The 144,179-nt window shown below is 41.2% G+C and overlaps 1 protein-coding gene across 1 annotated transcript; it reads left to right on the plus strand.

Moving 5' to 3' along the window:
- Positions 1 to 107,808: 107,808 nt before the first annotated feature.
- Positions 107,809 to 110,874, plus strand: LOC148023128 (calcium-transporting ATPase 12, plasma membrane-type-like). The gene has a single exon (XM_087695320.1). The coding sequence runs from the start codon at positions 107,809 to 107,811 to the stop codon at positions 110,872 to 110,874; it is 3,066 nt and encodes a 1,021-aa protein (XP_087551446.1).
- Positions 110,875 to 144,179: the final 33,305 nt, after the last annotated feature.

A 144,179-nucleotide genomic window follows, 5' to 3' on the forward strand; every position in this document is an offset into this window, starting at 1 on the left:
ACTTGGCCCAAGTCATAGTTGAAAGTCAATGGCATGTTAAATGTGTCAGAGGTGCTTGTTATCACTTTAGGGATCAATGTCAATTGTGAAAGGTGTCAAAGCTCACCAAAGCATGCATCAGCATGATAGTTATCATGTAGTATCATTGAGGGAGATAGGTTACGAATGAAGACTACTAGTTGCATTGATGAAGCACGTAGGTCTCAATCTCAACAATCACTCAATGTGAGGATGATAAAGCAATCACTCGTCCCATGTACTCACATCACTTGAAGAGAGATTATAGGAACCCATATCTCACATTGACAAGAGGAAGGATGAAGAGGGAGTAGGCTAGTGTGAATAATTATAGTACATCAATGTATCCCACTGTGTCTATGGCATAGGTATGGAACGTAAGGCGAGGGAGCTTTGTAGTGCAGTGTGCAGAAATAGAGTGACATATTCTATTATGGTCACAAAGTCATATCTTCTGTGTGTAGAGGGAAATGAGAATGTGCTTGATCTCCAGTTATCGTAATGTTCCTCAAACCTCACCTCTCTACTGGTGCAAACAAAATCTCTATCACACTCTATCCCTCCATTATCTCATGCTATGTTGATAGATACAAGACGACAGCCCAATTCTTGACATCTATTAATATAATCCTCATTATCACTTGTGTAAAGTTTATATTCCTCCTCATTATCACTTGTGTAAAGTTTATATTCCTTGTGTGCAGTTGATGGTGCAACAGTGCATCCCACCCTATGTTGGCATACAGTGGGACAAGGGAGGCCAAGGAGCCTTATAGTGCCATACATAGAATACAATTGTACTGAGAGGCCCAACCTATACATGCAATACTCCATTCACACAACTCACCTCTCATTTGAATTGAAGGAAAAGGATTGGTCAATCACTTCACCCTCTGTCTCATGCTCTATTGATGAATACAGAGGGTAGCCCCATACTTACATCCCCATCTTGTTAGAATGAAAGCTCACATCACTCTCAATGGTTGTGGATGAAGAGCAGCTTTGACTTGTTGATGATGTCAAATAGTACCTGCTAAAGAAGAGGCATATCCAGGGAGATAGCCGATCGATTAGGAACTTGGATTGGAAGAAGATCTTTTGTCTCCTGGAGGAGTCAGATGTTCTCTCTTTGGAGTCATAAGGACACAGTGCAACAAGGGAGATGGATTTGGAATTGTACCATAGAAGGATCATCCAGAAGGTGTAATATATCTAGGCAAGGTATTGCCATCTTTTTCATAGTTAGCTTCCCTACCTAGGATATTTTCCATCTTGTCTTGAAGCAAGGCATATTATGATAGGAAATTTTTTCATTTTCTTCCATAATAGTTTATTATGTTTTCATTTTTCATTTTTTCTTTTTTTATTTTTGTCCCTACTCTTGAGGGTGTTTCCACCTTCTCTCAAAGAGTACATTGGAATGGTAAGGGCAAAAGTCATTTTCTTCCATAACTTATATTTTTTATTTTTTTATTTTCTTTTATTTTGGTTTTGTTTAAAAGGATGGAATATCAATATTCAAAACCATCCATGCCACATCTATTGGATTGGAAGGAAAGGAAATATAATAGGATGGGAGTTGGAATACAAGGGATAGAAGAAATCATCCACTTTATCAACAAAATCCAAATGATGATGGCTATTAAAAAGCAACATGATAAGAATTAAAGAGCAACACCAAAGGGGATAGAAGCGATTTGTTATGATTGTTAAGAGCCCTTGGGAGGGAAATACTTATTTAGACAATAGCCATTGATTAGAAAGGGATCATTAGAGGCATCTACATATTCTATGCTTATATCTACACAGAGTTGTTAGGGTTGACTGCAAGTAGCTTGTAGGGGCCCATCCAACGTTATTGGAGCTTTCTACGAAACTTGCCAAAGTACAAATCATAGGCAAGGATAAGATCACCTACCTTGAATTCCTTATGCTTGATGAATTTGTCATGGTAAATTTTGCGTTAAACCTACATGGTTTCCATGCACTGTAAGGTCATCCTTTAAGTCTCATTAAGACATTCTAAATGTAGGAGATGACGTTGCAAGGACTTGACATCTCTTAATTGCTTTGTGATGGCCATTAGTAAAGAGGACAATTCAAATCAACAAGAAAAATGGCTCCTATGTTATAGACCGACTAAAAGGGTGTCTATCCTATTGTAGCCTTATGTGAGTTTCTATATGCCTAGAGGACCTTTGTAAGTCAATCATACCAATCATGACAATGCATGGCAATTGTTCTTGTTAGGATCAAACAAATGATACAATCGGTGACTTTGACTTGGCCATTGGATTTGGGATAGTAGGGTGTGGACTTGCAATAGCAAATCTTATAGATCTTTGTCATCACTTTCATAATCTTGTTTAGAAAGTGAGTGTCTTGATCACTTACTAGCTCCAAGAAATTGTCAAAGTAGGTGAGAATATTCTCATATAGGAACAGAGCCATGTTGTTGCCATCATCTTGCTTGAGAGCTTTGCCTTCATACCACTTCGTCACATAGTCTATACATACAAGTATATATTTGTTTTTCTTCCTTCTGGTTGGAGGGTCGATTGGCCCCAGAAATTTGATGCCCCATTTCTCAAGTGGCTTCAAAGAAAGGATTGGATGTAGGGGCATTGCATTGGATTTCGTAGGCTTCCCCATTCACTGACATGCATTACAATGCTTATAGTAATCATAAGAATCTTTGTGCAGGGTTGGCTACTAGTAACCTATGAGTAGAGTTTTCATGGCTGTGGCTTCTCCCGCAAAGTGTCCACCACATGGCTCATCATGGCATGCCTTCAATATGATTCCAATCTCATCTCTTGCTATACATCTTTGCAGTACTTTATCTTTGGCTTTCTTGCACAAAGCACCACCTAGCAAGGTGTAGGGGGCTGATTCCAATTGAAGCTTCTTCTTTTCTTGTCTAGAGATACTAGGAGGATACTGTTGTGTGGCTAAGAGGTTGGTAATATCTACATACCATGGAGTCACAATTTCTATGTCAAGGGCATAAGTGACGATGAAGAAGAGGAGTTCTTGAAGGCTAATGCCAACTTGTAATCCTGGTGTCTCATTGATGTTCTTCAAATTAGTGAACAATATGTGCAACCCCAAAGTCTACAATCTAAAGCCTTGGAAGAGCAGAAAGAGGACAACAGTCCACCAGACAGTTCTTGAACTTAGAGTGCAAATTGTAGAGAAGGTAACACCAATATCAATCAAATTGTTGATGTTGATATTAGTGAAATCTTGAATCAAGAGTGTGAGTTTGAAGTGTAGATGCACAAAATAACAAGAGTAAAAGAAAAGTTGGACACAGTTTATCTAGGTCTAAACCGGTCAAGATCAGTGCTAAATTGCGGCTACCCTTTCGATAGTAACTCATCAATTTGCTAATCAAATTCAAGGATATGTTCACATGGGAATATTCGAATATGAAAGGGCTCGATCCTTGTTTCTATCACCACTGGATTCCTTTGAAACTGAATGCTATTCGAGTCCAAATGTAACGCTGTAGAATGAACCCTCACATGGCTAAGCAGGTCAAAGAGGAGTTGGATAGACTACTAACAGTAGGTTTCATCACTTCCATAGATTGAGTAGATTAGATATCCCTAATTTTCATTGTTCTAAGGATAAATAAGAAGCTCCGAATATGTGTGGATCACCAGAACCTTAATGCAGCCACAATCTCAAATCCTTTTCCTATCCCTTACCTAGATACCATACTAGATGAAGTAGTTAGCCATGAGATGTACTCCTCTTTTTATGGTTTTAGCTAATACAATCGAGTGCATCTTGCTTCAAAAGACAAGCTAAAATTGCTTTCATCATTGCATGGGGAGTATATGTATGCACATTTATGTGGGCCGGTCTCAAGAATTCTTCAATCTCCTTTTGGATTTCATAAGGATCTTCTAGGATAATTTCAATGTATTTAGAAAGGCCACTCTTCACCTAATGCACCTTCCGATTTTCCTCACTAGATTCCGAGAGGTAATTTTAGGTTTAAATCCACTCAAGTGTGTATTTGTAGTTCAAGGTGGTATTTTGCTAGGCCACATCATTTCGCAAAATGACATCATTGTTGATCCCACCAAAGTGGCAACAATTATGCAAGCTTTACTACCAAATTTTCCATTCATGTTGCTATAATTTTTAAGCCAAATTCAATGACATGGCTACCACTAGTGTCTTTTGGGCACATCTGGCTATTTCACTCAATAAATTGGCACATGTGGCCAAATCAACATATCAATGGAATGAAGAAGCCGACTTGGCATTTCGATGCCTCCAGCTTTCTCTCAAAATCTCCTATTGTAATTCTGCCAAATTGGGTGAATATCTTCCATATATTCGTAGACGCAATTATCATTGCTATTGGGAGTGTGCTTATGCAGTAGGATACTAATGGTTGGTTCAAACCTATGTTTTATGCCAATAAAAAATTATCTAATGATGAGAAAAATTATTTAGTAATTGAAAGAGAGTGTCTTAGCATAATCTACTTTGTCAAGAAGTTTTTGCATTATTTGCTAGGGTATACCTTTGTTTTTCATGTGGAATATTCTACGCTGATTTACCTGGTCAAGCAGCAAAATATCACTAAGTGACTTACTCGATGGATTCAAATGCTCCAAGAATTTGAATACACAATCATCCATCATTCCAAAAGAATTGTGGATTACCTATCCCACCTTGACTTCGAAGAACCCCCAACTAGTATAGAGGATGACTTCTCGGACGCCTAGTTCTTTGCCACAGAAGTGAATGCGACTTGAAGACACCTAACCCTCCATGATTGTGATATGAAGAAATGATGATTTTCCTGGAAACCAAGTTACCTCCACCTCATCTCAAGAAGGACCAATAGAAACAATTGACTTTTTGGAGCCGGTGTTTTGAAATTTTCATGGGAGAGTTGTACTATCGCATGCTCTCTAGAGTGTTGCAAAGAGTGGCCCTTCCTATGGAGTAGTCTATGAACTTAGTGGAAATTATTGAGAAATGACAAATGATGTATGCTCAAGGAAGAAATGTCCTGATTCCCATATGCATAGTGAGGAGAGTGGAACAACCCAACTACTATAAAGCATTGTACTTGACTATCACTTTCATATGGAATGAATACAATATCATGATGCTTTGTACTTTCAGTTAGTGTCTTTGTCATTGTCAATCCATTACACAAGATTGTCTTTATGAGTCCAAGCTTCCATCTTGGAACCTAATTCACTTGTGTAACAGTTGGTCTCTCTTTGTCTATGTCAACATGAGTCTTGTCTTCATCTTCCATCCTCCATAGCTCTTGCCATGCTCTAGATCCACACTTTTCACATGGTAACAGAGCCTAATGGGGCATGGCACTACTCCTCCACCAGCTTTGTTTCACTCTCATCTAGCTCAGCTTGAGCTCAGTAGTCTTGAACCCCATCTCCTACCCCTTCTTCTCACTGCCCTACTTGGCAGCCATAGCCACCCTACACCTACCCTGCTTAAAGCTCTTAGATCTCTTCAACCAGACAAGATCTTGACAAGATTCCATTTGGAGATCTCCACTCTTACTCCTAGAGCTCCTCTCTGTCACCTCAGAGCTCAACATTAGGTCATCTAGAGCTCAGCATTATTAACTTTTGTTCTATGTGTCCTCCATAGCCAAACATGACATGCAGCCATTTGAGCTTCTAGATCTCATAGTAGAGGCCATATCTCATTACGATTTCTTCTGAGGAGTTGTTTAACAACTAGGGGTGCAACTTTGTACTACTTTACAGATCAACATTGACCACTCTATGCACTAGCATTGAAAAACTTTATGATCACTGTAATTTCTGTGCCTGTCTGAATTTGTACAGCTTGATCTTTGCATGGGTGCTACATTTCCTTCTATAATCCAAGAGCATGAAGACACAAAGAAAGAAGATGACTTCAAGGACGGAGAAGAGGACATGACAGAAGATGAAAACAACAAAAAGCGGCACATGTCGGAGGATGTGCAGGTTAGGAGGGGGTGAATATCATAAGATTCTTAGCCCATGGTTTAAACATAAAAAACCTATACATATATTACTTAGTCACTTGTAATTTAGACAAACTATAAGAAACTTGCCTAGTGCAATAAAACATTAAGCCTAAATCCACTAGCATATGGCATGGTGAAGCAAAGATGGGGGCTCTCTGCCTTAAAATACAATAAATTTATCATGGGTCCTTGACAGGATGAATAAAAGTGGACACTTACTTTTAACTCTCTTTGCAACACTTACATGAAATTGCTACAAGTTTTGTAAGTCATGGAACATTTAACAAGATAAAACATGGACATGAGCAGTTGATTTGGTAGGATCCCTTGGATTGCATTTTCCAGAAGCCAATGATGTGGTTGTACACTTATGATCTTCAAAGTTTTTAAGTATATTCACAAGCCAAGTCACAAGGGAGACGAAGTTACCTGGGTTAACCAAGCATAAGACATTGTATATGACTTGTAGCATTGCCTATGTGACTGAAATAGTCAAGAGAGAGATCAAAGGAGCAACTGAACTGCATCGCATTTTGCGGGCAGAACTCAAGGATGAACAGGCACCATGGATGGAGAAGGGGAAGAGGTGTCCAAAGCTTCCACATAAAGGGGTTGATCAAGCCATGCAACCACAGCTAGTTGCAGTCCACTTGACATGTAAGTGCTACTCCTATGCTTTGACGAAAATGAAAGGCCACTCTTGGCTGAGTTAACAGGGTAGAACTGTGTATTTAAAGGGAAGCAGCCCATACATAAAAAAGAGCTCGATTATGAGTCTTGAGAAAGGTCTAGGCTTGACCTATGTATGCTAAATTGGATCTCCCATATCAAGAGAGACATTAAAACCACTCTCTTTTTTAAAGCACTTTTGGAACCCATCTATTACTTGCCACTTAAAATCGACTCAGCTGCCTTTGTTGCCTTCGAGGGATTCAATTTTCCCTTGAAATTTGGATTTTTGGGAAAATTTTGAGCACTTTCCTGGGTCAAAAATCCACCGCTCAAAACTATTGTAGGAGGGTTTTGATGTAGAAGTAGTAGCTGTAGCATTGACAGGAAGAGAAATATCAATAGGTGACAATTTTGAAGCTTTTTTACTTACATGGTGGTGGTGATGATGAGCATTCATTTGTGCGCTAAGTACAGAGGTAGGAGAAGATTGAGATCTATGTGGATTGATAGGGACAAAATCCTCTTCAATCACGCTATCTCCATCCTCATCGGATGAGGTGAGGGTATATGCTTCATTTCTTTGAAAGAAATCTTGATCATGGTAATACCTTGCTGGAAGCTCAGTTGGGGGACATGTGGTGGATGCTCTATACTTGCACCCATGAATCTGGAGTCTAGTCTTCCTTCTTCATGTCGGGTGAACTCATCTTTATGCTTGTTTTCTGGATCAACACAAAGTGGCATTTGATTTAGAACCTTGTTTTCTTCTCTTTGGTGTTGGATATGACCAAGATCATGTTCATCAATCTCATCAAAAGAGACTTGGTAGTCTTTCTCTAACCAATCCGGGAACATGAATTCTAAATATTTAGCTAGTTTTGTAGCTGTTTTGCATTTCTTGTAGTAGATTATCATCATTGTCTTCATCTGAAAGTTTAATATCTTCAAAACAGTAGAAGTCCATATGTGGAGTGATAGGAATCCTTGAAATGTGTGAAGATCCTGAAGTTCCCTCTCCTGTAGGTATGATTTCATTTTCTTTGCCTTTAGATGAAGAAGAAATTTGATGCATATTTAATGTACCTGATGAAGGGGAAGAGAAATGGGAAGTCCATCCCTTCTATTGTCTCTTGTTTGAAAAACTCTCGGGTAAGTTACTCATGAATATATGTATGCATCATGTGGGTTCAAAATAAGGTATTTTTAAAGTACATTTTTATACATTTTTTAACATACAGAAGGGTGTAATATAAAGGGGTTATTTATAGATTGAATAGAAAAGTGTTATTTTTTATTTAGGAAAATTTCATAGATAAGGATATTTTTAAATAGGCCTTGAACGCACGTGATGTAGAGGATATACATATAGTAACTTCCCCGAGGAAAAACTTGACCAGTTTGTGACAGTGTTTGATGTAGGCACAAGTGAATTAGTTGCATTAGAAGAAAATATTGGGGCCGATCTTGTTGCTATAGATGTTTGTAGTTGTTGGCATAATATAAGTAGTTGATCAACTACTTGCTATAATGAATCCATATTTTCTATTAATTTTGTCGAGGCAAGATGTGTCCAATTCACAGGGTTAGCACAATGGAGGGTGGAAACACAATGGACAAGAGCACAACACAGAATGAAATGTAGAATGAAGCCAAGATAGTGCTGAATACTAGATGCAAGATAAGTGAGAAGACTTAAGAAAGCTTCAGAGAAGATCAAAACTTGGAGATAACTTGATCTCTAAGTGTATTTGCTATTCCTTGCATTTGTTGTTGAAGAATGATACAAAGAGAGTATTTATAGGCTTGATATGAGGTTACAAGGCTTCTGCATAAAGAGATAAGAGAGAATCTCAGAAGCGGGCTGATGTGAGAAATTGGATGCATTTTGGCAGGATATCAAAAGATATCATACAATCAATATCATGAATATTGTACAAAGCTTTATCTTTTGCTTTTGAGGTGTCAAGGTGGTTATTGGGATAAAAGGTCTGCAATAGTGTTTTGGATGCTGGGTATGTGTTTGAAAGTGACCATCTTAAAAGTATTTTATTCTCAATTTCATTGGGAGCTTTTATTGTCAAGTATCCCAGGACATGCTTTAAATCTGTACGGATTGTGAATGGAACAAATTCTATGAAGAATCTAAAGGCTTTGATAGCTTTGATCATAGCCAATATCTCCCACTGATAGGAATGATAGTTTTGTTGTGTGCTGGAGAATATACCCGAAGCATATCTACAGGGGTGTAATGTTGAAGATTCTTCTTCGCATAAGCATGCGCCCCACCCTGAGTTGGAGGCATCTGTATACAAAATTAGTGGGAGTCCAGTTGGCAGCCGTAAAGGGGGAAGATGCTTAATTATATTTTTTATATTTTGTATTACCAAAGTATGGATAGAGTGCCAATGGAAATTATCTTTTCGGAGTAAAGGATAGAGGTCCTTTGAATAATTGGCAATATTTGGTGTGGAGAAATTTGGCAATATTTGGTGTGGAGAAATTGATTCAGTTTAAGCAACCTAAAAATTGTTGAAGTTGCTTAACAGAAGCCAAAGTATCTGGCATGTCCAGGATTTTTAGAAGAACATGGTCTTGCAATTTGACTATTCCTTGACTAATTTCCATTCCCAAGAATTCCAAATTTGTTTGAAACATAATGGACTTCGTTGTGGTTGGAGACAAAACCATTCTTGCATCTTCAATAGCCTTTGCAAACTGGGTGAGATGATCCAAATGATCCTGAACTATTTCTGAGAACACAAGTATATCATCAATATAAGTTAAGGAAAAAGGAAACTTGCCAAAGATGGAATCTGTCCATTCCTAAAACTTAGTGGGAGCTATTTTTATCCCAAAAGAGAGGACAATCCACTAATAGTGTCCTTGTGGCACACAGAAGGCTGTTTTGTAATGGTCTTCGACTTTAATGGGGAGTTTCCAAAAACCATACTTCAAATCAAATTTACTAAAAATATTTGCCTTCTTCAATCTTTTCAACATCAAATCCTTGAGAGGGATTGGATGACCATGTCTAATGAGATACTTGTTTAATGGTTTATAATTAATAACTATTCTCTTTTTACCTCTCTTTTGCTCTGAGTGCTTGTTGACATACAATGCCTGACAAGTCCATGGAGATTTTGTTGGCCCAATTAGTCATTTCTCTAGAAGAGTCTGTATCTCTTCTTTGCACAGTTCCAAATCTTCATCTTTCATTCCTGAATGCACTGCTTTGGTTGGGATTGCATCAGGTTGAATGGGGAGAGAAATAGCATACATGTCTCTTTTTTCTCTGTATACTAGGGGATCATCATGCATGAATGTCTTTAGGTGAGTGTAATTTTTTTGTTATTGGATAGCTCCACTATGATTGGAGTAGTAGCCTTGATACAACTCTTGGGGAAGAGTTCGAATGGAGCAATGGTCAAATTGGATCATCCCGTATCCAGTAAAGCATCAACATAGAGTGAGAATTGGGGCATGTTTTTTAGTTGCACACAAACCATTGGTATAGGTCCACCTGCATTGAGAGCATTAATTTCTTGTACTTGTGCTAGAGCTGACCTTATATGGTTTATTGGAGTGGTTGGAATATTTGAGGTGGAAGAATTTTACTCTTGAAGAATAGCAGTAGTGCCTTGGGCTAAATCCTTTTGGTTAGTCAAGAATCTTCTATATACTTTACATGCTCAATTTTTCCTACTATTCTGCCTTGAGATTGCCTCAAAATGTCGAGTGGAATTGAGGCATGCACATTGGCTGCCCACTTAGCCCAAGGCAAGCATGCAAAATCATATAGACCAATCTTCTCCAACCATGCTTTATTGGCAGTATGCTCAACATCAAGCACCAATGTCGAATCAACAAATGGTGTTTGCACACAGCACTAGGGATGTTTACCTGAGGTGGGACTCTCAGTGCTGCATTAATGCAATGCTGCTACTTGGATTGCTCCTCTTTAGTCAGGTCAAAATTCTCATCATTATCATCATCTACTCTAGCACGCTTCTGCATAGATAGCCGTCGGGCTGAGTTGCGGCGTGTATGAGTCATGGTGTGGACAACCGGCCTATTAACAGAACACCATGGTGGAAAAGAAGAAGAAGAAACAAATGAAGCAGTTGTTTTCTCCATTTGAACCCACAAGTAGAAGTCTTCTTTGTGTTGAGGACTTTTTTTGCCACTTGTCCCATCACCATGAGAAACACAAAACCACTCCTTGTCATCACTACTTGTCACTGATAAGTTTTTATATCAAGAATATAAAATTAAATTAATATCAGAGTAATAAGGTTGCACAATACTTTTCATCTTAAACCCATTAACTACAGGCTTCAACAACTTCCCATGTAAATCCTTTAATAAAAATGTTCCTTGACCAAGATCCTTGAAGATTACAAATGGGCTTGCATATTGAAGCTTTAATTTACCGGGAAAATTTTCAAGTCAAGAATTATAAACAACAACCCAATCTCCTTCCTAATTTTTAAAATTTTTAATATGCCTATTTACCCAAGCCTGACTCCGTTGTTGTGTAACTCCTAAAATGTAAGCAACTACCACCATGTCCTCCTCTAACTTCAAGAGTTGTTCCAATCTATGCTGCACTGACTTCTCACAATCTAACTTATGTGTAACAGAAACTCTCAAGCTTGGTACCACAAGTTCCATAGGCACCACAACCTCTAATCCATACATCAGTTTGGAGGGTGTAAACCATGTTGTAACCTTATATGCCGTCCTAAAAGGCCACAATGCTGAATCAAGTTTAGCATCCCAATCTTCCCTATTATCCTCAACAATCTTCTTTAAAATCCAAAGTAAAATCTTATTAGAGCTCTCTGCTTGTCCATTAGCCTGAGGATGATTTGGGGTAGACTTCTTATGTAAAATCATATGCCTGACAGTTAGCTCCTAAATAACCTGATCTAAGAAATGCTTAACCATATCACTAATTAACTCAATAGGACATCCAAATCAAGTCATAATGTTAGAAATATAAGAACTTGGCATGACTAGCTGCTTTATTATTCTTCAATGCTTGAGCCTCTACCCATTTGGTACAATAATCCGTACAAGCCAATATATATATGTTAGCTATCCTTTTAGCTATTGGTTTGATTGGCCCAAAAAAATCAATCCCCCACTTTTGAAATGGCTCAAGTGGAAGCACCGGATGATCCTGCATATCTTGTCCCTATTAAGAGGTTGATCTTCTTTCAAGCATTGCAAACACTCCTTATCATACTAATGTGCAGCTTTCAACATAGTAGGCCACCACAAACTTGTCTACAGTATTTTCCTACCTATAATCTCGCAAAAAAATGACCACTTGACAATCTGGAATAAGCTTCATGAAGAACTATTGGTTGCTTATATTCAGGAAGACACCTTCTCAAGACATTATCTGCTCCGCTTCTATACAAAGTATTCATAATAATCTAAAATGATCTGCTCTTCAATGCCAACTTCCGTCTTTGGTCTGTTGTAAGGTGTGTTGGCATAATCCCTTCCTTCAAGAAATGCAACAACGGATCATAATATGAATTAAGATCAAGAACCTAAACTTCAAAGAGTTCAGCATCAGGATCTGAAACTCCTACTTCAACCTCATCATTCTCCCATCGACTTAAATACTCAGCCCACTGCATGTTCTTTACTAGGATTGTGAATAACCTTGAATCAAACTCTTACAACAACAACATCCATCTAGCCAACCTACATGTAAACTGAGGTTTGTTAATTATAAACAAAAGTGCCTAATGATCCACATTAAAAATTACTTGATTACCTAACAAATAATGCATAAATTTATGCACAAGAAAACCATCCCAAGTGCTTGTCTTTCTGTGATTGAATAATTCTTTTTCGCAGTACTCAATCTCCTGCTTGCATAATAGATTGGTATTTACAATCCAAGTACCTTATCCTGCATAAGTATAGCTCCCACAACTAGGTCTGGTGCGCAGATCGGATGCAGATAGCTCACGTGGTGAATCCCGGAAGGTCCCCAAGAACAAAGTACTCTACTTTTTAGCACAAAAACCCATGTAAAAGCAAGCACGACATGAGACAAGAGACAAATTGGGTTCAATCTCCCCCATGCCTTGTGTGAGCGCTTCACAAAGCATGTATTTAATGTATATTTCCAATCTTCATGCTCAATAATAGCCCAATTACAAAAATATGATAAGCTTTTAGCTTTTGAGTTTGCTTTCTACCAAAAATAGGAAAATAAAGCTAATGGACGGTGCCCATAAAGTCTGGCACGCCCAATCTCAATGTCCAAATAAAAATAACATATCCAGGCGCATAAGCGCATACAAAATAATAATAAATAATCGATGTCTCTATAGACATAACAAAATATAGGCGTGGCGCCTATCAAAATATAGTCCAAAGGTCGAAAACCCGCTAGACTCCAATGCTTTCCTCCGCCACTGCTGCTATCTCTACACATCAACTGAAGCATTCACAATCGTTAGTAAAATAACACAATTAAACCGACAAAAGTGAATTCCTAGCAGTCTTCAGCTACATAAATAAATCAACTGGTTAGAAATAAATCCTAACCTTAATTTATTACAAGTGCGCACTCTAAACTCATAAACGTTTATTAATTTAATATGCATTTTGCGGAATCACCCGCTATGGAATCACCCATGTACACACTAAATTAATGAAATGCCCGAAAAGGACAGGCGTCCCCATCAACTTCTCGCACAAAGAATCCTCTTTGCGTATGAGCCCCGGTCATCTAAGTTTACGGAATCCACCGTAAAACCTCACGGAATCCACCGTGGAATATGCCTCCTGGCATCATACCCCCGGGGTGGGATAGCAATTGACCTCAATTGCTATTAGCTCAATGTGGAGCTAACAGAGTGGGGAAAGCATTTAAGTCTCTAGCGTGCATCCATTGTGCTTCCTCTACAGGATGGTTCTTAAATTTCACTAGATATCTAGAATACCTTCGGCCAGTTCTAGTGGTCATGTAGTCAGTGTCTATAATGGCTTCTGGTTCAAGTATTTCAGTCTCTTCTTCTAGTAAAGGTGGGTTTTCATAGACAGGGTGGATAGGTAATTGGCCTTTAAATGGTCTCAATAAACTAATATGAAATGTATTATGAATTTTCCAATGAGATGGCAATTTTAACTTGAATGCATTGTCATTAATCTTATGAATGATTCTAAATGGTTCGTAGAATCTAGGAGCTAATTTGACAACTGGATGTCTATCTACACTTTGCAGTCTACACTTTTCTATTCTAAGCCAAACATAATCATCAACTTTGAAATTCATAGCTTGTCTTTTCTTGTTGGCTTGTTTGGTATATGATTGTTGGGCTTTAGCAATCATATCCTTGACCTCATCAAAAATAGTGTTATGCATGACAGCAATATCATCGGCACTTTGTATTCTATTAGACAAAGATGCAACAGGTGTAGATAATCTATATCCATAAATAACTTCAAAAGATGCTTTCTTTGTAGATGTGTGCGGTGTATTGTTATATGCAAACTGTAATAAATGTAAATGAGTATCCCATGTCTGAGGTTTAGAGATAGTGTATGCACGTAAAAGATCTAGAATGGTGCTATTTGTGGCTTCTGTTTGTCCATTTGTTTCTGGATGAAATGCAGATGAGAAATCAATCTTTGTGCCTAGATTTGCAAACAGTGTAATCCAAAAATTATTACAAAATCTAGAATCTCTATCTGAAATAATCACTTTCGGCAATCCATGGTTAGTAAAAACAGTTTTCAAAAATAACTGTGCTGCTTGTGATGCTGTTAAAGTTTCCTTACATGCAATGAAATATCCTTGCTTACTAAATCTATCTACAATTGTCCAAATCATGTCATGGTTAGATTTAGTATTTGGTAAGCCAGTAATGAAATCCATAGATATATGTTCCCAAGGTTTAGATGGAATAGATAAAGGCATTAATAGTCCATACTGTTTACCATGATGTCTCTTTATTCTTTGACAAATTAAACATTCAGAAACAAAATTAGATACATCTGCATCCATATGCAGCCAATAAAAATCTTCAGTTAACATGCGTAATGTAGAAATGATACCTCTATGACCTTGATATGGGGGACAATGAATTTCATTCAAAACAAAAGATCGGAATGGAATAGTAACACACAGTCTCTTTTCAAAGAACATGAATCCATCATTATATGACAATGAATCAACAGGAATGAAATTATTTTGAACTAATTTTTGTCAATCAGAATGAAAAGTAATATCCTGGTGATATGTGTCTTTCATAGCAATCAAAGAATCAAAAGATATGATAGATATATTATGAATTGCAGGTCTTCTACTCAATGCATCAGCAACTACATTTTCTTTTCCAGGTTGGTATTGAATGATAGGATGAAAACTTTGAATGAATGAAGCCCATTTGATATGACGGTCAGAAATTTGGGGTTGGCTAAGTAGATGTCTAATGCTTTGCTGGTCGGTCTTTATCATAAATTCTGAACCCATTAAATAATGCTTCCATTGTTTTAATGCTTGTACAACTGCTAAGAGTTCCTTGTCATAAGTGGAATATTTAAGCTCAGAAGGTTTCAACTTAGAACTAGAATATGCTATTGGATGGTTGTCTTGCATTAGCACGGCTCCTATTCCTGATCCGCTAGCATCGGTCACAACTAAAAAGAATGGTCTGTTAAAGTCAGGCAATTGTAGAACAGGGGCATTGGTTAATGCACGTTTGAGTAAGTCAAAGGATTTCTGCTGATTTTCAGTCCATTGATAAACAATGCCTTTCTTAAGAAGTTTGGTCAATGGTAAAGCAAGTAATGAGAAATTACGTACAAACTTCCTATAGAAACTAGCAAGTCCAAGGAATGAGCGTAATTCATGTACATTTTTAGGAACAGGCCAATGCAATATTGCATCAATTTTCTTAGGATCAACTTTTATTCCTTCTTTTGATACAATATGACCTAGATATTCTATTTCTGTCTTAAAGAATTCACTCTTGTCAGGATTTGCAAACAATTGATTTTCTTTCAGTAATTGAAAAACTAATGATAAATGCTCATAATGCTCTTTTTCACTTTGACTGAACACTAAAATATCATCAAAGAAAACAATGACACAATATTGATATTTTAGAAAAATACGGTTCATCATTCTACTGAAAGTGGCAGGTGCATTAGTTAATCCAAATGGCATGACTAAGAATTTGTAATGGCCAAACTGTGTCCTGAATGCAGTCTTAAATATGTCGGATCTATCAAGCCTCACCTGATGATATCCAGACTTAAGGTCAATTTTACTAAATATAGAAGATCCTTGCAGTTTGTCCATAAGGTCATCAACTCTAGGTATAGGATACCTATTCTTTACAGTGATCTTGTTTAATGCTCGGTAGTCAATACACATCCGATAAGTATTATTCTTTTTCTTGACTAAGAGCACAGGTGCACCGAATGGAGAACTGCTAGGTCGAATTAAGCCTCTATTTAGTAATTCTTCTACTTGACTCTGGATTTCTTTTTGCTCTATTTGATTGTGTCTATATGGGGCTTTGCAAGGTGGTTGTGTGCCAGGTATTAGATCAATCTTATGGTCTTCTGGACGTGATGGAGGTAAACCTGGTGGTAGGTCTTCTGCAAAACAGTCCTTAAAATATGCGAGAAATTCCTTATGCTTAGGGTGCATATGATTTTCCTTTGCGTGCAATTCATTCACCCAAATGAGATATGATTTAGTGTTCTTGCGTAGTGCACGTTTTGCTTGAGTATGCGAAAGCAGTGGAAAAATATGAGATGCATGCATACCAAACAATGTAATAGATTTTCCTTGAAAATTTATATTCATTGTGTGTGTGGAATAATCTATATTGGGATTATGTTGGTGTCTCCATGGCATTCCTAGAATAATGTCGCTAGACTGTAATGGGACAACTAAGAAATTTCTTCTTTCAATATATGGACCAATTTGAATTTCTAAATCTTGAACTTCTTGTGTGCCATTGTACCTAGTGCCTAAAAATGCAGCTTTTATGCGATAGTGTGTAGGTACAGTATGCAGTTTCAATTCCTTTACCAATTTTGCTGAAATAAAGTCATGGGTACTACCGTCATCATGCAATATAGTTCTTTCTTTACCATGCACCATACATTTCATAGTCAACAATGAATGTGAAGTAGGTATACCTGGTAAAGTGTCGGAAGTAGTAGTAGGATCATCTTCTTCTTCAGTGAAATCCGGCATATCCTCATGCTCGTCTTCGTCCATAGCTCCAAGGTAGTTGATATGTGCTGATGGTTTCTTTGAATGACAATTTGCTGCGAGATGCCCTGGCTGGTGACACTTGTAGCATACGATGGGCTTGGCTTTGGTCACATTATTTGCAATGGCTAGGAGTCTGGGTATATTTGGATTTGCTTGTGGAATAGGTTTAGAATTTGAATTGACAGTGGATGGTAATGCAGGTGGTTTAGGCCAATTCTTGCGGAAAGATGGTGATAATAAACGACCTGGATTAAACCTTCTGAAATTGGAATTGAATTGTTTAGATCCATAATTACCGTTTGCTTGGAATGGCTGTGGTCGTCGATCTCTTCCGCGTAACTTATCTTCAGTGTCGTGAGCTAAAGAGATGGCGTCTTCAAGGGTAGCAGGCTTGAACATATTCACCTCAGCGTAGTAATGTCCAAGAAGTCCAGACATATACTTCCGCTTATGTGTCGTCTTTGGTACGTCTTCAAGCATGCGTAGCTGTAGAAGTGCATTCCAAAAACACTCTGTATACTGTGGAATAGGCTCACGATCGCGCTGTTGAAGTAAATCCCATTGCTTGATAGCCTTCTCATGAAATTGCGGTGGAAGGAAATTTTGCATGAACTTCTTCTTGAAATCTTCCCCATGCCTTGTGTGAGCGCTTCACAAAGCATGTATTTAATGTATATTTCCAATCTTCATGCTCAATAATAGCCCAATTACAAAAATATGATAAGCTTTTAGCTTTTGAGTTTGCTTTCTACCAAAAATAGGAAAATAAAGCTAATGGACGGTGCCCATAAAGTCTGGCACGCCCAATCTCAATGTCCAAATAAAAATAACATATCCAGGCGCATAAGCGCATACAAAATAATAATAAATAATCGATGTCTCTATAGACATAACAAAATATAGGCGTGGCGCCTATCAAAATATAGTCCAAAGGTCGAAAACCCGCTAGACTCCAATGCTTTCCTCCGCCACTACTGCTATCTCTACACATCAACTGAAGCATTCACAATCGTTAGTAAAATAACACAATTAAACCGACAAAAGTGAATACCTAGCAGTCTTCAGCTACATAAATAAATCAACTGGTTAGAAATAAATCCTAACCTTAATTTATTACGAGTGCGTACTCTAAACTCATAAACATTTATTAATTTAATATGCATTTTGCGGAATCACCCGCTATGGAATCACCCATGTACACACTAAATTAATGAAACGCCCGAAAAGGACAGGCGTCCCCATCAACTTCTCGCACAAAGAATCCTCTTTGCGTATGAGCCCCGGTCATCTAAGTTTACGGAATCCACCGTAAAACCTCACGGAATCCACCGTGGAATATGCCTCCTGGCATCAAGGTCAGAAGCATCTACAAAGACATGGAAAGGTAAATCCCATGCTGGAGGTTGCAGTATTGGAGCTACAACTAACATCTTCTTGAGAATGTTGAAGGCTCTCCCTTGATCTTCCCTCCAAATAAACTGCATCTCTTTCTTGGTTAAAGTTGTAAGAGGAGAACAAATATGTGACAAGTACCTTAAATACCTACTATGCCACTTCACTTGCCCCACAAACCTCATAACTTCTTGCACATCAGTTGGAGCCTTAGCTTTCTAAACAACTACAATCTTTCTTGGATCCATGCTCATGCCTTCTTCAGACAAGATGTGGCCTAAAAGCATGCCCCTTTTTGCTTCAAACACTGACTTGAAAGGTTCAAGGACATGCCGAATCTTTTACATCTCTCAAAACATAGCCTGAGATGTTTTAAATGCTCTCTCATGCTACCAAAAACATAGAAATCATCAATAAATACCCTCATAAAAGTTGTTAGATATGGCTCAAATGTCTTATGAGCAACTGCCTAAAATTCAGGAGGTCCATTCTTCAGTCCAAAGTTCATGACTATGCTAACATATGCTCCTTGCTCAGTAATAAAGGTTGTCTTATCCATATCTTTTGGATGCATCCTAATTTGATTGTATCTTGAAAACCCATCCAAAAAATTGTACATTTCGTGTGGCCTGCCACATCATCAAGGAGAGAGTCAGTAAAAGGAATTAGGAAGGGATCAATAATGGTAGTTGCATTTAATTTCTTGTAATCCACAAGCTCTGATCTTCCCATTCTTCTTGAGCACCACTATAGGGGATCACCAAGTAACTTCATTAACCAATTTGATGAACCCAACCCTCAAAAGCTTGTCAATTTCTTCTTTGACATGTTTGGCATAGTTAGGGTTCATTCTATACCTTTTCTGAACGATTGGCTTGGCATATTTCTTTAAATTTATCATGTGCTGACATACAACTAGGTCAAATCCTTTCATATCCATATAATCCCATAGCAAAGATGTCCTGAAACTCTTTGCGCAACTTAATAAGATCTTGCTTAAAGTTTTCTTCCAGAAAAATATTGACCTTGATGGATTTGGCCTCCCCTTCCATATTCAAATTAACCTCCTGAACCTCATCTTCAAGTACCCTTGTAGATCTTCTCATTGTGTGCTCATATCTCAGCTCAGGGCCTGAATAATGGCTTTTTGTCCTTCTGCATCCAATACGTCAAAATTTTCCACACCAGTTTGCTAATTTTCAAGTGTTTCTTGCTAAGCAACTTCAAGATGACAAATTCTGTGGTGTTGAACCATTTTATATTCTCATTCCCTGACTTGTCATGAAATTCAAGTTGCTCCTTTCCTGACCTTCAGGAAAGCTTTTAGGAATCTATCTTGACTAGCTTTGGACTGCAGTTTGAATAGCTTGGTGTCCCAGAACTTCATTTCCTGCACTCATAGGATGATCTTGGTACTCCTCAATAATACTGTCAACATCTATTTCAAAGACTGGAAGCACAGAAGGATTTGCCTAAAGAAATAATTGCTCCTCATCATCTTCCATTTCATCTGCAAGGTTAATAGTTTGAGCTACTACATGTCTACAACCACTCTAATTTGTTGATTCCCAAGGATACCCAAGGGCTATAACATCCTCTGATCTGCTATCCTCACCTGAAATGGGGCTGGTAGTAGCTCAATCCTACTTGATTGCCAAATATGTGTGTTCAGAAAGTATATTAACTCATGAATCCCCATCCAAGCAGGACATCATTATGCTTTCTTCTTGCATACTCAACTTAAATGGTAGGCACTTGATAATACACAACTTGTTGGTTTGGTATAACTACCTAACACTTAGGAACTACTTGATTTTGAAGTGCTATATATCCAAGAACTTCATGTTATTTTTTCTTGATCTTCAAGAGCAATTTTTCGTTAAATCCTGGTGTTAAATCCCAAATCTTCTCCAAGGTTAACCACAGAGCGCACTTTGCTAGAGCTTGGAATAGCTCTTTTGAAACTCCTTACTGTAACTTTCCACAAATTGCACCAAGGAACTGGTCTTGTTGCTTAGAGAACCGATCCTACTGTTCAGGAACATCTTCCTGTAGTTCAGGCTTTTGAATACCTGAATCCCCTACATCATCAATTTGATCAAATTCTAGTTTTTTTAGCAAGTTTTTGCAATTTCCTAACTTGCTTTGTTGCCTTTTTCCTTGTCTTCTCTTGTTCATGCCAATCAAGCTTCAGACGTGGTTGACTTCTGGTAATAGCTAATACCGTAGGTTTGTCCAAACAATCATCAACTTTAATACAATTAGAACAATCACATTCAACATGCATACTTACAGTATTCAAATTACCTAACACCTCCTCATTGTTTTCTTGAAACTCTTCTTGCTGAATTTGTTCCTAACCAGTAGTACCTGTACCACCAGGAAATTTCCTTTGATCATCTTGGTGAGGTAATTCTATAAGGATTGTTGCAACTGGGGTAGGTGGATGCTGTGGATGAGGTGCTCCTACAAGTCTTCCGTCATTGCGGGTCCTTGTTATGGGCATTCCTCTCTCAGTCCTATGCCGCCTTACCCAAAGTTCACAGTTTGGTCCAACAAAGTATCCTTGACCTCCACAATAATGGCATGCTCCCATTTGGGCAGTTTGTTATTGTGGACAAACATTTCCCCAAGGTTATCTTGCATGCATTCTTCTAGGTCCCCTAAAAGGCCTCTGAGGCATTGTGTTAGTAATAACCTAACTGACTGCAACTAGTTGAACAGATCTTGGTCTAGGCTACATCACCGGTATTTGCTATGCCATCCTAACATTAGGATTGTACCAACAAGTCCCAATTTCATGGCCATTTTTTTGGCATATCTCACAGTACTTTTCTTTCCTCTTGGCATCAGAAAGACCTAAATCCGTCAACTTTTGTTTAATATTCTTTTCCAATTTGCTATCCTATACCCTCATGTTTGACTTATCTTTTGATTTATTCTTCTTAGATTTGTCTGAAACTGATTTTTTTTCTTCCTTCTATGCTTCCCTCTACTAGACTCATCATCCGAATTAGTGGAATCATCCTTTGAGTTTGAACTATAATCACTATCCTGATCGTAAGTATCACTTTCTGAATCAAAATCCGCATCTGTGTCAGAATCTGACCCTGAAGAATCATCGTCCTTATGACTCCTTGATTGTGAAGTACCCAACCTTCTCACAACCCTCATAGTAGCCTTGATCATAGTATTCAATGTACCATTTGGACCGAACTCCACATTAGCAATGGGATTCATGATCTTATCCCTCAAGCCCTTAATAAAATAAGTTATTTGCATCTTCATTGATGGTGCATTAGTAGCATTCAACCTATTTAGTAGGTTCCTGAACTTCTGGGCATAATCTTCAACTAGCATATTCTTTTGCTTTATATTCTTGATCTTTCTCAATATATCTCCAAGGGTTTTATCCTTCCGAAACCTACCCAAAAATGCAATTTTTAAGTCATCATATGTATTAAATGCTATCATGCCATAGCTAGAAAACTAATCCATTGCTTTTCCCTGTAGAGTGGCTACAAATGGCTGCAACTTAACCTGATCTCCATACATTTGATTAAATCCATTAGCTATCCATCTAGTTTCAAACTAAGCAACATGACTGTCAGGATCCTCCTTCTTCCTACCTGAAAATTTAGATGCTCGCACTTTTGGATTAACTAACTAATTCAGGTTCATGATATTTTACTTTTTTATCTTCCTCTGAGGTGGTAAAGGATTAAATGTCAAAGATTTTCTAGCTAGAATCCTTACACTATGCAAAAGGAATGTTCTCCCTAACACTATGTGTTGCAATCTTTCAAATGCTTGATTAGATGGAGTATCTTGATAGTTAGAGGATAATACACTTTCATCATCATCTGACAAAGTAGGTGTATTTGAAGGAGTTGGAGGGGATCATGTAGAAGTGGCAGGAGAGTGACATGTTGTTGAAGTACCAGCAGAGGTATGCACTCCAAGAGGTTACTACCCTGCATCAGTAAGCTACTATTTATCTAGCCTGCCTTATCCCTCTACTCGACTCTTATCATCCAAACCTGGGGCTCACTATTCCTACCTTGCCAAGACTTCTCTGAATTCTTGAGATCTGCTCTTGGTAAGGATAGGATTGGAGAGATAAGGGTAGTTATCTGACATAAATGCTACAAATAAAAAGTACTTGATACGCCCTCACTACTATCAACACTCCTCCATCCTAATCTTGCCACTTGATCTTACGAGAGTTGGTTCCAACCCTGATGCCTAAATCAGGAGAATTATTTCCATGAAACTGGCAAGATCCCCAAAGTGTTCTAGTCATCCAGAACCATAAGAGAAAACACAAGAACATATAGATTTGTTGAAACACTAGAATTCATAATCAACAACTTAATAATCAGCGAAATAAAACATGACAAAAAGTAGCAAAAGCATGGCAGTGTCATCCTGCATTTTCAATTTCATTCATTTGATATCAAAAGATACAACTGCTCGAATTCAAGACAAATGCATGTATTTCAGGTAAACATATCATATGACATATAAGGTCGTTTTTACATAGGATGATCACACATAGCTATATGCACACAAAGACTACGGTATGAAATAGCATTAAATATATTATGGAGTTCAAGCCTAACACACAATTATTTTTTTCATAGGTTTATGGTATGTATTTTACTTACATATACTATAAAAGAATACACCAACACCATTAGAGTCAGATATATAGCACGCACCATAGCCACAATCTTGGTCTTGATATATCCAATACATAATACCTCATGAGTCCCACGTCGATGCTCCTAAATGATGCAATGTTTTGGGATATAGATCAATGATTTGATGCTAATATCAAATAAACATGATTAGTGTACTTGGGATTGAATGATACAATTAGCTCAAAAAATGGGATCATGGTATAGACTATGAAAGAGGAGTCCATGTTAAGATGTTGATTCCATCACAAATGATAACCAATCAAGAAACAAAAAGGGGTTTTTCATGATTAGGTTACACTATAATTTCTAGTAACGAGGAACCTTTTTTTCAAGAATCCTCCATCAATGGTAGGCAAATCACTACAAGGGACTGGGGCAATAGCGACGCCGATTAGCGACGGCGTTTATCGGCGTCGCTATTGGCGTCGCTATATGCGTCGCTATACGCGTCGCTATTTGCGTCGCTATTTGCGACGCAAATAGCGACGCAAATAGCGACGCAAATAGCGACGCATATAGCGACGCATATAGCGACGCAAATAGCGACGCATATAGCGACGCATATAGCGACGCCGCAGGAAAAAAAAAGCGCGGCCGAAACCAGAGCGCCGTTTTCATTTTGTTTTCTTCGCCTTTTGAGAGCGAGAGCGAGGGAGAGAGCCAAGGCTTTGTGAAAGAAGAGGAGGAAGAGACTTGTTGCCGCCGCCGCCGCCACCGCCACCGTCGTTGTTCGCGAAGGAGAGGAGGAGCCCTCGTTGCAAAGAGAAGCCGCCCACGCTCGCCATATCTCATTGGTGAGTCTCCCTCTCTCTTTCTTTTACTTGTTGAAGGTTTAAATCGTTCTCTTTTGTTTATTTAGGAGAGGAAAAGAAAGAGAAGGAGAGGGAGAGGGAGAGAGAGGGAGAGAAAGAGAGGGAGAGGGAGAGAAAGAGAGTGAGAGTGCATTCTCTCTCTCTCTCTCTCCCTTTTGCTTGTTTAATGTTTAAATTACTTTCTTCTTTGCTTGTTTAGGAGAGGAAACGAGAGAGTAAGAGAGAAAGAGAGGGAGAGGGAGAGGGAAAGGGAAAGAAAGAGAAAGAGAAATAGAGGGAGAGGGAGAGGGAGGGGGAGGAAATAGGAGAGGGAGAGAAAGAAAAAGAGAGGGAGAAGGAGGGAGAGTGCATTCTCTCTCTCCCTCCCTCTCCCTTTTGCTTGTTTAATGTTTGAATCACTTTATTTTTTTCTTGTTTAGGAGAGGAAATGAGAGAGAAAGAGAGTGAGAGGGATAGGAAGGGGAAGGAAATGAGAGAGGGATAGAAAGAGAAAGAGAGGGAGAGTGCATTGTATCTCTCCCTCTCCCTTTTGCTTGGAGGATGTTTAAATCACTTTATTTTTTGCTTGTTTAGGAAATGAGAGAGAAAGAGAGATAGAGAGGGAGAGGGAGAAAAAGAGAGGGAGAGGGAGAGGGAGAGGGAGGGGGAGGGGAAGGAAATGAGAGAGGGAGAGAAAGAGGGAGGGGGAGGGAGAGGGAGCGAGGGAGCGAGGGAGAGGGAGAGGGAGAAAGAGGGAGAAAGAGGGAGGGAGAGGGAGAGGGAGGAGGAGGGAGGAAATGAGAGAGGGAGAGAAAGAGAACGAGAGGGTGAGGGAGAGGGTGAGAGAAAGAGAGGGAGAGGGTGAGGGAGAGGGAGAGGGAGAGGGAAGGGAATGAAATTTAAGATAATATACGTATCGATAATGGTATGCAATGTGCTTTGCATACGGCCACGTACTTCATCAAAATTAACCCAAAATTATTGTTATAGAAGTGGAGATCCCTTAAATTGAGTATAGGATAATTTCTCTCAGGTCTTATGACTATGAGTAGAATTGATTGAAATAAATTTTATTACTATAGTTGTAAAATTTCATAGATGGCGCGCATTAATTTTAAAATGGATTACTTATACTCAAAGCCGAGATATAACAAAAAATTATCTACCGGGACAAACAAATCGTTGAGCATGATACAAGGCCGAGATATAACATCGGAAAATCTCTCGACTACTATATACAATGCAAGGTTTATGGTCAACTTGCAAGTTGACGTACATCTCCAAAAAGCTATCCATTTAAGCCTCGTTTGCTGTAATGTAGATAAGATGGCAAACGAAGAAGGTCCTATTGTTCAAGACCGCGAGTCGTATCTTAATCAGCGTGTCCCATGTCCTTGCTCTCAATGCAAGTTGGCAATTAGACGAAAACGTCGATTGTCTATAGAACACGTACGACGATTTGGCGAGTTTCAACCTGAGATTATTGATCAGGCGATTGCAGATTTTCAGCAAACGGTATTTTCAAGTTAGCATTTTTCATGCATTGTACTCTCAAGCTAATTGAAAACCATACACAATAAGATTGGGTCTTGTTGGCAAATTTTGTGTCCAGGGGGGTGATGTCTCGACCCAAGGGGGAGAGCACCCTTTGCGGCCAATTAGAAGAGTTCGTGGACGTGAGATGGATGGATGGCAGGAGCCAATAGACCACTCGCAAGGCCCATCTATATCGTCAATGCCAGAGGAGACAGACAACCTTCCCGACTTGCCTACAATCTTGGAGCCTGAGATGGAGGCAATGATCGATGCATTGATTCCCATGGATGTTGAGACATCTGACCCGCTTAGAGAGGAAGCATCCATACCATTATATGATGGGTGCCGAGTATCTCGGTTGAAGACATTGCTTGCACTCTTAAGTGTGCAAGCGAAATACGGTTGGAGCGATACGAGTGTGACTGAGTTATTCAGGTACCTTGCATACAGACTTCATTGTTTTTTTTTTAAACAGTATTATTGTAAATATGGATGGATTTTTCAAGGTGTTTTATGATGTTTTCAGGTTATTGAAATATCATATATTGCCACCTGCAAACACCATGCCTGAGTCTCGTGATGATGCACGACATGTTTTACGGAAGCTTGGCATGGACTACAATAACATCCATGCATGTATCAACGACTGCATATTGTTTCGAGATGAATACGAGACTATGGAGACATGTCCAAAGTGTGGTGCTCACAGGTATCGACAGGACTTGTAAGGGCAGACCATCCCTCAAAAAGTCCTCAGACACTTTCCGCTCATCCCCCGCATAAACCACATGTTTCGCACGTCTGCCATGGCAAGCTTGACAACGTGGCATGTGCAGAATAGGTCTACGGATGGAGTGCAACGAATATCAGCAGATTCGCGCGCATGGAGCCACATTGACTCTACCTTCCCAGGCTTTGCGCGAGAGCCAAGGAATCTTCGGCTCGGTCTCGCCATGGATGGTGTGAACCCATTCGGTCTGCGCTCGACTTCTTACAGTGTGTGGCCTATAGTGCTTGTCAACTACAACATTCCTCCATGGCTTTCTACGAAGAAAGGACATCTCATCCTTAGCTTGCTCGTCCCGGGCCGCTACAAAGTAAAAAATATGGACGTGTATCTTCGTCCATTAGTCGATGAGCTTAAGATTTTGTGGGAGGAGGGGGTCACGGTGCAAGATATGAGCAGGCGCGATGGTCGGCGGTCAGCCAACATTCGAGCCATTCTCATGTGGACGATGCATGACTTTCCGGGATTGGGAGAGTGCTCAGGTGAGCAGACATTTGTTCACGCCGGTAATATCTATATTTTATTTCATTCAATCAAGTATTCACTAGGTCGTGGATCGCCTTGCAGGTCTCGTTACCTCAGGTTATCATGCATGTCCATTGTGTGGGCCACAGTTAGACGCCCGAAGGTCACGAACCATGAAGAAGATGGTATATCAAGGACACGCCACTTTCTTGCCGGAGGATCATGAACTCAGGGAAGGTTTTCTTGGACGACCTCCAGCACGTATGAACGCTGCAAGCTGGTACGAGCTGAAAATGGTAAACCCGGAATCACATCCAAATGGAATGCGACGGTTCTCAGTTTTCTACGAGTTGCCATATTGGACCCACTTACAGGTCAACCACTTGTTGGATCCCATGCATATTTTCAAAAATGTGGGCAGCTTGCTATGGGACCACATCACAGGAAAGAGAGACACTATAGGGTCACGAATGGATTTAAAGGAGGTAGGTAAGATGGAGGCGCTTTGGCCGCAGTCGAGTGCTGAAGGGGGAGTGCAGCTTCCTCGCGCTCCCTGGGTTTTGTCTACCAAAGAAGAGCGCATTGTGAAGCAAGTAATCAAGTCTATCCGCACTCCGACGGGTATGATGCGTTCTCTCAGGTCCGCATTTTCTAAAGATGACCAAATGTCTGGGCTAAAATCCCATGATTGGCATAAGATATGTCAGGTTTGTGAACAGAATGGATTTTAATAAGCGTGGACATTTTGAAATTTGAAAAGTGACCATTATTCTTAATGCTTTCTCATTTGTGGCAGTTTGTCCTACCGATCGCGATCGCGGGATGCCTAACTCCAGAAATTCGTGGGGCCATTTACAAGCTGTCGACTTTGGTGCAATGGATCTCACAGAAAGAGATTAAGACGTCCTCTATTGAATCCGCAAGGCGGGGAGCAGTTGAGACGGTCTGTCTCTTTGAGAAATACCTGCCCACTAGCATGCTCACGATACAAGTTCACCTTCTTGTGCATCTTGTGGACGAAGTGGAGATTGCCGGACCTGTCCATACGCGATGGATGTTCTTCCTGGAGCGCTTCATGAAAACCCTGAAAGGCTTTGTGCGACAACGAGCTCGTCCGGAAGGTAGCATGGCGGAGGGTTGGTTGGTGTCAGAGGCATTAGTGCATATCTCACAATGGCTACCAACGGTGGAACCAGACAATGAAATGCTATGGACGCTCAAGGACGATGACAGGCTGACTGGAGATGTGGTGGTTGGAAATGGGGTAGAAAAAAGAATGGATGCCTCAATGGAAGAGAAAGTGAATCGCTTTTGTATGTTGCACCATGCCTCCATGGAGACGTGGCTCGCCAAGTACCAGATTGCAAGGCAAGATCGAGAGGAAGCGTGAGCTGAATTCCGACGCAGTACGCGTCACCGACCGATTCGATATCCCGAAGGCATGGAGGAGATGCCGCGGTTTATGTCAACACGATGGTTGCATGGAGCCTTGATCGCAGCATCCAGCGAAGGGGCAGAGGTCTCAATGGAGGAGTGGGAGTTCTCGAGGGGATGTAGTCCAAAGGTAATGAGGGGTTTAGAATGTGTCGTATCTGAATTTGTTTGCTACATCTAATTTGAGTGTTTCAATGTGCAGTACAAAATATATAGTGCAGCGTGGTCGCGCGGACGGCATTTTCGGGTGGAGCGTATTGACAAAATGCGCTCCACAATGGACTGTGGTGTCATGGCAAGGTTTGAGCAAGAGAGCCGGCGACGAGCAACGGATCCGAACACGGTTGTGGATGAGATGGAGTATTTTGGGAATTTGCAAAGTATTATTACGGTGGATTACCGTAGCTTCTCCATGATAATATTCGATGTGCAGTGGTTCAAAGTGGTACTTGGAGGAGCTGGCGCAACGGTTCGACGAGGTCCATCTGGATTTCTCGAAATAGATTCCGAAAAAAAATGGATGGATTTGCGCGACACCTTTGTGTTGCCGGCACATTGTGAACAGGTAATCTTCTAGTCATTTGCTTGCTAATTGTAATACGACATGCTTTATGTCACAATGGTTTGAAGACGGTTTGTAAGTGTTTGTGAACAGGTAATCTTCTATCCAAATCCCCGACAACCTCGATGGTGGTATGTTATACCTTCAACTCCTAGAGGTGCGAGAGTATACGATCAAAGCGATGTTCCAGGCATAGATGAAGAATATATGCAAATAGAGGGATCGAAATTACAAGGGGTGGAGGCCACCGCAAGCTTGGAGCCCGCATCGGCTAACAATGATGGAAATACAGAAGTCGTAGAATTTTTTGAGAACGAGGCAGACTCGTTCTTTTGTGGTGACATGTCTATCGACCTTCCAGTGTATGCAGAGTTATGTCAGGAGATTAACATGGGACCATAGAATACTTCATTCTTGGAGAATTGTATTACTCAATTCGTTGTTTAGATCTTCCATAAAGGTAGATAAGATATGCATTTTAAGATGGATTTTTCAAAAATGATTTATATTAATGCGCTTTGTATAGTTTCAATTGATTATTCTAACATTATTTTTTATCTCTGCAGGTATCTTTATTTTCAGGATGAGTCGAGGGATGAGCGATGAGGAGTTTCAGGAGATGATGGCACGTATGTCTCCAGATCAGCTCGCGAGATTTAGAGAGATAGCAGATCAGGAGCTGTCTCGTTCTTCGTCAGGGCACTCTGCTAGATCAGCTTCAGTGCGATCAGATGCTTCAGCTTCGAGCAGACGATCTCGACGCTCGCGACTTGGGCCAGAGGGAGGGACTGCGACTGCAGGAGGATCAGGGGGGTGCTGCTGTGGAGACACGGACGCGGTGTCTCCGTCTCGTCGTTCAGCTAGAGCTCGGTCACCTCCAGGATTTGTCACACCTGTGGGGACGTCCACTCCAGTTACTCCGGCTTTTGCGCAGCCGTCGGCAGATGTCACGCCTTTTGGTGGCACTCCTTTTGGGGGCACCCCCTCTGGTGGCACTCCTTTTGGTGGCACCCCCTCTGGTGGCACCCCTTTCAGTGGCACTCCGGGAGAGGGTACCCCCGTCGGTACACCGGATGTTCAGGGGTCTCCTGGATATGCCCAGGAGCGTGGACGGAGATGGGAGAGGGCCCATACGAGGCACACTCCTAGGGATTATGGATACCTAGTGGATGGCAGGTCAGGAGCTATCATCATGAATGATGAGGGGAGGAGGGTGATAGCTCGCATGAGGGAGTTGTGCCAACAAGTTTTTCGGCACAACGTCCTGGATCATTGGAGGAACATACCGGAGGGGAGCAAGGAGTACATAGTAGCATCCTTGCATGAGGAGTTCCCGGTGCCAGCCGCAGTGGATAGATTCTCTACGGGCTGGATGATGGATTGCATGCGTGCATACATGTCACATAGACGATCCGACGCACGCAAGGCAATCAAGAGTGGGGCTCCAAAGCCCGAGTGGTTAGATGCAGAGGACTGGCGCCGACTGAGGGAGGAGGCTACAAATTCGCCAGGACGTTGGAGTCAGCAGCGGGAGGCGGCGAGGGTACGAATCGAGGCCGGATCGGTACATCATCTTGGGAGTGGCGGCCACAGGACATATTTGGAGGACTTTGTAAGTTTCTCTTTTGTTTTGCTTATTTGTTTTTTTGAGATATTATTTGTACTGACAATCATATTTCTAACAGTTAGCATTTTGTTTTCTTTGCAGCACTCCATTACAAATCGTGATCCGCAAGGCCTTGAGACTCAATATGCAGAGAGGCACGGTCTCAGATCATTGATCGACCGATTGTACAGACGCGGCGGCCCAGTAAGTCTCTCATCTTTCATGTCCGTAGTTACCATGAGATATTTGAATGCATTATTGTATGGTGGATTGATATGTTGTTTCTTTTTCTGCAGAATCCGTTTGATGCTCCTTTGCAGAGGGACGAGCTTTCGGGGGACGACGATTTGTAGCTCGCCCTCGGATCCTTAGCGCTCACATACCTTTAGTTTTTAGTCGCCCGATCTATGTAGACATTTTCTATGTATTAGTGATATTGTTTTATGATTGTACCAATCGCATTTTATGCGATATCATGTATTTATTTCATCTATCAGTTTTATGATTTCAGTATAGATTCTTTTTGTTTGCAAACGCTTTGTATGCAGCAGTGCAGAAACTATTTTGTATGGCTCTCATACAGCACACAGTGCTATATGTGGCAGGGCAGCTTGCTGCCCTGCCACAAAATTTTTTTTCCTCTGTTACCGTCGCTATTTGCGTCGCAAATTTACTGCAGGCGTCGCTATTGTCGTCGCTATCAGCGTCGCAAATTCTCTGCAACCGTCGCTATATGCGTCGCTATTTGCGTCGCTATATGCGTCGCATTTGCGACGCATATAGCGACGCAAATAGCGACGCATATAGCGACGCAAATTTGCGACGCATATAGAGACGCAAATAGCAACGCATATAGCGACGCAAATACCGACGATACCATGGCGTCGTCAATAACGACGCTTTTTCCGACGACGGGGGCAAATTTTGTTGTTTGTATTTTCGTCGCTTTAAACGTCGCTATAAGGTCTATATCTTGTAGTGAATGTGTATACAAAAAGGGGTTTTCCAGGATTAGGTTACATTATAACTTCTAACAACGGGGAACATTTTTTTCAAGAATCCTCCAAAGTACTACATCAATGGTAGGCAAATGTGTATATTGTATCTTCATTTAGAAAAACTAAATGTTGTAGCAAGACACATCAAGACATACAGGTAGCAAGAAATTGCATTGCTACCTAGGTAGAAATATTATAATGATTTAATAGAATTTTAGGATGTAGGGTACAGTTAATGAGGGAGGTTTTTATAGAGAGAAAAGAGGGAGAAAGAGAGATTAAGAGGAAGAGATGGAGGGGGAGGAGGTGTAAACACCACTGCTTTACACATGCCTTGATGAATCGCAATTGCATGGGTACTATTGTGGAGCACTAATATATACACTCGTGTGTGTGTGTGTGTGTGTGTGTGTGTGTGTGTGCGTGTGTGTGCACATATATCCTTTGGATGGACCATGTGCTTTTGAGCTAACTACCCACATATATCCTTTGGGTGGACCATGTGTTTCTAAACTAACTACCCTGGCGGCCCACCAACCTTTTCCATACTATGAGCAGTACTTTAAGTTGTGAAATCAGAGGTCCACAGACAACAATGCTTTAGCTCTAGCACGGCCATGATGACCCCCATGAAATGATGCTTCAACTCTAGGGATGAGGAACCCCCATGAGATGGTGCTTCAACTCTAAGAAGCTAGTGTTTAGCTACTTACCTCCCCCCTATGCCCCCCCCTCTCTCTCTCCCCATATCTATCCATCCTCAATGTTGGTCAGACCTCCTCCTTAACCATTCAACCTCCATTATTGGTTCATAGGCAAAAGAAGGCAGGATATGCACAATACTATAGTTCTAGATTGCACGTGAAAGATCCAACAATGATTTATGAACCAAGGGTGAAAGGGTGAAGACAAAAATTGGCACACAATCAAGGACATCAACAGAGTTGTGTGCATCCAAGACAACCATTCCTCTCTCTCAAGCAAAAATTATTATGTAGTATACTGGCTGCTCATGGATTATTGGCATTTTATACAACTTATATTTGGGTTTATTGATGACATCTCCTCCTCCACATTGTTTATGCATTGGAAAATACTAGATATTGGACTCTTATTTACTTAATCTCCATTGGAGATATGCATGTTGCAATATTTTTCCTTGTTGAGATGCACAGAATGAGCTCTAGATTGAGGTATCAAAAGAAAAGGGAGAAATCCATTTAGGAGATTCTTACAAGCTTTTGTGACTTCAATTATGAAATACAACATTGGGGTGCTCTTGGACTCTGGTATATTATTTTGTAGTAACTTAGGCAAGTTAGTTTAGGCAAAGTATTTTAGATATTAAGCTTGTGGCTTTTAGGCGATGCCATAGCTGAAGAGGCCACAACTACTAGGAATGATGTGGAAAAGGTAAGGGATGTCTACACTGCTAGATTTCTATTGTGAGTAATCACATGTAACAATAACTCTACTGCTGCAATGGCAAATGTAGATTGATTGAGCTACAGAGTAATGCAACTACATAAGAAGATTATGATGTTGTTGTGCGAGATTAAGCTATAGAGTACCATTGGGCTAGCACAACCCTCCATATTCAATAGTTGCAATATACTATTAGTATCGGATAGATCTCTTCCAAGTCCCAATTATACAGCATTGATGTTCTTTTGGTAGACTGCATCATCCTACACACTTCTACAACAATGAGGGCCAAGAAACACAGTGGAGCCAATGTAACTTCTATAAATGTTCTTCTTTCCTTTTTGTGCACATATGGGGGAATGGAAGTTGTACTCATGAGAATGTCATTGGAATAAGATTGATCACATCTGCACTTGAAGAGGAAGGTTACAAAGAAAATCGAAGACTTGACAAGTAAGCATGAAGTGTCGATGTAGCTAAGGTCACTCTCAAAGTATGGGGCATCATTTCGTAGGTCAAATTCAATTGGAGTTCACGTTGAAGAGATTTGTGACCTTTGATATTTCAGGCACTAGAAGGTGGAATAAGAAATATTGGAGTTTTCAATCCTACACAAATTTGGACAAAAGCTTACTCCTATCCTTTCTCTAGGAAAACTCTTTTATTTTCATTATCTAACAAAAGAAAAATGTTGCTAATAGATCATTCTAGATTACTATTATTATTTAATTTTCTCATTCCAATACAGTTGTATTTCTTTCATTCCCAATGGAATCAAACAACTCTCAGTAAAATGCACATTGCTCATGGAGAGAGAAACAAATTGTGCGTGTGTATGTGTTATGAATAATTTTTGCCATCTAGAATTGTTTCCTCGATATGGATGGCATATTGAAAACTACTCTCTAACAACCAATAGGGTGTGATATAGTAGAAATATAGAAGTAGGGTGCATATTACGATGCCCATATTGTGTTAGCAATGGCCTATATGTGTGTTTTTCATACCCATCATCATAGTGTAAGAACAAAATGGACTATGATTCATGTGGATTCTATGAATAGCTGCCATACTTTGATGTTGCTTCTGTTTAGCTATAAGATGGTATAGAACATAGTGCTTCTATGTAGCTATAAGTTGGTCCTTCTTGGAAATCTCCTATTGTAAAGTGCTACTATGAAGTAACGTGTTTAATATCACATAAGTTTAGAATGTATGTTAAGTGCATACCATGGAGTTTTGTTAGAGAGGACAGAAAGCGAGGAGGAGGATGAGGATGAGGAGAAGGAAGAAGAAGAAGAGAGAATAAAGTTATGTGTGTGTCTACAAGGGAGCAAACCTATGTTGCTCATGCTATTCTAATGAGGTAATGAAATTATTTCTTAAGATAAATTCTCAAAGCTCAAGTACAAAGTAAATGCTAGCCAATTCATCATGTAATGGTAAGAGTTCATAGCATGTAGATTTAATATTCGGGAGTCAAGTTATAAATGTACAAGAGACTAAATGATACTTTGATCTTTTGTATATAAAAGGGTGGTGTGTTGTTTACATATTGCAAGAAGTAAGTTCAATGTTTGATATATACTTAGGAGAGAAAGCATTTAGAGAGAGAAAGATATATACATACACACACAAAGAGAGAGAAGAGGGGTTAGATACCATTGCTTTACAATCACCTTAATGACCCACGTTGTAGCACGGCATTTGTGTAGGGCGTTCGTGAAAGTCGCTTGTCACGGGGACACTTTAAGATGGGAGAACTCAATGTAAAATAATTATCCAAAAGAATTTTAGATTCAAGACGAATGAGAAAATAAATTCTTAATTAAAGATATAGTCAAGATATAGGTTTAAATGACTCTCGGATATGTTCAAAAAAAAATCTCGGGGAAGACAAGGTCGAAATCAAACTGAGAGAGAAGAAAAGAAGGAGGAATGTCAGATTTTGAGGAAAGATTTTCGAGGAAGCGAGGAGCACCAAGCTGAAACTCAAGCCACTCTCGTAGAATTTGACGATGAGAACTTTGAAGAGGGCAAGGAGCTGATAGCTCGACTCATAAGCCACTCCATGGAACTTGATGACAATCTTCAAAAGTAGGCGAGAAGCTAAAAGCTCAACTCAAGCCAACTTCATAAGTGACTCCATGACGAAAACTTCAATGTAGGCAAGGGGTCTTAAAGCTCAACCTCAAAAGCCTCTCATACATGGTCTTCATGGAGAGATCAAGAAGGGTGAGTGCGAAACTCCTCATACACTTCCTCTTTTATAGATTTTCCTTCCACACATTGAGGGATTTTTTTTCTCTGGTTTGTTTAAAGCTAGCTTTAAAAGCTTGAAGTGTTTAAAAAAAACGATAGGCTTAATAACTTGAAGCTTTTAAGCTTTTTAAAGCTTTGATAGTATTCCTTTTCGCCACCTTTGCGTCTCGATGATGATAGATCACTTCAGATTGTTCACAGAGACATCGAGATTAGCGCTCCTCTATTCCTACTAATATTTCAGACCTGATTGTGCCAACTTTTGTCATCAACGCCGTCATCCTCCTGTTCTGAACGCATCCAATCCAATTGATTCTTTGTCTCACAGTCCTCGAATAGGAGCATCCCTCCTCCATCATTTAGATTTAGACTCGATAATTTGTGCTTCATGATGTGCTCGGTCTTCTCGTACTTTTTGACAGGTTTTCCATCACCAAGACCAAGACAGAAGTTCATCACACGGAAAAACATAGCAAGCTGATGCTGCATATGCTGCCTCTTGGGAGCAACTATAGATTGAGCTGCTGCACACATTGAGGATATAAGAAGACCCTCGACAGTGAAGGGAGTGAAAACCCTCTCCAACAGCAGGTTAGAGTGAGCCTAAAAGGCAATGGCTCAGAAATTCAACCACTCCATTCCATCATAACCAGGATGAAAGTCATTTTGGAAAACTTTGCCAGTGTTTTAAGCAAATAAGATCTTATTTGGAGATCTGTCACCAATTTGAAGCATGTATGACATGAAACTTAAAAGTGCTAACTGCACTGCAAATTGCTTCTTGAATGTCCATGGATGATTACGGCTGGGAAGGGTTTTATACATGTACTGTGAGAATACATTCTCAGTCACATAATTCACTGTGATTTCATTGTATGTGTTAAGTCATAGATCCACAATAACCTCGCTTGAAAGTTGTCTAGTAAGGGTTGTATTCAAACGATCTTTGAAGTATGCTATGGGAAGTTCTCCTTCCCGACCATATCGAGCACATTTAATCCCATACACTTCTCCAAATATGTTGTACATGAGGTCATCCTCAACCAGACGCACTTGTGGCCAGACAGGGATAATGATTGGGGTATGAAATGCTAAATGGCGGCGTCTTGGCTCCTTGTTTTTGTTAAAGAGCTAATTCAAAAACCGAAATAATTGCACCATTCTTTCATCACATCGGGCACTAGGTGTAAGTGATGTTTGCACTAAGAAATGGCAATGTGAGCCATCGCTCCTAATCATTGTCCTAGCCGCCGATGAGGGCTTCCATGGTGGCGTACTCTGGGAACATTCGCACCAATTCTGTCAAGCTTTACTGTGTGATCAGGTCCCACTTCCTGATTGTTGAAGTACTGCCCTAGAACTTCAATATCCAGGACATGAAATTCTTGGAGTTGTATACTCTCCTCCTCTAGCTTGAGCATAGCAGGCACACAAAGCACCTCCCAAATCTCGAAGACAACTCTATCAATCTTCATGTTTATCACTCAAATTCAACCCCCTTACATCACATCAATAAAACAATCTCATCTTTGGTGGTGAATGCCTTTTCTTCAATATTGATGACACGTCCATGGAAACAACTATCCTTAACATTTTAATGTATAAGGTATCCAATCCTTGAATAAGCTCCTCCATAGATTGTACAAGTTTTGTGCATTTATCTTTGCTTGTGACTTCTTCTACATTGAACATCAAACATACTTCAAAGGGTGTTGCAACCATTTCAGCTTTCCAAAACAATGCTTAATAAAATAATGAAAATGGCATCATAACAACTCCATTAGACTCGTATATTTTCCTCAAATGTTTTATTTAGCCAAATCCACCTTGCATAAACTCTATGGAAGCAATGATTCATGGCGAAATTCATCACTCCATAAGATGCATTCTCCCCATGTAGTATCTCCCACAAAATCATAAAAACAGAAAGACGCATACACAATAAAAAATAAATTCCTAATGATGCTGACTAATGTTTTCAAATTCTTTGCGAAAAACTTCGGCCTCAGGTTTGCAGTGGTGGATACGCAACATCACGACATCCGCCCCTCCAAACTTGCACATCCTCTGGATGGGTCACAACTACCCATCCTCATCACTGCCAAGCTCAACAGTCAATGCGATCCCCTCATCTTCTACAAAATCATCTCCAATTTCTACATCGCCATCAACATCATCTCCTAGCTCAAGTCTATCATAAATCTCATCATCCAACTCTTCAACTACATAGGTTGTATCATCTCTTCTCTTGAATAATTTGATTCTCTTTCGTGCAATCCAAATCCACAAGGCCATACCATCAAGCTCTAGGAAGCAATACGTAGCATTGCCATGGACATGCTGCACCAAATAAGGCCCAAACCATTGTCTTGAAACCTTGTAGATAGCACTATACTGGTTGTCTAGACTACTATCATAGCCCAACACCCAATCTCCCTCCTCAATCTCTCTAGGTCTCAATCTGCGCCTGTTATCAAATCGGTCTTTGCTTCGAAATCTGGCCTCTTTGAGCTTCTGTATAGCTCTCTCAATATCTTCAGATCTCCTCTCCAATTGACGAATACGAAGAGACAAAATATCCTATCTAGTCATCTCTTCTTGCTGCCATGGTAAAGCACTCCAAGTTTGCAAGTCTCTGTAGGCATGCCTGGCTTCTACCCATACATCAACTCGGCTAGCATATATCTTCTAGCCACACTGTGAGTAGTGCGATCAGCCCATAAGGCGTAAGGCAACAACCTAGGCCACTCTCTGACTTGTCCACTGCATGCTTTAGCCAAGGCTTTCACAATCGGTGGATGACCTCTTTCACTCTTTCCGTTGCCTTCTAGATTATATGTCGAAGTCAAAGCAAGTTTAATGCCAAGGTGAGAGAAAAACTCTCTAGCCTCATTAGCATCCAACTCACCTCTATCTGCAGTAATTTTCCCAATGCATCCATACACCTACAAATAACATCCTCCAACAGAAACTTACAAACCACTGAAGTAGACTTCGTCCTCAATGCTCTTCCTTCCACTTGATGTGTGAGATCTTCTTGTGCCAAAACAATGCAACACATTTTCCATAATCCAATAGACATAGTAATTAAATCAAGAACCTGCTTGTAGTGAATACATAGCGGGTAAGTAGGATGAAGCTCATCTCTATGCCTCATTGAAGTAAATAATTGACAATGAGTGCATGTCTCAACAAACTGTGAGATATCTCTATACATGCCTCTCCACCGGTAGCGCTCTTTAATCTTCTCATAGGTTGCCCAAATAGCTCTATGTCAGCCCAAATAATTTTATGAAACTCTTTTATGATTTGCACCTATGAAGCTCTGTCACATACAACTCTCAATGGCTACCCTCCTTGCTTTCGTGGATGCTTCCAAAGTAGTCCACTTTCTAAGAAGAAACCATAATCTTTTCTCCTGATCTTCTTGAAGTCTGCATCAGTCCATCCATCTTGTCTAGACATGGTACTCAAATAATGACCAATCTATAAATACTCTCCTGTACACAAAGACTCATCAAAGCTTTCCAAAGCAAATATATGACAAATATGATCAGTATACATGGTTGAAAGACCAGTCCCATCATCAACATCATCAATGCAAGAAAAATCCATGTCACCATACCTCACTCGTGAAAGCATATAAGCTACTGGGCTGTCTTTACCTGCTATGTGTATTAACTCAGGATTCATGGATTTTATGTACCCAATCCACCTAAGCATGGCAATATCTAGAGTAGAACAACTCGTGATCATACCTAGAAGAGGCAAACAATCAGTCTCGACCACCACAACAGCACCAATGAAGTACTCTTTATCATTCTTGAGAGCTATGACAACTCCCAAGAGCTCCCGCTTAATCTATGGATACCTGTGTTGCCGCTAGTTTAGGACTTTCATCCCAAACCAAATAGCATATCTATTCCCATCTGCATCGTCTTGGCCAATAGCCCATCCAATGCCAATAGGACTAGTATCAACAGTAAGAACAGTAGGTCTCTCATACTCATAATCTACTTTTTGAAGAGTCAGAGCAGCTCTCAACAATCTCTTCAGCTTTTGCATAGATTTAATATGTCTCATCTCCCACGAAAAACGCTGCCCTTTCCTCAAGAGCTGGTAGAGATCATCTGTAATATGATTAAAATGAGGAATCCAAATAAGATAAAACACATAAGCTTCAAGGAACCTACAAACCTCTGAAGTAGAAGAGCAAGATCAACCTTCTCAGGGGAAGGATTCCTGCCATAATAACCACACATATGTCCAACAATCAAAACCTCTCTCTAGCACCAAAAATAGACTTCAACCCTGACAAGGTCAAATTCACTTCCTCTAGCCTACAAAGAATCCTCTCAACATCTTTGATATGCATGGCCACAAAGAACCTGCATCCATGATTATCTAAAGTCTCATCCTTCTCTTTCTCCAAACAACCTTTAATAGGAAAATCATCAATGAAAGGCATGGTAAGCTCTGGAATAAAATCCCGTAAGACTTTGTTCATCCCATTCATCATATGAGCAACCGAATTAGTAGCTCCTTGTGGAAGCGTACACTTTCAGACAAGGCCTAAAGATGTCTTCATTGTAGTCAAATCTCTACTCTCAAGGGCAAGCTAGAACTGGTCATAACCGGAATAAAGATCACTAAGTGAATAGAAAGAACGTCTAGAAAAAACCTCTACAAACTCATCCACAATATGTCCTGCACCAACATTCCATATAGTGACCTTGTTCACTAGTTGTAAGTCCTATATGAATATAAGTGTCCCATTCTTTTTAGGAATTGTGAACCATCTATTAGAATATGAAGCTGAAGATGGTTTTAGAATTCCCATTGTGATTCCTTTTTGCTAAAATATTTCAGCAAAGAACTCTTTTTGCTGAGAATTTTCAGCACCCAAATTTTCTTGAACCATGAAATCAAGAATTTTGCAATACATTGCCAGAGAATGGACCTATAAGACATATGAAAACTCTTGATTGTCAATTTTCAGCAATATTGAAAGTTTCTCTATAGTATCTGAGCATGACAAGCCATCATAGAGACCATCTACCATATCTTCTTCCTGTAAAACACCTACAAGTTTCAATTCTTTCTCTTTTCTCTTCACATACTGCCTGGCAGTTCTAGGTATATCTGAAATATGCTGAAAACACAAAGTATTTTCAATAAGATACACCATAAACACATGAGGAAAAATTGCGGCTGCTAGGAGGCGAGAGTTTTCCCTCTCTCATACCACCATCGTCTCACAAGACAGTGGTACCTAACAAAAATACGGCTCTCCTATTGGAAGAGGGGAATCCCTCAAGGAATCCTTATTCTATTTATGATTGACACAAACGGTCATGAACTAGACAGTCCTCTTTCCATCCTTACTTCGGATTCGTGCATAGACCCATTATCCAGAACCTTGGTCTCCATCCGAGACTCAGCAATAAATGGCTACCCTAAAATAATAGGATATGAACAAGAATTTTTCACAAAGAAATGATAAGAATTATCCACATCTCCAATAGAAATCTTCAAGTTCATGCAAGCAGCATACAAATCTCGTACAGTGTTGTTAGCCACACACATGCGCCAACCATGATCCACATCAACTGGCCATCTACCAGTATCATATAATCCACACACTATGACATTAATCTCGGAGCCATGATCCAAAAGAGCAACAAAAGGGGTCTCTGTCTCACCAAGCTTGACTACAGTCTCTGTAGTTGCATGAGCCCAGTGACTACGAGAAAAATGGCTACGAGGCACCAATTTAGGCACATCATCACTCGGGCCACATATTGTACGGGCTGAAGTAAAGGCTGAAGAGTCTTCTTGGACTACGTACATAAAGCTCCATTTGTAGACTCCTCAATAATCTCCTCATCAGAATCAATCTCCTCAATCTGCAACCCATAGATAATAGCCTCAACAACTGATAAAGCCTCACGATGGATTATATGATGTGTTGGCTCTTCAATAACTTGTTGTTTCTTTTAATGATATCGATGATAACATCATGAAATTTTCTTTTGGCAATTCCAAAGACTTCTCCAAGAGTGAATTCAATTTTGCAATTAAGAATTCAATCCTCAAGTACCTTAATTTTCAAGTTTGTAGTAGTCTCAATGTCAGAAAGTAGCTTGACCAGGTTGCTTTTTTGGCTTCAGATCCTTTGTCTTTGAGGCTTTCTGATCTTCCTCTACTTTTGGCTTCTGAACATTAGCCATACTTTGCTCCGGTCCTAAAGAAGAAGGTTGAGAAACTGGATCATTCCTCCTAGTCACCATGTTTGAACCTTCAAGTAGATCATTATCTCTTTTCCCCTTCTCCTCAACAAGTGCTTCAAATCGTTGAGATTTTGCCATATAAGCATAGATGGAAAAGACATCAACTTGATCATTCCATCCAATCCCTTTTCTGATCGCATCTCCTATGGCTAAAATTTCGGATGATGAAGCTTTTCCCTTCTTCTCTGCGTGCAACGCATAGGATCGTAAATGCGATTTTTCCTTCGGCAACTCCTCCAACTGAAGGCCATAGGCAGCAACTTCTCTTGCCACCTCTCGCATCATATAAGAAGAGCACAAAAGAGACTCCTCCAACAATTTCTTCATACAACCCTTACCAAAATTTGGTGTAATCTGCTGCTCTGTATCCCCAAAACATATCATCTTGTCCTTCCAGGCTACTAACTTCAGCTCTTTCGCCTCTTCAAAATCTTGACAGTCCTGCTCATGATCTAGATTATCTCACCATATGCAAAGGCAAACACTATCATTCTTGGAAGAATTTGTAAGAGTAGAAGAAGTTGGGGCTAAAATTGAATTAGCTAGACTAAGTGGCTGCTACTCCATTTCGATCATCTTAATTTGTAAGTGGCTAAAATTGAAGCTAGACTAAGTGGTTGCTACTCCATTTTGATCATCTTAATTTGTAGGTCTTTTAAGTTCTTTGAAATTTCCTCCACCATATCTTCGACACTCAATTTTGCAGATGCTCTAACAACTGCAGCAAGAATAGGCATAGGCATAGACACAGAATGAGAAATAGGAGAAGTAGTGGATGGTGCAACATGAGAAGTAGGAAAGGTTGTGGTAGGAGAAGACATCGCTGATGGTGATTGCATTCCATTCTGCAAATGAGCCTTCCATCTCTGCCTCTTTGTAAGTGTAGAAACCGCATTGACAACATCTTGCCAATCTGTCTTCAACCCCATAGGTTGCCTATGGTCTTCAAGAAGCTCTCCCAACTCATCCTAAAGTGTAGGGTCAGCCACTTGCAAGAATAACTCCACTTTCTCTGAGTTTAGAGCTCTTTGCTCTAATGCATCCAACTGGTTATATCGCTCTTCAAACTCCCGCAACAACTCAAGAGGAACAAGACCTTTGTTGGGCTCATAGACCCACTCTCTGAATGTCTTCCATGTAGCAATACCATAATCCTCCAGAAAATATTCATCTTTGAGTGCTTTCTTGAAAAAATTCTAGTTAGTCTTGCACAAAAAAAATTGTCGCTCTAATTTGCAAAGCAAGAGTGACAAGCCTTAAGAAGTAATTGCTCCAATTGGTTGGAACTCTGAAGAAGCACATCTGGCTTTAAAAGGATTTAATGTAGGCTGAAACATTCCAGCCATCAAATAATTTTTGCTCACTAACCATAGCCTTGATTGCCTTGGTCACACCATGTGTGTGCTCTTGTTCTTGATGCAACAGTTGTTGTTGATCCAACTGCTGTTGATGTAGCTGCTACTGTTTCTCCATACATAACTGTATCTACTAATTCTGCATCATAATGGCTGAAGAAAGAGTTTGTATTCAAGTCTTCATCTCATCAGTTGAAATGAAAGAAGTAGTTGATGAAGAGGGTAGATTATTCAAATCGTCTCCCATCTCAATGATTAGAAGCGATGCTTTCATGTCGGGTTCACAAGATGTCACACGGAATTTGCACGGGGGTTCGTGAAAGTCGCTCATTGCAGGGATGCTTTGAGATGGGAGAACTCAACGTAAAATAATTATCCATAAGAATTTTAGATTCAAGATGAATGAGAAAAAAAAATCTTGATTATAGATATAGTCAAGATACAGGTTTAAATGACTCTCATATATGTTCAAAAAAAAAAACTCGAGGAAGACAAGGTCGAAATCAAACTGCAAGAGAAGAAAAGAAGGAAGAATGCCAGATTTTGAGGAAAGATTTTCGAGGAAGCAAGGAGCACCAAGCTCGAACTCAAGCCACTCTCGTAGAATTTGATGATGAGAACTTTGAAGAGGGCAAGGAGCTAATAGCTCGACTCATAAGCCACTCCATGGAACCTAATGACAATCTTCAAAAGTAGGCGAGAAGCTGAAAGCTCAACTCAAGCCAACTTCATAAGCAACTCGATTATAGAAACTTCAATGTAACGAGGGGCTTAAAGCTCGACCTCAAAAGCCTCTCATACATGGTCATGGAGAGATCAAGAAGGGTGAATGCTAAACTCCTCATACACTTTCTCTTATATAGATTTTCCTTCCACACATTAAGGGACTTTTTTTACTCTAGTTTTCTAAAGATAGCTTTAAAAGCTTTCAGTGTTAAAAAAAAAGAATATGCTTAATAACTTAAAGCTTTTAAGCTTTAAATGACTAAAGCTTTGATAGTATTCCTTTTTGCCACCTTTGTGTGTCATCTGCTTTATCCATTATGATGAAAATGGTGTCGATGATTGTTCACATAGACATCATGATCAGAGCACCTCTATTCCTACTAATGTTCTAGACCTGATTGTGCCAACTTTCGTCATCAACAGTGTCATCCTCCTATTCTGGACGCATCCAATCTAATTGATTCTTTGTCTCACGGTCCTCGAATAGGAGCATCCCTCCTCTAGCATTCCGATTTAGACTTGAAAATCTCTTGCGGTTTGCCAATGTAGTGCTTCATGATCTACTCGATCTTCTTGCACTTTTTGAAAGGCTTGGCGTCGCCTGGACCAAGACAGAAGTTCATCACGGAAAAACATAGCAAGCTGATGCTGCATATGCTGGCTCTTGGGAGCAACCATAGATTGAGCTGCTGCACACATTGAGGATATAAGAAGACCCTCGACAGTGAAGGGAGTGAAAAACCTCTGCAGCAGCAGGTTACCAGTGAGCCTAAAAGGAAATGGCTCCGAAAATTCAACCACTGCATTCCATCATAACCAGGATGAAAGTCATTCTAGAAAACTTTGCCAGTGTTTTTAGCAAATAAGATCTTATTTGGAGATTTGCCACCAATTTGAAGCATGTATGACATGAAGCTTCAAAGTGCTAAGTACACTGCAAATTGCTTCTTGAATGTCCATAGATGATTATGGTTGGGAAGTGTTTTATACATGTATTGTGAGAATACATTCTCAGTCACATAATTCACCATGATTTCATTGTATGTGAATTAAGTCGTAGATCCACAATACCTCACTTGAAAGTTGTCTAGTAAGGGTTGTATTTAAACAATCTTTGAAGTATGTTATTGGAAGATCTGGTTCTTGAACATATCGAGCATAGTGAATCTCATACACTTCTCCAAATATGTTGTATATGAGGTCATCCTCAACTAGACGCACTTGTGGTCAAATAGGGATAACGTTTGGGATATGAAACGCTAAATGGTGGCGGCTTGACTTCTTGTTTTTGTTAAAGAGCCGATTCAAAACCTGGAATAATTGCACCATTCTTTCATCACATCGGGCACTAGGTGTAAGTGATATTTTCACTAAGAAATGGCACTGTGAGCCATCGCTCCCAATCATTGTCAGCCGCCGATGAGTGCTTCCATGGCAGCGTACTATGGGAACATCAACACCAATTCTATCAAGCTTTACTGTGTGATTAGGTGTGCCACTTCCTGATCGTTGAAGTACTACCGTGGAACTTCAATATCCAGGGCATGAAATTCTTGGAGTTGTACACTCTTCTCAGGCACACACTACAAAAGATATAGGCCTCATACCAATGTTCAAAGCAACGAAAATGTTTATAAAAAAATTTGCCCCCATCGTCGCAAAAAACATTGGTAATAGCAAGGCCATAGAACCGTCGCTATAATCGTCGTTATATGCATCGCTATCAGTGTCACAAATACAATGCTGATAGCGACACATATAGCGATGATTTGCGAGGCTAACTCTAATGCTAATATCGACGCGTGCATAAAATTTGTGACGCTAATAGCGACGGTCATATGGCAAAAAAAAATTTTGTGGCAGGGCAGAAATAGCACTATGTGCTTTATTTGGGCCATACAAAAGAGTTACAATAAAGTGTACAATGCTCGTAAAAATGAAGGCAAAATGTACTTGAATATTATCTTACTTAAAATGCATATCTTATAAGTGATTCATCAACGAATTGAGTAGGTGGATGCTCCAAGTATGAAGTACCCTATGGTCCCATGTCAATCTCCTGACACAACTCCGCATACACACTGGAAGGTCGATAGACAGAACATCACAAAAGGATGAGTCCACCTCGTTCTCAAAGAATTCTTGGACTCCTGTATTTCCATCATTGTTACCTGATTCTGGCTCCTCTACATGCTCCAAGCTTTCTACAGCCTTAGACCACCCCTTGCAATATCAACCCCTCTATTTGCATATTGTCCTCATCTACATTGGGAACATTTCTTTCATCATATACTCTCGCACTTTGGGGAGTTGAAGGTACAACATATCACCCCAAGGTTGTCGGGGGTTTGGATAGAAATTTACATGTTCAAAATCACGTACAAGAGAGATTTAACTTTTGTGACATGTACCATGTCATAATAAAATTTTAAAAAAACATGAGTTCATGCACATGTTCACAATGGGCTAGCAATACAAATGTGTCGCGCAAATTTGTCAATCTTTTTTTGAAATCTATTTCGAGAAATCCAAATGGACCTCGTCGAACTGTTGCCCTAGCTCCTTCAAGTACCACTTTGAACCAATGCACATCAAATAGGATCATGGAGAAGTTAATACTTTGCAAGTTCCCAAAATACTTCATCTCATCTATAACAGTGTTTGGATCTATTGCTCATCGTTGGCTCTCTTGCTCAAACTTTTCCATGATACCACAATATATTGTGAAACGCATTTTGTCGATACACTTCACGTGAAAATGCCGTCCGTGCGATTATGCTGCATTGTATATTTTGTACTGTATCTTGAAATAGTTAATTAGTTATTGCATATAAAATCTAGATACGACAAACCCTAAACATGTCGTCACCTTTGGACTACATCCCCTAGAGAATTCCCACTCCTCTCAGTTGAGACCTCCGCCCCTTCACGAGACACTGCGGTCAAAGCTCCATGCAACCATCGCGTTGATATAAACCAAGGCATTGTTGAATGCTGAAATGACTTGATTTTTTGTTGATTTTTGTTGTTTTTGAGACCTAAATGGTTGATTTTTGATGAATTTTGAGTGATGTTTGGTTATTTTGGAAGTGTTTGAAAGTGTTTTGGATGATATTGATTATGTTTTGGAAGGTCATGATGATTCTTAGTAGAAATATGAGGCTGTGTGATGTTTTGATATGTTCTGTTGAGGTTCTGATTGGTTCTGATACCTTCTATTTTGTTCTGTTTTCTTTTTGTATGAAGCATGGATTGATGATTGATGGAGGTTGAGGTATTTTGAAAGCTTATTGAATAGTTTTTGATAGTTTGGAATGGTTTTGGTATGAGTTACGAGGTTTTGATGACCTTCTGTAACCCTCTATAATCTTCTGTAGAGCCTTTGTCTCTGTTCTGTTTCTGCTCTGTTCCTGTTCTGTTTTGTTCTGTAGATCTTTTGTAAGTGTTCTGAGGAATGTATATGTGAATTTTGGAAAATTTTTCTAACTTTTGGAAAGGATGAATCTAAGTTTAAAAGAGCTAAAACAAATGGAAGAAGCAATTGTTGAAGACAGAACAGAAGACTGAAGTGAAGTGACAGTAGTGAGCTATGAAGAGACACTATAGTGGCTCTAGTGCCCTTTTATACCTCTCATACCTTTTGGAAGGGGTATCCACGACCTAAGAAGGATTATTGAGAGTCATTATTGAGTATTTTAGTGAGGAGATGATGTATTATTGATAGAGAGAGAGAGAGAAAGAGAGAGTCAAAGATAGCCAATTCTATCAAAATAATGTATCTGTCTATGAGAGATTGAGAGAGAGAACTATGAAGAATATGAAGATGAATCATATGTGATTATTTTCATTAAAAAATGGTGTATTCTTTTTTGTTTCTTGTTCTATTGATGGATTCTATGAAGATGTTGAAGATTATGGTTGATTCTATTAAATCCGTAGGAGATATCTACTATGATGTTGCATGAAGATTTGTTCTTTTCCTTGTTGTGGTTCTCTAAAGAATGAAATAAAAGCTTGCTGATGTTACAAGATAGATTTTCTTGCAGTAGAAACCCCTATTCCTTGGTGTTTCTTTTAGGGCTCCATGCTTTTAGTGTGCAGTTGAGGAAACTTGCCATCAACAAGCATCAGAAGCGGTTGAAAATGAAGGAAATGGCATTGCCAAGAAGAGAAGAATTCAATGGATACTTGCAAAGTTAATTCTTCCACTGAAGAGTTGGAGATTCTTATTGCCAAAGCCACTTTCTACAAGAAGCTCATTCCACAATGGCGGAAACATATTACCATCATGATGCAGGCTCTATGTGGTGGACTATTTCCTATTTCAGTTGAAGCAACAGAGACGTGTATCTTAGTGGCAAATTGTTTGGGAACAAACTGAAGTGCAGAAAGAGAGAGAATGACCATCCATGGAAGACTTGGCATTCATTGAAAAGTTTCCAAACATCATCAAGTCGGAGATTGTGAAGAAGCTTAAGGAGTCGTGGTCAGTGGAGGTGCACGAAAATAAGAAAGAAAATAGTTGGAATTTGTTCATAGATGCTCAACAGCAGGACACGTGGGATGCATGTGGTGCACTGACAATCTCCTCTTTGTTCAATTAGAAACCCACTAGAACTTGGTAGACATAGTGTTTTTTACAACACACACTTTTGAAACCATCAAAAGCTAGCATTATTATGATGATGGTACAACAATAATCATTAGAAGAATGAGTTTTGATACCTTTAGAACAGAATATCTTCCCCTTTATAGTGGCATGAAAGTAGAATTTAGAGATATTGAAAAGAAAGAAGTAGAAGAGATGTTGGCCAGAGAGTCCTCTAGAGACTGAAGCCCCCCTCTGATTTTGTTCTATTGAGTACAGACCAACTGGCTGGAGACTGGTTGGAGCTAACCTCTTGATGAATGACGCAATCAAGAGGCAAGCACTAGAACGAGTCCAGAGATACGTAAGAAGAGAGAAGGAAAGAATCAAGGCCGAGAACGAGCTTGTAGTAGAAGCCTCCTTTGACGCCCTAAAAGCACTCTTTATAGAAGTCCTTATGGCAACTCAAGGTCCCCCTCCTAGTCAAATTCATCTTGGAAATATTGATGATAGGCCAGCAAATGTAGTCCCATTGCCAATTTTTAAAGGAGAGTATAATGAAGACCCTGATCTTCATGTAGCAGAGTTTATGGTAGCATGTGTGGCTAACAATGCCAAAACACCTGAGCATTGGTTAGCAATATTCCGTGCCACTTTCAAGGGCATGGCATTTCAGTGGTATGAGAGACAAGCAGCACAAACTTTTGGCACATGGGACTAGCCTTCCTCACTACATTCAGGCGTGAAGGTTTTGAAGAGCAGATACGAAAGGAGTTCATGAACCTAAGTCAGTCCTCTGGAGAAAGAGTAGAAGCTTATGTCTCTCGAATGGAATCCATCCTAAAGAGATGGACCAATCATCATTTGGATGAAGGCATCCAGAAGGGAGTGTTCCTCAGAGGCCTACAACCAGAAGTTTGCAGATTCGTGGAATTGAGAAGACCAGTCAATCTACAAGCTGCAGTGGAAGGTGCAAGACTGTATGACGAAGTTGAAGCAAGGTTGTCAATGACCTCAGGAAGAGGATTCTTACCTCTTCCCATGCCAAGAATGGTATACCCACCAAATGTTGTTCCAGGGACAGTTTCCTATCTCTACTTATAGATGCAAACAGTGCCGTAGTACAATGCACCTAATCCACAGTGGCCGCAAACAACAATGCCTCAAATGATGGTTCAACCACAACAGTAATGGCCTCAAATAGTTCCTCCAATGGCAACTCAACAACCGTGGAATCTTACCTACTAGAATTAACAACCTCTAGTCTCAATAGAAGCTTTGAATCAGAACCAGAATAGAGGGCCTTCTGGATCAACCCAACCAGTGTATGAAGTAATTACAGAAGATTCCCAAAACCCTACTACAAGTACTCCAGGAGGTGAAAATCTAAAGGACTACCTATCTAATTCAGTGGCAAGTATCAAGAAAGAGCATATGGATGTGATTACAAAGCAGCTACAATGCTGAAGGTGAATACCACCAATATATCCACTCCTACAAGAGGTGAGAGAGATGTGATGCGTTCTAATATATGGTGCAAAAAGTGCCATCAAGTGGGACATTTAGCCATTGAATGTACCCAAAAACGAACCATTCCTGGAGCCTTTTGTTCATACTATTTGAGGAAAAACCATATAGAAGATATATTCTCTCTGAAAGAGATGCACGAATGAAGAAAGAAAGATGAAAATGCAAGATTCAAATTTCTAGAATCCAAAATGACAATGCAAGACATTGGACCAAAGCCTAGGGAGTTTGGTCCTACTTTCGATCCAAGGAGGTTTCCCTCTCGGAGTTATAGAGGATGACAATCTAGAGGTGGTTAGAGATCAAAGGTGGAGTGTTACATATGTGGATAAAAGGGTCATTTCTCATCGAATTGTCCAAACCCAAGAAGATCTGTGGATTACAAGCCCTTATGCGGTCGTCGATGCAAAGGAGAAGGCCACACTGTAAAGGAATATCCTAGTCCAGCCCCTGTTAAGGCCAATGCCACTAATAGCCAGCACAAGGCACAAGAGCCTGTCTCTAATATAGTGGAGTTGGAAGTTGCTGCTATTATGCGTGCCAAGAAGAATGAACCACTTGTCCAAAAAGAAAATAATCCTCCAGCCAAAATAGTAAAGTTCAGACTTTCAACAAAAAATCAAAACAGAATAGTGTAATATAGAGCACTACAGTCCATAGAGAGTCACAGAGATAGCCCTAGAGACAGGACCAGAGGTCCAGGAGATAGAAGAGGAGGAAGTGCCACAAATGACAAAAGAAGTTCCCATTATGCCATTTCTGGAGGAAAAAGGAAAGATGAAAATGGGTGTAGCCCCATTTCATAGCAGGTTGGAGGAACCGATGGATCCCATTAAAGAATATGATCTGGTCAAAGACCTAGACATATTTAAACCAAACCTAACATTCTGATAGTTTGCTGATATTGTCTCCTAGTTGCCAAAAAAGGTTCAAAAGCATCTTGACTCAAAAACGTGGATTAAGGATTGCTCCTTCAACAGCAACCAAGACCAATAAGGCTCAAAGAGCCTGTAAAGGAAGTGGATGTAGCCAACACCTTCCTAGATCCTGGAACCCCAAAGATTGGTGTATGGATTGAAGGATGATTTATTGCTGATGTAATGATAGATGGAGGCTCATCAATAAACATCATGATGTATGTCACAATGAAGGATCTAGGCTTGCAAGGTATGCAACCTACACAGTGGCTTATCAGACTCGCAGATCAGAGCAGGATCAAACCATTGGGCATCCTCCCATATGTAAAAACAACCCTTGCAAGAAGAGACTATTGGCTGACATATTTGGTGGTTAAATCAAATTCTTATGGGACCTCATATCCTCTATTGTTGGGAAGACCGTAGCTATTTGAAGCCGGACTGGTTTAAAGGGACCCTAACCCTAGGTAGAGGACCCAACAAAGTGGTGCTAAAATTGTATGGATCGCAAAAAGGCAATGGATCCACATCCATCAAAGTCATAACAACTGCTCCAATGAAATAACAGATGGTACAAAGAGGCTGTCAAATAGATCTTTCTCAAGAAAATAGAGGCCCAGTCCCTAACAGTGGGCACTGTAAGCCAACTACCGAAGGAAGTAAAGTCTTTGTCCATGGGGAAATATCTCCTGCCTCAACCCAAATTGACTTTTGAAATCACCTCTGACAGCGAAATAGAAGCATGGATGTACTGTTCTCCTTTTTACATGGCAGTCATAGAGTTAGAGACCGAGTCAGAAGCAGAGGCAGAACCAGAGACAGAGGCAGAAGCAAAAGTAGACAGAGACAGAGGATATGTTCTTCTCCTACAGAGCCTCTACAAAAGCAAAGATAGAGCCTCCAGAGGAAGAGGATGAAATTGATGAGGAAGAAGAAGAAGCAGGTTATGAAAGTGCAGTTGAAGAAGTTCCTCTAATAGCGGTTGATCTTGTTGATATCCCTACAGAGACTTCAGAGACCGAGGATCTCGGTGTGTTGGATGGAATGGCCATGGTTCCATTTGGGTTGACCAATGGATCACAAAGCATGTGGAATCTGTATAAGCAATGGATCAAATGTATCAAAATTAAGTTCATCAGTGGCTCCTGTCACCCGGACCATTCATTCTAGAGAAAAGATGATGATGATGCCCCTTGTCAACAGTAGCCGGAGTCATTAGAGCCATGGCTTACAGAAGGCCCGTGCTATGTGACATTCCTGGACGTATCCTCTGAAGGTGAATCTCTAAGTCCAGAAGAAATCACAACTCACACAGAAATGAACAAAGCTTTGATACCCTTCCAGTACCCAATAGAAAAATGAGTCATCTATTCAGAAGAAGGACACTGGTTTTAGTGGAATATCAGGCGATGACACTACTCCCTTGAAGGAGTCAGACCTCTATCCAGAAGCAATCCGTGGGACATTTATCTGTGAAGTGGAAGGTGAAAGGCAATTAACATTTTTGGATGCTAACCGTACTGAAGGTCACTTGAAAGTGGGTCTAAATCTTCTAAAAGAAGAACTAATGGTCCTGCGAGACCTACTAAAGGAGAACTTAGATGTGTTTGCTTGGTCGTACAAAGACCTAAAGGGGATTGATCCCACAGTATGCCAACATCACATTGACCTTGAACCAGATGCCAAACCTGTGAGACAAAGACAGAGGCATATGAATCCTAATTATTCTACTCTAGTGAAGGCTAAATTATTGAAGCTTCTTGAAGCAAAGTTCATCTATCTAGTGGCTAACAGTGAATGGGTTTCACTCATTGTGGTCATGCCCAAGAAGAATGGAAAACTTCGAATATGTGTGGACTTCCGAAAGCTAAACTCAAAGACGAAAAATGATCATTGACCAATCCAAAACAACCTTCACAACAGAATGGGGAACCTATGCTTACAGAGTGATGCTGTTTGGGCTCTGTAATGCTCCTGCTACCTTCCAACAAGTAATGATGGCTGCCTTCCAAAACCATCTGCATGATTTTATTGTGTATCTCGATGACTTATGTGTCTATAGCCTAATTCGTAAGCATTGGGGACACCTAGAGCAATGTTTTGACAAATGTCGAGAGTATGGGATATCTCTCAACCCCAAAAAATGTGTCTTTGGCATCTCATCAAGTGTTCTTCTAGGCCAAATTTTCTGCACAAGGGATTGCCACAGACCCAGATAAGATTGCCGCCTTGACAACACCAACAAACCTCAAGCAATTGAGAGGATTTCTTAGCCATGTGGGCTACTATAGAAGATTCATTGCATATTTTGCAACCAAGGGAGCTCCTTTGCACAAGCTCCTAAGGAAAGATGCAGATTTACTTTGGATTGATGATTGCGAAGAAGCCTTCAATACCATGAAACAGTACCTCATCAAAGCACCTATCTTGCAGTCTCCTGACTAGATGAAGGAGTTCCATGTGGACATAGATGCATCATTTGAAGGGCTAGGTGCTGTCTTATGTCAAAAGGGTCCCCCCTAAATTAGATCAACCAATCTATTTATGCAAGTCGAAAAGTAACCGACTGAGAGCGGAACTACACAATGACAAAGCTTGAGTGCTTAGCAATAGTGTTTGCATTGGAGAAGTTTCGACATTATCTACTATCAACACATTTCAAATTCTACGCGGATCATGAAGCCCTGTCCTTCCTTATGAAAAAAGAAGATGTCAAAGGACAATTGATGAGATGGTTGCTCCTATTCCAGGAGTTTGATTTTGAAGTAGTCACTAAGCCTGGCCATTCCCATGTCCTAGCTGATCATCTGTCATGGATCCCTCAAACTGCAGAAGAGGAATAGGAGGATCTAGACCTTCCTGATGCTTCCCTGTTTCTAGTCGAAACAGTTACTCCATGGTACCCAGACATAGCCAACCTCCTGGAAACTCAATAGTATCCCCATGGCATCTCGAGCCGTGAGAAGAAGAAGCTTATGTTGGAATCAACCCCCTACACCTTGTTAGGCGGTGCATTGTACAAGAAAGGCAAAGATGAAGTGTTGCAAAGATGTGTTGCAGTAGAAAAAATCAGAAAGCATGCCATGATGAGCCATGTGGTGGATACTTTGCAGGAGAAGCGACAACTAGAAAGGCTCTGCTCGCAAGATATTGGTGGCCGACCCTCCACAAGGATGCCTATGATTACTGCAAACGGTGTGATGCTTGTCAATGAATGGAAAATCCTACCAAATCCAGTGCCATGCCACTGCAACCTATTCTTTCCCTCAAGCCTTTTGAGAAGTGGGGGATTGATTTCATGGGTCCCATCAATTCACATCGATTTGCCCACTAGACGGAAGCGGAACATATACATCTTGGTATTACAGATTATGTCATCAAGTGGTGTGAAGCTAAAGATTTGAAGCGGGATGATGGAAATAACGTAGCCATGTTCTTGTACGAGAACATCATCACCTGTTTTGGCAGTCGCCTAGAGCTTGTCAGTGTGACAGAGGTATCCATTTCCTCAACAAAATCACGAAAGAATTGACAGAACTGTATAAGATCCTCTACTCAATCCTAACAATGACAATTGCTGCACATCGTCGCGTTTGGGATGATCGACTTATAGAGGCTCTCTAGGCGTACATAACCTCTCATAAGGCAGCTACATGACAAACTCCTTTCCAATTGGTGTATGGAATAGAAGCCGTCTTCCCTGTTGAGTTGGAGTTGCCCACTATGTAAGTGGCAGTCAAAGATTACCTTGGAGATGATGAGTCTCTCTAGTGCCGCCGCCTGAGTATTTGGAATGTTTGGATGAGATTCGGTGGATGGCCCTATAGTGTATGAAAACCACTCAAGTGCAACACATGGCTTACCATGACAGCATCATCAAACACAAGGAGTTCAAGGAAGGTGACTTAGTCTTGGCGTATTGGTGCACAGAATCGGATGCTGTATGCATATGTAGCGAGCGTGGGAAGGTCCCCAAGAACAAAAGAACACTACTTTTGCACAAAAAACAAGAGAGAAGACTTACACGACATGAATCAAAAGACTAATTGGGTACAATCTCCCCCCACGCCTTGTGTGAGCGCTCCCACAAAGCATGTATTTGATATATTATTCATCTCCAAGCCAAAAAATAACCCAATTTCTAATTAACATGCTTTAGCTTTTATGTTTGCTTTTGTTTCACTAAAGAATTAAAGCGATTGGGCGCCCAAAGAGTCGGACTATGCCCAAATACAATGTCCAATAACAAATATTTAAATCGTGCATCCATGCGCATATAAAATAATAAATAAATGTCAGGTGCTTCAATAAATAAGCGCATCAAAATAAATATTGGCACCACGCCTAAGATGCGTGCCCATCAAAATGATAATTTCTTCTAAATAACTTGAATACATGCTATCGCCCAGTGCTTCCCAATGCCACCGTTGCCTCCTCTACACATCAACTAAAGCATTCACAGTTGTTAGAAAATAATAAAATTAAATCGACAAAAGTGAATACTAGTAGTCTTCTTCAGCTACAAAATAAATAAATTAGTTAGAACTTAATCCCAGCCTTATTTTATTATGAGTGCGCACTCTAAACTCATAAACGTCCATTAATTCAAAAATGTATTTTGCGGAATCACCCACTTGCACATTAAATTAACAAGACGCTCGAAAAAGACAGGCGTCCCCATCAACTTTTCGCACAAGGAATCCACCTTCTGTATGAGCCCCGGCCACAAATTATTTACAGAATCTATAGCAAAACCTCACAGAATCCACCTTGAAATATTCCTCCTGCCATCACGTATGATTTGAGATTTGGAAAGGTCCCAGGTAAGCTTCAACAGCATTGGATGGGTCCTTATAAGGTACTTGTTGTCAATCTTAATGGCTCTATCCAAGTGCAGGCCGTTGATGCCTCCGATGATCCCTTTCTAATCAATGGCTATCGCTTGAAGAAGTACTTCCCTCCCTCGAGATCTTGACAATCACAGTTGACCCACCCTTTCCCTTTTGGGTGTCGCACTATCCTTCTCTTCGTGCTCCTGATAGCCCTTATGATCTTCCTCATGAGGCACTCTCGTTCTGCTAGCCCCTCCTCATAGATACCTCCCACCCCTACATTGTTCTCTTCTTGTCTGATCCAACAACGGTGGTGAGGTTGGTCCTGACACATGGTATTTCTACCATTCTCTTTATTAACGAAAAGAAGAAGAAGAAAAGAAATGAAAAATTAAAAAAACAAAAACAAAAACAAACTGCTATGGGAGAAAAGAAAGCAATTCCCTGTCATAGCAGGCCTTGTTCCAAGAAAATGTGGTAAACACTCTTGGACAGGAAGCTGGCCATGGAAAAGTGACAACACCCCGTAATCCAAAACAGTTGAATCACTAGCCGAACCTGTTTAGACGCAACTTTCCAAAGCCACCTCCCTTGGTGCGCTAGATCAGCAGTCTCATTCAAAGGACCAATTCCCTACAACAGACTACCTTTTCCAAATACGACATGCTCTACAGATAAAATCAAGTTTTGATCTGTTGGCTACCTCCTTGGGTATGTCACTTCATCAATAAATGAAGTGATATTCATCGACAACCCCTTAAGTTATGTGAGCTTTCATCCTAACCGGATGGGGATGTGAGTATGGTCTGCCCTCTGTATCTATCAGTGAGTGTGAGATAGAGGGTGGACTGAGTGACCAATCCTTTCCCTTCAATTCAATTGAGAGGTGTGATGTGTGAGTGGAGTATTGCATGCATGGGTTAGGCCTCTCATTACACAAAGAACTATCTTTTCCTCTGCATTGCACTATAAGGCTCCATGGTTTTCCTTCTTGCACCGTATGCCAACACAGGGCGCGATGCACTATCATATGTGCATAAGGCATACAACCTCTACACAAGTGAATGTGAGGATTACATCAAGGGGTTTCAAGAATGGGCTGCCCTCTGTATCTTTCAACAGAGTGTGAGACAGAGGGTGGACTGAGTGCGACTAGTGTTTCTCCTCAATCAATTCCGAGAGGTGAGATTGAGGGACGTTACGACAATTGGAGTCAGGTATGTTTTCGTTTTCCACATGGTGATAGATGATTTTTGACATCGAGAAGTGCTTAAAAATAGCCAAAAATTTTGAATTTCAAGGGAAAAATAGACTTCGTCGAAGGAAGCAGTTACAGTTAGTACGATTTTAAGTAGCAATGCCCAAAAGTGCTTTAAAGAGCCACTAGACGGCGGTCGGTGAATTTTTATAATTTTTCGGCATGTCAGATGAAACTCTAGGAGATGCTTAGCAGTGGAGGACTTCAAGACGAATGCCAAGTATTTTTCAGACCGCGAATCAAACACCGGACGCAGAAGAGAGAGTGCTCGGGAGGCCAAGGCCAAAATGGCCAAGTGGGAAAAGACTTTAGCCCAAAAGGATGTGCCTTTTGGGAGCTCCCCTTGGAGCCCCCAACTAAAAACGATTTCATGGGGGGGAGGGGGGGGGATTTTTTTGGTGCATGCAGATAGGAAGGCGCCATGGAATCGTTTTGACGAGGAGGGGGGTTGGAGAGCTTAAAAGCAACCCCCTAATCTGATGTCATGGCTGAGATGAAGAATTTTCATAGATCCCATTGCCGGTCTTCGCACATGGAATGGCTGCTTGGATGGCCTGATCAAAATTCAGTCTTTCTCTCTCCTCCCTCCCTCTCCCCTTAAGAGGGAGTTCATGCCTATGAAGAGGATTAGACAACCGATTGAAGACCACTTGTTTGGCATGGTACCGGATCACTCTCGGATTGGTGGAGGGATAGAGTTGGCTGTTTGGAGGTGGGTTGAGCCTTGAATGAGGGTTGATCAGCAGTCCTGCATCAAACTTTAAAACCCACAAAGAAGGAAAAAAACCGATAACTCTAATTTACAAAGGAAAATTGCTTGTTTTTTATATTTGATTGAGCCAATGTTGTTCTTATGGAGTGAAAATTGGTAGACATGCTATTTCCTATTTTTTCTATGCTTTCATGATGAAAAAGTCAAAAAACATAAAGTTGAAATGCTGGAAATAATTTTTAGAAACCCGTAAAACACAGTTTTTATGAGAAAAATGGGGTTTTTGGTGTTTTCGGATGGGATAAACCAATACACATGGGATAAAATGCCAATAAAATCTATATTTCTATTGTTCTAAGAATCAAGAGCCACAGCTTTGAAAATATATCAATTTTTAATTGAAAAATAGAGAAAATTAGGAAAAAATAAGGAAAAAATATATGCCTTAGAAAAATATGGAAAAATATAATAAGTGGTTGTGGATGCATGGTAGTGGCAAAGCATGAGGTTTGGCCTCAATTTGCCCTATCTTTTTGTCACAGTGTGTGATTTATTTCTTTCTATATATTAAACTGTGACAAAACAACCTCTATACACTTATACAACGAAGCAAAATTTAAACGATAAGGGGGAGGAGGATTTTGTGCAATAGTTTGAGGGCTGAAATAATATAAATTCTGATTGTTTTTTATATGCATAGCATTTAGGAAATGGCGTATTTGGAAAATAAGGGATCTAGTAGTGCAAGGTTCATCTTGGTGTTAGATTCTTACAACGAAGCATATATGTATTAGTTGAAATTCATGAAAAGACTATTTTCGCACTAGCACATAGGCTGATTTCAAAACATAACTAGTTGTGCACAATGAGACATCCACTATTGCATTGATCATACATGTGGTATCAACTCTTGGAAATGCATAGCAATTGTTTGAACTACAGTTGATCCATGCTTGAGAGGGTGAGATTCCCCTTGCCGTAGGTTAGATGTTGGTTTCTGGGGGAAAACTATTAGTGAGGAAACATGGTATCTCCTAGAACTCGCTCACAAAGAGTGGAGTTTGTATCGTTATGTTTTATATGTGGAAGTGACGCATCTTAGGGCCAATCCCTGAGGCGTAAGAGAGTCACAGTGGAGCTACGGCAATCAGCCGAGCGGAGCTTCTTGATTTGTGTGTTATGAGGCACTATGCCTATATGTTAAGGGATCTCCCTTTGAAGAGAAGGGAAGGTAAATGTTGGACTACATATCAACTACAAACGCATAATTAAGTCTATCTAGTGTACATCAGTGTATTACAGACACTCCTGGACCGCAACGCCGTGTGGTGGGGTTATCTGTTGTGTGCATAAGGTCCGGTGTCAGCCCATTTTAGGTTCCATCACATAGGATGGGTCTCTGCCGCTATCATAGGACACGCCACCCTATTCTATACGCTACACTACAAGGCTCCCCGGCCTTCCTGCTTGCACCAATGCCAGACAGGGTTGGACGCACTAATGCACCATCAACTGTGCACCCTGGCATACTCCCTCTACACCATTCCCCTTGTCGATTTCGAAACTGGGTGTGAGACCATCAATACTATCTCGAGTGATGTCAGTAATGGGGTGAGTGACTGTTCGTTCATTTCCATCTGAGTGTGGCACACTGAGAGACTATCCTTCGTTCACGACACCTACGAGATGGGCTTTATCAATCAGCTACCTCCCTGGGTGCTGCTGCATGGTCCCTCCCATATTGGATGTATGATGTGAAGACACCTTGGTATCTCCTATAGAGCCAAATGCGCCACATGATGTGACATCAACCATCAATTGCAATGCTCGGTGAAACGGGCCTAGTTTTTCTAACCCTACCTTTTTTGTTTGTAAGTGTATATTATGTTTTAAGTGTGGGGACGTTAGAGTCCAGTCGGTTGATGAGTCTTAGGTTGTCTTGATGCATTTTCCTCTGTCCGTTAAGGTTTCAAGTGTGGGGATGCGTCCCTGCATATCTATGATGTATGTCCCCTTGTATATGCCTCTCAAGTTGATCATGCATGTATGCCATGATCTATTTTTACCTTCATGGAGTCCCTTTCCCACCCACCTATCTAACTTTACCCCCCCCCCCCCCCTTGGGGCCATTCCTCCACTCTTTTCCTTTATCCCTTGTTTTGACATTTGCATGTAAACGTATCCTATGTTCACCAGAATTCAAATCCAACCTTACATCCCTGTTCATCCCCTCGACCTACCCATTTTTCCTTTTTAGCAACCCTTGTTTTGACACACAGTTCTTGAGATATTAATTTTTGGCGCATTTGGTGTAAATTAGATGGTTTTCCATGTGAACGCGCCTTTATTGCTTCGGAACCGTGATTTAACATGGCAGCCCTGACAACCACCTTCCCCTTGACATTTTTTGTTTTTACTCTGTGTCATTCCGATGCACGGTTGGTCCTATATTAAATTTTGTGAGTTTTCGGGACATTTTCATGTGTAATTTTCGTATTTTTCCCATGTACACGCCTTGATTTTGCTCCGAAACTCGTGTCGCCTTTTTTCTTCATCATCTTTCCCTTGTTTTCTGGCACATTTGTCTTTTTTACAGAGTTTCGTTCCAATGTACGATTTGCGAGTTATTAGTTTTTATTTGTTTCGTCATATTCTCACATGCCTCGCCTTGCACGTGAACATACGTGTTTCTGGTTTTACGCGTCTCGAGATGCCCCCGTGGCGTCTGTGACTCGTGTGTTGCCGTCTCGTCCCTGTTCAATCCCACTGACGCAAACTTTTTACCCCCACCCCGCGCACGCGCATGGGATGGGGGCGAGCCAAGCCAACCTTTTAATGGATTTTTTAAAATAAAATAAATCCTTTTTTTTAACGAACATTTTTTTTTTCCTCCCCAACCACCCGCGTTCCTTCACTTCCCCTTTCCCTCTTCGCTCTCTTTCTTTCTTTTCTTTCTCTCTTTCTCTCTTCCCGACCTCTCCCTCTCCCTACATCCCTCTACCCCCACACACACACTCTCTCTCTACGCCCTCCTTCCTTCCCTCCCCCCACCTTCTTCCCTCTCCTCTTCCCTTCTTCTCCCTCTTCCCTCCCCACCACCATCTTCCTCCTCCCCTCCCTCCTCCCCTCTTCGCTGCTGTCGCCAAACGCCGTTCTTCACCGCCTCGACTGCCTTCACCGCTGGTGGATGCCGTGTTGTTGGTCGCCATGCCATACCGGGAAGCGCCGCTGTCTGCAGAGCTCCATCATTGTGCCACCCGCCCAGTGCCTGCCTCCTTCACCTTCCGTCGAGCTCCATCGTTGTGCCACCCGTCCAGTGCCTACCTCCTTCACCTTCCACCGCCAATGCATGTCTCCTTCGCCTTCCGCCACCCACCCCCACCCCTCCCGTCGGCCGTCCCCTTCCAATGTCCCTTTTCCACCCCCCAACCAAACCCAACCCCCCCAAACCTAACCAACCTCCCTCCAAACTAAACCAGATCCCCTACCTAACCAGGCCCCCAACCCCCATTCTCCCCCAGTTGCCCCATAGCTCCCATTCCCACCCCACCCCAAAAAACCTGCAGGAAAAAAAGAATAAACAAAACAAACACCCACTCTTCCCCTCTCACGCCATAGTTCCCACCTCGCTCCATTCACGAGCACCTCTATCTTTGTTTGCGTGTGCTCTTGCACCCGCGTGTGTCTACCCCGTGTTTCTCGTGTTAGCAGTTGTTCGCGCACAGAGGCGTGCTCGTACGTTCGTGAGTTGCTAGCCAGCGTTCACGCGTGAGGACGTGCGTCGAGTCTTATCTGTGCGGTGGTGTGTGTCGTCTGAGCACAAGCTCTTGTTCACACGCAGCCCCCAGTACGTATTTTTAATTTCAAAACCCGATTAAAAACCCGAGAAAACACCTAAAATCCCAAAAATTCCTTTAAAAATCATAAAATTTTAATTTTAAAAAATAGCTAGAAAATCATTTTCCATATTGGGAAATTTTTTGGCTTATTTTCATGGTTGAAATGCAGAAAATAAATTGCAAAAAAATCACAAATATTAAAAATATTTCAAAATCCATTGAAAATTGAACAAAATTAATTAAAAATCAATAAAAATCAGAATTAAATTAGGAAAAATCACAAAAAATTCCATTAATGCATTTGACTACTTTTGGAATATTTTTATCAGTTGAAAATGTCTTGACACATGATCACCCTATTATTTCAAGGCAAAAAAGCTAAATTAAATATCAAAACTCATGGGAAATTCATTTTAAAATTCAAAAATACATTTGAAGATATTGGATAAGTTTAGATATATTGATGACACTTGATGATTGCTCAAACCTCACCATAAAAAATCACAACACAATTATGTGTCCCATTTTACTAATTTTGCCAATAATATTTTTAAAAAATAAAAACAATCAAACTAAAAATACAACACACAAACACTAATAGCAACTAACCAAATTAAATAGGACCACACTAACCTTGCCTTGATATTTCTTTTGTTTTTTAAAAATAAGGTATTTTATTTTTTTTTCAGTTAGTGGTTTTTGCTTTTTGTTGGATTTCTTGCATTTGGGACTACTCCGTGCCTCTTGCATACACACCCCTACCATGTATTTATCTTTCTTGCTTTATTTATTTTTTGTCACCCCTTAATCACGATTAATTATTAAAATGAACTTTAATCACCCATTTTTCCACATGTATCTGCACCAAACACACATTTTTCTAAACAAATAAAATAAACCAGTCTTTCACTTAGCACGTACTTCATGCCCTATAGATACATCTAAGTGTAATAAAAATAAACTCGTCGTCACAAGTGCATGCACTACACAAAAAGTGCTAAATACACTCTTACTTTTTAATCAATTAATATGCATTTAGAGACCTGAGTCTGGGACACGAAGTTTGGGTTTCGTTTAAAGCATCGTTTCACCCTAATAATTTGTAATTAATATTTTAAGAAGGAACCATCATTTTCTTATTAAGGTTTACAATCTAATAAAATTTCACTAATTTTTAAAAATTTATTAAAATGAACCCTTTACTAAAATCATTCCCCTCACTGCACTTTTTTCCCTTTTAATAAATGTGTTTTGTGGGATGGGTACGTGCAGTCTTTCAAGCTATCATTGCTTACAGAAGTCTGGTTATGTCCTGAGTGGGTTATTGATGTATTATGGTTCGATGGTATGACATGATTATGGGTGCAGTTTGTAGTTTTTTTTTTTGCCTGATACGAGGTCTTGGGTGTTTGCATGTTTTGCATAACATGAAGCTTTCAGTTGCATATGTGTAGGGGTCATGCCGAATTTTTTCTAGGATGTGGATTGTTTGGGGTGGTCAGTCGGTCCGTCACGTCTATGTGTGTTTATTATGGTCGATCTCTTATTTCAGGTTCTTCTGTTATTTTGTAGGCATTTCCTATGATTGTATGTGTGTGTATGTATATTCCATCTATATGGCGTCTCAACCTCCTCCTCCTGTTCAGTATGTCCCATTCATTAGTAGGGATTATTCTTCACTATTGACTTTTGAGCCTATTGCAAAAGTTGGTCTTGCATCTTTTGTGGATACTCCACTCCCTCTGATTCCAGACAATCCAGCCCTTTGTGATGAGTTTCTCGCATCATACAGTAAGAAATCGGGCTTGGTTCGTGGCACATCCATGATTCTAGCACACCTAGAGGGCTAGGGAAGGCTTTATCCCTTCCCTACAAAGGAGAACCCTTTGTCAACCAGACAATTATTCTCAAATGATGAGATCCTCAAGCTATTACAGAGGTAGACTAAAGATGTCATCGATATCAAGAAGGTGATTAACACTTCAGGAGTGTCTTTTTTAATGATCATTGATCCTTTCTTGAAGCTAGTCAGCTAATTTCTCCAGGACAGGTTCATGCCTGCCAAGACACCATCTCACTACTTGTCCAAGCCTCCACGATGGTTTTAATAGGGGTTGCCATTGACTGGAGTACTTAACTTCACTACAAGAGAAAGGCCCTATAGACGCGCATTGTATACGCAAAATAGTGGGTGCGTTTATCAGCGCGTCTATTGGCACTAGTATATAGACGCGAAAAACGTGTCTATATACCTGCATTTTTAAACGCGCTTATAGATGCGAAAATAAACGCACATATTTTTCATTTCTCATAAAGTCCCTAAATACGACCACATCTTAATAGCTAGTATTTTTTAGAATACACTACCAAATTTACTTCTTTTTTAGTATTACAAATATACATCCAATCATTCAAAGCTAATTATATGCTACAATGAATGATCAATCTCATCTTCAATGAGATCGGCCCTTGCTAGACTATTTACCTCTAGGTCTATGTTAGCGATAGACAATGAAACAAATAAATCTATCCCACTTTCAGATGTATTGCTATGCTTAATTTCTTCATCATCATCTGCAACCATATTGTTATCCTCTTCTACGCTTCCTTGAACATCCTCGTGGGGATCATCTTGCACTGCATCATGTATATCATCGATCATGGAATCATCATTGATTGTTGGATTGTCATCAACTATCTCTATGTTGGTAGCATTGGCATATATTGGTTTTAAACGATTAGATATGGGGATGATGTGCCACCATCGGTTATTGTTTACCATTGGGTGATAGACAACCTACATTTAAAAAACAAAAAATAAGCAACTTAGATATTTATTGTATTTTGAGAATGTATCAAGAAGTAATATATATGAAAATAAATAGCTTCTAATATACCTGCTTGCATTGCTGAGGTAGTACGAATGTGTCATTCTTGCCTTGGTGAAATTTTGTAGAGTCAATCACTACAAAACCACTTGGATGACATCTAATTGTACAATGCTCACCCTTTGTTACTACTTCTTTAAACCACTTCACATTTAGTACATATATAAAAAATCGCCTAAAGTCAAGCTTCAAAATATCTTGGATCAAGCCACAATAACCTTCCATGGTGCCATTGGTATCCTGGAAGTTTGCAAGGATACCACAATCCTAGGTATTTCTCTTATCATCTATACGTTGAGTTCGAAAATGTTTGCCTTCACACCAAATAGCATTGAACAATGTGCACTAGTAGTACATTGTTGAGATCATATTAATGATTTAGTTAAAGATGAAACATGTGAAATTATTATATCATATATAACTAAAGATAATTTAATTATAAGTATGTCTCACCTTTGATAAGCAACCTCGTGCGTATTCCCACTCCTCTTGCGATATATCCATCGGCTCCTCTTTTCCATCTTCTCCATTTCTTCATGTAGCCAATCTATATCGATATGATGTGGAATCGCACTTAAATGTTCTGGATATGGGACATTACATCCATGTCTAGCACGAAATGCTTGCCTTTCGCTTACTCTTCTTACCTTTGCTTCTTTATATAGTGTCACCCATTTGCTCATTACTTCGCTGTTAAGCACACAAAATACATTTAACTTACGAAGTTCCTCTTTCATTAGCACTTTGCTCCTTCCCTTTCCTTGAGGTATTATAGAGGTCATCTTCAAATCTTCATCATATTTCCATAGTCGCGGTAAAGAGGGGTCCACTTTAGTAAGATATTCAGAGATTTGTACAAGGGATGATTGCACTAACCAACCCTTAGCTATGCTTCCCTTGGGCCGTGCATTTTGCCTTACAAAATCTTTTAGGGTTTTCATAAAGCGCTCTAGAAAAAACATCCACCTTGCATGAACTACCCTACAAATTGCAATCTCATCAATCAGATGTACGAGTAAGTGTACTTGAGTAGTCAAAATGGAGCGACGAAAAGTTTCCTCCACCAAAAAAACCACCTCAATGGACAATACTGGAGCCTCTTGCAATGTATTTGGATCGATTTCCTTCAAACTCACAAATCTACCAACATTCAATTGAGAACGATGATTAGTTTTGTCCATAAATTCAAGTGGGTTTACTACGTGATGTATGTAATATGTAAACTAAAAAATAAGTATAATATATATATACCTCGCGAGCTCACCCATCTTGTAAATGATATCACACACATCTTTTGAAACACAATGGGATATGCTAGTAGGAAGGATGAACTGTATGTAAATATTCATACATTGTTAATTAGTCTACATAGTTACTCCACTAATTAATATATTTATGGCTATGAAAATCCTTACTTGAATCATTTTGTGCCAATCGTGAGACTTCAAACCGGATAGTTGCTCCACACTTCTTTTCTTTTTCTTTATGAAGGCTCCCTTGAGGCATTTCATATATCCTGTGGGAGTTTGAAAGCTACATATCTGCTGCTTCACCATCTTCTCTTCAGTCTTCGACAACATTCAAGGTGCACACGGTAACTCGATCTTTCCTCTGGGTTCGATGCGTAGCCAAGCTCATCTCATACGTCCAATGCTACGTAAATCCTCCCTTACATTGACAGAATCACAAGCCCTAATTAAGTGATCCCATAATGTAGAGGCAACATTCTTGAATATATGCATGGGGTCCAATAGGTGATTTTTCTTGAGTTTAGTCCAATATGGGAGACGGAAAAATATAGAGAATCTAAGGCACAAACAATATATTATTTCTCGTTCTCATAATGGAGTATACTTTAAAGACAAACAAAAGAAGTAAACTAGTTACTGACTCATGCTGAGTGGAGGATGATCATTGGCGTGTGTCCAAGTGTCCTTCCAATCTTGAATAGTCAGATATTGTAGAGTTCTTCCTCTAGTGGGGGTGCATATTTGGGGTGGTCAATATGAAGAAAACGATGATGATTGTCATAGATAACCTTCTTCAAGCGTGCCAGTCTAGAATAAACCAGAGAGGGACCGCAAATTGGACATGCATGATATCCTAATGTAGTTAAACCTGTAAAAACAAGTGGGTTAATGATGACATATATTTGATTAAGGGTAAGAATGAATAAAATAGAATATGCAACTACCTGAATGCTCTCCATAGCCTAAAAAGTCATGCATGGTCCACAATAACATGCCCTTTAAAGTGAAATATCTAGAGGACAATGATGCACTCACATCTTGCACCTCAATACCTCTCCATAGCATTTCTAGCTCCTCGATCAAAGGCTCTAAGTAAACGTCCATGTTTTTTACTTTGTGTTTTCCAGGAATCAAAAGGGACAACATTACATGTCCTTTTTTTATTGCCATGGACGGAGGGATATTATAGTTCACCAATACCACTGGCCATACACTATATGAGGTGCTTTTGATGCCAAATGGATTTATTCCATCTAATCCTAGACCAAACCTCAAATTCCTGGGCTCTTCTTTGAAAGTAGGCCACAAATTGTCTACGTGTTGCCAAGTTGGTGTGTCTGAAGGAATTCTTCACTTTCCATTAATTGAATGGTGACTAGCATGCCATGACATGAGTCTTGCAATAGATTCACACTTAAACATAAGTTGAATATGTGGAATAATAGGAAAATATCGCAAAACCTTACGAGGCACATCCATTGATTTCATCTCTTGGTTGTATCTTGGTTCACCACAAATAGGACACTGTCATGCAGATGCATGATCCCCACGAAACAAGATGCAATCATTGAAACATGCATGGATTTTAACATAATCGAGACCTCCAAGAGATGTCAATAAACGCCTTGCTTGCTCCCTTCTAGTTGGTAATTTATTTCCATTTGGAAGAATTTGTGACAATAACCTGCATATATTGTGCAAACAGAGTTAACAAACCTCGAATATTGTCTAGAAGCATTTATGAATTAATATCAAATGATACATACTTCAATAATGCATTCAAGCTAGGATTACTCCATCCATAAATGGTTTGTAAGTTCAATATCTCGAGAGATACACGTAGAACGGAGTATGTGCAACCTTCGTACAATGGAGTTTTCCATGCTATGTGTAGCGGGTCATCTGTCTCTCTAGTGGCGCGCTCCCCCCAAACCTCATGGGAAAATAAATCGTGCACCATGTTGTCCAAAATCTCTTCCTCCAAAACTTGATTGGGCATTTGAAGAGGGCTGCTATTGTCGTCATCAGTCTCTACTCTTCTTGAGGACTCTGTCTCCTCGCGTCGACGTTTTGCAATCTCTCGACACCCTGAAGGGACCATTTGAGGATGTGGTACTGCATCTTGCTCAATAAAAAAAAGGAGGTTTTGTTTAATGGTGAAGACGCAACATAGACCAATAATATTTGTGCAAATAAAGCAGTAAAAATTACTGGGTCTTTTTCTTGGTCCCACTCTCCGTACATGCTAAGGTGTGACATTGTGATTCGACGTGCTCGAAAAAAACATCCTCACAATGATCACACATACATTTGATTTTTTGTCGTAGCCAAGTGTCTCGATTGTGAAGACACAATGTCTCATCCTCACTGGAGGATGTACTGTTTGTTGACTCGGCATGTCCCATACTAGTAGAAGACGATGACATAATTACATCTCAATCATAAGGACATATATGATTTCATTTGGTATATATGCCATATTCCCTAAATATTTTGATACTTACAACATGGAGACAAACATTTATCAAGATTGTGGGAGAGAAGGAAGGAGTCTCACTTGTAGCTTTCTTGCTTGCACAATGGGGGAATACACATACAGGTGGAGGTTGAAAACAATTTTCCTCTTCTTAGTTGTGTAAGCCAAAAAGAACTCTAGTACAAAGAAATATAAGAACCCTATATATGGGTCTCAAACCAAACTCAACTAACTAAGGTGGCATACTAACTGAACCACGAACTAGAGTAGATAAGGATAACTATCATCTATCTATTATTCATGGGCGGTGTACCAACCGCATCTGCAGCTAACAAGTCGGTGACATAAATGCACAACGGTCACCCTGGCATATCACAAGTGGAGCTCGATATCTCAACACTCCCCCTTGAGATCAATCCCAATTCCTGCACACCAAGCAGGTCTCTGAACTTGCGCAGCTTCTCTGCGCCCAATGCCTTCGTAAATATGTCAGCTACTTGATCTTCTGTGCTGACATAAACTAGATCAATAAGACCTAGTAAAACCCTCTCTCGCACATAGTGATAATGCACCTCAATGTGCTTTGTTCTAGCATAATAGACTGGGGTTATTTGCCAAGTGTATACTACTCATGTTGTCACAATAAATGACAACTGGCCCATCTGTAGGCTTATGCATATCATAAAGTAGCTTATGCAACCAAGATACCTCATATGCAGCCATTGTTGCGCCCCTCTACTCATCCTCTATGCTCGACAAGGCAACTGTCGGCTGTTTCTTGCTGCTCCAAGTGACTGCAACACTCCCAAAAGAGAACACATATCCACTGGTAGATCGTCTATCAAAAATACTACCAGCCCAATCAGCATCAGTGTATCCATGCAACCGTATCTGAACCCCAGTCTCATAAAGTAGTCCATATTGCAATGTGGACTTCACATACCTGAGTATGCATCTAGCTGCATCCAAATGAAGTTTCCTTGGAGCCTGCATAAACTGACTTACCAATCCAACAGCATAGCTCAAATCTGGCCTGGTAATAGTCATATAAATCAAACTTCCTACTATGCGTCTGTACATAGTAGGGTCTTCGAGAAGCTCACCTGCATCTACGCTCAACTTCACATTCTGCTCCAAAGGAATTGAAATAGGCTTACAGTCTATCATCCCATATTTGGACAGCATGTCCAATCCATACTACCTCTGCAAGAGCCATATCCCACTTGGTGATCTAATCACCTCAATGCCCAAGAAATAATGCAGCTCTCCCAAATCCTTCATCTCAAACTTCTGCTTCAATAGCATTTTCACATGAAGGATATCTTTATCACTATCACCTGTGATAATCAAATAATCAACATAAATGACAAGCAGCATAATACCTTTCTCTGTTTTTCTCACATAAAGTGAGAAATCTGCCTTGGAAATCTGAAAGCCAAGTGATAAGATACTGTCCTATCTTGTCAGACCATGCTCTAGGTGCTTGCTTCAAGCCATACAAGGCTTTCTTCAACCTGCAAACAAACTCAGGATGAACAGTATGCACATAACCTGGTGGCTGCTCCATATAGACCTCTTCTTGCAAATCACCATGCAAGAAGGCATTCTTTACATCCATCTGATGTAAAGACCATCCCTTTGATGCAGCCATAGCAATGATTGCTCTTACGGTTGCCATCCTTGCAACCGGACTGAATGTTTCTTCATAATCAATGCCATATGTTTGTGCATACCCCTTGACTACTAATCTTGCCTTATATCTATTCACAGAATCATCTGCATTGTGTTTCACCTTATAAACCCACTTACAACCAATTGCATTCTTATCTTTAGGCAAAGGTACCAATTCCCATGTAGCATTTGCTTCCAAGGCATCCATTTCTTCATCCATAGCTTTCTCCCATTTTTCTTTTCCCATGGCTTGCTCAAAAGAAGTGGGTTCTGGTTCATGTATCAGTTTGACCATATAGGCATAGTGAATGGCTGTAAATCCATCATATTTCAGCCTATCCACAGGATACCTAGCTCTGGTAGACCTGCGCAAAGTAGATTCACTCCCAGGTGCTCTCAAAACATCCCTGGTCTTCCTTACTCCAAGTGTAACAATAGAAGGAATGCACAACTCATCATCAATGCTCTGTTCTGAGCCACTGGATTCACCATCCACATAAGAGTCACCTGCATTCATATCAAACATGGGCTGATCTACCTTCTCTTTTCCTTTTCGTGATACCTGCATACCACTCTCTACATTGCTTTGAGAAGATTCTCCTGATCTCAATCTGCTTGTCCATGGCAAAGAATGTGAACTACTACTAGAGGACGCTCCAGGTCCACTAATATCTTGTGACTGCTGTTGTGAATTCTGTGCAGCATTACCATTTTGTGCATCTACATTATCAATCACATTTACTGGTTTATACCAGCTACTCATCTCATCAAAAACAACATCTCTGCTCATTGTAAACTTATGAGTAGAAGGGTTATAGTATCTATACTCTTTTTGCTGCAGAGAATAACCAATAAAGATGCACTTCTCGGCTTTTGGATCCAACTTGGATCTCAACTCATCTGGCACATGAACATAGGCAATGCAACAAAAAATTTTCAAATGAGAAATATCTAGTTTCCTACTAGTATACCTCTCCTCTGGAGTCATGCCATCTATTGCTGTAATGGGAGTCCTGTTCATTATGTAGACTGTTGTAGCAACTACTTCAGCCCAGTAAAAATCTGACAGATCTTTTTCATTGAGCATGGCACGAGATACCTCTCTAATATGCCTATTTTTCCTTTCTGCAATTCCATTTTGTTGTGGGGTATGACTGCATGAATATTGCTGCTTTATGCTATGCTCCTGTAGGAACCTTGCAAACTCATTTGAGAGGTACTCTCCCCCTCCATGTGACCTTAGGCATTTTATTTGCAGGCCTGTTTCTTTTTCAACCATAGCTTTAAGAGTTTTGAAATGCCCAAACACTTCACTTTCTGTTTCATAAAATACACCCAAAATTTTCTGCTATAGTCATCAATAAAAGTGACAAAATAATGACAGCCTCCAATAGATGCAGCTTTAGTAGTCCACACATCAGAGTGGATTAATTCCAATGGCTTCTTACTCTCTTGAACATGTCTAGGAAATGGTTCCCTTGCCTGTTTTCCAAATTGACAGGCTTCACATACCTTATGCATTTTGGCAACCTTGAATTTAGGCAATCCTGCAACAATATTTTGGGCCTGCATTGATTTAAGTCGTTGTACATTAACATGACCAATGCGTTTATGCCAGATATCAATATCTGCAACTACACCGGTCCCATGCGCAAACATTGCTGCACTCAATTCAGGCATGTCTGCATCCAACGTAAACATTCTGCCCTTCTTCTTTCCTTTTGCTATCAAGCGACCTTTATTTTTCATATCCTCAACAAAGCATCCATGAGTATTAAATCTGACCTGCAAGCCCTACTCAACCATTTGACCAACAGAAACCAGATTCTTGGTGATATTCGGGACATGAAATACATTTGACATGTATTTCTTTTTCCTATCCTGCATAGACAAATGAATTTTTCCAATCTGCACAATGGGATGTGCAGTATCATCAACAGTCTCCACAAATCCTAGTTCTTCCATTTTCCTTGCATCCTGCATCCATTCTGCATGACCTGTCATGTGGTTTGACACACCTGAGTCAACATACCACACTTCGTTGCTTTCTTCTGCACTTGTCACAGAATTGTTTATGTGCTGCACCATAAACAAATGCTCATTTCTTTCATCACCTTGTCTACTAGAAAATGATAATTCCCTTGTTGCAATTTTCCATTTATGATGTCATTCTGCTTTTCATAGCAGTCTTTAGCCATATGACCCATTTTACCACAGTAGTAGCATTCAACATTGTTGTTTGCATTTTGGCCTCTTTGCCATCCACCACGACTTCTTTGGCTCCCCTGCCTCTAGAGTTACCACGTCCTCCTCCATAAGACTGGTTTTCTTGAGTTTACTGCATATTTTGATTTCTACCACGGCCTCTAGATCGGCCTCCTCTACCTCTGCCTCTACCTCTTCCAGCATTTGAGTAGAAGACAATTTCTTTTGAAGTTCCTCCTGAAGAAGATGCACCACCATTTCTTTGCTCCTCAGAAATTAGAAGAGAATCAACTCCTCAAAATCAGAAAATCTTTCACGGATGGAAATGGATGTTCGAAACTGTACATAATCCTTTCCTAGACCATTCAAGGTCACGGAAACTAAATCATCATCTTCCACTGGTGACCCAATGGAAGCAAGTGCATCTGCAATCTTCTTCACCTTCATGTGGTAGTCATTGATGCTCATACTTTCTCTTTGCACATTGTGCAACTCTTGCTTGAGCTGCATTTTCTTGGCTTGCGTATTTGTGCTATACATTTTTGACAAAGTATCCCATTCCTCCTTTGGTGTACTTGCATCCCTAATATGCACAATCATAGAGTCTGAAATACTGATAGACAGCCAGTACATAACTTTTCTGGCTCTCTCATGCCATCCTTTAAATGCCTGCATTTGCTATTGATTAGGAACATCAGGAAAAACTGGTTCTTCTTCATTTCCTGCAACGAATTCCCAATATCCTTTTCCCATAAGGAAATTCATCATCCTAAACTTCCATGCTTGGAAGTTGTTTTTGTCAAGCTTTTCAGTGACAATCTGTGATAGAGAATCAGACGCCATTACAGAACACTTCAAAAAATTCTGTCACTGCAAAAAACACAGCTTCAGCCTCACAAGGGCAAATCTGCAAAACTGACGAAAGTGGTATTTGACCATACAATCACTTCCTAGTGACGATTTTGCATCAACAGGCAACAAGGATGATTCTGTAACTCCCAATGTCTCTGCGCATAGGCATATAATGCAATTTCTACGGTAACTTTTCACCAGCATGTAGAACAGTGGTTGCATAGCAAAAACAGGGCCTTTTCCTGAATGCGTGCGAAAAACTTTCGCCCCCAAAACAGGCCCCGAAATGGCCTCAAATAAAAAAAAACAGGGCAACCGAGGGCTAAAGCCCTCGCCCGCAGCATATATTGCCCTCTTGCTATACCGCGAAGGGCATCTCAATCTAAGACAATGCACTCTTGCAGTTTCCGGTTGTGCTACCTACAAAGACTTGCTCCCAAAACCGAAAAACGAAAGCAACACTGGTCCTCTTACCAAAACACTGCGAACTTGGTTTGCTTTCTTGAGCCCCTTACCACGAACAAGGCTCTGATACCATGTCAAGATTGTGGGAGAGAAGGAAGGAGTCTCACTTGTAGCTTTCTTGCTTGCACAATGGGGAAATACACATACAAGTGGAGGCTGAAAATAGTTTTCCTCTTCTTAGTTGTGTAAGCCAAAAAGAACTCTAGTACAAAGAAATAGAAGAACCCTATATATGGGTCTCAAACCAAACTCAACTAACTAAGGTGGCATACTAACTGAGCCACGAACTAGAGTAGATAAGGATAACTGTCATCTAGCTATTATTCATAGGCGGTGTACCAACCGCATATGCAGCTAACAAGTCAGTGACATAAATGCACAACGGTCACCCTGGCATATCACGAGTGGAACTCGATATCTCAACAACATTTTTATATTGAAAGACTAGGAAATTCATGTTGATCCAAAAATAACCATAAGCTAGCATTTAATCAGTTTAATTGTAATTGCGCGTCTATTAGTACGTGTAATATATTTTATCTGCGCATATAGACGTGCAATTACATGCGCTCATAGACGCGCCACACAAATATTAAAAAATAAATAAAAATTTTGTGTCTTTCTTTTCAAACCAGTGCTTTCCTGTGTTTTTGTGTGTTTTCTGTAGTTCGAGCTGGACATTACTAATCATGTCTATCTATCACTTCATAAAGACAATAAGGGAAGGAAATAAGAGTAAAAAGAGAACAGGAGGAAGGAAGAGCCAAAGAGTAAAGAACAAGAGCCAAAGAGGAAGGAAGAGAAGAAGAATCAAGTAACCTACCAAGGGAAGGGAGAAGGAGGACAAGGAACTTGCAACCTAGCCGCCATCCGTCGGAACAAGCAAAGAAGGTGAGTTCTTCTTCTCTCTCTCAATCTTGTTTGCTTTCTCTTTATATGTTTCTCTCTCTCTCTCTCTCTTTACATGCTTTAGACTATCATCTATGGAGGTTTTTTGGGCGTTTTTTATAACAGTTTGCAAAATATGGTCCGACTTTGCGCGTTTGTTAGCGCATTTAGATAATAGTGTAGACTCGTTTTTAGACGCATTTATAGACGCACTGATAGACATGTGTATAGATGCAAGTACAAACGTAGCGTGTAATATGTTTTATCTGCACAAGGTAGTAATGGATTTTTGCTTATGTAGATGTGGAATCCTGGATCTTCCAGCACTGATTCTGAGTTGGAACGCATGAACAACACCTTAGTGGAGTTTTCTAGAGGTGTTAGTAGTTTTTTTGGAGGTTTTTCGAACAAGGAGCAACTCATGGGGGAGATCACCAGTTATCTTTGTCACGCTCCCACTGCAGATGAGGTTTTTAGTATCATGTCTAGGACACCTATCAAATCTTTGTCTAGCACTACCGCACAAACACCAAACCTTGGCACACCAAACCTTGGTACACCTCTACTAACACATACTCCATGCACTATGCATACACACAGATTAGCTGATGCACAGGGATCAGCTGATGTATATGGATCGACCGAAGCACGTGCATCTGCAGAAGCACGTGCATCGAGTGAGGTAGAGGGTAGTGCCTGTCAAGGGAGGAGGGAGAGTCATGCGGGAGGATGAGGAGGTCGAGGGCTTTGTTGGGGTTGCCTAGGAGGTGGCTCTCGATCACCCTTATCGGGAAATGAGAGAGGTGAGCCTCCACAAATGTACTACTCTATCACACATGTTGGTGATAGCTTGCATAACCCTGAGGGGAGGGAAGTGGTAGCCTACTTGAGGAGTGTCGTGCATGCCACATACAAAGATTGTATGATTCCCTTTCAAGCACAAAAGAAATGGTTTGTGGCAAGAAGTGCTACAGGTAGTACATAGAAGGTACCCTAATCTCAAGAATTCACGATTCTCAGATGATTTGGGACGGTCAAAGGTGAGAGCCGCGCTTCATAACAAGAGGTCTCAACTTATGATGCGCGCCAAGGAGTCAATGTGGTGACAAGAGTAGAGGCACCCTAGATGTGGCCAACCACCCAATTGCCACCGCAGGGAGTGAAAAGAGGCCAAGAAGAGAGCAGCAGAGAAAAGGACAAGTCGCCAGCATGCAGAGGCGCGACGTATCCAGATGGCAACCATGGGATCGTCACATTATGGATCGGGTGGCAGGGAGTCATGGGAGGCTGAGTTTGTAAGTATTATTTTTTTTCTTTTTTTAATTAAATTTTGTAAATTGTTTCAATTCATTATGTAGTGTATTCTAATAGTTGTATGTTAAAATTGTTTTGTAGTATCATATGGTTGGTAGGATGCCTAGTCTTAGAGAGGTAGGCTACCATCAAGGTCATAACCGGGCATCCACTTGGCAGCGTCAGTTGCAAAAGTTGGCATTCTATATTAAGCTCTCAACGATGGATCTACCTCTTCCAGAGGATGGTTGGAGTGGAGCTTGGTCTTCTGATTTGCTGACAAAAGTTGTCCGTATGGTCTTTGAAGATTCTGTGACGTCGAATACCATGCTACTATCTTATATGTATCTACAAGGTGATCTGTTGATATCGGATGATGTAGATCTGGCTTGGTATGTAGGGGATGTGGTCTTACAAGCTATCTTATATGTTAACTATTTGGAGTTGAGGATAGATGGCATGTTCCAGTGCTATTCTTCTAAAGTGCTACTTGCCCTGACACTTTATGGCATTCAATGATTGATTTTGTAGTCTTGAATCAACGATAGAATAAAGCCTCTACTCATGTGCAGAACACTAACCAACTAAGGGTGGATCTTTTAGCTTATCTTTCCAAGAACCATCCATTTGATTCATTCTTCTTTGATGCCTACCATCGACGATCTGCTTTAGGTCCTTCCATTCCTATCTTAATCTATTATCAACAAATGGCCCATCGCTATGATGCTTATTTTTCCCTTTATCAATCCAACTCAGCAACCATCTTACCTCTCCTTTTCCAATCTCAGGGTGCTCCTCAAATTTCAATTTTCACATATTGTTCTTTCATTGTTGATCGAGTTTTTTTGCCTTCTCCAACTTGTCCTTCTCTCCATCTATCCATATTCCTTCCACTTTTCCTGTTTATCAATTAACACATTTCTTAACTAATTTGCCTAAATTTTCAGCTAATCCTTCTTTAGCTTATTCCTCATTTTATGGTTTTGCGTACCCATCTCTTCATCCTCTTTTACTCATTCCTCTTCCATCTCCTACCACTTCAATTTCTCAACCCCCTTAGTTGGTTACAGAATATGAAGGTTTTGCTCAAACAATCCTAAGAAGAAGAAGTTGGAGTGCTGGAGATTCTTTGACAGGACCTCAAATTAACTGGCCTGTGATTCCAGGAGAATGGAAGATTGCAAATCAAGCCTTTCACAACTATTTACATTTTGCCTAGCTTCATTCTCAATCTTTGGATCCATCTGTAAGACTAACTGCTCATTTTTTGTGGTATCTAGCCTTTATGCACCGTCACTCTCATGGTGATCAAAAGCAAGTGCCAAAGTTATGTTTGGATGTCAAAGTAGATGTCGATACCCAAGAGCTGGATGTGCTTTATTTTTATGCTTTATGCTAGACAAGTAGATTTGTTATCCTAGAGAATATGTTGTTTACAATTCTTGCAAAATCCTCCAAAAACTTTTGTGGGTGAATCTTTATCTCTAGACAGGTTGAAAGACCATAAATCCTTTAAAAGGGATCATCTTCATTGATCGGTTATCCTTTGTACTTTTGAAGTTTGATTAGAATACATCTATCTATCTGATTTCTTCCAATGAGGTGCCATTCAGATATTGTTTATGTAAGTGGTGTGAGTTGTGATATGGGTATCTTGTTTATCTTTCTTGAATGGAGCTGAAGCTGAAGCTCGATTGGTGAAGAAGATATCGGATTAAAAGCTAGTAGAAGATAATGCTGATTTAAAGAAAACTTTTATATCCTTTATGAGTCTATGTTGCTATCAAATTTTTATAAAAATGGACATAGTACCCAAAAGGGTGTTTTCCTTTCATTGTAGTCTTATCAGATATACAGGTGATATGTTGGGGTCGTGGTTGGGTGGATTTTTGAAGATCCTACAAAAGATTGAATTGAGCTCTTTACTGAACTTATATTCTTCTTTTCCTTAGGTCGCGAGGATGCTTCCTTTCTAAGTATGGGGATATGTTGAATGCTGAAATGACTTGATTTTTTTGTTGATTTTTGTTGTTTTTAAGGCCTAAATGGTTGATTTTTGATGGATTTTTTATGATTTTTTTGTTGATTTTTGTTGTTATTTTGGAAGTGTTTGAAAGTGTTTTGGATGATATTGATTATGTTTTGGAAGCTCATGATTATTCTTAGTAGAAATATGAGGCTCTATGATGTTCTGATATATTCTGTTGAGGTTCTGATTGGTTCTGATACCTTCTATTTCGCTTCTGTTTTGTTCTATTTTCTTTCTGTATAAAGCATGGATTGATGAAGGTTGAGGTCTTTTGAAATCTTATTGAATATTTTTTGATATTTTGGAATGGTTTTGGTATAGGTATGAGGCTTTGATGACCTTCTGTAACCCTCTGTAACCTTCTGTAGAGCCTTTGTCTCTCTTGTTTCTACTATGTTCTTGTTCTGTTCTGTTTTGTAGATCTTCTGTAAGTATTCTGAGGAATCTATGTGTGACTTTTGGGAAAGTTTTCTAACTTTTGGAAAGGATAAATCTAAGTTCAAAAGATCTAAAACAAATGGATGAAGCAGCTACTACTGAATATTGAAGAGATGACTGAAGTGAAGTGACAGTAATGAGCTATGAAGAGACACTGTAGTGGCTTTGGTGCCCTTTCATACCTCTCATACCTCTTGGAAGGGGTATCCACGGCCTAAGAATAATTATTGAGAGTCATTATTGACTATTGTAGTGAGAAGATGATGTATTATTGATTAAGAGAGAGAAAGAGAGAGTCAGAGATAGCCAATTCTATCAAAATAATGTATCTATCTATGAGAGATTGAGAGAGAGAACTATGAAGACAAGGAAGATGAATAATATGTGATTATTTCCATTAAAAAATAGTGTATTATTTTGTGTTTCTTATTCTACTGATGGATTCTATGAAGTTGTTGAAGATTATGGTTGATTCTATTGAATCCGTGGGAGATATCTTCTATGATACTGTGTGAAGATTAGGTCTTTTTCTTGTTGTGGTTCTCTAAAGAATGAAATAAAAGCTTGTTGATGTTACAATGTAGATTTTATTGCAGTAGGAACTCCTATTCCTTGGTGTTCTTTTTGGGACTCCAAGCATCTCCTCCATGCCCTTGGGATATCGAATTGATCGATGGCGCATACTACGTCGAAATTTAGATCACGCTTCTTCCTGATCTTTCCTGGCTTGCCTGTACCTAGTGAGCCATGTCTCCATGGAGAAATTGTGCAACATACAAAAACGATTCACTTTCTCCTCCATTGCCGCATCCATCCTTTTTTATACCCCATTTCTAACCACCACATCTCCGGTCAATCTATCATCGTCCTTCAGCGACCATAGCATACTATTGTCTGAATCCATTGTTGGTAGCCACTGTGAAATATACACTAACGCCTTAGACACCAACCAACCTTTAGCCATACTACCTTCTGGCCAAGCTCATTCTTGCACAAAGACTTTTAGGGTTTTCATGAAGTGCTCCAAGAAGAACATCCATCGCGTATGGACAGGTTCCGCAATCTCCACTTCCTCGACAAGATGCACTAGGAGATTGGTTTGTATCATGAGCATGCTAGTGGGCAAGTACTTCTCAAAGAGATAGACAGTCTACACTGCTCCTTGCCTTGCGGATTCAATAGAGGATGTCTTGATCTCCTTCTCTAAGATCCATTGCTCTAAATTTAACAACCTGTAAATCGCCTTACGTATTTCTAGAGTAAGGCATTCCGCGATCGCGATCGATAGTAGAAACTGCCACAAATGAAGAAGCATTACGAACAATGACTAGAATCCAAATAGCAAAATACGCATGCCACTTACAATCCATTCGTAGTACAAACCTGACATATCTTATACCAATCATGGGATTTTAGCCATGATAATTAGTCGTCATTAGAAAACGCAGACCTAAGAGAACGCATCATACCCATCGGAGACTTGATAATTTGCTTCACAATGCGCTCTTCTTTAGTGGACAAAACCGAAGGAGAACGAGGTAGCTGCAAGCGACCATCAATACTCGATTGCGGCCAAAGTACCTCCATCTTGCCTACCTCCTTCAAATCCATTCATGCCCCTGCGGTGTCTCTCTTTCCTGTGATGTGGTTCCATAGTAAGCTGCCCACATACTTGAAAATATGCATGGGATCCAACAAGTGGTTGATCTGTAAGTGGGTCCAATATGGCAAGTTGTAAAAAACTAAGAACTGTCACATTTCGTTTGGATGTGACTCAGTGTGGACCATTTTCAGCTCATACCAGCTTTGGGCATTCATTTGTGTTGGAGGTTCTCCAAGAAAACCTTCCCTCAGTTCATGACCCTCCGGGAAGAAAGTGGCGTATCCTTGATTGTTAACCCCAACATGAAGAAAGTGAAAGGAAATGAAAAAGATGCAAGGCAAAGGCAGAAAAAAGGTAGCCCAATTGAAGAAAGTAGAGGAGAAAAGGCCAAAAGCACAAGGGCAACCTTAAAAAGTCCGAGGCAAATGCAAAAGGGGAAAGGTGCATTTTAAAATACGAATGTGCACCTCGAAATCTTGTAAAAGAGTGCCAGGTGGTGGACAATCCGAAAAGCTAAAACAGAAGACAAAGACAAAGGCTAAGGCAAAGAGAAACGGAAGACAAAGGCGCACAAGGAAAAGTGCAAGTAAAAACTTTGGTAAAAGAGCGCAAGCGCATCATGGTTTAATTCAAGGAGCGTCGGGCTCTCACCGTGCAATTTGTAAATATAGATGGACAGTGGAAAGGAAGCTAGGAAGATAGAAGGATAGTGGGAAAAAGGGCCTAGGCTACGGTCAGCCATGTAAAAAGGAAAAAGGGGATGACCGCCCAGAAGGGTTTTAGGGTTTTGTATATAAAGTTGAAAAGTGAATGAGAAGCTCATTCTTGTGTGTGGCAAAAAGTAACTCTCCTCTTGTTCTTGTTCTTCTTGTTCTTCTTCTTCTTGCTTGCTTGAGCTTGTGTTTGAGAGAGGAAGTGTGAGAGTGTGAGGGAGTGAGTGTGTGAGGGTGAGGGACCGTGGGGTGGAGAAGCTCTTCATCTTCTCCTCTCTTCTTCTCTTCTCTTATCTTCTCTTCTCTTGCTCGTGGTGATGGAGCTTGGAGCGTGGAGCTTGAGGATGGAGCTTGCTTGAAGCTTGCACTTGGATCGTGGAGCCACCGGAGTGTGCGGAAGAGGAGGTAACTCGAACAGCATGGAGGTAAGCTCACTACACCCGTAGATATGGATGGCGCGTCAGCTATGTGAGAAGTAGCCATTAGTGCTCGGCTTGAAACGCTTGAAACAATAAGCGGTTCGTGGGTCTTGGCGGTTGAGCAAAAGCTTCCACATTTTGGTTCCATTGCCGGGACAACGGATTCAAGCCTTGAGCGCTTGCGCACTTCGAATCGAGCATCAAAGTAAGGGTCTTTCCCGAACCGGTGCTTGAGATAGGTAGGAAGTGAGGGGATTGAAGATGGTATTCGATCTCCTTGGCAAGTAGGTTTTTGCTTTTTTGAGATTTATGTTGTGAGGAGTAGTGTAGGTATTTACTTTGTGATTTGGATGCATTAGAGTAGGAGAAAATAAAGAAAAACAAAGAAAATAAGCATTAGAGTTTACTGTTGCAAAACATGGCAAAAATAGGGCAAAAATCATGTAAAAAATGGTAAAAAGCTCGCTTGTGATGCCTAAGGTCGCCAAGTGAGTGATAGGGGGCATCAATACCATACCCGGGAAGGGATATAAGGGCCAAAAGGGGCAAGAAAGTCCACATTTTGAACTATAGGGTTTCAGGAGAGCAGGAGAGAAGAGGAAAGCTTCATGTGTGGATCCGCTTCGATCTTGTCATCCGGGAGATATTTACCTAACCCAGGTAATTCTACACCTTCCCCTACATGAGTAGGATGGATTTGGAGCTGCTTGACTAGGGGGAAGGCCTCCAACACTTGGCACGATGAATTTTGTGAAGCGCGGTGAAAAAACGCACCACACTCAGCGTGTCCAAGTGACGGCGATTCTAAGCCAAGTCCCAGAATCGGCCCTCAGACCGTCGGACTCGGCCTCGGCCCACTCGGCCCTTAGACCATTCGGCTCACTACCACGCGAACACCCACCACTCGGCCCGTTCGAATTGATCACTCAGACTAACTTGGAACTTGGCCCACTTGGCCCTCTTAACTCAGCCTCAGCCCACTCGAGCGTCGGACATCTAGGTTCGGACTAGCCAAATTTGGCATTTGGATAGTTAGATACTAACCTTTCTATTCGGCCCTTGGACGGGCCGAATCGAGCCCTCGGACCCTGCAATTCGGACCAGCTGAGCCGAGTGTAAAATTCTACCAAATTCTTAGAAAGTTGACCTGACCCGACTCAGCAGCGCAAATTGTCGAAAGCCCTTTGGATGCTCAGAACCTGATTTTGGTACACGGAATAGACGAAATCATAGGGATAAGCCGCTTAGCCACTTGAATTAGGCAGCAGCAAGACCTAGAGACCTAGACGCAAAGCGCTGAGCGGTCAAACCTGATTGGCCAAAAACAAATGCAGCAACATATTAGAAAGGTGCTGAACCCTGTCAAAGCGGCCAGAAAAGTGACCAGCAAGCCTATCAGGCTTGAACAAGCAGGAGTGCATAAGACACTTCAAGTAGCTTATTGCACCACCACGAATTTCCGCACTTGAATGCACTTAAAGAAATTGAAAGCCTGACTGAGCACAAATGCACGAGGAGTGACAGGCACACTAAGTGACCATAAAGTAAGGGTTGCATTCAATAACTGAAGGACTCACTCAGATAAACCACTCAAGGACCCTGCCAGTAGGAGAGGACCCCCGCAGAGGGAGCTTTGCCCCCTCCACACCTCCCCCAAGTAGGTTGGAGAGAAAACGCGCGCTGTAACAGGTCCTCCAAATTAGACCCTAGTGTGGTAATGGCTCTACACAAACACGGATTCTCACTGACAAAACAGCAACCAAAGGCCCACACCCAAACCGAGAGAAATAGAGACCCTAGAACCCCAATGGGCCAATCTAGCCAACAGGGGCAAATAGGCCACACTGCAAAAACACATACGTGTTGCGTCCGGACTGCATCTAGTCGAAGTGGAAAACAACAACATCAAGCTACAATAGCAAGAATGACTAGATATGACAGTCCTAACAATAGATGCTCCTTGAATAGCAAGAATGACTAGATATGACAGTCCTAACAATAGATGCTCCTTGAATCCACGTCCGGTCGTGCAGTTGGTGACTCAAGGGCATTTGTCAGAAGGCTTAAATTTACAAGCCAAGACCCGGAAGATGAAGACATAGTACCACCTGCTTATCTTAGGGTCAACCTCACCGCCAAAGGAGAGCATACTATCGATGCTCTGATTGATGAAGGAGCAGATTTTAATGTCTTGACCTATGAGGCATGGACCCTACTAGGCCAACGAGAGCTGACACCGACTATTGCAACTCTTAGCCCTTATGGGGAACCTTCACAAGCACTCGTAGGGAAGTGCAATATCCTTGCAATAATTGAAACTGAAAGCTTGCCCATCCTATTTCATGTTCCTCCAAATAGTGCTAAATATGGTAAGGAAACCCTCTTGGGAAGACCCTTCAAAAGGGCGACCAAATGTGAGGCTGACTACGTAGCTCAGAGGATACACCTGACACTATCGGGTTGAGGATAGTCACACCCTTTAGCGAGGGTGACCTCATCGAACCTTGGGGGAAAGGCAAGGAAGGTGATGACGTAACATCCAAGCCTAGTAATGAGAGCAAGGAGTTGTGGGAGGAGTTGATGAAAGCGTAGGTTGAACGGAGAGAACCAATGAGTGAGGCCACACTTGAAACAAAAAGGTCTGGAGGCAAGGCCAAGGATAGAATTGGGACTTACAAATATCGTAGGAGACCACGAAAGAAGCCCAAGCCTTATAGACGAAGTCATCGATGGAGAGCTAGCATGACGTCTCGATGGATTTCCAAGGCGTTGCTTCGTGCTCAAGGGTATTATGCAGGCAACCGATGGATTTGGGTACCAAAACCCCCTGCTAAACCATCTCTGTCAGAAGCCCAAACTATGTCAAAACCAAAGAGGCGTAGGAGGAAACCTAAACGCAATTCCAAGTCTTGAATCAAAAATACTGGAGCGATTGATCCCCTCACGATTGAGATCAAGAAACCGAACAAGACCTATCAAAAATTAGATCCTCAGCCTACCGTGCTTAGTAAGCAGATATCGGAGATAACCGTCGGGCGTGCACGAGGTCCACTAGTGGCCAAGGAGCCTTTGACTTCCCAAGAGGACAATGAGCACCACAGGCACAACATCGCTCATGATAAGGCTGATTGCTCAACAAAGCTAATGACAGAATCGTCTAACAACCACGAGCAACTCATTCAGCGAGTGTCAAGTCCACCTAAGAGTCCTGGATCTCCTTCATCCTCTTTTTCCAAACAGACATAGGAAGCACAACAGCGGTCGTCAATGGCGGTTGCTCACTCCCAATCTCTATCTCCATCAAAGCGTCCAGATGTCCAAGAGACAGGACATGACACCATCCTTAGCTCTCAACCTAAGGATATGCTGGTGCAATCCACCGTGGCTAGCTCAACCGATACTCGATCTACGCAAGGGAATGCTCTAAGGGAAACAAAACACATGACCACCTCTAATTGCCCTAAGGTCTTGACACCGCAATCCACCAAAGGCAGCAAGTTCACTCAACTAGCTACTAGCACTTCAAATTAGGGATCACAGTGGTCACAGCCCTTGGCCGTGACAATGCCCCTCGCAAAGTGTGTCTTTAGCAATTTACTTGTGAAGGAAATGTCGCAACCAACTCCCTTGACAACTCTAGCACCCCCAAATTGCCTAAAGCCTAGGCTGGAGGAGTTACACACATGGGAATTGGCTGAAGAGCTAGGCTCTTTCAAAAAGGAGACACTCGCACCCTAACAACCTGGCGAGGCTAGCCAGCAAGCCACGGCTACGACCCATGTGGACACCCTAGAGACAGGAAAGGCTAAGGCCCAACCAAGCACAATGGTTGATCGAGTCTAGGGTCCTGAGACGTTGAGGGATGCACCTTCATTGACCAAGAAAAAGAGGAGAAAACAGTGAAAACAACAATAGTTGTTGCAGGTGGTTGTGGAACCCAATAACATTGAGACAAAGAGCATTGGAGAGTTGATGAATAAAGCATCAACTCCACCCACCAATGAACCCATTGACGCCTCCCCTAATAGTGGTGAAACCTCAGGGACATTCGTGTGCTCTGAAGAATCAAAGCAGTCATCACCATCAACGGCTGCTTGCAACACTCAATCCACCGATGATAGAACTTGCATTGACAAGTCAAGAGTGGATATAACAGTGTCACAACAGGGCGACAAATTCATACCAGTCGCGTCCAAGGAGAACCATGACGCAATAACGAAGCCTCAAGAGAAACATGGAAACCCCAAGTGCATAAGCAATCCTAGCGTTAACCAATCTTGCTCATCTAGGCCTGAGCCCCCAGCTGTGCTAAAGCCTAGGCAAACTCCTAGAACCTTGCATGAGATAGTAGCCGAGCAAGCCCTCGTTGAACATACAAGTGTTGCAGAATGCTTAACTAAGTTGGATGCCAAGCTCAAGGTGTTCGCACGTGTCTGTGTCCTGGCAGACATGCACGCATTCCTTAAAGAGCAGCTCAGAGAATACTTGCCATTTCCCTTATCTTGGGAAGAGCAAGAACATTTTGACAAGCACTATAGCAGGCTCCTACATGAATGCATGCTACTCATCTCGGGCGAGGAAGCCGATGAACTGTGCTTAACTGTCACATTCAATGATGCGCTCTACCAACCAAATCTCCTGGAGATAGAGCAACTAAAGCGAATGTCAGAGGGTCGAAGTCAATTTGAACAGCGTTGGTGTGAAAACCGCATTGCAATGGTCGAACTAGGAGCTCAGATCATGACGGTCTCTGAGGAGCGATTGGCCAAATGGCGATCTCAAAGAGACCCAACCTATGTGGCACCAACTTCCCTTCGAGTGCTGACTGCCATTCGGGGTACGGACTTGCCTGAACCTAGCCAAGAAAATTCTCTGTTTGATAAGGTTCTCACTGAGGAGGAGTTACATGTTGCCAGTAGACTTGGGCAAGGTTCTATGCTACTCGATGTGGCAAAATATCTATTGGTATTGAGTAAGCTGCCACGGGTACTAGATGTGTGTGCCACGCTCCAGTACAATCTCGAGTTCTACAATTGGTTTCTATCCTCGTGAACTGACATGGATTCATAAATATGTATATATATAAACAATGATTTTTGTGTCACCCTGTATAGACACTATCAACACACACAAGCAATAAATAGTCAAGCGTAGACAGAAGAGTTGGGGCCAACAGGCTAGACTCATCTGGTCCCCCTCTCACATGACCATTTTCACTTCCGCGAAGGACATGCACCCCGCATTGCCACCGTGGAAAGCCCTGACCAACATCTTTGATGACGTAAGTAGGGTGCAGTCCCTCTCTATACACCTTTCCCTTTCCGGTCGATCCTTCCGAGGATGAGCCCTACCCAAACACATGACCACCAACCGACGTGACTCGGCGTGAGCCAAGATCTGCTAATGGCGGGCGGCTAAGTCAACATCATTACGGGGGCCATTCCACTACAACAAGCACAACACGTTCCACCCCTCCTCTTCTAGTCATATGCGTTTGATAACCCACACTGAAATCCCTCCCATGCGAACGATCTTATCCCTATCAATGCCTAATCCTTGGGTTGCATCTTGCAGGCCCCCCACAAGGAAAACATGGAGAACCACGGGCAACTGGCTTGCAGAGACGCTCTTTGCGGACGACATGAACATGCAGCATGCGCCCCTGCGCCGGTGTGCTACGTGCCCACTCTCAAGAGATATGCAAAGAAATGCGGACCTAAATGGCACTGTCCCGGATGAAGGCCAAAAAATCCTTGGACCAGGAAAATCAAAACTCAACGAAGCATGCAAGACGTGGCAACACCAGTTGCACAAACCCCCCACGTACGCTCAAGCACCAGATGCTGAAGGGCAAAAAAGGAAGCTTGGGACAGGGAAGAGTTCAATGAATTATTTAAAGGCATTTTGGAAACAATGGTAGCCCGGGACTACACCATTCATGTCCCGGCTGACATGTGCCTTGCTCGACCTCACGGGAGTCCCACTCCAGCACCACCCCAATCGCCTAACCAATCGGACTCGCCCCGCCTAGTACAAATCGACTAAACCCCTATGATGTACAAGTAGCTTGACAAGTTATCAGGACATAACTTTTTGTCTTTTGATGGGTAAAAGGGCAACTCCCCACTTGTACAACTTCTTCTGCTTATCGCTAATGTATGCCGCGTCTTTGACAAGCAATCGCATGGGCATTGCAATTAACATCATAGCATTTCAAAAAGTCATGTCTTAACATAAGTACATCTGTTGAATTACTTAACAAAATCAAGCATATGATCTTATGACGTGACAAGTGGATGCAGGGTAACACAGGTCTTCGTGCAAACGTGTTGAATGCCTGGGTCACCACAAAACCACGACTGTGCACGAACCGCAACAAAGCCACGCTGCTGAACGTGAACAATCACCCTTGCGAGTGCCCACATCACACGAACCAACACATAGTCATGGGCTACACTCTCTTCTTGGGCCAAGCTCTACATTCACGATGGGTGTTGCTGCAATCGTACGGATATCGCAACAATGGCTCCCCTAACAATGAGGCTAGGGAAAAATCATCACGGTCATATCCATTTCTTGAGCCTCCGAGGCTTGATATGTCCTGACCCATTGAAAGGCTCATAGCCTCCGCACATTGCAATGGTTGTACTGTGGCCCTTTAATTTTTTTAATAAAAAAAACCCACGATCACAGCACCGCACCTAGGGGTCCTTAAATTAGGTGCGTCCAATGACCTTGGTCGGCTGGCTCCGCCCCTAGTCCCCTAGCCCCCTAGCATCACCCACAATAGTTCAAGGCACATTAATGGCAGGACAGCCCTAGGGAGCTTGTCTCGCTTGTGGTTAGGCCTGTCACCCTGAACCATTCACACAATTCCGTCTCACACTCTGCCTTAAAACCATGGCAATCAATTGGGGCACGCACCGCACGAATGGCTATGCACAGTACACCGTCCTCATCGCACCGGCCCCATGTCTACCACCTAAGGATAGTACACTATCTCAGGGTTCTATCCTGCTATGTCGTGCAATCACCATGCATAGGATGTTGCACCCACCTTCACGCATACTTCTTTCTGTCATAAACCACTTTGTTTCATCCACACGACGCTATGAGCAACCAAGCCGTAGTCTTCTACCTACGTAATATCTAAGTATACACGAGCACTCACATAATATATGCACCAAAGTCTATACACAGTTTGGGTCCTCAAGTGAAGGACAATACTTTAGGCTTGCTTAGAGTTCGACCTGTATCCCAAACTAATCCAAATATGTCTTGTGCACACTATGAAGACTAGCACTACCCCTTAGGGAGAGACCACCTGAGAGGTTTCCCTATTACAGGTATTAAGGCTCCAACGAACGCGCCCTCAGCCCTACCTCAACAACCCACTCTGACCTCTTGTACTTTCCTTCATCATGCAAACCACTAGAGAATCATCACATGCAACATCCACCATGAGCATCCCATGAATACCAACCCTCATGCCAGCTATGAGTGGCCATTCCCAACAAATAATGGCCCTATCGCCATCATATCACCAGCCAATTGGAATAGCAAAGTGCCACCGATGACCTTCATCCGCAACATCAGAACTCCCCCAAGGCAAACCACAATAGTCCCTTCCACCCACATCTTCGGTGCAAGCTCTGCATGCTACCTTCGACGAAGAGTGCCATGGGACTGGCACTCGTCTAGGAGGGGGGTAATGTTAACCCCAACAAGAAGAAAGCAAAAGGACATGAAAAAGACGCAGGGCAAAGGTGGAAAAAAGGTAGCCCGATTAAAAAAAGTAGAGGAGAAAAGGCCAAAAGCGCAAGGGCAACCTTAAAAAGTTCGAGGCAAATGCAAAAGGGAAAAGGTGCATTTTAAAATATGAAGGCGCACCCCAAAATCTTGTAAAAGAGTGCCAGGTGGTGGAAAATCTAGAAAGCTAAAACAGAAGACAAAGACAAAGGCCAAGGCAAAGAGAAACGGAAGACAAAGGCGCACAAGGAAAAGTGCAAGTAAAAACTTTGGTAAAAGAGCACAATCGCATCATGGTTTAATTCAAGGAGCGCCGCGCTCTCATCCGTGCAATTTGTAAATATAGATGGGCAATGGAAAGGAAGCTAGGAAGATAGAAGGACAATGGGAAAAAGGGCCTAGGCTACGGCCGGCGGCCATGTAAAAAGGGAAAAGGGGACAACCGCCCAAAAGGGATTTAGGGTTTTGTATATAAAGTTGAAAAGTGAATGAGAAGCTCATTCTTGTGTGTGGCAAAAAGTGGCCCTCCTCTTCTTCTTCTTCTTCTTGTTCTTGCTTGCTTGAGCTTGTGCTTGAGAGAGGGAGTGTGAGAGTGTGAGGGAGTGAGTGTGTGAGGGTGAGGGACCGTGGGGTGGAGGAGCTCTTCATCTTCTCCTCCTTCTCTTCTCTTCTCTTCTCTTCTCTTGCTCGCGGTGATTGAGCTTGGAGCGTGGAGCTTGAGGATGGAGCTTTCTTGAAGTTTGCACTTGGATCGTGGAGCCACCGAAGTGCGCGGGAGAGGAGGTAACTCGAACGGCATGGAGGTAAGCTCACTACACCCATAGATATGGATGGTGCATCGGCTATGTGAGAGGTAGCCATTAGTGCTCGGCTTGGAACGCTTGAAACAATAAGCGGTCTGTGGGTCTTGGCGGTTGAGCAAAAGCTCCCACATTGATATACCATCTTCTTCATGGTTCGTGACCTTCGGGAGTCTAATTGTAGCCCACACAATGGGCATGCATGATAACCTGAGGTAACTAGACCTATCCTAACATCTCTATCTAGTGAATACAAGCTTGAATGAGATATGATAGATATTACCAACGACAACGGAATCTTACTTACCTAAGAACTGCCCAAATCCCAGAAAGTCATGCATGGTCCACATGAAAATGGCTCGTATATTGGTGGACCGTCGACCATCGTCCTTGCTCATATCTTCCACGGCAACCCCCTCATCCCACAAAATCTTAAGCTCATTGACTAATGGACGAAGATACATGTCTATATTCTTGACTTTGTAGCAGCCAATAACGAGGAAGCTAAGGATGAGGTGTCTTTTCTTCATAGAAAGCCATGGAGGGATATTGTAGTTAGCAAGGACTACAGGCCACACACTGTAAGAAGTTGAGCGCAAACCGAATGGCTTCATGCCATCCATAGCAAGACGGAGCCGAAGATTCCTTGGCTCTCGGGCAAAGCCTGGAAAGGTAGAGTCAATGTGGCTCCATGCGTGTGAATCCGTTGACATTTGTTGGACTCCATCTGTGGATCTATTCTGTGCATGCCGCCACATTGTCAAGCTTGCCATGCCGAACATACGAAATATGTGATGTATACGAGAGATAAGTGGAAAGTGTCTAATAACTTTTTGAGGGATGATTTGCCCTTGCAAGTCCTGTCGATACCTATGAATACCACACTTTGGACATGTCTCCATAGTCTCGTATTCTCCTTGAAATAGTACGCAATCGTTGATACACGCATGGATGTTGTTGTAGTCCATGCCAAGTTTTTTTAAAACATGTCGCGCTATTCCACGGAAGCTGTCGTATGGAAATACTCACAGGTGTTTGTGAATGTCGCTCACCACAGGGACACTTTGCGAGATGGAAACAAAGGATTATGAAGAGTACAGAATTTGAGAGTACTCAACTCATGGAAAATTCATGGAGCAAAAAGAATGCTTGATTTTCATATTCAATTGATAACATATATAGGCATAAAAGAGAAGTGGAAAATCAAGGCATTCAATCATAACATATGTGTTCATACATTGAATTCAACTGAAAGAAGCTACAAGGTTCTCTTGTCTCATACGCTTTGTTTGTAATACATGAAAAGGCATCAGCTTTCACAGCAGACCGTTTTATATTGGGAGGAGATAGAATAGTATTTTCTGACGTAGTAATAAGGATGTCTTGACTATCTGATTGGGGAGCATGTCTACCGTCTATTAAGATAGGGTGTAGGGCATCAGTATTGGAGGGAAAGCCCCTCCTAAAGAAGCCAATGATCTGGTGTCATGTGAGGTAAGAGGAAGAGAATATGGTGATGAAATAGAGCTCATGGTCGCACCCCTTCAGCAGCTTCTTTCCTTTTGTATTGTTATCCGGAGTTCACCATATCCTTCATACTTTGCAAACTCGTGTTTTGAAGCTGTTGACGTCGTCTTTTGCTGACTCCTTCATCACCTTCGACTTCAGGTTCTTCTGCTTCCTTCCAATCTCATAACTGCAGCTACTTCATCGTTGTCCTTCATATTCATAGTACGTGTTTCTAGTTTGTCATCTCTGTCATCTTCGCGTCTTTGTATGCAGGACACTGACTATAACTTCCTATTCGACATCCTTCCTCGTCTTCATGGAGGTGGCAGAAGCATGGTGGTCGAAGCATCCAAGGGATTGGCAGAGTAGGGCACTGGTGGGGAGACCGTGGAGATAGTGGATTGGCACTGCTGCAAACTCTATGGCGATGGCCAATAGGCGGGCCCAGGCTTAGCGTTGCCGGTCCTTTGCATCTTCCTCTTGCCTTCATCATCTCCATATCCTGCATCATCATCCACTTTGCAACAGCTTTTCTAAAGCTCCTTCCGCTATGGCATGTTTGTTCAGCGGCTCTCTACCTCTATCGTAGTCATCTTCACGTTTTTGCAGTCGATTCTTCTCACGTCGTTTTTTTTCCTCTTTTATGGCTCCGTCCTCTCCTTCTTTTAAGCTTGATGATCCCACTCATAATCGTCGTTCTCTCCCAATCTAAAGCACACAACGAAAAAGCTTAAGAAAAGCTTTCGCTTTTCCTTTTCCTGTCGCCATCTTGACATCAATGCTTGCGTTTAGAATGCCTCCACCATAATAGTAGCCAAAAAAATCTAGCATATCAGATTTAAATCTTAAGTGCAAAGCAATGTATCGGCCATAATAATCTGCCCATATTAGCAATTCCCTTTTTATTTCATCAACTCTACTGAATTGCTCATGAAGAAAATATCTAATTTCTCCAATGCCAAATCTCTACCCGCCCATCTCGCTAAGTGCAAAGCAATGTATCGGCCATAATAATCTGCCCATATTAGCAATTCCCTTTTTATTTCATCAACTCTACTGAATTGCTCATGAAGAAAATATCTAATTTCTCCAATGCCAAATCTCTACCCGCCCATCTCGCTAACTTTCCTCCATGCAACACAATTTATCTTCTGTCCGATATACATACAAGCTCCCTCCTCCATATCCTCGGTTGTTTGATTTCTTCTTCATTCTCCTCCTTTGTTTCAACATACATTTGTCTTTTTTCTTTCTTCTTTGCAATGTGTAATTCTACTAACCTTGCGTAAAACTTTTCTTTGGTAGTCTAATCCTCTTTTACAGCTTCATTTCCATCCATACCACTATGTGGAAGTAGCTTGTGTAATTGCGAAGATGCAATGGAAAGAATCATTCAACCACACTCGACTTGTGTCATCTTCAAAACATACATTCTCTCCTGATTTTCATACAATGTACCCTACTAGATATAGAGATTCATGCCCAATCGTTCATGATTGAAGAATTTTGCAATGTGGTCCATGTGTTGTAAGCACAAAATTATGAATGTTTTGAAGTGAATGTGCCTAGCCTACCTATATGTGCTCATACTTCATGCAGATGCAAACACAAAAGAAACACACAACGGAAAATAAACTCATAATGACATTGACTTAAGAGTTCAAAATTTTTGGCAGAAAATTCTGCCCTCAAGTTTGCAGTGGCAGACGCACAATGTCACGACATTTGCCCCCTCCAAACCTGCACATCCTTCAGATGGGCCACAACTACCCATCCTCATCACCGCCAAGCTCAATGATTAATGCTATCTCTTCGTCTCCTACAAAGCATCTTCAATGTCCATATCTTCATCTTCATCCTCTGCTGGCTCAAGTCCATCATAATTTGCATCATCCAACTCCTCGACTGCATAAGTTGTAGCATCTCTTCTCTTGAAGAGTTTGATTCTCTTCCTTGCAATTGGAATCCACAAGGCAGTACCATCAAGTTCTGCCAAAGAATATGTAGCATTTTCATGGACATGCTGCACTAAATAGGGCCCAAACCATCGTCTGGAAACCTTGCGGATAGCACTATACTGGTTGTCTAGACTATTGTCATAGACCAACACTCAATCTTCCTCCTTTGTCTCTTTAGACGTCAATTTGTGTCTACTATCAAAGTGGTCTTTGTTGCGAATTCTGGCCTCTTTGAGCTTTATAATTGCTTTCTCAATATCTTCAGGTCTTCTTTCCAACTGACGAATATGAAGAGCCAAAAGATCTTCCCTAGTCACCTCTTCTTATTGCCATGATAAAGCACTCCAAGTAAGTCTGCAAGTTTCTATAGGCATGACTGGCTTCTGTCCATACATTAACTCAGTTGGCATATATCCTGTAGTCACGCCATGAGTAGTGCAATCAGCCCATAAAGCATAAGGCAACAACCTAGGCCACTCTTGAACCCATCCACCACATGCTTTAACCAAGGATTTCACAATTGGCGGATGGCCTCTTTCGCTCTTCCCGTTGCCTTCTGGATTATATGCCAAAGTCAAAGCAAGTTTAATGCCAAGGTGGGAGGAAAACTCTCTAGCCTTATCAACATCCAAATATATCTACAATAACTTTCTCAATACATCCATACATGCAAAAAACATTCTCCAATAGGAACTTACAAACCACTAAAGTAAACTTTGTTCGTAATGCTCTTCCTTCCACTTGATTTGTGAGATCGTCTCCTGCCAAAACAATATAGCGCATCTGCCATAAACAAATATGCATAGTAATCAAATCAAGAACCCACTTGTAAGGAATACATAGTGGGTAGGTAGGATGAAGCTCATCTCTATGCCTCACTGAAGAGAACAACTAATAATTAGGGCATGTCTCAACAAACTATGAGATATCTTTATACATTCCTTTTCACCAATAATGCTCTTTGATCTTCTCATAGGTCGCCCAAGCAGCTCGATGCCCAGCCCAAAGACTTTTATGGAATTCTTTCATGATACGCTCTTGTGAAGCTCTATCACAAACAACTCTCAATGGCTGTCCTCCTCGCTTTCGTGGATGCTTCCAAAGTAGTCCTCTTCGCAAGAAGAAACCATAAGATTTTCTTCGAGTTTTCTTGAAATCCGCATCAGTCCATCCATCCTGTTTAGCCATTGTGCTCAAATAACGACTAATTTGCAAATACTCTTCTATATACAAAGACTCATTAAAACTTCCCAAAGCAGACACATGACAAGTATGATCAGCATGTATGGCTGAAAGATCAACCCCATCTTCATCATCATCAATGCAAGAAAAATCCATATCATCATACTTTGCTCGTGAAAGCATATTAGCTACTAGGTTGTCTTTACCTGTTATGTGCCTGAACTCAAGATTCATGGATTTTATGTACCCAATCCACCTAAGCATTGCAATATCTGGAGTAGAACAACTCATGATCATACCTAGAAGAGGCAAACAATCAGTCTCAACCACCACAACAGCTCCAATGAAATGCTCTTTGTTATTCTTGAGAGCTGTGACAACTCCCAAGAGCTCTCTCTTAATTTTTGGATACCTTCATTGTCACTCGTTTAGGACTTTCGCCCCAAACCGAATAGCATACCTATTCCCATATGTATCATCTTGGCCAACAGCCCATCCAATGCCAATAGGACTAGTATCAACAGTAAGCACAATATGTCTTCCACACTCATAATCTGCCTTTTGAAGAGTCAGAGCGGCTCTCAATAATTTCTTCAGTTTCTGCATGGCTTTAGTATGTTTCATCTCCCAAGAAAAGTGTTGCCCTCTTCTCAAGAGTTGATAAAGATCATCTGCAACATGAGCAAAGTGAGGAATCCAAATAAGATAAAAGACATAAGGTCCTAGAAACCTGCGAACCTCTAAAGTTGAGGAACAAGTTTCCATATATTTTTATGGCATCAACCTTTGCAATAGAAGGCTTTCTACCATAATATCCACACATATGACTAACAATCAAAACTTCTCTGGCACCAAAAATAGACTTCAACCCTGACAAGGTCAAATTCACTTCTTCCAGTCTGCAACATCTCTAATATGTGAAGTCACAAAGAATCTGCATCCATGATCATCTAAAGAATCATCTTCACCTTCTTCCAAACAACCCTTGATAGGTAAGTCATCAATGAAATGCATAATAAGCTCGAGGATAAAATGTCGTAGAACCTTGTTCATTCCATTCATCATATGAGCAACTGAATTAGTAGCTCCTTGTGGAAGCGTACGCATTCGGACAAGGCCTAGAGGTGTCTTCATCGTAGTCAAATCTCTGCTTTCAAGGGCAAGCCGAAACTGATCATATCGCTTTCTTTGATCCTTCTGGTTGATCATTATCTCTTTTGCGCTTTTCTTCAACAAGTGCTTCAAATCCTTGAGATTTTGCAATATAAGCATAGATAGAGAAGACATCTATGCAATCATTCCATCTGGTTCATTTTCTAATTGCATCTCCTATGAATGAAAGTTCAAATGAATAAACTTTACCTTTCTTTTCCGCATGCATTGCATAAGGCCATAAAGGAGACTTATCTTTCGGTAGTTGCTTCAATTGAAGACCATAGGCTGCACCTTCTCTTACTGCCTATTGCTTTACATAAGAGGAACGTAAAAGAGTTTCTTCCAATAATTTCTTCATACCTCCTTTGTCGAAAATTGTTTTGAGTGGTTGCTCTGAGTCCTTGAAGCATATCATCCTATCCTTTCACACCACCAACTTCAATCTTTTCGCCTCTTTGAAGTCTTGACAGTCTTTGCGCTCATGGTCTGGACTGTCGCACCATATGCATTGGCGAACACGATCATTTATGAAAGATTTATATGAGTGGAAGAAGAGGGAACATAAGTTGGAGCTAGGTTAAGTGGATGATGATCTCTTCTGGCCATCTTTATTTGAAGATTCTTCACATTCTTTGAAATTTCTTCCACCATGTCTTCGACAGTTGGTTTGGCAGATGGCCTAACAACTGCTGCAGGAATAGGCATAGGCATAGACATAGAAGTAGGCATAGAGATGGGGTGGGAGGTAGAAGAAGTGGAAGGAGCAGTAGGAGAAGTGGAGATAGGAGTAAACATTGTTAGGGGAGTTTGTATACCGTGTTGCAGGCGTGTCTTCCATCTTCGTTAATGTGAAGACCGCTTCAATAGCATCTTACCAATCCATCTTCAGTCCCATAGGCTATGTTCAGTCTTCAAGAAGCTCTCCCAACTCGTCCTGAAGTGCAGGATCAGCCACTTGCAAAAATAACTCCACTTTCTCCGAATATATAGCTCTTTGTTCAAATGTACCCAACTGATTGTAGCATTTTTCAAACTTGCGCAATAACTCGGAAGAAACAAGTTCTTTCTTGGCTAATAGACCCACTCCCTGAATGTCTTCCAAGTAGCAATGCCATAATTTTCCAGGAAATATTCATCTTTAAGCGCCTTCTTGAAGACATTCCAGTTTGAATCTTGCACAAATAAATCAGTCACTCTGATCCTCAAAGCATGCATGACAAGCCATAAGAAGTAATTGCTCCAATTGGTAGGAACACCAAAAAAGCACATCTGGCTTTCAAAAGTTTTAATATAAACTGAGACATTCTGGTCATCAAATAATTTACGTCCACTTACCACAGTCTCGATTGCTTTGGTTGCTCCATGTGTATGCTCTTGTTCTTGATGTAGCATCCATTTTTTATCCAATTGTTATTGATGTAGCTGCTGCTGCTACATAGATAACTGCATTTGTTAGTTCTGCATCATAATAGCCGAAGATAGAGTCTACAATAGATTCTCCATCTTGTCGATTGAAAAGGATAAAGCACTTGATGATGAAGTGGGTGGAGTATTTAAAGAATCTCCCATCTCACCAATCAGAAGCGACACTTTCACGTCGGGTTCACCAGATGTCGCATGGAAATACTTGCGAGAGTTCATGAATGTCGCTCGCCACAGGGACGCTTTTCGAGATGGAAACAAAGGATTATGAAGAGTACAAAATTTGAGAGTACTCAACTCATGGAAAATTCATGGAGCAAAAAGAATGCTTGATTTTCATATTCGATTGATAACATATATAGGCATAAAAGAGAAGTGGGAAATCAAGGCATTCAATCATAACATATGTATTCATACATTGAATTCAGCTGAAAGAATCTATAGGGTTCTCTTGTCTTATACGCTTTGTTTGTAATACATGAAAAGGCATCAGCTTTCACAGCAAACCGCTTTATATTGGGAGGAGATAGAATAGTGTTTTCTGACATAGTAATAAGGATGTCTTGACTATCTGATTGGGGAGCACGTTTGTTGTCGATTAGGATAGGGTGTAGGGCATCAGCGTTGGAGGGAAAGCCCTTCCTAAAGAAGCCAACGATCTGGCGTCATGTAAGGTCCGAGAGGAAGAGAATATGGTGATGAAGCAGAGCTCATGGTCACACCCCTTTAGCAACTTCTTTCCTTTTGTATTGTTGTCCGGAGTTCACCATCTCCTTTATACTTTGCAAACTCGTGTTTTAAAGCTGTTGACGTCGTCTTTTGCTATCTCCTTTGTCACCTTTGACTTCAGGTTCTTGTGCTTCCTTCCAACCTCATAATTGCAGCTACTTCATCATCATCCTTCATATTTAGAGCACGTGTTCCAAGCCTATCATCTCCGTTGTCTTCGCATCTTTGTATGCAGGACACTGATTGTAGCTTCCTATTCGGCATCCTTCCTCGTCTTCATGGAGGTGGCTGAAGCATTGTGGCAGCGGCCAAGGGATTGGTAGAGCACGGCACTGGTGGGGAGACCGTGGAGATAGCGGCTTCGTGCTGCGGACTCTGTGGTGATGGCCAATAGGTGGGCCCGAGCTTAGCATTGCCGGTCCTTCTTCCAACAGCTTCCTCTTGCCTTCGTCATCTCCATATCCTGCATCATTGTCCACTTTGCAGCAGCTTTCCTGCAGCTCCTTCCGCTACGGCATATTTGTTCATCGGCTCTCTACCTCTATCGTAGTCGTCTTCACGTTCCTGCAGTCGATTCTACTCACGTCGTCCTTTTTCCTCTTTTATGGCTCCGTCCTCTCCTTCTTTTAAGCTTGATGATCCCACTCGTTATCTTCCTTCTCTCCCAATCTAGGGCATGCAAATAAAAAGCTTAATAAAAGCTTTTTATTTTCATTTTCCTATCGCCATCTTGACGTCAATGCTTGCTTTTAGAATGCCTCCACCATAATAGTAGCCGAAAAAAGCTAGCATATCATATTTAAATCTTAAGTGCAAAGCAATGTATCGGCCACAATAATCTGCCCATATTAGCAATTTGCCTTTTTCTTTCATCAACTTTGCAGGAATTGCTCATGAAGAAAATATCGAATTTATCCATTGCCAAATCTCTACCCGCCCATATGGCCACTTCAAACTTTCCTCCATGTAATGCAATTTATCTTCTGTCTGATATACATACAAGTTCCCTCCTGTATATCCTCAGTTGTTTGATTTCTTCTTCATTCTCCTCCTTTGTTTCAACATACATTTGTCTTTTTTCTTTCTTCTTTGGAATTTATACTTCTAGTAACCTTGTGTAAAACTTTGCTTTGGTAGTCTAATCCTCTTTTACAGCTTCATTCCTATCCATACCACTATGTGGAAGTAGCTTGTGTAATTGTGAAGATGCAATGGAAAGAATCATTCAACCACACCCGACTTGTGTCATCATCAAAACATACATTCTCTCCTAATTTTCATACAATGTACCCTTGCAGATATAGAGATTCATGCCCAATCTTTCATGATTCAAGAATTTTACAATGTCGAATCCATGTGTTGTAAGCACAAAATTATGAATGTTTTGAAGTGAATGTGCCTTGCCTACCTATATGTGCTCGTGCTTTATGCAAATGCAAACACAAAAGAAACACACAATGGAAAATAAACTCATAATGACATTGAATTAAGAGTTCAAATTTGTGGCAGAAATTTTCGCCCTCAAGTTTGCAGTGGCAGACGTGCAGCATCACGACATCGCATCATCACGAGACTCAGGCATGGTATTTGCAAGTGGTAATCACTACAACATATACATGCTATAACGACGTTTATAACAATGTTTTCTTTATATATATAAAATATCCCCGTTGTCAGTATTAGCGTCGGTATTACCGTCGCTAGAAAAACGTCGCTATTTGCGTCACTATTTAGCGACGCAGATACCGATGCTAATACCGACGAAAATAACGACAGTTACAGAGAATTTCCGATGTTAATACCGATGATTGCAAAATTATTTTCCGACGCTGATACCGACGGTTGCAGAGAATAAATTTTTTTTGTGGCAGCGCTACAGATGCAACCCTGCCACAGTTGAGCCACATAGGGCTAAGAGACAATTCCTGCTGTCAAAGAAGTTAGACAATCGATCCCAAATAATTATAAGACTTTGCAAACAAGTACTTTCATGACATTAATTAACAGAAATGTGCACTGCATTGATAAAGAAAATAACAAAACTTAAATTGAGAAGTGCTACTACGACAAAGCAAATATGGAGTCATGCTACAACATAGAAGTCCGAATCATATATACTTTGCTATTACATATGGAGGATAGAGGCCATAATGCCTTACATAATACAAGATGGGGAGTAATCCTATGTAGTCTAATCTGCTCTCTACGACTCATCCGCATGAAAAAACTCCTCTCGTTGTAGTGGCATATCAAAGGGAGTGTGCATTAGCAAATGCATATATAATTGTGAGTACCAAATACAAACTGACATATAATGACAGATTTCTCAAATTAGGAATGATATTTATTACTACTTACTGGTCCTCCGCGAGCATAGAGCTTCTCGATCAGGGCACTCAAGCCATGCTTCTCCCTGTATGTCACCTCCAGTGTAGTCGAGTCGCGATTCGTAAAACCTTGCTGTGGCACACAAACATTGAAAAACAACGTACTTGAGATTCATGTTCGAAATACATACATCAACATGGATGTCATTAAATTAGAGTACTCTACCCTATTAATACTTACAAAATCTGCCACGAATGTTGCGTGGCCGCCGCTACCAAGGTGATGCACTAATCCTGCGTCCAAGCGCGCCTTTGCTGCGTCCTTCTGCTGCTTCCACTTGTCTGGAGTGGATGTCGCCTCATCCTGGAGATTACTCCAGTTCTCTGTATCCAGCCACTCCGGCTTCGATTTTCCTTGCTTGACTACTTCGTGTGCATTAGACCGCCTATGCGACTGATAGTCACGCATACACGTCATCATCCACCCTCTCGAAAATCTATCATTGCTAGAGGGCTGAGGGAACTCTCAATACAATGTATCGATTATGTACTCCTTGCTGGCATTTGGGATCTCCTTCCACTTTTCTGTAATGTTGTGCCGAAATACTTGTTGGCACAACTCATGCATCCTAGAGATGACAGCTTTTCCATCATCATTCATGTATAAATGGCCAGAGGCCTTATCTATGAGATACGAGTAACTTGCAAGATTTTTCAAACGGGTACTTTCAGGACATTAATGTCAAACACAATTTGAATTCATAAGTGCTACTGCGAAAATCTTCATGTGAAAATACATACCTGGAGGAGTGGGTTTCGTGTACTTCTTGTCGGCCATGGGAGTGAACGGTGGGGTGCGTGAAGGAGTGGGAGCAGTAGACGTCTGCCCGCCACCACCACTGAAAGACGGTGTCGACTCCCTGGTGGCAGTGCGAGTGGGAGAGACTGCATCCGCGTCCCCACAACAAGAGCTACCTCCTCCTCGACCACGTGACTCTGAAGCAAAGCGAGACCTGCGACAACTGCGTCTACTGGAAACCGAAGCTTCGGACCGTCTAGAGTCTGCCGATTGTGCTGAGGTGGAATGGGAAAGCTGTGCATCGGCTCTTTTTGGGAGACAAACTGAACCAACTCGGATAATTTGTAAATGGTTGTCCATACCTCCGATGTCAGAGACCCCACGATTGCGATCCACAATACGAACTGTGAAAACCATGTAATTAACATTGTGTATAAACAAACGGAGATTCTGAAATCTAATATGCAAAATCATGCCATACGCAGCCTCATACCGTACATACCTGATACATCTTATGCCAATCATGGGATTTGAGTCCTATCAGTTGGTCATCCTTTGTGAATGTTGTCATGAGAGAACGCATTAGGCCAGTCAGCGTGCAAAAGGACTTGATGTTTTCCTTTACTCGTCGCACTTCATTGCCAGACAAAACCCAAAGAGCGCGCGGCAATTGCACTCAACCGTCGACGCCACTTACAGGCCAATATGGTTCCATCTTTCCCACTGCTTTCAAATCCATCCTCGCTCCTAGTGTGTCTCGCTGCCCAGTGAGGTGGTCCCATAGCAAGCTACCCACATTCTTAAAAATGTGCATGGGATCTAAAAGGTGGTTAATCTTCAGTTTTTTCCAATAAGTCAGCTCATAGAAAATTGAGAAGCGTTACATTCCACTGGGAAGCGAGTCTTGGTCCACCATCCTACGATCAAACCAGCTCAGTGCGTTCATTCTCGCAAGAAGGTGACCAAGAAATCCTTCTCTCATGACATGACTCTCTGGCAAAAAAGCCCGATGTCCCTCAAATACCATATTCTTCATAGATTTTGACATACGAGAATCCAACCTTGGTCCACACAGAGGACATGTATAGTAACTTGATGTGACTAGCCCTGCAGAATACACGTACAATGAGGCATGTCATAACACCAACATCGCTCAAAGAAAACTAGCAAAATAAGAAAACACGCTTTACCAGAGCATTCTCCATAACCTGGAAAGTCATGCATGGTCCACATAAGAATTGCCCTTATAGTTGCGGATCGCCTACCAATATGTTTGCTCATGTCCTCCACTACAATTCCCTCCCACAACTCCTTTAGCTCATCAATTTGTGGAGAGAGGTAGACATCCATATTCTTGACTTTGTATCGTCCACGCACAAGCAAACTGAGCAAAAGGTGTCCTTTCTTGGTGGAAAGCCATGGCGGTACATTGTAGTTAACAAGGACCACGGGCCATACACTATAGGAGGTGGAACGTAAACCAAAAGGATTTACCCCATCCATGGCAAGACCGAATCGTAGATTCCTCGCCTCCTTTGCAAAGTCAAGGAAAGTCTCGTCAATGTGATGCCATGCTTCTGAGTCAGCTGGTGTATGATGTACACCATGAGTGATCGATTTTCCGCATGCCATGTAGTCGAATTTGCAAAACTCTTGGTCTAAAAAATGTGACGAACACGCGGTATCAGCGGAAAGTGCCTCAAAACCTTCTGCGGAAAAGTCTATCCTTGCAAGTCATTTCGATACCTGTCCGCACCGCACTTGGGACATGTGGCCAACAATTCAAACTCTCCCCGGAAGAGAACACAATCATTGGGGCAAGCATGAATGCAATTATAATCCATGCCTAGCTTTCACAGCACTTGTCTTGCATCGTCACGAGACTCAGGCATTGTGTTTTGGGTAGGCAAAATGTAAGATTTCAACGTTCTACAAATTGCAATGAAGCACGTTATTAGAGTACTATATAGCACAAGAATCATACACATCATAATATACCTGAATAGCTCTGTCACACTCGCATCGCTCCATCCATACTTTGTTTGTATGCTCAACAATGCAAGAAGTGTCTTCAAACGGGATACCCGCCTCCCATCATACAATGGAATGGCAGCCTCCGCAATTAAAGGATCTTGGGATTCCGAGTTCGTTGGAAGCAATGATTCGATCATGTCCTCTAACTCGAGATCCAAAAAAGCAAGAGGATCATCCATGTCTCCAGCATTCTCACCCATAGAAGGGGGTTGAGAGTTATCACCTTCTATGAGACAGTTAGTTATCTCGGACGGCATTTGTATAGAGCACGGACGAACCCGTCTTACTGGATGCAAGAGATCTGTGGACTGCAATGTATCGACATGGCCCTGACCCTGTAAAGGACGTTAAGGAGCTAACTTCTAAGATAACCCCAAACTGTTATACTTAAATCAATTACATGTCATATAGTATGTAATGAGAGAGAACTTACCGCAATCTCGTAATTCAAGATTTCTTGGTCGATTATCTCAACTCGAAACTCTCCATACCATTGCACATGCTCTATGGACAAACGACGTTTCCGACGAATGGCCAATTTGCATTGTGTACATGGACAGGGGACACGTTGATTGAGCCAAGCCTCACGATCACCACCATGTTGGTCATGAGTGCTAGACATCTTGATTGCGATGTAATGGAATGATAATTTAATAAAGATTCTATATTGTATATTGGGACCACTCCACTATATATATTTCAGGTCTTTTTCTTTTAATTTTCATACCTATCTCTTTGAGTTCGGCTCTAAACTTATCTATCTTTGAGGTCAGCTCTAAACTTATCTATCTTTGAGGTCAGCTCTAAACTATGCTCACACATATACATTTTCGTACCTACATTGCAAAGAATAAAAACCAACACAAGAAATTTTTTGAAAACACTCGCTTCCATTTCTCTCTCTTTCAATACTTCCTAACCTACATTGCAAAGCAACACAAAGCAACACAAAGATCGAAGACAAACCAATACTTTCTAACCTACATTGCAAAGCAAAACAAAGATTGTAAAGAAATCAAAACAGGGCATACCTTCGTGCTCTCTTCTTCTTCCATGACCTCTTCATGCAGGCGACGCTCCTCTCCTTGCGTGCGGCTCGCGGCTTGCTTCCTTGGTCACCTCCCTCTCTTGCTCACAATCCTTTCTTTCTCTCTACCTTCACGCGCTCATATGAAAGAAACGTTCGGGTTTCGAAGAAATTTTACCGCAGTAAGTCGTCGCTATTAGCGTCGGTATCTGCGTCTTTAAAAACGTCGGTATTTGCGTCGCTAATACCGACTCAAATACCTACGTTTTTAAAGACGCAGATACCGACGCTAATAGCGAGGCTAATACCGATGACGAAAAAAAAATGTGGCTACTTAGCGTCGCTATATGTGTGTATCCTTGTAGTGAAGATATGATACTTTAGCAACCTAAAAAGAAATCATAAAACACCTTGAAAAAGAAAAATTATTTTTAATGATTGTACCAAATAGAAATCAACGAAGCGTACATAGACGGTATCTGAACAACTCTGTCACACTCGCATCACTCCATTCATATTTTGCTTGCACACTTAGGAGTGCAAGCAAAATGTGTCTTCCTGCGAGATACTCAACACCCATCATATAATGGTATGGATGCTTCCTCTCTAAGCGGATCAGATGTCTCGACATCCATGGGCATCAATGTATCGATCATTGCCTCCATTTCAAGCTCTAAGATTGTAAGAAAGTCTGGAAGGCTGTTTGTTTTCTCTGGTATTGACGGTATAGAATGGGTAGTGCCTTCCAATTGGTGGATTGGCTCAGGCACTCCATCCATCGTACGCCCATGAACTCTTTTAATTGGCCACAAAGGGTGCATTCCTCCTTGGGATGAGACGTCAGCTCCCTGTAATAAATTTTATGGTCACATCCAATGTTTTGGTATATGATATTCAATTAGTTTGCGAATACGATGCATAATTGATATACACTTTTCTTACCGTTTGCTCAAAATCTGAGATCGCCTGATCAATGATCTCTGATTGAAACTCGAAGCGTCGTACGTGTTCTATAGACAATCGACGTTTTCATCTAATTGCCATCTTACATTGAGAGCAAGGACATGGGGCACACTGATTAAGATACGCCTCGCGATCTTGAACATCACGACCTTCATCATTTTCCATTTGGTCTACGTTACGACAAACAATTTGTTTTTATTATCATTCTTTTTTTCTTTCTTAAATTGCCTGAGAAGGGATTTCTTCTCTTGTAACTCAATAAAATTAATATATGTAAAGTTCCCATGTGGGCCTACAGTATGTAAAGTGTAATTTATATGCATGGGAGCGAGGGACTAGCTACCCTATATCGGAGTGTTCCCCGTTCTGTGGTATTGCATCGAACCTCGTCACCTTTTTTCCTTTGTGTGTGACTCGATATGCAGAGCGTAGGAGGAGGTAGCAAAAAGTATGTCAATAAAACCATTCTTTCATCTCCAAGTCCAATCTCTCTTTTCGCTTTACCGAGCCTGGAGACATAGGCCTTCTGCGCCTTCCTGAAGCATTGAATACACCTACGGTACACCCTTAACAATATATATATATATATATACACACACACACTACTACCACCACCACCACCTCTCTCTCTCTCTCTCTCTCTCTCTACTACTACTACTACTACTACTACTACTACCACTACTACTACTAGTACTTGCCTTCCTGAAGCGTTGAACACACCAAAGGTGCACCTTTAACAAAACCTTTGTCTCTCTCTCACACACTCTCTCTACTACTACTACTACTACTACTACTACTACCACCACCACCACCACTGCTACTACTACTCGCCATCCCGAAGCGTTGAACACACCCAAGGTGCACCTTTAACAAAACATCTTTTTCTCTCTCTGCTACTACTACTACTACTACTACTACTACTACAAACAATAAAAGAATAAATTAAAGAACAAGATCTTACCCTCTCTTTGTTTTTTATCCATTCCTTGTCCTCTCTCCCTCCCTCCCTCTCTCTTTCTCTCTTTCTTTTTTTCTCTCTCTCTTCCTCTCCCTCTCTCATTTCCTCTCTTTCTCCCTCGGTACACATTATGTTTAACAAAAACAAACAAAAGAAAAGGAAAAAAAAACAAACAAACCAAGAGAGAGCAATGCACTCACCGCAAAGGCCCAAGGATGGATTTGGCGACTCCTCTTCGCGACGGCGGCTCCTTTTCGTCCTTGGTGCACTTCCTCCTCTTCTTCACAAATGGCGGCAGCGGTAGTGAGAAGCTCTCATTCTCCCTCTTTCTCTCCCTCTCTCTCTCCCAAATGCACGATGTAGTTTGCTCTCTCTTTCACTCCCTCTTTCGCTGTTTTGTGCAAAATGCCATGCTCGGGTTTTGACCCTCTTTTTTTCGTTTGAGTACCGTCGCTATTTACGTCGCATTTAGCGATGCCACTAATTTGTGTCGAAAACGGCCATCACTATTCTCCTATCTCCTTGTAGTGACACAAAGCACGTCTCAAATCTCGAAGACAACTCTATCAATCTTCATGTTTATTACCCAAATTCAACACCCTTACATCGCATTGATAAAACAACCTCATCTTTGGTGTTGAATGCATTTTCTTCAATATTAATGACATGTCCATGGAAACAACTATCCTTAACATTCTAACGTATACATCCAATCCTTGAACAAGCTCCTCCATAAATTGTACAAGTTTTGCGCATTCATCTTTGCTTGTGACTTCTTCTACATTGAACATCAAACATACTTCAAAGGATGTTGCAACCATTTCAGCTTTCCAAAACAATGCTTAATAAAATAATCACCATGGCACCATAACAACTCCATTAGACTCGTATATGGCCCTCAAATGTTTTATATAGCCAAATCCACCTTGCACAAACTTTATGGAAGCAATGATTCATGGAGAAATTCATCACTCCATAATATGCATTCTCCCCATGTAGTATCTTCCACAAAATCATAAAAACAGAAAGACACACACACAACGGAAAATAAATTCCTAATGACACTGACTAATGTTTTCAAATTCTTGGCGAAAAACTCTGCCCTCAAGTTTGTAGTGGTGGATGCACAACGTCACGACAATGCTTGTGTAGGTTCTGGCACTGAGCACTAGTGTATATATATGTAAAGAGAACTATATATATGTATATATATATATAATTAACATATATTTAACATGATAAATGAGAGGGAGAGACTCTAATAGAGAGAGATGCCATGGACACATGGGCAGATGGGTGTATGGGCATGAAAGATTGTGAGTAGAAGGAGATGAGTTCAAAGTCTAAAAGTACTTAGCCACACATGGGAGCCCATAAAGCCTTGTCCACACTCAGCTCAAATTCAAATGAGTTTAGGCTGGGAGCCCATAAAGCCTTGTCTCTACATGTGTGGCGCTATGCAAACTTGTGGGTGTACTAAAGATCTCGTATCGCCCAAGTTCCAACCATCTTGGTTTCAGATGCAACCAGTTTGACGCTATTCGAACTTGTCAAGAGTTCCGGCGGCCCGCCGCCCACGTCCCCATGGCGGCGGCGCACGTGCCCTGACGGCTGGCCCCTCTATAATAGACAAACCTGACGTTGTGTCCCCTAGACTGTAGAACGGTGGCAGTGGCTTTGGCTTGTGCCATGTGGCAAGTTCCCAATTCCCAAACGTAAGACAATAATTTCGAGTAATCAATCAATAGACAGTAACAGTCAAGACATTGACGGCTCTTGGACGTAGGGGGCACATGCATTTACGATACCGACACACAACTCAAGGACGTAAAGTTGCGTCTTTTGTCAGGCGACTCATTGCAAACTTGTAAAGAGTTCCGGTGGCCCATGGCCCATCATCCCATGGCGTATATGGCATTGGGAATTTTCATATCGGTATTATATTTTTTTAAATTAATGGACACGAAAAACCAACAAGATGGCTTATATAACTGTCATAGTTATTTATTTTTTTTCTCAAATACTATTCTATTAGGTAGAAATGCAAATTTTAGAATACATGTCTCTCGAAGGTCAAAATTTTGAAAAAGTCCTTCCAAGAGAAAGGCACTTGTTCACGGAGCTGTTCAATGGAAAAAACCTAGTGGACTTGCAAAAATAAACACGGAAATGAGCCTTTCTTTACGTCCTTGAGTTGTGTATTGGTATCGTAAACGCATTTCCAGGCAAGCCTAAAATTTGAAGGTTGCAACACCCTTCAAAGGCGGTTTTGCCCTTCTAGAGAAGGGTGATACATATATTAATTACCCTTCAAAAGAAAGGTAAAAATTTTAGAAAAATAGTTATATGCCCTTCCAAACTCTTTAAAAAGAAAAGGAGAGGTCCTCTAAGACCTTCTAAATAAAAAGTTGGGTAGCCCTTTAAATTTGAGGGCTGGTTCCAGGCTAAGAAGGTCACGAATATACTCTCCAAGGGGGGCCATACGAGTGAAAGCGCACGCGTTTACTTTACGTGTTGAGGGAAAGGCTCATTTCCCATATGAGCATTCACCTACACCTGACTTTTGCTTCGGGTACAGCTCTAATTCTCAAGCTAATTTGCCTGCTTAACAGAAGACAGCAGTCAGCAAAACTGTCAGCTCTCCAGTGCGCGTCTGTCTCCTTTTGCAAGTGGTGAGTGCTGTGTGCTCTCCTTAAGGCTCGACATAGCATTAGAGTAATAGCTGCAGTTCTCACATCATAACATAATGCAATAAGCGTACATGAGGGAAAGTTTATGGGACTAACATTAGAGTAATAGCTGCAGTTCTTACACCATAACATAATGTAATAAGAGTTCCTACCGTACGACTACACTATTGTTTCTTGCTATCACTACTAGCTCCATTTCCTGTTGTTTATTTAAGCCTGATTGGGTAGGGTCCATTAAAATCTTCAACAATTGTGGTAAGCTGGATGATCACAGTATCTTAGTTGTGCCCATCTGACAATTTTCACTACATGGATGGACAACAGGAAAATCGGCAGGTATGGAGGGAAAAGAGGCATATGAAGATGATTGTTTACGAAAGCCTGATCAAACTCAATACCCTAATTGCCATGGCACTGCAAGAGGAGCAAAACTAAGAGCAAGCTCCAGTGCCGCAATTCATGGGGAGGAAAATGAGCTATTGGTGATCCGCACAACAGAGCTTGCTCCATCTCCACTGGACCATGTCCCATCTGGCAGAAAGCGGTTGCTTTCCAATGCAGCCACCTTGATCGTTATCCGTGCAACATGTAGAATGCGACGGAAGTACAATAAATTCCATGATAGTACAGCAACTGCATTTGAGAAAGAGAATCATCATGGAAAATCACTGCTTCTCCGACCTGTATTAAAGTCTAGCTCTGTTTATAGGGAGATGCATGAACCATTGATCGATGGATCAGAGCCCACTTCATCTCCGCTGAACGGTGCTACATCTGGCAGAGGTGTTAAGGAAGAGAATCCCCAGCATCAAACTTTATTTCTCAAACTGTTCTTTGCATGTCTCTGGAATGCAATGAAAGAGCGTATCATCCTTCTGATGATTGCAGCGATCACACTGATAGTTTGGCTAGCTGAAGGTGAAAATGGATCTGCAGGAGGGAAGGCGGTTGTGAACATCTTGGTCCCAGTGACTGCCCAATTTCTGTCCAAAATGTTGTCAGATATGCAACTGTGCCGCTGCTTTTATAAGGTGAGCAAGCGATTGAGAAACTTCATTGTGCTAAGAGAAGGCAGGTGGCATCGCATGAGCATCCTCGATATTGCCCCTGGAGATATATTGGAGCTCTCAAATGCAAGTCCTGAAATGTCATCATCACTATCACGGGGCCCTCCCTTGCCCAACCAGTATGGTGATTCCACCACAGAAGATTTGTCTGTTGTAGTGGATGAAGAATCACAACCAGTATTATCAGAAAGGGGTTTGCTGGGATGTCAGCGTTTTACGGTGGACAGCTGCACAATGGAAAGGCGCTTTCTAGTTGTCAAGGGCAAATCAGAAAGTGAAGGTCATGACCATCATGTTCTAATGATCAAAACAGCAGATCCAACACCACTTGAATGCTGTTTGGAGGAGCTCACTAGATGGTCTTCAAGGATCAGCATGATCTGGGGAATTTTGATGTCCATAATTGTCCTGATCATTTCACAATTCACAGTCAGACTGAGGCAGCAAGGGATAAGTTTGTGGTTTACCATTGCTGTCGTGTTTCAGAACTTCTTAAGCATTCTAGAAGTCATCAAGCCTGAAGGGGCGGAGCTTGTTCTCACATTGAGCATGGCTAGATGCATGCGCAAAATGATGAGGGATGGAGCTTACGTCTGCAGCCTTTCAGCATGTGAAAATCTTGGCTTTGCCAAAACAATCTGCACCGACAAGACGGGTACCCTTACCAAGGGGACAAACATGAGAGTTAAGCAAGCTTGGATTGCTGGAGATATGAGAGAAGATTTGGCAGAAGTTCATGCTCCTATTTGTGAAATGTTGCAGCAAGGGATAGTAGAGAATGAATGCAATGGAACAGGGGAAAATGCTGAGATTAACAAAGCGTTGCATGTCTGGGCAAGGGTGGCCTTGAGGCCTAGAGTCACTACAGCTGAAAAGATGAAAGAGGAGCCCTTCAATTCTACAACAATGTGTGAAGGGGTTGCTGTAAAGAACAGGACCTTCCCAGATGGCATACCAAACCTTATTACAATCCATTGGAAGGGGCCAGCACAAAACATCGTGGACATGTGTTCCAAGTCATTGAATGCTGCAAATGCTCAAATTCTCATGGATAAGCCTCTTCTTCAGAATGTAGTCTCGGGAATGTCAGCCAAGAAATTGCAATGCGTTGGGCTTGCCTACACAACATCAGGTCCAGGTATACATGACAATCTGAGTGACGAGCTCCCAAAGGATGAGCTGACTCTCCTTGGCATTTTTGGGCTACGGGATGAATGCAGGCCTGATGTAGCCAATGCTGTGGTTGCTTCTCGAAATGCTGGCATGATGATCAGACTGGTGACAGCTGATCACATCTGTACTGCAAAAGCAATTGCCACAGACTGTGGTATTCTGGGAAATGGTGATGAGGCCATAGAATCTTCTGTGTTCTTTGGAGGCAGCACACAAGTGCAACATCCGGCCGTGCTAGCAAGTGCATCCTCAGCAAAGAAAGTGATGTTTGTGAACCAGCTAAAGAAAGCTGGAGAGGATGTATTTGTGATAAGTAATGCAATGGGGTCATGTTCTTTGAGAGAGTCCCTGGTCACCAACATGCAATTGAGTGAGGGCTTTGGATGTGTTCCAAAGATGATCGAGCACAGCCGACGCATTCCCTACAATCTGAGGGTCTTTTTTGCATATCATCTCCCCTTCGACACAGTAGTAGTCTTGATGAGCTTAGTGGGTGCAGTATTTCCATCGCTTGGGTCACCGCTTTCCAATGCACAACTACTTTGGCTAAATCTACTCAACGACACATTGGCACCTGTGGCTTTGACCTGCCAAGACCCCACTGATCTTAACCTCTCGGAGATGAAAGAGCTTTTCCATCGCGACACACCACTCTTGGACAACTCTACCCGCTGCAGGATATGGACGCAGGCATTGTACCAGCTTGCCGTGGTCTTTCTCTTCCAGACGGTGGGGCTGAAATGGTTCAAATTTGCAGGGGACCTGACATTGAACGACAACACCACCATCATCTTCACCTTCTTCATCCTTTGCCAGATCCTCAACCAGATCTACGCTCACTGCAATAGTCCAAGTGGTGTCTGGCGCAGCCTCTGTCGAAACGGGCTCTTCTTGACTATCGTCATTCTGTCGCTGCTGGTGCATGTTTGTATCGTGGAGGTTCCGAGCATAAATTACTTCGACACCGCGAGGCTGCAATGGAAGCCATGGATGCTCTGCGCGGTGGCTGCTCTGCTGTGCTACCCGATTGCATCTCTCGCAGAGCACACGATGCCGGCTTTGGACTTGCTTTCGGAATTCCGATCATGTTTGGGCGCCATACCTGAACCCAAGGAGCCTTTCCTTGTCTCAAACCCAGAGGCCAGGATGGGCACCCCAGCTTAGGGACGATTTTACACGCAAACCGAGCCCAAGGAGCCATTCCTTGTGTCTATTGAAATATATATATATATATTTATAAAAATAATACAAAGCGACAACTGAAACGTCGCCTATTTCAATTGTATATGTATGATAATTAATGAAACAAATCTCATTCGGCTATTCGTCTCTCTCTCTCTCTCGTCTCCTGCACCTCCATTCTTCTCTAAGAACGATCGATGACAACAGCAGAGTAGCACGTTAAAACATAAATTATCTCCCTTATTAATTCCTACAGTGTCAACCCCAGAGGCCAGGGTAGGCACCCCAGCCTATATCTCCATTTATCTGTACTACTAAAGTATAATGTAGTGTGTGGTTTAGGAAAATATCCGCTCGACACCAGTGTTTACCAAAAATATTTTTTATAGGCAATACAAAAACCTTTAAACATATAAAGATGTAGTTTTTTCTCAATATTTATAATTTACAAATTTATTATTTAAAAGTTCAAGGTATTTTACATTCAAGTTCATAATCTAATTATCAACAACCTTGTACCAAATAATCTTGCATTTCAAAAATTTTACTTTGCAAGTTGCAAAATGAGTTATTTTTGTATCATAGTTGGCATTTTCAACGACAAACAAGGATCCAAGATAATAGAGAGAGAGAGAGAGAGAGAGCAAATGAATCATACAAGGTGGCTTTGTTCATGCTACAGAAAGAAGCTACTACCTTGAAGCTATATCAAGTGCATACTAGAAATTTAGCTATTGTCTTTTGGCATTGGATGAGTTAAGTAGTCCCCATGCAAATTCTCTTATACAAAGTAAGATATGCAAATGTCCCAAAATTCCACGTCAGGAGTCACTTTCAAGCAAAAAAATATCACCTTGCAAATTTTCTTATACAAATAAGATATGCAAATGTCCCAACATTCCATGTTAGGAGTCACTTTCAAGCAAAAAAGCATCACCTGCACATAAAAAAGAGAGGTTATGTTAGCTTCAAAACAACTTTTTAAATATCTCAAACATGTATTATAAAGAGAATGGCAAGACTCAACTCCTTAAGTAGGAGATGAAAAAGCCAATCTGTGAGCAAGTCCACACCTGCAAAATACATATTTTAAAAGCTCAAACATAAGTAATAGTTACATAAGCTTGAAAATACTATGAAAGTAAATATAACAAAATATAGAGCATTAAAAACCTTACAAATTAAGGTTGAGGAGCACCATATATATGCCTTGATGTTTTGCATATTTTCCATGCTTCAATTCCTCTAGTAAAGTCCATTTCTTGTAGACTACCGCCCTCAATAGAAATCATCATTAAAGCTTCCATATGTATTGTATCTAGCTGATTTCTATTGCATGTCTTGATTAGGTTTTGAATGGAAATGCCTCTTTCACAGATGGCAGTGCTTGAACGCTGCAATCTGCATATTGCTCTTACTTTTCAAAAAGAGTATTGCTCTCAATTGTTGGGTACTTTGAGAGGTTTGAAGACAACTCCATCTTGAAGAACTTAAACATATTATATCCCTCTTCCTTCCCCGTTGGACAACTTTTTAAGATGTATGGGTTTGGAGAAGTGAATGCATTGATTGACTTTTATGCATCTCCTAAAACAATCGATAGTCATGTATACGAAGGCGTGATTGATGGTATGAGCTTGAGGAGGGAATTTCATATTTTCAAAGTTCAAGGTTCCTTGGATTGGAAAAACCTAGCTCTAAAAGATACTTGGACTCGAATTAGCTTCAATCCAATGCTATGCGAGAAGTATCAAAACTTATTAAAGATTAGTAAAGCCAAGCACTAGATTGGCAGACCAAAAGCACTCTCTCTTAAGAAGCCTCATCTATACAAGGAGTTGAGATTGATGTATTTGAATGGAGTTAAAATTTGCAATACCACCTGCATAATACTATCAAGATAGGTACTTCAACTAGTGTAACCATGCCAAACATACAGAGACGGCATGAATAGAATAGTAAAAATATTCAAATGTTTTGAGCACATGCAAGAGGAAGTCCCATCCTAGGAAATGCTCCTTTCTTTTCACCTCCTCTTAAACCAATCCATAAGTCCTCTTGGCTCTAGGGATATTGGGACATCGTCAATGATGCAAGAAGTGTATACCCACTCAATTGTGAACATTCTAAATATCCAAGTTACCCGTTTAAATGCAATATTTCCACGCAATTAAAAGTTAGTTGGTTATTTTAAAAGTTAGTTAGTCAATTAATAAGTTAGTAAGATTACTAACTAAAGTAAAAACTAACTAATGTTAATAACTAATAATTTTATCTAATAAATAAATAAATAAATCGAGAGTCGTAATCTGATATTTTTCTTGAATTGACAAGGACCATAGCCACCCTTCACGGAAGTTACAATGTGAATGAGAGTTACGAACCATATTAATCACTAGTATTAACGTGTATACTATGGATGGTCCAAAAATATTAGATTTTTTGGCAAAACTAGCATATTTAAAATATTACTTATTGTAAATATCCTTAAAAGATATCGAAATTTCTAAAGCTAAATGTCATCTAAAAACAAGCAAGTAATTTTTCAACTACTTTTGGAGATTTAATACAAAAAAGAGTGATTGGCGAAATCGCATATGCTGCGACCGCAGTTTATAGACAGTAATTAGCACTTCAAATAGGGAGAAGAAAAATGAGTGATCATAAAGGTTTCTAACCAAGTGACTTATGGTTTTACCCCCCTTCTGGAGCCAATAGAACCATCAGCTTTATGATTTGAGCATCAGATCACTCATTTTTCTAAGATCCCCTCCACAAAGAGCTCTTCTTCTCAGCCACAACCCTTCTTCTCTAATTCACTATAAATATGAGGCATGGGAGGCACAAGGAAGCACTAGGAGACCCTGAGAGAGAGAGAGAGAGAGAGAGAGAGAGAGAGAGAAGAGAGAGAGAGAGAGAGAGTGTGTGTGTGTGTGTGTGTGAGGTTACCCCGAGAGGCTGTAAGGGAAAGAGTTAGCTCAATTCTCCCTCTCTCAGTCTTCGACTAAGCCATCTTCCCTTACACTCTCCCATCTCGAATTCATTCCTTCTTCTTTATCTCTCGAATCTACTTGTGGACGATGGCCCCCAAGCGAAGAATGTCGTGTGCGGATGGAAATCCCACAACCAACAATGAAGCTTCGGATGAAGGCATCACTGTCAATCCAACTACGGTACCGGTTGTAAGTAATGTATTTCCAAATTGATAGATGCTTGGTTTGATTCTTGCATAAGATACGTTAGGCCCCATACAATGCTGCACAAGAATCGGTTATTGAAAAGGATAAATTTATTGCAAGTATTCGAAAGATGGAGTTTGTGAAGAGCATGTATCAAGGGAAGTTAATTGCACCTAGTTGTATATGGCTTATTTTCTAATAGAGCCATTACAAGGAAGAATTACTCAAAGGTTATGAATGGTATAATCGTTAAAAGAACGACATTAAGAGATTGTGCATACAAGTGCTAGGATATAACATTAAGAATCATGAATAGAAAGTACTAGTTTAAAGTTTAGATACTTCAAAAGTACTTAGCCTAAGAGCCCAAATATTAAGAAGGACTAGATTCTAGCTCAATGCAAGGCCTGTTGGAGTCTAGTTACTTAAGATCATCTCGCACTTATCTTATCAAGTATTTACACGTTATGTCTATAACATGTTTGATATATGAGAACAATTTCCTATTTGCCTCATGGCTTGACTCAGAGCTAGTTCAAGAAATTAATCATAAGGCTAAAAACTAAGACGTCTTGAGATCAATCGAATAACTACGACTTTTGTCAATCCAATTCAGGGTTGGGTTATCAATCAGTGTAAGTGACCTATAGAACTTATGTCGTGTGTAGTGTTTGAACCCTTAACATATGCCTTAGCAGAAGGAAGGGTGTGTTAAGTAAATTTTACATAGAATCTCTCTTTGATCCCAAGGGGGAGAGTAGATATGCGATGGAAATGTTATCACATCTATTCTTGTATTATTTAAAAAGAATACAATTGGTTTTTTTGGTTGATCGAGCAATCTCCTAAATGCTTTCACTACAAGATATAGGCCTTATGCCAACATTAAAAGCGACGAAAATGTAAATAACAAAATTTGCCCCCGTCGTCGAAAAAGTATCGTTATTGGCGACGCCATAGAACAATCGGTATCAGCATCGGTATCGGCGTCGCTATTTGATACCGACGTAAATAATGACGCTGATACGGATGCTCTGCGACACTAATAACGACGCCAATAATGACGTGTGCAGGTAAATTTGTGACGCTAATAGAGACGGTAACAGGGAAAAAAATTTTGTGGCGGGGCAGCACTGTGTGCTTTATTTGGGCCATATAAAATAGTTTCCACACTGTGTACAATGCTTGTGTAAACAAAAACAAAGAGTATTGAAATCATAAAACTGATACATGAAATAAATACATGATCGCATAATGAAAGCGATTGATACAATCATGACAAGATATCACTACTACATAGAAAATGTCTATACAAATCAGATGACCAAAAAAGAAGGGTGTGTGAGCTCCAGGGATCCAAGGGTGAGCTACATATCCTCGCCATCCGAAAGCTCGTCCCGCCGCAAAGGAGCATCAAACAGACTCTGCAAAAAAAGAAACAACAACACATCAGTCCACCATATAATAATGCATTCTAATTAAATGTGGTAACTACTGACAAGAAAGATGAGTGACTTACAGGGCCGCCACGTCTACACAATCGGTCAATCAATGCAGTGAGACCGTGCATCTCTGCATATCCAGTCTCAAGGCCGGTCGGATCGCGATTTGTAATGGAGTGCTGCAAAGAAAACAAAATACTAATTGTTAGAAACATGATCGTCGGTACAAAGGATATTGCAAAAAAATAAGCAAGCAAAACAAAAGAAAAACTTACAAAGTCCTCCAGATATGTCCTGTGGCCACACTCCCAAGATGATGGACCACTCCAGCCTCTAGTCGTGCCCTCGTCGCCTCACGCTGCTAACTTCAACGTCCTAGAGAATCTGTAGCCTCCTCTCTCAGTCGGTACCAGTCGTCCGCGTCTAGCCACTCGGGCTTTGCAGCCCCACTCTTGAGTGCCTTGTGTACGTCCGATTGTCTGTGTGACATATATGTACGCATGTAGTCCATTATCTAGCCCGTAGAAAATCTATCTGCTGAGGATGGAACCGAAAACTCCTCATGTAAGGATGCTACTATGTAGTCCTTGCTCCCCTTTGGTATGTTTTTCCAATGATCTAAGACGTTGTGCCGAAAAACTTGTTGGCACAACTCTCTCATGCGAGCCATCGACAAGATAGGCATATCCCCTGGGTATGCCTAAGATGGGTCCTCTCCCACCTGCGTCCACGCTTCTAGGCATATCCAGGAGACCCCTGTACATTCAAGGTACTGACTGGGGTAGTATCTATCGGAGTAGCACCCATAGGGGTGCCACCTGTAGGACAACTGAGCAAAAGCCGGAGTAACTGGAGTAGACATCCTCACAGGTGTAAAAAATCCTGGAGGTGACATAACCCCAGCAGAACCACGAGATGGAGACATCGCGTCCGTGCCTCCACAGTATCCACCTGAGCCACGCTCCCTGGAACCACCACGAGAGCGAGGAGTCACACATGTATCCCGTGCCGACCACGGGCTCATTGCTTGCGTATCTCTATAGCATCCCCCTAATTGTGAAGCACTCCCTCCCTCTGGCCCAAGTCTAGAGCGTCGACCTCGTCTGCTCGAAGCTGAAGTATCTGATCGCGCCGAAGTAGATCTAGTAGAGCGGCTTGACGATGTCCGAGATAGCTCCTGGTCTTCCATGTCTCTGAATCTCAGGATCTAACCTGGAGACATGCGCATGAAGATATCCTATAACTCCTCATCGCTCATCCTCGACTCATCCTGAAAATGTCACCTGTACAGATAAAAAATGATGTTAGCATAATCAATTTAAATCATACAAAGCACGGTAATATAAATCCTAAAAAAATGATCTCACTTAAAATGCATATCTTATGTACCCTTATAAGCGATTAGTCAACGAATTGAGTAAGTGGATGCTCCAAGTATGAAGTATCTTATGGTCCCATATTAATCTCCTAGCACAACTCCACATACACTGGAAGGTCGATAGACATGTCACCACAAAAGTATGAGTCCACCTCGTTCTCAAAGAATTCTTGGACTCATGTATTTTCATAATTGTTAGCCAATGTTGGCTCCTCTACATGCTCCAAGCTTTCGGTGGCCTCCACTCCTTGCAATATCGACCCCTCTATTTGCATATTGTCCTCATCTATGCTCGGAACATCGCTTTGATCATATACTCTCGCACTTCGGAGAGCTGAAGGTATAACATACCACCATTGAGGTTTTCGGGGGTTTGGATAGAAGATTACCTGTTCACAAACACGTACAAGAGAGATTAAACTATTATGACATGTACCATGTCGTAATACAATTAACAAACAAATGAGTTCATGCACCTATTCACAATGGGCCGGCAACACAAAGGTGTCGCGCAGATCCCTCCATTTTTTTTCGGAATCTATTTCGAGAAATCCAAATGGACCTTGTCAAACTGTTGCTCCAGCTCCTTCAAGTACCACTTTGAACCACTGCACATGGAATAGTATCATGGAGAAGCTACGGTAATCCATCATAACAATACTTTGCAAGTATCCAAAATACTCCATCTCATCTATAACCGTGTTTGGATCCATTATTCGTTGTCGGCTCTGTCAAGATTGTGGGAGAGAAGGAAGGAGTCTCGCTTGTAGCTTTCTTGCTTGCACAATGGGGGAATACACACAAGGGTGGAGGCTGAAAACAGTTTTCCTCTTCTTAGTTGTGTAAGCAAAAAAGAACTCTAGTACATAGAAATAGAAGAACCCTATATATGGGTCTCAAACCAAACTCAACTAACTAAGGTGGTATACTAACTGAGCCACGAACTAGAGTAGATAAGGATAGCTGTCATCTAGCTATTATTCATGGGCGGTGTACCAACCGCATCTGCAACTAACAAGTCGGTGATATAAATGCACAACGGTCACCCTGGCATATCACGAGTGGAGCTCGATATCTCAACACTCCCCTTCGAGCTCAATCCCAATTCCTGCATACCAAGCAAGTCTCTGAACTTGCATAGTTTCTCTGCGCCCAATGCCTTCGTGAATATGTCAGCTACCTGATCCTCTGTGCTAACATAAACTAGATCAATAAGACCTAGTAAAATCCTCTCCCGCACATAGTGATAATGCACCTCAATGTGCTTTGTTCTAGCATGATAGACTGGGTTATTTGCCAAGTGTATACTGCTCATGTTGTCACAATAAATGACAACTGGCCCATCTGTAGGCTGATGCATATCATAAAGTAGCTTATACAACAAGCTATCTCACATGCAGCCATTGCTGCACCCCTGTACTCAGCCTCTGTGCTCGACAAGGCAACTGTAGGCTGTTTCTTGCTGCTCCAAGTGACTGCAGCACTCCCAAAAGAGAACAGATATCCACTGGTAGATCGTCTATGAGAAATACTACCAGCCCAATCAGCATCAGTGTATCCATGCAACTGTATCTGAACCCCAGTCTCATAAAGTAGTCCATACTGCAATGTGGACTTCACAATGGTTTGTGCGCTTATCCATGTGTGTTGAAACCTTGTGTTGTCTCTTTTGTGTGGATCAAATATTTGCCTCTAGTTTTGAGAGTTTTTTGTGTAGGGAAATAGGCGTACCATAGCACTACAACCTTATAAGAAAGAAAGCACACATTTAATAGAACTATCAATGCATGGGTTAGATCCTTTGTTTGACTTTTGAGGCCACCCAAAAGAAAAAGAATAACTATATGTAACATGCATATATGTAGATGGATATGTGAAAAGTTTATGTATGGGACATTTTCCTTACCCCTTTTCCTAATCCTCTTTTCAACTTCCCAAATCTTAGGATATGTTTCGCATTCAAGTCTTATATCTATAGTTGCTCAACTATGTTTCTAAAGGAGAATCAACATCTATAAATGTGCAATGTAGAAGATGACTTTGCAACTTTGAGCTTAAAGCAATAAACCATCATGAGAACTTGTCAATCATAAAAGCTACATATAAAAACACACTAATACCCACACACATAACACTAAACCATCATGAGAACTTTCCAACCATAAAAGCTACATACAAAACTATTGAGAGTCAAGTTCATGAACCTTGGTTTAGTTGTCTACCTTAGTTGAATAAGGTTGGGCCACACTGACTCAACTATGGCTACATATAGGTTACCTTATTTTTGTATGTTTCGTGTGTTTGTATACAATTGTGTGTGGATGATAATGATTTGAATAGGGAGCATGGCTATTAAAAGATGCGGATCTAGAGCATGACACAAGCTATGGTGGATGAAAGATGAAGACCAAACTCATAAGACAAACTGTTACACAAGTGAATTAGGTTCCAAGATGGAATCTTGGACTCATAAACGCAATCTTGTGTAGGATTGACAATGACAAGACACTTAATTGAAAGTACAAAGCTTCATGACATTGTATTCATTCCATATGAAAGTGATAGTCAAGTACAATGCTTTATAGAAGTTGGGTTGTTCCACTCTCCTCACTGTACATATGGGATTCAGAACAGCTCTTCTTGGAGCATACATCATTTGTCAATTCTCAACAATGGCTACTACCCTTTTTGTCTAGTCTTTGTCCATCTTTATCTCTAGTTTTTTACGTGGTATCAGAGCTGGAAAAAGTCATTTTCCCCAGATACACTCTAGACAAAGTCATTCAATTGGCTGGATACATTTTGCTCATGTCAAGGTATACTGTGCACCGAACCTGCTGTCCATGTACTCGCAGGAAGCTTTCGATAGAATTTCTCAAGATGAGCATGCATGATTTAAAGACTGAAATAGTGCCATCAAAGGGATCGATGGAGTGCAGATTGACTATAACACCCAGGTCCAACAATCACAATTCAAATAGTAGAAGAGGAACCCCGTGTGCAACATCTGTTTGCTATCTAATTCTAGAGTAGGCATTTGAGATTAGATCACATCATCGTTGGAGAAGAATCATTGTTCTCATCATTAATCTACTCTAGGGGACGCTAGTTGATCCATGTCCAAAAGAGCATGTGTATCTCTAAAGATGAAATCAATGCAGAGGTTTGCTATACTTTCCAAATCAAACAATGTGACCCCATGAGAGCTATCCCTTTCCTTGTTGTATCTCATATTTAGAATACATTATAGTATTCCCTATGCTAAATTCCAAATGCCTTCGAGCCCCATCTTCCCCAAATTGCACCAGGTCCAATAGCTTTGATCATTCCAATTACAGGTTTTTATTCCTTTGCACTGTTTGTGAGCAATACTCCTCCTGCATTTTTTTTTGTTTATACAACTTCAGCAACCTCAATGAATACCCTATAATTCAAGGGTTGCAAGTCTTTGATATCATCAGTTTCCAAGATGCCAACAAGATCAACTTCCTTGAGCAGTGGAGAAGTCTATATAACACACTCTACATAGTTTGGGCAGCTTAAACATTTAGTCTTCTTACCATTCAAAGCAGATAAGTTGCATCATCAGGCTTCAATTACAAGCATATTACTATGTTAAAAGGGAATAGGTTTGGTGGAGGCATTGTTATTGGGGTTGAATGGGAGTAAAAGCACATGTATTGCCTGAGAATGCAATAGTAGTTATTCCTGCAATTTTTCAATAGAAATTGGTTGCACTATAGGTCAGTAAAGTGCATTGCTTGCTGGCATTTTGGGGTGATTGACTTTACATATCAAATCTTGTTTTGCAAAGCTGAAGACTTTGGAATGGCAAACATAGGAGAGAAGGATACTATCACTCGGATAGTAGGTGAGAAGCTGGACTACAATAACTTTGTTTTATGGAAGTTCAGGATGTCAAATTTCTTAAATGGAAGAGGCTATTGGGACCTAGTCATAGGTCTTGAAGATGAGCCCAAGCTACCAGAGGATAGACCTCCAGCACGGGATCAATTAAAGACACATAGGACATGGTTGGAAAAGGCTAGCAAGGTCTTGCATTGGCTGTCCTTATGTGTCAGACAAAAAAGCTATGCAAATTGCAAACTGTACCTCCCAAAATCCGCTTGGGACTTATTGATGAAGAATTATGGTCATCTCACTCATTCAAGAAAGACACAATTGAAGCTAAAATTTAGCCACATATCCAGGAATGGAAGGTCTATTGAAGACTATGTGAGTGAGATTAGAACCATTGCAGAACAACTACGCTCAATTGGAGCTGAAGTTGAGGATGATGATTTGGTGGCCACTACCCTCCATGGACTTGGAGAGGAGTACAAACAATTTGACACTTCCATTTAAGTGCGTCAGGAGTAGCTTGACTTTGATGAACTTGTGGCACTTCTCTTGCATGAAGAAGTGAAGCTTGGACTCAATACAAGCACCAGTGGGTCTAAAAACAACAAGGACAATGTCTTCTACCCAAATTAAAGGGGTAGAGGTGGAAGAGGAATGTCAAACTTTAGAGGAAGAGGGGCTGGAAATGCATATGCAACCCATGGAGGACAACAAGGTGCTAGATGGCAAAATAGGCAGCCTCAAGCAAATAGAGGTGCCTCTAATGCTCATGGAAGAGGGGGTGATTCATTTAGAGGAAGAGGCACTTGGCACCAGCTCCAAATGAGCCATGGATAGCAATCAAATGCAAATAAGGATTGTCACTATTGTGGCAAATATGGGCATGTAGCCAAAGATTGCTACAAGAAGCAGAATGATGAAAGAGCAAGAGGGAGGCAACATGGTAATTATGCCTCTTAAAGTGGTATGCAGGAGGATGACAGGTTGTTTGCTATGCAACATGTGAAGAAAGGATTGCCTACACAAGGCAAAATAGATTATGTATGGTATATAGATTCAGGGGCATCTAACCACATGACTCCTCATGGAAAGTGGTTTGACACATTGGTAGAAGGTGCTCATGGATATATTTGCACAGGGGATGATACGCAGCATGACATTAAGAATACAGGTAATGTTCCCTTGATGATGCATGGTGACAAGAAAAAGAGTCTCTATGATGTGTTACATGTACCCTCCATAACCAAAAACTTTCTTTATGTGGCCCAAATGGCTTAACAAAATCTACAAGTTAGATTCAATAGAGATGGATGCTACATTGAAGAGTACGGTCAAGGATGCAAACCCATTGCTAAAGGAAAAAGAAATGGAAAGATGTTTACATTGGATACAAAAATTCTAGCATTGAATACTGCTATGTACTCACATGACAATGTTGCAATAAGGGACATTGAGATATGGCATAAAAGGATTGGTCATGTAAATGTTCAAAAGTTGAAGAATATGTAGCATAAGCAAGTTGTAATTGGACTCCCTAAGTTCAAGCATGTGTAATTGGGACATGTATGTCAGTCATGTCAATTTGGGAAGAAATCAAGGCTTCCATTTATGAGGCATGTAAGCACTACTACTAGACCATTACAGCTTGTACATTCTGATGTATGGGGACCCTCACAGAATGCATCTCTTGGGGGATCACGTTACTATGTGCCATTCATAGATGACTATAGTAGGTACACATGGTTGTATGTGTTGAAGCACAAGAGTGGTTTCATGGATGCTTTTCAAGACTTCAAGAGACATGTGGAGAAAGAATTGGCTTGCTACATCTGATGCTTGAGATCTGATAGTGGCGGAGAATATGTCTCTAAAGACTTTGATCACTTCTTTGCAGCCCATGGGATAAAGAGACAATTGATATGCATGTACACACCACAACAAAATGGTGTAGCAGAAAGGAAAAACATGTACACCGTGTAAAAAAAATCTAGAGTGTGACTTTCTTATTGATTTAGAGAGCCAATGCCATTTTAGATATTAGTGTTAGTATCCATGTTTCAAAATATTAGATTTTTGGACAAGTTTAGCCAATTTATGATATTTTAGATATTATCTCTTGTAAAAATCCATAAAACTGTAGAAAACTTCTAGATTAGGATGACATATAAAAGAAAGCATGTAGCTTTCAACTATTTTGGAAGGATTTTATGTAAAAAGAGAGATGGATGAAATCGTGCACATCGCGATCGCTGTTTTTAGGTAGTAAACAACACTTCGGAGTGGAAGATAAAGAAGGAGTGATCTAGGTGAATTCTGGCCAATTGTCCTAATATTTTACTCCCCTTTTGGATCCAATGGAAGCATCAGATTGGCGATTTGAGTAGCATAGAGGAAGGTATTATTTTATACATGTTTTTATCTATTAGACTTTTATCTTCTCATAATGCTGAAATAAACTGACAAGCTTCATCTCTGTTAGTATTCTTTTACATTTTCTAATTCTTTTTGAAAGTATTCTTCTACGTCTTCAATTTCTTCGAAACCCTTCTCTTCCGTCTACTCCTCTCCCTGAATCTACCTTCACCCTATTGTCTCTTACCCTCATGGTGGACTTTCGACACTAAACACTCCGACACCGTGTTAGGGGAAGTTAATGCTATCATCAAAGGTGAATTCCGAAAGATATTTGGGTTGATTTGGGGCTGAAATCTTCAGTCATATTCAGAGAATTAGCTACAACATTGTTCTTTTAATTCATTTCTTACTCTACAGAAGACATCTTGTCAAAAGATGCAAGTATTATGTGCCCCTATGGGAGGGAAATGTTTGTAGATCATTCATAGATGCTTTGAGTTGAATTAAGAGGAGCTTTTTCTCTTATTTCTTGGCTGTGGTAACTTATCCTTATCAAAAACTCAATTTGAAGCTCTCTTGAAGCAAGTCTCTTTGCCCTACAAGCCTTCTAATTGACTCATAAGCTTTTGTCCCTAACAATCTTCATTGAATGTAATCATGCAAAATTGATTCATGCTATGGCATCATGTATGAATGATGGGATGTAGAGATGTTTATGATACATGACAACATATTGTACTTGATTTTATAATTGGTGATTGCTCTTACAGTCAAGAAAATAAGCTTGATTTGAGTTAGAACTTATGAGATAAGTGATCTTTGCTAAGAACATGCAATTGGAAGCTCTATTAACATCTTCAAGAAATTGGCTTGAAACCTTCAACCCTTCTCTTATCCCTACCATCTCTGGAGTCTAAGCTCTTGAACCTCTATACATTCTTCTCTACAAAATCCCTGTGGTGACCTTTAACCCTATGTGCTGCGACATTGGTGAACCCGATGTGATGGTCGGTGTAAGAGATCTCCAAGATGGGGGATTCTTCAGGAGATACTCTACAACAATTGGTGCGCATACTGCAGCAGACTCAGCAACAACAAATCCAAATGTTACAACAATAACAACAAAGGCAAGGCGATGAGAAGATTGATTCCACAGCTATCAAGGCCCTAGAGGAAGTTGGGCGGGAATTAAAACAATTTAATGGTCAAAATGTCTCTATTTTCATTCGCTTGTATGTTGAGAAAATGCTCTTCTTTGGTGTACCGCAACATGCATAGAGTCACTATTTTGCCATACTAGCGAAGCATGGTCTTCAAGAAAGAATCCATGGTTCTTTTTTAGCGAGATGTGGATTGGACTGCATTCAGAAAAGCCCTATGCGAAGAATTTTTCTTAGAAGACTTTGGCCTAATGATGAAGAAAAGTTTCACTAATTGGGTTGAGAAACCCAACAAAGGTTTAGCTACAACATCTTTATACCATGAGTTTGAAAGTAAACTTGGACAACTTGATGCTGAAGACCAACAAAGTATAGAAGGTCAGAAGATTGAATTATTCCTTAAGGCTACAGATCCCATTCTGCAAGAGAAGCTTGATGATCACCTAGAAGATGCTTCCTTCGAATCAGAAGTCAAGACTGCATGGACAGATGTTACTAATGCAGTTAACATGATTGCTTGAAGAGAGCGGATGTGACTAAGATTGGGCTCAACTTCAACTTCAACAACTCCATTGATGGAGCTTGTTCCACCTTCAAAGTCCCCTATTCCTTTAACTAATCAACCAACTATTTCTACTTCTGTTCCTTCTAAAAATGATATCATGGATGAACTCATTAAAAGTATGCGTGACCTTCATCTGAATCTTATAGAAATTAGTTCCAAGGTGGAGAAGCTAGATGTCAGTACTGTACTTGGTGTGACAGCCAACAAAATTTTGGCAATGGTGGAATGAAGAAAAGATTAGAAGATTTAGCTATAAATAATGCCAATGCAGCAATTGATGCAGCTACCTATGGGTTGCAAATTGAGCCAACTAAATCAGATTTGAAAGCTTGTAAAGCTAATGTGCAATCTAAAGTATGGATGCAGACATTAGATCAAATGGAACACGGCAAAGTAGCCAAAGATGATTTGAGTAACGCCAGTCAGTGTATTCGAGAAATAAATGGTTGGAAAGAACTAGTAGATTCTTTTTTTTCCTTTGCACATTTGGCTGATGTCAATCATAAATAAGTCTTGATTGAAGAAAAGAGAAGAAGACAAGATGAACTAGGGCCTTTCTCTTCTGACCCTCCAAAACAGGTAACTAAAAGAACGCCTGAACAACCAAAGCTTGCTAAAATTATAACCCTGCATCAAGAGATAGAAGATGCACCACAAACAAAGAAGACCGAAGGAAAGAAGAAAGGCAAGTAGCCAGGCTACAAATTGCAATCGGACATAGAATCTACAACTGATCTCAAATGAGTTCTAGAAGAACGAATTCTGGGAAGTAAAATTGAGTTCACCTTAGGTGAAATTCTCGAAATTGCCAAACATGAATTTCATGATGTAATTATTAATGTAATCAAAAGAAAAAGAAAATATGTTAGTGATGATGTTGAAGAAACAGTGCATGTTTTTTTGCAAGCTCTTCAGGTCTTTGTGTAGGATGAAGAGAAGCTGACTGCACAAGGAATTCAGCTTGAAGCAGTTAAAGAGTTCATTGCAACAATTGAAGTTGAAGATAAAGAAAGCATGGATGCATAAATTAAAGAAGTGAAGGCTGAAAATGTAATGGTTGGCTGGTCCAAACCAGTTGGGTAGCCCACCTCTCAAAAAGAAGGTCATCTATATCATATGCATAAAGAGGAAGAAGGTTGATTCATTCCAAGCAGTCACTACTCCCGTACACCATGTATTGCACTCTTAAACCATGGTTCTGAGATAAACATCATGGCAAGGAGTCTCTATGAAAGTGGCAAATGGCCCATAGATGTTGATCCAGATTCACGATCTGAGCAGCATAGAGGAAGGTATTATTTTATACATGTTTTTGTCTATTAGAGTTTTATCTTCTCATAATGTTGAAATAAACTAACAACCTTCATCTCTATTAGTATTCTTCTTCATTTTCCATTTCTTTCTGGGAGTATTCTTCTACGTCTTCTATTTCTTCAAACCCCTTCTCTTTCGTCTACTCCTCTCCCTAAATCTCCCTTCACCATGATGTCTCTTACCCCCGTCGTGGAATTTCGACACCAAACGCTCCAACACCGTGTTAGGGGAAGTTTACGCTATCATCAGAGGTGAATTTCGGAAGATATTTGGGCTGATTAGGGGCTTAAATCTTTAGCCATATTTAGAGAATTAGCTAAAACATTGTTCTTTTAATTCATTGTCAAAATATACAAGTATTATGTGCCCCTGTGGCAGGGCAATGTTTAAAGATCATTCACAGATGCTTTGAGTTGAATTAAGATGGGCTTTTTCTCTTATTTCGTGGCTGTGGTAACTTATCCTTATCAGGAATTCAATTTGAAGCTCTCTTGAAGCAAGTCTCTTTGCCCTACAAGCCTTCTAATTGACTCATAAGCTTTTTTCCCTAATAGTCTACATTGAATGTATTAATCATGCAAAGTTGATTCATGCTATGGCATCATGTATGAATGATGGGATGCAGAGATGCTTATGATACACGACAGCATATTGTAATTTCTTTTATAATTGGTAATCGCTCTTATAGTCAAGAAAACAAGCTTGATTTGAGTTAAAACTTATGAGATAATACTCTTGTGATCTTTGCTAAGAACATGCAATTGGAAGCTCTATTAACATCTTCAAGAACTTGGCTTGAAACATTCAACCCTTCTCTTATCCCTACCATCTCTGGAGTCTAAGCTCTTGAACCTCCATATATTCTTCTCTACCAAACCCTGTGGTGACCTTTAACCCTTTGCGCTGCGACATTGGTGAACCCGACGTGATGGTCGATGTAAGAGAACTCCAAGCTGGGGGATTCTTTAGGAGATACTCTACAACAATTGGTGCGCATACTGCATCAGACTTAGCAACAACAAATCCAAATGTTACAACAATAACAACAAAGGCAAGGCGATGAGAAGATTGATTCCAAAGCTATGAAGGCCCTAGAGGAAGCTGGGCGGGAATTAAAACAATTTAATGGTCAAAATGTCTCTGTTTTCATTCACTTGTATGCTGAGAAAATGCTCTTCTTTGGTGTACTACAACATGCATGGAGTCGCTATTTTGCCAGACTAGCCAAGCATGGTCTTCAAGAAAGAATCTATGGTCTTTTTCAGCGAGATGCTGTAATATTTCTACAACAAAATATTAAAGGACCTAGATTCCGCGCAAAAGCGACTCAAAGTAATCTCCCGCAACAAAAAAACTTTGGGCTAAGTGCTCCATCCGCATGCATCAACAAACACCAGCCCCATGTTGTGTATAGGAAGCCGTGGCTCAAAATCCATAGTCCACTGCGGGAATACCCCTTCATGGGAAAAAGGATAAAGGATTAATTGCAAATTTTTTTAAAACTCCCTCCCCTTCAGCCGTTGCATGGTGGGGAGAGGGAGTATGAGCTAGAGTTGTGGAGGGGAATGGGGAGGAGGGCATGTACCCTGCCACTTCTATGGCCACCCCCCCACCTTCCTCTCATATAAACCCCCCTCCTCCCAAGCTTTGTGGGGGGGATTGATCGTGCTGCTGCTGCCCGCTGTGAGGAGCTGCCCGCCGCCGTCCGGCAACTGCTGCCGCCCCCGTCGCCTTCATCATCATCATCATCATCATCTCCCTCATCGTTATCTTCAACATCATCATCATCTCCACCCATCACGTTTCATCCCTATAATCCAGAAGCTTGGGAAGCTTATATTGAAGGCTTTCTAAGCCAAGTTCACTTGCGTCTCCCGGGGTTTCTAAACCGTGCTCCCCGAGGCCTATTTTTTGTGTCGCAAGGGAAATCTCAGGTAGTAGGGAGTTTTGGAAATCGGATAAAGGGCAAGGAGACTTCGCTGAGTTGAGATCTACAGCGTCAATGGCTCCTAAGAAAAATTCGAGAGGAGCACACGCAGGAGCTTCCATCCAAAGTACGAGAGTGGACAATGCCCCTATATTGAATGCCCAGGTTCCAAAAATTAATCTCGCATGGAAAGGATGCATTAAGCATGTTTTAATTCTCGTAGGGAAGTTTAAATACATTGGGAAATTTATATACTCATTCGATCTACAAAGTTTAGTTGCATGTCAAGTACTTGCATTTGCTTGCACTTCCGTGGTCAAGGGTAGTTGCATTTTCGAACGTATGTTGCATAAGTTAAAAGATGAAATTGTGCGAAGGCGTCCTTATTGCATCTCGCAAAGGATAGGGCTTATGACACATAATGCACATACGTAACAAATTCCTGGTCGTGACTTGTGTATAAGATAATTGTAGATAGACATTAAATGATGCTTAAATAGTTGCAATGAAAGGAAAAGACCTATGAACTTTGATACTATGCAATTCGCATGCAATGCTAGTTACATTTTAGGATTAAATCAATGATGTATTCATTGGCATCTGGTCATGGAAGAATGATGCATCCATGCATAGAGTTCTTTATCAAAGTTTAAAATTGGGAAAATATGCATCTTCATTAAAATACTAAGGCTTTGAATTCGATGCATCAACATAGGGTTTATAAGAATTAGTTCTGAATGACAATCATTATAGCGTAGGGCAAGGAAAAGAAAGATCACCGTAGATCCTATAAAGAAAAAAGGTCTATGGGCTTGAAATTGCATGGAGTGATACATCCCCCACATCTTGTAGTTACTTACATCTTTTAGGAAAAGTACTCACAAGTTTAGAAGAAAGTATTTGCATCTTTAAAGGGAAGATCATCTTTAATCATGGGTTGGTTAGATCAACTAAGTAGTTCGCGTATAACTAAGTAGCTTACATGAAATTCATAAAGGTATGACTAGTTAGCATATGACGGTCGCCTCATTGTGCTAGGTAGGATTAAGTTATGTTAAACTTCTGCCTAGTATCCCACTTGGAATGTCGATTTAATATTTTCAATCTTAAAGGTCCTACCCACATTCTCGAAATGTTACGACTATCTAATCAGCCATGCAAGAATGATCTAGGGTTCTCACCCTAAGGAATCAGTTGTCCAAATGCTAGACCTCCGCAAGGAATTTAGGGACCCTAGGGCCAAAATGTTTATCGACCTAGTAGGGTTAGGGTTTTGGATTGGGTCAATAAGTCTCCCAAGCCCTATATCTTGATCAAAGGTATTCTTAATCAAGGAATATCGTGTGATGAGAAAAATAATCCCACAAGTTAGGTGTTGATACCTATCTCGTGCAACAAGCTTTAACGTCATATGGTCTTGCGTCTAAATCACAAAATAGTACTGCTACACCTTAGATCAAGTTTGAAGTCTAATTTTTTTAGAAATTGAGTAGTCATCCTGCTTCAACACTCTTCCTTGAAGACTGATTTGTGAAGCTAGGGTAGTAATGAACTATTAAGAAAGCAATTGACCAACCAAGTTAGGCCGACAAGGTTGCCTAGGATTTATTGTCTATAATCTAAGGAAACCTAAGGTAGAGACAATTTGGGTCAACAGGGTACAAGGCTTAACCCAAGGAGAAAGGGGTAAACAAGCAACTCAGCTTACAAAAACCCTTGGGATCTTGCCAAGTCACGATTGATCTAGGATCGAATGCTGGAAGCATTCAGAGAGAAGGAATCACACCTTAGCAGTTGTCCGTTCAAATGACCACTGGAATGCTCGTGATTGTACACTTAGGTGCACTGTTTGTACTTCTTTGCTCAAGGAACTAATTCAGGAAAAACAACTAATGCTTCAGATTAAAAGCCTGGAGGGAGAGGCAGTACCAGTTACCTTTGACTGTCTGCCTGACCCTATTCAAGGGGGTTGTTAGCCGCCTCGGGTACGTGGACCGAACCCACTGCGAGAGGTCTCTCCATGGGTGCTACTTGGAGCAGGAGGACCCTTGGGTGCCAGGGGAGGCTCTAGCCGTAAATTCCTTGCCTTTGGATCCTGCACAAGAGGCCGATGTGACTTGAGATGGGATCTCGAGGCCCGCATACTAGACAATGAGCGGAACTTGGAATAGCGATCCCTGAGGATTGCTGGAATAGCCTTCAGATAGGCTTATTTGATGTATTCCAAATACTGATAAATAAAGATCAAATGTTGAAAAAGGAACTTGCTTGACATTGTTTTCTGTGTCAGTGCTTAAGTTACGTGAAGGAACTAGTGACTAATTTGGTTAATTAAGAAAGCTGTTTTTACTTGTCAAACTAAATGTGGTAGGCAATTAGATAACTAAAGCAACCCGAGGAAAGTGCGGTGGAAATGACTCTGGGTCCGTCCTACGAAAGGGTGGTCCCGGTTGGCGGGGAACTTTTCTCAAAGAAATTGACAGCGATGTAACAATGACCTAGAATCTATAGAGGTAGAGTCCCGATTTATGTTGTTTTAGCGGAACGGAATGGGACTATGCCTTATGGGCAGAGAGGTCGAGCTTCACATCCCTCTCGTTTCCCATTCTCCTTGAACCAAGTGTAGTAGAAATCTGCTTCGATCCTGATGTTTCTGCGCAAAGTAGTTCGTCTGGGGCTTGATGCTAGCTACCTCCTAGGAACTTGACCATTAGGAAAACCCTGATTCAGGTCAGTCCTAAGTGGGAATGGCCAGAATGCTTTCGCTTCGTGGCAGACTCGGGAAGACCTAGATCGCAAACCCTGCGACATTCCTTGTGAGTGTCGGGCGGCGCTTTGTAGACTCTCTTCAAGATGGGCTGCTAAGACGTGTCCTAGAAGTGGATAGGGGGACACGTTACAGATGCGGATTTGACTGTATTAAAAAAAGCCCTACCCAAAGAATTCTTCTTAGAAAACTCTGGCCTAATGATGAAGAAAAGTTTCACTAATTGGGTTGAGAAACCCAACAAAGATTTAGCTACAGCATCTTTATACCATGAATTTCAAAGTAAATTTGGACAACTTGATGCTAAAGACCAGGAAAGTATGGAAGGTCAGAAGATTGAATTATTCCTTAAGGTTGCAGATCCTATTCTGCAAGAGAAGCTTGCTGATCGCCTAGAAGATGCTACCTTCAAATCAGGAGTCAAGACTGCATGGATAGATGTTACTGATGCAGTTAACATGATTGCTCGAAGAGAGCGGATGCGACTAAGATTGTGCTCTACTTCAACTTCAACAACTCCATTGATGGAGCTTGTTCCACCTTCAAAGTCCCCTATTCCTTTGACTAATCAACCAACTATTTCTGCTTCTGTTACTTTGAAAAATGATGTCATGCATTTAAAGTATGCATGACCTTCATCAAAATCTTATAGAAATTAGTTCCAAGGTGGAGAAGCTAGATGTCAAAGTTGAAGAACGAGGACAATCATCAACTCAAAGACCCATGAGAGAAGGCTTTAAGAGGCACTGTATTTGGTGTGATAGCCAACAACATGACAAGAGGGAGTGTTCTACCTTCCATGAGGCTAAAGCACAAAAGCTCATCTTTTGGGAAGACGAACAAATTCATGTAGCTGAAACTGGTCTTCAGTGGAGCCAAATTTTGGCAATGGTGGAATGAAGAAAAGATTAGAAGATTTAGATGTAAAGAATGCCTATGCGACAATTGATGTAGCTACCTATGGGCTGCAAATTGAGTCAACTAAATCAAATTTGAAAGCATGTAAAGCTAATGTGCAATCTATAGTATGGATGCAACACGGCAAAGTAGCCAAAGATGATTTGACTAACGCGAGTCAGTGTATTCGAGGAATAACTCGTTGGAAAGAACCAAGGCCTTCCTCTTCTGACCCTCCAATACAGGTAACTAGAAGAATGCCTGAACAACCAAAGCTTGCTAAAAATATAACCCTGGATCAAGAGATGGAAGATGCGCCACAAACAAAGAAGACCGAAGGAAAGAAGAAAGGCAAGCAGCCAGGCTACAAATTGCAGTCTGACATAGAATCTGCAACCGATCTCAAATGAGTTCTAGAAGAACGAATTCTGGGAAGTAAAATTGAGTTCACCTTAGATGAAATTCTCAAAGTTTCCAAACGTGAATTTCATGATGTAATTATTAAACCTAAGTGCATTATGCATTGTTGTTTTCGCAAGGCAACAAGGATGCCTTTAGACAAATCCACCTTTTTAACTTATGCAATATGCATTCAAGAATGCAACTACCATGACCATGCAAGTACTTGTCATGCAATTTAACTTGGTAATTCGATGCAAGTATATGAATTTTCCAATGTATTCAAGCTTGCTTACGAGAATTTAATCATGCTTAATGCATCCTTCACATGCGGAATTAATTTTCGGAACTTGGGTATTCAGAGTCGGGGCATTGTCAACTCTTATACTTGGGGTGGAAGCTCCCGCGTGTGTGCCTCGCGACTTTTGCTTAGGAGCCATCGATGATGTAGATCCTCGACTTAGCAAACTCTCCTTGCCCCTTTATCCCAATCTCCAAAACTGCCTACTAGGCCGATAATTTCTGCCCCTTGCGTAGAACTTAGGCCTTGCAAGATCGGTTTTTAAAAACCCGGGAAAGGCACACGTAAACAAGGCTTATGGAAGCCTTAATGGAAGCTTCCAAAGAAGCTTCCAATCTTCTGTCCCACAAGGGATGACGTGGAGAGAGAAAATGATTGAGGGATATGATTGGGAGGATGACGACGATGCGGAAGGAGATGATGATGATGATGATGGCGATGAAGGCGGCATCAACTAGGTGGCGTGGCGGCAGCTGTTGGCAACGGCAACATTCTGCATGATGTCCTCCTCTCTCCTCCCCTCAAGCTTAGGAGGGGAGGGTTCTTATAGTTTGTGAAGGGGGGGGGGTAGCCACACAAGTGGCAATCTGCATGCTTCTCTCCCCCATGCTCCTCCTCACTCAACTCCTTCTCACACTCCCTCTCCCCACCATGCATCGGTTGAAGGGGAGGGGGTTATTATAAAAAAAATTGCCAAAAGTTTATCCATTTGTTTTTCCTGTGAAGGGTGTTCCTGCGTGGAACTACGGCTTTTGAGCCTTGCCCTCTTATGCACAATGCGGGCTAGAGTTTGCTAGTGCACGCAAAAGGAGCACTTAGCCCAAAATTTTATCGTTGCGGGGGGGATTACTTTAAGTTGCTCTTGCGCGGGATGTGCAGGGTCTAGGATCATTAATCTTTTGTGCGAAAATATTACATTCTCTCCCCCTTAGAGGAATCGAGATGTCCTCATCTCGAGAATAACTGGGGATATTGTTGGTTGAGAGTACTTTCATCCATCCAGGTGGCATCCTCTTCGGGATAATCTTTCCACTGGATGAGGTATTCTCTCAAGGTCTTGGATCCCGAATGCCTCTCCCTAACATCTAAGATCCTGTCAGGCCATAGCTCAAGGACTCCTTGGCTAGGCATTACAATTTGTTGATCATCAAGCATGTAACTAGGGTTAGGCACATACTTTTTTAGTAGGCTGAGATGGAATACATTATGAACTTTTAGGTTTTTGGGAAGCTGCAGTCTATAAGCATTAGGCCCTAGGCACTTGAGAATCTTGTAGGGTCCACAATATCTTGGACTTAGCTTTTTGCATTCACCCAAGGATAGGGAACTCTTCTTTGGACGTACGCGAATGAAGACCATATCACCTTCAACGAAGGATCTATCTTGACATTTCAAGTCCGCGTAAGCCTTTTGTCTGTCCTTAGTGGCTTGGATGTCCTACCTTATTGACTTGATTTGGTCATCCATGTCTTCTAGCATCTGCTTTGAAGCTTCAACCCTCAAGGTTGGATCCAAAAAGTTTAAAGGACTATGACAATCGTGCCCATACAATGCTTGAAAAGGGGTCATCTGAATGCTTTGTTGGTAGGAAGCATTGTAGGCAAACTCGACCAGTGGCAAATATTGAATCCCAGATATTCAATCTGTCGTTTGAAAAATGCACACTTCTTCTTGGCATAAAGCTTGTGTGCCCTCATTATTTCGAGAACAATGAGAAGCTAGGGTTCATGATCTTCTTCCTGTTTGGAGAAAACTAGGGTATCATCAAAGAAGACGAGTACAAAGTCATCAAGATAGGGCCTAAAGATATCCTGCATTAGCCTGTTGAAGGTAGTAGGAGCATTTGTCAGCCCGAATGACATGACTAGGAATTTAAAGTGTCCATACCTTGTCTTGAATGCCATCTTTGGGATATTCTCTTCCTTGATCCTTATCTGATAGTATCCAGACCTGAGATCAATCTTAGAGAAGATCTTCGCACCTTGAAGATGGTCAAGAAGTTCATCTATTCCTAGAATGGGATATTTGTTTTTAATGGTCAATTGATTCAACCCCCTGTAGTCAATGCATAGCCGAAACGTTCCATCTTTCTTCTTCTAGAACAGCATTGGAGCTCCCCATGGTGAACTGCTAGGACAGATGCGACCTTGGTCTAACAGTTGCTTGAGTTGCTCCTTCAGTTCAATCGCTTCCAGGATAGACATCTTAAATGGTCTCTTTGCAATTGGTGTAGCTCGTGGCGCTAGCTTGATTTCGTGATCGACTTCCCTTTGAGGAGAAAGTTCAGTTAGTTCTTCATGAAATATATATGCGTACTCCTTTAACCATGAAGGTTCTTCCCTAGACTCCTGATTCTGATCTAGCTTATTTAGCTTAATCAAATAGATAGGTAACCCCTTTCTATCTAACTCCTTTTATTATCCGTGTTGCTTTGGTCAGTTGAATTTTTGGCTTCCTAGCCTCTCCTTGAGTTGTGACTAGTTCCCTTCAGAATTTCAAAAGGAGACTTGGCCCTTTCCACAATGAATGTGGGCATCATTGGGTATTAGCTAATCCATTCCGAGCAAAAATTTGTGGACACCTAGGTTCATTACCCTAAATCTGACCGAAGTTGACTTCACCTAGTAGGAATTTCACCTTAGCAGTTTGCTTGGTACAAGTGAACTCACGACCATTTGCTAATTCCACAAGTAAGGTAGGTGCATCATTTGTGGCTATTCCTAATCTTTTTGCATAGACTGGTGAAATGAAGGAATGTGTACTACCACAATCAATCAAGGTTTTGAAGCTTTTACCTTGATAATCTGATGGTGTTTGTTTGAATCACCGAGAATTGGCGATTCGGGTCTTTCTTGTGAAGAGTGGCATGAATCGTTGCCCTCTCAATGTTAGCTTCCAAGGTTGGATCTTCTTCATCTCCCAGCTCCTTGTTTGCAACACTGGAGGTTTTCCCTCTATCCATGACGGTGGCTCCTTGTCCATGGGCAGCTCCTTGGAATGGCCCTTGACATTGTCCTCTGCTAAGCTTGGGACACTACTACCTTTTAAAGTGACCAGGCTCGTTGCAATGGAAGCAACGGAGATTGCCGCCATTACCTTGTGTAGGAACAAAGTTGTTAGTAGTGTTCGCCCTAGTTTTCTTCCTTTGTTCTTGGTTTTGGCCCTACGCTCTCTTAGCCTGAGACCCATACACTCCCTTGCTCTTATCCTTGTAAGACCAAGTCCTGTTATTTCTTGGCTTGGCCTATACCTCCTGTATTATGGGTGCAGCTTGAATGAGCAGGTCTTGAAGGTCTGCTGGGTGCATTGATTCTGGGCGGGTGTTTATGGGTGGGTTTAATCCAGCACAAAACTTTGACACCTGTTGTGTCATATCCATTTGTGGCACGTACTTTAAGAGAGAGATGAATTTTGAATAGTAAGCATCAGGAGATAGACCAAGCTGCTTCAGTTCATAGAACTCTTTCATCTTCTGCGTGCGGCAGGCAGGTGGTAGATATCTCCCTCGCACAGCTCTTTTAAGCTTCTCCCAAGTAACTGACCCTTCCAAGATCCCTTGGTCTCTGTACCATTGCTTCCACCAAAGTCTTGCTTTGCCGGTAAGCTTTAGTTTGGTGAGCATCGCTTGGTTAGCGGGTGCAATACCTACTGCTTCGAAATAATCCTCCATGGATTGGATCCAGATCTCGGCATCAGTTTGGATGGTCCTTCCCTTGCCATCGAATTCAGGTGGCTTGATTTGTTTGAGAAGAAACTTCTTCTCCTGAATTACGGTCGTATTTGGTGTAGGGGTTGGACTAGGAATTTGCACTTGAGGTTGTGCTTGGGCATTAAGATTCTTTATGTTAAAAACTTGCTAAATGTTTCTCACATTACATTAACATGCCCATTTCAGCTTTTAGCCAAGTGACCTAATCACTGAACTCCTTTACCAATACTTACAGCCTTGGCAAACAGTGATAAAAAGTCTATTTCATTCATGTGGGCATAGCCCTTTCGAGTACATTTATTTGGGATGGTAGAACAAGCTGATCGGCACATCAATTTGGGGAGAATAAGATTGTGTTACATTCAGCTACGAGAACTAAGTAATAATATGGATTGGGGTCATGGATTTTTAGGAATCGATAGATCATAAGAAGCTTAGGGTATCCCTTCCTTTGATATCCGTTCTTCTCATAACGTCCCAACACCTTGATTCTGTCGGCAGGGATTATTCGAGTCACTTCCTCGTACACATACTTGTTTTACTTAACCTTTCAACCGCCAACATGTAGGGTTGCGTTTGTGTGAGCCTCAACAAAGATGAACAGCTTCACGATCTTTATGTCCTCCATCCACTTGATTTTCTTTAAGTTGGTCCAAAGGTACGCAAGTCGGTGGGCAGCTATGTAATAAATTCCTGAATCACCCGTCCATCTCCGTTCCACGTATAGGGGTGAGGGATTGTAGATGCGGTCTAGGATATTCATCATACCTAGCCTTTGTCAATAATCCGAAGCATGCATTGTAGTCATAAACATAACTTGGAACACCAAGAATTTGTTCCATGCTTAACGACTCTGCAGGTCAGCATTGATAAGCAAGTAAGGAAATGTTCTTAACAACAACATTTTCTCTACTTCCCCTCATTAAGTTTCCTTGTGAATATTAGATTCCGTTGGTTTGCTCTGATACCGATACCAACTATAACATGTCTCCCTTTCCTCTTGTAGGACATGTCTTAGTAGCCCATCAAGAAGAGAGTCCAGAAAGCGCCGCCCAACACTCCCATGGAATGTCATGGGGTTTGCGATCTAGGTCTTCCTGAGTCAGCCACGAAGCGGAAGCATTCCAGTCATTCCCACTTAGGACTGACCTGAATCAGGGTTTCCCTAATGGTCAAGTTTCTAGAAAGTAACTAGCGTCCCAGACGAACTACTTGTGCAGAAACATCAGGGTCGAAGCGGATTTATACTACACTTGGTTTAAGGAGAATGGGAAACAAGAGGGATGCGAAGCTCAACCTCTCTGCCCGTAAGCCATAGTCCCATTCCGTTCCCCTAAAACAGCATAAATTGGGACTCTAGCTTCCTAGATTCTAGGTCATTGTTACCTTGCTGTCAACTCCTTTGAGAAAAGTTCCCGGCCAACCAGGACTACCCTTCCGTAGGATGGACCCATGGTCACATCCACTGCACTTTCCTCGGGTTGCTTTAGTTATCTAATTACCTACTACATTTAGTTTGACAAGCAAAAAAAGCTTCTTTAATTAACCAATTAATCACTGGTTCCTTCACGTAACTTAGGCATTGATATAGAAAAACAATGTCAAGCAAGTTCTTTTTCAATATTTGATATTTATTGATCAATCTTTGGAATACATCATATAATCCAGCTCGAAGGCTATTCCATAATCTGCCCGAAGGCTAATCCATAATCCGACCGAAGGCAATTTCAGCAATCCTCAGGGATCACTATTCCAAGTTTCCACCCGTTGACTAGTATGTGGGACTTGAGATCCCATCTCAAGTCACATCGGCCTCTTGTGCAGGACCAAGAGGCAAGGGATTTAGGGCCAGAGCCCCCCTGGCACCCAAGCATCCTCCTGCTCCAAGTAGCACCCACGGAGAGACCTCTCGCGGCGGGTTCGGTCCACGTACCGAGCTTGGCTAACAACCCCCTTGGATAGGGTCAGGCAGATAGTCGGGGATAACTGATACTGCCTCTCCCTCCAGGATTTCAACCTGAAGCATTAGTTATTTTCCAGCATTTGTTCCTTGAGCAAAGAAGAACAAACAGTGCTCCTAAGTGTACAAACACAAGCACTCTAGTGGTCGTTTATATGACCAACTGCTAAGGTGTGAATCCTTCTCTCCAAATACATCCAGCATTCGATCCGGGATCAATCGCGACTTGGCAAGATCGCAAGGGGTTTCATAAGCTGAGTTGCTTGTTTACCCTTTTATCCTTGGGTTAGGGTTTATACCCTGTTAACCCAATTTGTCAATACTTTAGGTTTCCATATATTATGGTCAATAAATCCTGGACAACCCTGTTGTCCTCACTTGATTGGTCAATTGCTCACTAGGCAATTCATAATGACCCTAACTTGGCAAATCAGCCCAAGGAAGGGTGATGTAGCAGGATGACTACTTATCCTCTAGAAAGTTAGACTTGTACTTAGAACTCCGCCAACCTTGTTCCAAGGAGTGGCAATACTATTTTGATTTAGGCACAAACCATGCGATGTTGCAACTTGTTGCACGAGATAAGTATCGCACCTAACTTGTGAGATTATTTCTCCCATCACACGGTATTTCTTGTTCAAAAATACCTTTGACCTAAAAGGGAGCGACGGATCGAAGGTTGGACTCGAGAGCTATGGTGGGAGAGCAAGAGCAAGAAAATGAGAGACTAGAAATGGAAACTCCAACAGTCACAATGTGTGACCGGGCCTTCTTTATTCAAACTCTCACTAAAAGAATAAAGAATAAAGTGATGGTGATGGATGCTCGCCACCTGCAGTGTGCAGTGGCGGTGACTTTCAGTGTAGTAATACATGGGCGGCTAGGTAGAGGCGCCTTTACCCCCAACAACCTCCCACTTAAAGGCGAATCTGCCCCAGTGAGGAGTGAAAAGAAAAAGAAAAAAAAAGACAGTACAACATGTATACATGTACAACAGGATGAGGAAAGACGTCATCTCATCCCACACCCATCAACCTCTTGAGGAAGACAAAGCACTCTATAGAGAGGCTTTTCGTGAGCTAATCTACAGGATTCTGGTCAATCGAGATCTTGAAAAGATGAACAAACTTGTCCTCAACGACCCCACGTATGAAGTGATACCTCACCTCAATGTGTTTCATCTTCGCATGGAAGACCGGATTCTTGGCTAATTGAATAGCACTCATAGAATCCGAATGCAGTATAGGGATAGTATCAATACTAAGGTCAGTAATTAAACGACCCAACCAAATGGCCTCCTTGCAAGCCTCAGTGGCTACAACATACTTGGCCTCTGTAGTAGAAAGGGCCGTACATTTCTACACCCTGCACATCCAAGAAACAACACCTCCAGCATAGGTGAATACATAGTCGGAAGTGGACTTCCTACTATCTGCATATCCTGAATAATTAGACTCAATGTACCCCACGACTCTTGTATCCTGGCTACCATAGCATATGCACATATCTGTAGTGCCCTTCAGGTACCTCATGATACCCTTCATGGCATTCCAATGCTTCTTGCCAGGTGTAGCCATATAGCGTGCCACAACACCAATTGCAAAGGCAATATCTGGACGAGTGGCTATCATGGCATACATAAGACTACCCACTGCGGATGCATAGGGAATCTTGGCCATCTCGGCCCTCTGCTCATCTATCTGTGGACAATCAGCCTGTGATACCTTCACATAAGAAGGCAATGGACAGCCAATAGGCTTTACGTCCCGCATGCGAAAGTGCTCAAGGACTTTATGAATGTACTCCCTCTGTAACAAGTAGAGAAGTCCCTGATGCCTGTCGCATCTAATGCGCATACCAAGTATGTGAGCGGCCTTTCCCAGATCTTTCATCTCAAAGCTCTTCTTGAGTTGAGCCTTAAGAGCATCTAGCTCATCATGAGCTTTCCCTACTATTAGCATATCATCCACATAGAGTACCAAAATCAATAAAGAACCATCATGGCTTTCTTCGTGTAAAGACACGGATCCATAGCACTCTGGCTGTAGCCCTGTGACTGCATAAAGGCATCAAACTTATGATACCACTCCCTAGGTGCCTATTTCAAGCCATAAAGACTTTTCTTCAATTTGCACTCTAGGTGCTGCCTGCCAGGTTCTGCAAAGCCCTTAGGCTGCTCCATATAAATCTCATCATGCAAGTCCCCATGTAAGAAAACCGTCTTGACATCCATCTGGTATAAATCCAAGTCAAGCTGAGCAACCAAAGCCAAGACTAAGCGCAGGGTGGTCATCTTAACCATAGGAGAAAAGACCTCGTCAAAGTCCACACCATGCTCCTACTTAAAACCCTTTGCTACCAATCTAGCCTTGTATGCTAGCTTGGGGTGTCCAGGGGTACATTTTAGCTTGTATACCCACTTGCATGGCAAAGCCTTCTTGCCCGTAGGCAAGGAAACCAAATCCCAAGTGTCATTCTTATATAGGGAGTCTATCTCAGACTACATAGCCCTCTCCGAGGAGTGACTATCACCCCTGCGTATAGCCTCATCATAGGTGAAAGGCTCTCCTACATCTGTAACCAAGACATAATGCATCGAGGGTTGAAATCTATCAGGTGGACATCTGTCTCTAGTAGACCATCTCATGGCAGGCTCTGTTGCCTGCCCAATTGCTTGTCCAACACCTTGACCATGAGCATCTGCTATAGCTGTAGGCTGTCCAACTGGCTGTGCCGAAGCTCTCGGCTCCTCCTGAAATATGACCCTGCGGATCGCAACAACTCTCTCAGGCTGCATATGCATTTTGTCTTCATGGAAGACTACATCATGACTGCGGATGACTTTCCGCGCCTGCGGATCCCAGAGATGATAACCCATCTTGCTTGCATCCCCATAACCAAGGAAAATGCATTTGACACTCTTGGGATCCAGCTTACTTCTCTTGTCTCTGGGCACATGGAAAAATGCCTCACATCCAAAGATACGGAGATGCGTATAAGAGGGAGTTTTTCCAGTCCATACCTCCTCTGCAACCTAGAAATCCAAACCACTAGAGGGTGATCTGTTTATGACATGCACAGCTATACAAATTGCCTCAACCCAAAAGCTCTGTGGTAGGACTGCATGGCTAAGCATACTATATACACGCTCCTGGATGGTTCTATTCATCCGCTCAGCCAAACCATTCTGGGGGGTGTGTAGGGGACGGTCAACTGATGCTTAATACCCCTCTCATCACATAACTGCTCAAAAGCATGTGAGACATACTCACCCCCATTATCTGTCCTTAGGCATTTTAGGACCGGTTCTCAACCAATGCAAGCCATCTCTGAAACATAGCCAAGACATTGGATTTCAGCTTAATGGGATAAGCCTAAACTTTTCGTGAAAATCATCTATGAACGTAACAAAATACTTTGCACCACCCATAGACTGACAAGGCATAGGCCCACAGACATCCGAATGTACCAATGACAAGGGCTCACTCATGCGCGGCCTACCATACTTCCTATGTGTAGACCTAGTCTGCTAGCCATAAAGACAATACTCACATGAATCAAAACATGCATAATCAAGGGGCAGTAAGTACTGCAAACCAGAAAGTATTTTCATTCCCTTCAAAGACATATGGCCCAAACGAGCATGCCAAAGAGATACATGTGGGATAGAATCCACAAACAAAACATGATCAAGGGAAGAAGCTGATACAATCAAGGGGTAGAGACTACCAGTCTTGGCACCTCTCGCAATCACAAGTCTGCCACGAGTGATCTTCAATGCAAAGTCTCCAAAACATACATGATATCCTGCGTCATCAAGCTATCCAGTTGACATGAGACTGTATGTCAAAGCAAGTACATGACGTACATCTTGCATAACAAAACTTCTTCCAGAAGGAAACTATAGCCTAACATCACAAATGCCCACAATATCAAGAGAGCTGTCATCACCCAAGCGCATAGAGCCCAAAACAGTACGGTATGAATGAAACCACTCTCTGCAAGGTGTCACATGAAAGGACGCACCTGAGTCCAAGAGCCAACACTATGCATACATAGAGTGTATCTTTGTCATCTGCGAAGCACTAGAAGAAGCTGCTAGGATATAATCATCATCATCAACATTCTCAGGCTGCATAACATTGATCTCTTCAATTTTAACACTGGACTTTGCAGGTACTATGCTGCGATCAGAAGAATTATCCTACACTTTGTCTTTCCCCTTATCTTTGTACCTTGCATTGCGCAATTCATGGCATTGTGGCCTAATATGGCCCTTTTTCCCACAATGGTGACAAGTAACATCTACATTCCTACCACAAGATTTTCTACATGACTTCTCACGAGACTTGGACTGAGATTTCTGAGAATCCTGTCCACGGCCATTACCACTGCCATGCTTTCCATATCCATCATTCCTGCCTCTAACTGTCATAGCATGAGACACACGCGAGGCATCCAAATTCTTATGGTTAACCTCTTCCTGCAGAAGAGCACTCTCAACATCAGATAATTTCAAGGTAGCAATAGAGGCACATAATGCAGTGCGGAATACATCCCATGACTCATTAAGAGTACCAAGCAAGAAAAGAGGAGTGACATCATCTACAAAAGTGATGTCTTGCAAAGTCAAGTTCTTGAGTATAGCATGGAACTGGCTCAAGTGAGTAGACATAGTCACATTCTCCTTCATGCGCATATCCATAAGCTACTTCAGCCAATACATTTGACTTGCTGGACTTTTTTTATCATAGATATTTTTTATCTTTTCCCACAACTGCCAAGCACTCTGTTCTTCCTCAAAGACATTTTAGTGAACCTGTTCTGTGAGAGACAATATAATAGTGGGCTTGCATAACTCATCAAGCTCAAGCCATTCCTCATATGGCATAGTTGCAAGCCAATGCCCGCTTAACCTCAAAGGTTTGATCTACGATTTTTGCACCAACACCTACCAAATCTGTCTCTTCCAATAAGAGTAATTCATACCATCAAGCTTAGTGATGTTGAAAATAGCATGATCAGTGGACAAACTCGCCATAATGTAGGCTGGAAGACTGTAGACAGTTCAAAACTACTTGTTGTTTACTGTAGAAAATGACTAAAAAATCACCAAAATCGAGGAAAAATGGCAAAGAAAGTGGAACCCAAACTACTGCCCACCAAGTACTAGTGAAATTACATCATTTCAGAGTGTTTCAGCATGAAAAATCCATGACAATCCATACATATATGCTTGCTGTAATAAATTTCAGATTTCAGTAAAAGAGAGCTAACAGTGCCAAAATCGGATCCCAAGGCGATCAGATACTGCCAAGACCAAAGCCGGCATCATGCAGGCATAGCATAAGCATATGACGGTCGATAAGCATGAATCCAACACCCAAGTATGTCATACAAACATCTACCAGTGAGTAGGCACACCCCCTAGGCAATGGGGCAAAGTGTTCCTGCCACTACCAAAACTTGACACAAGTAGGTGTCAATTCACAAAGATACGGATCCAAAACTGAGACTTAGCTTATAAGCATACAGTGAACCAAGACATATGATGTATCATCCCAAAAGGTAGGAAGACCCAAAGTCTCAAGTGTCTGTAACTGCTCAATAGCATGTAACAGCTCAATGCATAAAAGTACCACCTGCTCAATGTTTGATAAGCATTCAAGAATGCTCTCACTGGCACAAAAGCCGTATGTACGAGCTCAAGAGCTCAAGCCAAGGCAAGACATAGTGGCAATGACATAAGTTCAAGACAATACATCAATAGTACATCCCGAACATGTAGGCAGTAGAGCATCTGTATGTAGCATCCATAAGCATGTAAGACATCAAGTACATCCCAAGATACAACTCTAGCAAGACAATAAATAGCTCAAGCTCGCTCCGAGAATCCAAGGTTAGACCGAGCTCTAGTAGCAATAGGCTCCAAACAATGTAACTAGCATGTAGTAATGGCATAGGCTAAGCATGTCAAGACCGGTTAGACATAAGCAACATACATGCCATAAGTACATCCAAGATGGAGCATCCAAATGCTTTGCAAAGAAAGCTCAAGCTCAACCAATGATCT

The sequence above is a fragment of the Lygodium microphyllum genome, chromosome 16 (genome assembly GCF_053477565.2).
Source record: "Lygodium microphyllum isolate KBCC chromosome 16, Lygodium_microphyllum_v1.1.10, whole genome shotgun sequence".
NCBI classification, from domain to species: domain Eukaryota; kingdom Viridiplantae; phylum Streptophyta; class Polypodiopsida; order Schizaeales; family Lygodiaceae; genus Lygodium; species Lygodium microphyllum.

Excerpts from the sequence above, each read along its gene's own strand:
- LOC148023128 (XM_087695320.1), top strand. The coding sequence starts at position 107,809 with ATGGAGGGAAAAGAGGCATATGAAGATGATTGTTTACGAAAGCCTGAT.